This window comes from Mytilus edulis, chromosome 3 (assembly GCF_963676685.1).
Source record: "Mytilus edulis chromosome 3, xbMytEdul2.2, whole genome shotgun sequence".
NCBI classification, from domain to species: domain Eukaryota; kingdom Metazoa; phylum Mollusca; class Bivalvia; order Mytilida; family Mytilidae; genus Mytilus; species Mytilus edulis.
Genome location: NC_092346.1, coordinates 87,254,955 through 87,363,741, shown reverse-complemented (window position 1 = coordinate 87,363,741; position 108,787 = coordinate 87,254,955). Strand labels below are relative to the sequence as shown.

The following is a 108,787-nucleotide window of genomic DNA, read 5'->3' as shown; positions in this document are numbered from 1 at the left end:
TGATCAGAACAAGCATTGTTTTAGTGACTAATTATAACAAGCATTGGTTAAAATGACTGGACAGAGCAAGCATTGTTTATAGTGAGTGGTTAGAACAAGTATTATTTATAGTGACAAGACAGAACAAGCATTACTGAGTTATAGTGACTGGTCAGAACAATCATTGGTTAAAGTGACTAGACAAAGCAAGCATTGTTCATAATGAGAGGTTAGAACTAGTATTATTTATTGTGCATGGTTAGAACACGCATAGTTTATAATGACTCAACAGAAAAAGTATTGCTTATAGTGACTGGTTAGAACAAGTACTGGTTACAGTGAGTAGTCAGAACAAGATTTGTTTATAGTGACTGGTTAGAACAGGCAAAGGTAATAGTTGTTGGTCAGAACAAGCATTATTTATAGCAATTGGTCAGAGCAAGCATTATTTATAGTGAATGGTCAGAACAAGCATTGTTTATAGTGAGTGATCAGATCAGGCATTGGTTACAGTGACTAGTTAGAGCAAACATTGTTTATAGTGAGTGGTTAGAACACGTATTATTTGTAGTGACTGGTTATAACAATTATTGTTTATAGTGAGTTGTCAGAACAAGCATTTGTTAAATTGACTGGACAGAACAAGCATTGGTTATAGTGGCTGGTCAGAACATGCTTTGTTTATAGTGACTGGTTTGAACAAGTATTGGTTAAAGTGACTAGACAGAACAATATTGTTCAAAGTGACTGGTTATAACAAGCATTGTTTATAGTGAATGGTTAGAACAAGTATTGGTTTAAGTGACTGGACAGAGCAAGCATTGTTTATAGTGAGTGTTCAGAACAATCATTGTTTATAGTGACTAGATAGAACAAGCATTGTTCATAGTGACTGGTAAGAACACGTATTATTTGTTGTGCATGGTAAGAACACACATAGTTTATAATGACTAGACAGAATAATTATTGTTTATAGTGACTGGTTAGAACAAGTATTTGTTATAGTGACTTGACATTACAAGCATTGTTTATAGTGATTGGCAGAACATGCATCGTTTATAATGACTAGACAGACCAAGCATTGTTTATATTGGCTGGTCAGAACAAGCTTTGTTTATAGTGACTAGACAGAACAAGCATTATTTATCGTGAGTGGAAAGAACAAGTATTTGTTAGAGTGACTCGATAGAACAAGCATAGTTTATAGTGAGTGGTCAAAACAAGCATTGTTTATAGTGAGTGGTCAGGACAAGCAATGGTAATAGTGACTGATTAGAACATGTATTGGTTAAAGTTACTGGACAGAGCAAGCATTTTTATAGTGAATGAACAGAGCAAGCATTTTTATAGTGACTGGTTAGAACAAGTATTGGTTAAAGTTACTGGACAGAGCAAGCATTGTTTATAGTGACTGATAAAATCAAGAATTGGTTAAAGTGACTGGACAGAGCAAGCATTGTTCATAGTGAATGATCAGAACAAGCATTGTTTTAGTGACTAATTATAACAAGCATTGGTTAAAATGACTGGACAGAGCAAGCATTGTTTATAGTGAGTGGTTAGAACAAGTATTATTTATAGTGACAAGACAGAACAAGCATTACTGAGTTATAGTGACTGGTCAGAACAATCATTGGTTAAAGTGACTAGACAAAGCAAGCATTGTTCATAATGAGAGGTTAGAACTAGTATTATTTATTGTGCATGGTTAGAACACGCATAGTTTATAATGACTCAACAGAAAAAGTATTGCTTATAGTGACTGGTTAGAACAAGTACTGGTTACAGTGAGTAGTCAGAACAAGATTTGTTTATAGTGACTGGTTAGAACAGGCAAAGGTAATAGTTGTTGGTCAGAACAAGCATTATTTATAGCAATTGGTCAGAGCAAGCATTATTTATAGTGAATGGTCAGAACAAGCATTGTTTATAGTGAGTGATCAGATCAGGCATTGGTTACAGTGACTAGTTAGAGCAAACATTGTTTATAGTGAGTGGTTAGAACACGTATTATTTATAGTGACTGGTTATAACAATTATTGTTTATAGTGAGTTGTCAGAACAAGCATTGGTTAAATTGACTGGACAGAACAAGCATTGGTTATAGTGGCTGGTCAGAACATGCTTTGTTTATAGTGACTGGTTTGAACAAGTATTGGTTAAAGTGACTAGACAGAACAATATTGTTCAAAATGACTGGTTATAACAAGCATTGTTTATAGTGAATGGTTAGAACAAGTATTGGTTAAAGTGACTAGATAGAACAAGCAAAATTTATAGTGTTTGGTCAGAACTGCCATTATTTATAACGATTGGTCAGAACAAGCATTATTTATAGTGAGTGGTCAGAACAGGCATTGTTTATAGTTAGTGGTCAGAACAAGTAGTTGTAATAGTGACTGGTCAGAACAAGCATTGGTTATAGTGATTGGTCAGAACAAGCATTGGTTATAGTGATTGGTCAGAACAAGCATTATTTATAGAGATTGGTCAGAACAAGCATAGTTTATAGTGATTGGTCAGAACAAGTATTGGTTATAGTGACTTGACAGAATAGGCATTGTTCATATAATAGTGTCACTGTCAAGAACAAGCATGATTCATAATGGAAAGTATTGTTCATAATGGTTGGACGCATTGTAAACAGTGATTGGGTGTTACAATAATTCGTTTAAGTGACTGGGCCGACCGCAAATTGTCTTCCGTTTTCATTCATGAAATCATTGCCACTTTACGTTTAGAGAGCATCATTCAAATTTGTTAGACATTTTGTTATTCAGTGGTTTATGTTTGCAGTCCAGTTTGTTTTTTGTTTTAAATGTATTATAAATCTGTCCATTGGTTTTTAACCAACTATACAGTACAAGTTTTAGTCATGGTTAAAGGCAGCACGATGGTTTTTAGTTGCTGACATCTATTGATATCGATCTTATTGGCAATCATACCACATAAAAGGCACATTTTTTTCATTTTTCAAAATCGGTCCATTTAAAGTTAAAATTGGTCTTTTTAAACTAGCTTTCAGTATTTAGAGCACAAATCTGTCAAGTCTATCCTTTTTCAAATATTTTTTGTTTGTTCGTTCAAGGCTAGTGAGTATAACTCTCATATATTTAACCCTGCCACATTATGTGTACATGTACCAACTAGAAGGTTATGGTGTTGTCAGCCAAGATTTTTTTCGTGTAATTTATAACTAGTAACTTGGATGAGGCTGCTAGTGGGTTTTTGAATTTGTAATTTTCGGTCATTTATATATAAATAAGATACAATATGGATACCATTGAGACGACAACGCTTCACCAGACCAAATGGCATTGCTTTATACTTTGCGCAATGAATGTATAACAAGAGTACACATGCTGAAATGTCTCGCCTTCTTTACTAATCATTGATATTATGTTGTTAGCCCTAAATATAAAGCTTTACTTCAACTATCACATAAACTTGATCCAAGAAAATGAGGTCAAGTTCATATAAAACAAACAAGACATACATATCAACCTTACAATCATTCAATACACTAAATATAGTTGACCTATTGCATATAGTTTCTTAGACCGACTTAACTAAGAAACTTAACAGACTAATGAACCATGAAAATAAGGTTGAAGTCAGATGAACCATGCCAGGCAGACGTGTACAGCTTACAATTCTTCCATACAACAAAAATAGTTCGACTTATTACTTACAGTTTAAGAACCAGGTGCTCCGCAGGGCGCAGCTTTATACGACCCCAGTGGTTGAACCCTGAACAGTTGGGGCAAATTTGGTATCAATATTCAAACTTGATTCTGTCTGAATTTGGATTGTGATCAAATTTTTGACATAATATAGGTTTTTGTCACAAAATTAATGTGATCAAAGATCTAACAAATCTATTCCACAATACTGTGCAATTGAAGATTTCTTCTTGAAACTTTTCAAAATTCGAAATTTGAAAAAATTTGAAAAAAGGAAGCCCTTCAATAAATGGTAACAAAAAATCCCCCCCCACACTTTTTGAAACCCCCTTGGAGCAATAACCCTTAAACTCAATCCCATGCTTTCCGTTGCAGTATTGAACCTTGTAGTACAATTTCAGAGAGATCCATACACTTAAACACAAGTTATTGTCATGATTGTTTGGAAACTAGAAACATGCTTCTTTTTGGCCCTCCTTCATATTTTGGGCAATTAACCCAAAACTTAATCCCAGTCTCCCATTTGTTATATGGTACATTGTGGTACAATTTCAGAGAGATCCAAACAATAACACTAAGTTATTGTCTTGAAACTAGAAAAATGCTTGTTTTGACCCCTTTCTTGCCCTTAATTCCTAAACTTTGGCCCCATAACCTCTAAAATGAATCCAAACCTTCTACTTGTGGTTTTAAACATTGCGGTATGATTTCAGAGCAATTGAAATACTTCTACACAAGTTATTATCCTGAAACTAGAAAAATGCTTATTTTGGGCCCCTTTTTCCTAATCTGTTGGGACCATCATCCCTAAAATCGATCCCAACCTTCCTTTTGTGGTATTGAACATTCTGAAAAAATTTCATGAAGATCTATTCACTTGAACTAAAGTAATTATCCGGAAACCAATGTGTCTTCGGGCGACAATGACGCAAGCGACGACAACATACCATTATACGATCCAAATTTTTTTTTTGGGGTCGTATAAAAACAGATCAAAACACAATAACTTAACACTGAGCAATGAACCATGAAAATGAAGTCAAGGTCATATAAAACCTGAGAGACTGACATGCACATCATAAAATATTTCCATACACCAAATATATATATATATATTTTTTATGGTAATATTCTTTATAAAGCACAAAGGTGTCAGTATTCACTTCAGAAACTTACAAAACCTTTGAATAGACTTATTAAGAAGGGATATAATTACGATACTGTTGTCAAGTCATTAAAGATTGCATATTTTGGCGATTGAGTCACTGATAAGGTCTTTGCATCGGAACTAAACACATTATTTTTTTAAAAACAGTTGTTGGCATGACACGGGTTATGTTCTTCTCATATATGTTATGATGGTATGATACTAAACCCCTAACGGGAAGGATTGTGCCTGATGTTCATATGATGAAATCATAATCTTTCAGTCAGTTTAATTGAAGTCTGGAGCTGGCATGTCAGTTAACTGCTAGTAGTCTGTTGTTATTTATGTATTAGTCATTTTGTTTATTTTCTTTGGTTACATCTTTTGACAATCGGACTCAGATTTCTCTTGGACTGAATTTTAATGTGCGTATTGTTATGCGTTTACTTTACTACATTGGTTAGAGGTATAGGGGGAGGGTTGAGATCTCACAAACATGTTTAACCCCGCCGCATTTTTGCGCCTGTCCCAAGTCAGGAGCCTCTGGCCTTTGTTAGTCTTGTATTATTTTAATTTTAGTTTCTTGTGTACAATTTGGAAATTAGTATGGCGTTCATTATCACTGGACTAGTATATATTTGTTTAGGGGCCAGCTGAAGGACGCCTCCGGGTGCGGGAATTTCTCGCTACATTGAAGACCTGTTGGTGACCCTCTGCTGTTGTTTTTATTTGGTCGGGTTGTTGTCTCTTTGACACATTCCCCATTTCCATTCTCAATTTTATTGACCTATTGCAGTGTTAGAAAAAAAGACGAAATCTCCAAAACTTTACTTTGACTACTCATGAAAAGGAGGTCAAGGTCAGATGACACCTTACAGCCATTCCATACACCAAATATAGTAATCCTATTGTGTACTGCAAGAAAAACAGACCAAAAAGTTATACATGTAACTAAACCACTGAACCATAAAAATGAGGTCAAGGTCAGATGACACCTTTTCAGTTTGACATGTTCACCTTACTATCATTCCATACACTGAATATACTAGACCTGTTGCTTCTAGTATCGGAGATATGGACTTGACCATCAAAACTTAACCTTGTTCATTAATCCATGATATGAGGTTAAGATAAAACTGTCTGAAGACCATGAGGACCTTGCAAGGTACGACAAACCAAATCTAGTTATTCTATAACTAATAAGAGGGAAATTAACATTACAAAAAATATGAACTTTTTTTCAAGTAGTCACTGAACCATGAAAATGAGGTCAAGGACACATGACAGATGAAAACTTCCTAACATTAGGCATATATATTCAAAGGTCTTCCACCAAAAATATTGAGATTTTAAGAAGTTAGCGCTGCCGCCGGATCACTATCCCTATGTCGAGCTTTCTGGAACTATAGTCACAGGATTGACAAAATACAAATATATGAAACAGCAAAAGATGACAACCACTCAATTACAGGCTCTCGACTTGGGACTGTCACATATAGAGGGTGGTGACATTTAACTATTTAGAAGAAACCAACCTTTCCCCTAACCTGAAAAATGGTGTACAATACAATTCTAGAACAAACTATACAAATCAGTTGACTTAAGATGGATACAAAGTTTATATCCTCCATTGATAGTCTTCTTACTAGTTGGTTCATTGTCAATCAGGGGCCTCGGTGGCCGAGTGGTCTAAGTAGTTACTACTGTATCACTAGCCAGTCAACACTGAGGTTGTGAGTTCAAACCCTGCTCATGCGGGTGCACTCAACTCCAATCTTAATTGACTAGGATTGTCAGTTTTCCTATCGAAGGTCGGTGGTTTTCTCCGGGGAACTCCGACTTCCTCCACCAATAAAAACTGGCCGCCACGAAATAGCCAAAAAGCGGTGCTTAAAAGTGGCGTTACACCAAAAATCAAATCATTGTCAATCATTTCACATATATGTTTTTTCTTGCTAGTTTTAGGGAGAAAATAATTGCATGATCGATTGACAAATATGAAACTGTCTTATAAAACTTAATGCTCTTCAATTGGCTCGGTCTCAATTGTATGAACCAACCAAAATCTGTCATTTTAACCTAAAGAATAATATAAATGCTTATTGTTGAAGGCTGTACAGTAACCTCTACAGACTACTTAATCATCTGTGTGTCATTAGGTCTTTTGTGGAGAGTTGCCTCATTTGCAATCATACCACATCTTATTTTATATAAAATTCATCCTTACAAGGAAAATAATTCCTACAAGGGTCAATTGACAATTTTGACCATGAGGACTTATCTTCAGATTAAATCATGCTTTTTACAATTCTCTATTTAAGTTTCTGCAAGGAAACAACAGAATTGAAAATTGTCTTTCAAGGGCAATACCTTCTATACAGAGTCAATTGGTAATTCCAGTCATGTGTAGATTTTGAAGATCTCATTTTGATGATCATTTATACTACATAAAAGTTTCTTAAGTTTTTTTTAGTTTTCCCCAAAAACCGGTAATACCATTGTTCAAGGGTTAATTTATTATTGTCAGTTCTTCAAGAAAATCTCTGCCATGATGGTTGGCTGGCAGATCATTGGATACATTTTTTTAAACAAGATGAGAATACATTTATAAAAGTAAATGGAAGACAAAGGCACCAAGTGATTGGTAAAAAGAGTAAACAGAACCCCATTCACATTAGAATGTAGGATAGGAAAGATGCCACATTATATATAAATATGCAATTCACATAACAATTTTTAGTCTTTTTTCTTTTATTTTATACTCTTGATGGATACATCATCTACAAAGAAAAAAAATATCAACATTAAATATCTGAAAATTAATCTGAGGCTATATTTGTATCAAACTTATCACATTATAGATAATTTTTAAGGTCTTGGATAGCATAAGATTTTTTAAAGTCTATACTTTATCAGGTCACATGCTTAAAAGGAGTTTTAAAACCTGTTCTCTATGCCCAGTATTCCTTTTTTTATGGTTTGTACACAAATCAATCTGTTGGTGTCCTCATTTGAATTGTTTTCCATTTGTCATGAAGCAACCTTTCATAGCATGCTATGTGGCCTCAGTTTTGGTCCTTATTTGGTTGATGGTGGAGAGATGTCTCAATTGCGATTATACCACATCTTCTTACTTTAAGAACTTTTTTTTATCATTATAAACAATTAATTCAAACCACAAAAAAATATATCTCTCTTCAATCATGTTTAAGTTATGTCAAATCTCTAGACTTTGTTTCATGGCAATTTTGTCTGAAATGTTTGCTTCCATATCTGCAGAAACAGAAGATCCATTTTTTGCCTAACTAATGTTCTTGATGTTCTTGAAAATACAACAATGTAGTTATAACTTAGTTTACAGACTTAATAAAGGTACCTACCACTCTTATTCTTTTTCCCATGGCAACAGATGGCAGGTTTTTCTTGAACTTTGCCCTCACCATTCCACTGTTTCCATGTGATCTGGTTATTTTTCCCCAGATCACTCTGATACGACTAGCTTTCTCGTGTCCTGGACAGGCAGTCCTCCTGTTAAATTGAAATAGAATTCTGTTATTGAAGTCAGTCTGTATCGGGTATGTTTAAGCTTACTTCATATCTATGTTTGATTGGAATCCCACAATCACATACACCCCCCACCCCCCCACCCCCCTTAAGATTTGTTTGAAATGGTCGCATGACCTGGGTGCTTATAAGAGAATTTATTACCAGCATTAGCAAAGATAAAATTAACAAATGAAACAGCCAATATAATTTAACAGGGAATAAATTCTACAAAAAGTCTACAGACTCCAGTTATTCTAAAGGGCTTTTAAAACTTTACAGACTTCAGTCCAGTTAATGTAAGGCTTCACTGGACCAACTCATTTCACCAGCCAAGCTGAACAAAAACTTTTACTGGACCAGAACCAAGAGTAAGGCAATAGTGCAGTATAGCCTAAGGCCAAAATAAATAAATAGTGTGTTTCCTATTTCACCCCCAAAAAAATAGGTAGGGTAGGTAGGTAAAACATTTTATTTTAAGAAATTTTTTTATTTTTTATTTCTATCGATGACAGCAGAAAAAGGTTCTAAATGAAATCATTTGGTGTGCCTGTATGTTTCTTTGATATTTATAATAGTACTTAAATCTACAGCTTTTTAATTTTCTGTTTTAGTTTTGTGTAAGAAATATGAAAATAAACTTTAATGCATATTTTAAGCATTTCATGGGTCGTAAAAGGAATATGTTCCTGCTGATTAATTATCTTAATGCAAAAAAGGCAGTGAAAAATCTGGCATTGTATAATTATGTTTGGCCTTGTTGAACCTAACAATGTATATGACACACAGGGTATACATGTGGGAACAGATTTCTACCCCCTTTTTTTAGTGGTAAAAACACTGCAAATCGATGCTTAGCAGCGGCTTATTATGATTTTTCGAGGGGTAATACTCTTGCATCCTCTTTATTTAATATATAGATGTGTTTTGATTTTTGACAGAATTTTATCTTGAAGTATGGGGTTCTGACAATATTAAAATTCTAGGTTTTGAGAAGAATGAGAATGCGAAATATTTGCCTTATTTAATCTATGGAAAAAAAATTGTAGATATTAATAGGACATGATTTTTTTTCCTTCTCTCGTATAATATTAATTGTTGTACATGTGGGACCAGCCAGAGAAATATTAAAGAATAAAAGTAGACATGGTGCCGGGGCAGATTCATTTATAAATGAACATAATTCATACACCCTGTCTGCCTACTTGGGAAAGCTTTCTTTTTCTAGTTACACATTGTCTGCCCCCTTGCCGTCATTAACTCAAACTGTAATTATCCGGAATTAATGTCATATTTTGCAACCATGTTAGGCCAAAAAAAAATATATGTCTGTCGCCTGCTTCCAAGGCAAATAAATCAGGGTCGGTAGGTCGGGATTTTTTTTTTTTTTTTTTTTTTTTAATTTTTGCACTCCCTGTCAGATTTGCAGTCGGTTACATGTCATGTTTGGTTAGGGTCCTGTACCCCAAAATGATTTAATCCCTTTAAAGAAGCTTTAATTGAATAATCCTCCCAGTGCTGACATTTTTTAAACCTTAATTGTAGCACATTTGTGCTGGGAGCAGCCATTTTGATTGTTTGGGCATAGTAAAATACGGATCTGGATCGGACCGGAAATTATTTTTTCCGGACCGGAAACGATTTTTTTCCGGATTTGAATAAAAAGATCTAGGGTCGGGGGGTTTGAGTCAGGGTCGGTCGGGAAACAGGAAACAGACATATATTTTTTTTTGGCCTTATCACATTTCGCATATATTTGACAGCTAAAACGCTGAATGGTTGTCAAAAAGCCATGCTTGTTTTAATATTTAAAATCTTGATTCTTGAAACGCTTTACTTGTCCATGTTGGTCATTGCTATCAAACATTTTGAAGATATGTAGTATTCTAAACGAATAGTCGAATCTGGACAGACCAAATTTTTTTTTTTTTTTTAAATTTTGTCAATAAAATGTTTAGGGTTTGCGTCAAAAACAGAGGTAGGGTTGGGAAACCGGAAACACACTATTTATTTATTTTGGACTAATATGAAAATCTTTCTGAAATTAAAAATCAATTACTATTTTTGTTAATACTGGAATGCAGTTGTTCATAATTTTCAACATTGAGGTTCTGAACATACCTTCTTCCTTTGTAAACATAAGCACATCTTTTGCCAAGGTAGAATGGTACATCCTTTAGGCTTGTGACGCCTTCAATTCTAAGAAGAGCAGTGTTTTCATGCTGATTACGTAATCCTCTCTTGTACCCAGTGAAGACAGCTTTGCTGTAAAGTCTGAAATTAGAATGACAGTAAATGGTAGGTATTCTAATGAACAGTTCAATATACATGTATATATATATTTATCAGATATTCATGCATACATGTATGTTTATTATTGAATGTAATCCATATGTTTACATCTTAATTGAAGTTAATCACTGTTTGGAAATAAACTTGAGTTTGCTGCATATGCCATCAAAAACTTTGATTTTTGGGAACATCCTTTGTGCATTTAGAGGCATAGCCACTTCCTTTACATGTTGAGCGAGTGGTTGAATAGATATGATGCTATATTGCCCAAACTATTCAGTAAATTAAATTCTTAAAATGATCATCAGCACTACTGTAAATAAGAGAAATGTGATTAGGTATATGGCTAAGTATTCAGTATAGTGTTGTTAGTGTGTGACAACATGTATGATTTTAAAAGTAGCTGTTTCAATCTTAATAACATGATTTTCTGAAAGGAGAATGATTCTAGTTTAGGGTTTTACATGTAAAAAGATAGTTATTTAGTCAGAAAACATAAAATTAGACCTAAATAGCATGTTGGACAGAGGTTATGTTGGACGTAACAGGACATTGAAAAATTGAATATTTTCCTTTTATATGAAGGCCTAGTTAATAAATATATCAATTTTTCTCTGACAGTTCATAAGATCTTCAATTAAAGTATATCATTTTGTTAAATTTTTCAAAAACTAACTTATAAGTTGGAAAAATCTTAAAATATGTCGGACAAACGGGGACATTTTTGGATGAGAATTTGTTCCATTTGCATCATTGAAAGTCAAAAACAAAATCAAAACTATGCTGTTTATACTAATATCTACAGCTGGTGTTCCTCAGCAAGAGGTAAAATGGTTCATTATTAAATAAATGGATAAAACAAAACCATAAAAAACTGTAGGACAAACATAGGACAGATTATATTCCCTGTCGGACAAACATAGGACAGAATTCATTAATTTACTGATCCTAATGGGAATTTAAAAATGGGCACCTCTTAAGAAGAGACTAGGAAGGGTCTGAGAACTATTTTTTAGTTTATGTGGACTTGTTAGTTGTTAACAAGGTTCTTTTTACTTTTAAAAAGCTGTTACGTCCGACATTAGAAGATTTTGTCCTACGGTTCGTCCAACAGAAAATTAATGGACTCTTGTTACGTCCTAATTTTCAAAATTATGTCAAATTTAGACTGTCAACAGTTTAAAACCTCTTTATTTTTCATTTATATGGTAGTATTTAAGGTTAAGTAATTGTCAAAGTAGAAGCGAAATTGATTCTGTGACTTGTGGTTGCCATTTTAGAGAATATCTTGGATGTTGGACGTAACATTTTTTTGGACAAATGTTGGATGTAACTTCCATCTCTTGGTTGGACAGAAAGAGTGTTCACCCCTTCAATGTCGTTGACCTCAAGTAAAAAGGAACAGTTGACAGCAATACCGTATGCACATCGCGATTGTAGTAAAATTTGTTGTCATAAACATTAAAAAAAACTTAAACTGAGTTGGCAACTTGCAAATGAAAATTGAAATGTTCGCCCGTAACGGTTGGACAGATTTTTCAAGAGTAAACTTTAATGACAATTCCTGAAAAAAATAAAACTTTCTGCTGTAACTTCATGATGAATTATCACATTTTAGTTAATAAGCTCAAGCCTCAAGATATTTTGTGCATTTAATTGCCCTCTATTGTTACATAACTTATATTTCATTTTCACATAGGAAGAAGACAGAAAATGTTAGTCCAACAACATGACCATTTAAAATTGTTTTTAATCCTTATTTTTCGATGATTTTTCATGTTTTAGTGTCCTTAACCTTGCCAACCCTATTGTTTTACCTGAAAATCCTTTTTACCTAGTTGCCATTCATACAAAAAGGTTAATAAAACAATTTTGATTTTGGGTCATTCGACCATGTCACAAAATAAGCATGCAAAAAATAGGGAATTCAACACTTCATTTATAAAATACTTTATTCAACAATAAACTTTTCATATGAGACTGTTTATATTATCTCTTCATCATGCAGTGAATTGATTAGCTACCTGCATTAAAACTCAAAATAATTTAAAATATGAAAAAAATGCATTTTTCTGGGACACCCATTGAAACAGCACTTTACTGAATACTTAGCCATATACAGAACTAACATTATTTCTAGTTTATCCTAAATGATGACGATCGAAAAAATCATGAAGATGCTTGATAAACTTTGATAGTACAGAGGGGGGATAGGACCTTAATCTGGACTTCGGGATCAGGTGTTTTTAAAGGGAAAATTCACGATTTTTTACTTATGGTTTAAATATGTTCATTATGACATAATATATATATTCACAAAGTTTTATCGCTATAAGTGCAGTAATAAAGGAGAAATTCAATAATTAATGAAAAAATATCAACTACTTCCTGTAGGTCGTGACGTTTTCTCCTGATTTTTGCATGCCGGGATTTAAAATACAATCATTAAAAGTCTTGGTTTTTAATCATATTTTAGCGTAATCGTAAGCGCGCCGATGACTTATGCTTTATCTAAGAAGATAAAACGCACAGACGTTCAATTGTACTCATTCGTGAGATAAATTATCTTTGTTAAACGTATATATTCGAATTATTTTTGTAGACAACACAAAAAGTTATAAATTTATTTTTAATAAATGCATTTTCGGACTGATAAGGTGAACAAATTAAAGTACAATAATCTGTAAAGACAATATGTTGGTGTACTCTTATTGACCTTTTACTATCTCTGCTATGACTAGGTTTATACGATGTGTGTATTCACGGTTCTGTGGCAATACTCGTAGATGGCTTGTTGAAAGGTAAATTGTTATTTGCACTTCGGTATTTAACCACGCCTCTAGGGCACACCTTGCCAGGTGTGACTGTCTATTCGGATCAGTGGTAGCATTTAATACACACATTAAAAATACATATTCAAGTTGGTGACAAATAAAAATTGATCGCCGTAGAATTATTTAATTATATTTGGTGCTATTATTTATTTGAATTCAAATAAGTTAATTTACTAAGAAATTTTCGGTTAAAGACGGGAAACTTAATTCATATGTCAAAATGAAATGATATACAAGTCTTGTCCTTGATTTATGTCTCATAAAAAAGGGGGATTTAGAAATTAGAAATAGCTTTACTAAATCATTTTTATTGGTCTTTATTAGGCGAAAAAATATACGAGAACACTTACATTTAGACTTTTGAAAGCCATGTATTAATTAATATCTGAAACTATCTGAAGATAACTCTACCGAAGCGGAAAATAATATGTACGAATAAAGAAAAAAATACTTTTGTACTTAAGAGGTTTAAAAAGTTGACAGGAAATATAAGGATCTTCATGGAATGGAATCGAAAAATTACGAATAGATATTCTTTTCAAGTGTGAAAAACGTCAACCAAATTTATTCATAATCGGGAACGTCCTTATTAAAATCTGAGACATCTATAATAGTCGTCGTCTCCCAACGTATATATATACTTAAATAACTATTTGACCAACGATGTTTAAAATTAAAAGACAACGAATTTAATGTTATCTTTCCCTATTTTTGAATGTTATTATAAGTCTGTTCAACTTGCAAGAATACCCCTAAAGCGGACAAATATCCGACAAGCAGTTTATTCTTTAAATTGCTGTCATTGAATATCAAGAAAGAAAATAAATCCCGAAATTGATACTCAATAGTTTTCCTAGAAAATATTCACATCCCTTGGGGATTATTAGTGTACGTCCAGTTGCATATATATTTTACATGAATTGTGATGATGACGAATTTCGTCCTTTATTCGAGAACAATCTAATTGGATATATAAATCTGTGAGTTTACTATGTTCTTAACTTCGATGAACCAAAGCAAGTTATAAATTGACCTGTATTTAAATCAAATTGTTTCTTTTTTTCTTCTTCTTCTTTTGGTATACAATAGTCTACCGAATTCGTTGATTACATACTGTTGGCATACGTGGACTAGTCTATTTACAAAACTTTTACCACAATTTACACAAAATGTATGTTTCTTTCTTATGTTCAATGTATACATGTATACATATTTTAAATTGCGCTACTGACTATAGTTCCGTAACTTTCTACCCAGGCGTATGTATACACGAATCGTCGACAAGTGCGCACATTTTTTTAAATCAATAATTCTGGTATGTTCCAATCTGTCCTAAACTATTGACAACGAGTATTTTCCCAAATTAACCCTTGGAAAAATATGTAAATAGATTTGTATTTCTTCAAATTTTTTGTTTTGTATTATTTTTTTTTTATAAATAATATTCTTTACACCAGAAATGTTATTTATAAACAAGCGTATGAGTTCAGTAATGACTAGTATATTATATCACTTTCGGACACGCAAAACAAAAATGTATATTATACATGCACCTGATAGTTCAAAATGGAAAGTTATAAGTTACGGTCGTGTACACTGATCAATACCTACAGAAGTGAAACGATGCATGAACTTGCAAGCCCGCCGGACAGGAAATCGTTTGAATACCTGGACATGTCACCTTACACCCCTTCCAATACCTTTGGGAGTAATACCTTTAGCCATGCTGGTGATCAGATGAGGGAAGATCCGAATTTATTTAAATAAAGTTTATTACTTTAAAGAATTATGAACGAATTAGATTTTCGACAACAATTTCCACGGAACACTTATTTATGATTTGAACTTTGACTTTTTAACTAATTACAATATTATCAGTTTAAAAATAACAGACTATATGGTTATTTAAAAAAATAAGACCATTTTCCGTATCAAGTTAGTCAGTCAGATAAAACAACCGTACGATTGACAAGATATCGACTACATCGTTTACTGTAGTTTTGTTCCTTTGTGGTTTATAAACATATCGGGATTTTTCATCGGAGAAGGTGACAAAATGGCGGAGCACAGAGAACTGATACTCAAAATTTAAAATCGATGGTGATCTCTTATTTAGCGGAATAAAACTTTAATATTTATAAATTTGAGCATTTTTATACAGAATGGACATAATATCAATTTCTGATTTTTTTGCGAAGTTTCCCTTTAAGCTCGGGATTTCGGGATTGACCCTTTCGGGATCCGGGAATTCTATTTTTCGAATTTCGGGACCTCGGGATTTCGTGTTTTTTAGCCCAGGATTTCGGGATCAGGACCCCCCCTCAGTACAGGGATACAGGCGATATCCTCCATCTCAATCTGGTAAATGATGTCATAAGAAGCACATAATTGATTATTTCCAGTGAAGGACATAAATTTAAAGTAGCCCATTATTTATTTTTACTGGTTGAATCAGCTGGAATCTACTTCTGGATACAATTTCAACCAATTCATTACTTTTTACAAATAACTGAATTTTCAGATCATTAATTGAAACATTAATTTTCAAATGAAAAAAAATACAAAATTGTCAACTTATTCAAAGCAATGATTGGTAATAAAAGTTTAAAGAAAATGTGTGATGAGTAATGCTATTGATCGTCCTCCCATACGCCTTTACCACCCTGCTTAGTCTCTCTTTAATTCTTGTAATACAGCTTTTGAGGTTTCAGTGTCTGAGGAGAAGTTATCAGTGATGTCACAATGTGAGAGGCGACATTATCATTTGTCAAGCGCAAAACTGTCTCAGGAGGGGAAACGACCAATAATAGAACGATAAACAGATAATCGGCTTTTCTTCGAATAGATAGCGTAAAATATCAAACCAATGTGAAGCTTTGCTCGTTTGCTGCACTAAAAAATTAACACATTATGGCTAGCGCTTGATATTTAACAATATTGATGTGTAAAACACCTGATAATCTATACCTATTCATCAGTGCATGATCTATTATATTTCAATATATACATACCTTCCTGATTTTTTGGGTGGATTTGGTGCTGCCTCAGACATTTTGGTCAGTCACCTAAAAAACAAAAAAATTATACTGTGAAATAAAGCTACAGGTAGTGCATATCAAAATTGAAATACCAACATGTAAGTATTGCTTTCCAATTTCAACTCTACTTCGAAACCATTACTTCAATATACAACTGATAAAGGCAGTTTTACATTTTAATATCAAAATATAAATCAGAATAGATTTGGGATATATAAATGAGATATAAAACAAACTAACAAACAAAAGCATGACAGCTAAGTCTATTTGTTTCATAGTATACTTATAATTGTGATTTTTCAAGTCCATTGGCATCACACTTTCCTTTTGACCGATTGCTTTAAAATTCAGGGGTTTCATTATCTTTCATGTTGACCGGTACATTCCTATTTGTAGGTGGTACTTTTCAATGTATTCTATGAACATCTTATATAAAAATTTCTGAATTTAGGCAGTACTTATCAGTAGCATAAGAGGGTAAAAGTACCGGGTACTGCCTCTTAATGAATGGCCTGAAAATTAACATTTGAACGAAATAAATCAAGCTGTTTTCTAGATGGATAACAGATTGGCAAATATAGACATTACTTGGAAAGAAAATAATCAAAAATTGGAATAATATCCCAAATGTATTCAAGCTTGTCTAACCGATGAGCACTCTAATCAAGGAAAGCGTCTTAGTTCAGTAATGGGTGTTGGAAGGTATGGTACATACTGTTTGGGAAATGCACAACTTAAGCAGAGACTAAATTGGTTTTGAGCCGACTTAATATAGGTTTGTTACTTAAAAGGCAAGTGCATGTCGACATGAATGTGGGCAGTATGCAGGTACATGTATAAGAAGTTAATATGGTGATTGATATAGTAAAACCATGGAAGTATTATATTGACAGGAACTACAACGATTTATTAGCACTTATTTATAACCCAGGGAGCTCTGTAGAAAAGATATGGAAACTGACTAATTAGTATGTTATCGTTAATAGCCCTTTGTGACCATGTGCGATGCCGCCGTCCTAAACTGACCAGACATACTTCTTATCATCACGTGGTTTTTATTGCGAAAGGTTATCTCTAATACCTGTCGGAAAACCCCTTTGTGTATTTCAATCTCGTCTGTGGTCTTTCAGAATTATTCAATTTTTCAAAACAAATCGACTGATGTACAAACCAAGAAAATCGGACGAGAACTTTGAATACTACAACGTTTTGAAATGGTGAGTGACAATATTTCATTAGTTTGTGGGTTAAGTTTAAATCGTAATTAAGGTGTGTTCCGGTTACCGCCGGTTAAAAATAAATATATTTGATAAAAATAAATACTGTGAAGTTTCGAGTAATCTATATAGTTAAGGTACTGGATAATCCTGGAAAGTATAAATTTCCAGTTTAAAATACGAAAATTAATCGAACAAGTACCAACATCAACAAAATACAGCAGAAGAAAACAGAGATCTCACTTCGTTGTGTAGCTATCTATATAATGTTGGTTAATATCTTTTTAATTGTGAATATAAAAACTTCATGTCTACCCGCAATTGAAAGACCTTTCCGATCATATAAAGCCATGGTCAGTATTTTATCATTTGAACATGTATGACTATGCCAATATATATACTAGCCAAGATTTAAAAAAAGTCTTATGACCCGAGTATTGTTTTCTCACAAGGACAAATCTTAAAGTTATCAACTTCTACTGTAAATCTAATACTTTATATATGCACTTAAAAAAAACAAGGTTTAATGTCTATACCAAAAACGTAAACTGAAACTGAATTCAGTGATGTATATTTGGCAGTCAGGATATTTCATATATAGTTATATACGTAAAGCCTTATTTAACATGGTCCATCGATGCCAATTTGCAATCCAACACATTGTATGTGCTAAAATTTTATTTTGCACTCTTTGCTTTTACATTCGATAAGATGTGACGAATCATCCGATTTACACGAACAATATATCTCACTTTCAAAATGTGAGGACAAAAATCATCGGGTATATTATCTGTCTCAAATTCATCCATTGTCAAAGTGTTTGTTTGGAATTAATGATTGTATGTCTCGTTCTATTCATCTACACACGTGTGTATAAACTGTTTCCTTAGGATTTATGACAACATCCGCTTTCTTCTTGTATTTCCGTACCCCGGAAACGACCGACACATGACTTTATCGCAATGTGCCACACACTGGTGTATTAATATAGTGCCATGTTTCAAGTTAATTAACATGTCATTAAATGGTACGCGGCATCGCAGATGAACCGTTTGAAGTCGGGTCGTAGTAGTTCCTGTAGGTATGGCAAACCAATGGGAGATAACTCCAAATTACCCTAAATAATTGTACCCAGATGTGTGTAAAAATAAAATCTTTGGGTGACCTCCAATTACGGTCTTTTATTAACTTGTTAAGTCTCAGAAGGTTCTGATTGCTTTTGATAGATATTATATGAATATTCATGATTCTGTATATTATAATTTTCGGGAATATGATGAAATATTTGAGGTACAAACAAGGGTTTGAAAGTTACATTTGTTTCAAAAAAATACAAGGGAACTTTATACAGCCATAAAATGTACTTTTTTATTAAGTTTAATATATTAATTAAATAATAAGGTCCAAAAAATAAATCTAGATAGCTGTGTTCATATCAAAATTATTTTTTATAAATTACCCTCCTTTTTGTGTATACAGAGTTATTTCCCTTGCATGGACAATTTTTGGTTAAGTTTTGATTGGAATTCAGCGGTGATAGTTTTTTTTTTTGCATTATACAGCCAGTTTATTGCCATTTAACGATAGTTTAACCACTTGCCATTGCACACGAGGTAGTAAGGATACTGAATAATGTGGTTTAACAACAATCAATATACATGACTGTATGTATTTTCAACATGTTCAACTAAAAACATACATAGGAATCCATGCAGTAGCGGCAGTTCAATTCGAATGCTATTCACATTTAATGCATTTCGAACTTCAGTCCTGAATAAAATTGGTTTACAGATTTCACTGTATAAGTATTGTAACTGATATACAGATATGAACATGATGAATTTACTTTACTTTTATACATACAGGTATTTACAGTACATAATCTGACATAATTATTTTCTTTGAAATTTCTCAAAATAAAAATAATGTTTTTATTTTAGTCATGTAGAATAATTGTTAGAAGGTTGTTGTTTATTTTTATTTATAAGCATTCACTATACATGCCATATAAGATTAAGATATATTAATTAAATAGAATGTTAATGAAAAGGGAACATTCTAAAACTATCACATGTATCATGACTATACAAAACTTTTCTTGTCTCTCATGGTACAACTGATTTTTATAGTTCATTCTTATGTTGTACTGTCACAGGTCAGGGGGAGGATTGGGCGTCCGCTAACATGTCTTCTGACATCAGACTCGGACTTCTCTTGAATTGAATTTTAAATGTACGTATTGTTATGCGTTTACTTTTCTACATTGGCTAGAGGTATAGGGGGAGGGTTGAGATCTCATAAACATGTTTAACCCCGCCACATTTTTGCGTCTGTCCCAAGTAAGGAACCTCTGGTCTTTGTTAGTCTTGTATTATTTTAATTTTAGTTTCTTGTGTACAATTTGGATATTAGTATGGCGTTCATTATCACTGAACTGGTGTATATTTGTTTAGGGGCCAGCTGAAGGACGCCTCCGGGTGTGGGATTTTCTCGTTGCATTGAAGACCTGTTGGTGACCTTCTGCTGTTGTTTTTTCAGTGGCCGGGTTGTTGTCTCTTTGATACATTCCCCATTTCCATTCTCAATTTTATTAACACCGCCACATTCTGTATGTATGTGCCTGTTCAAAGTCAGGAGCCTGTAATTCAGTAGTTGTTGTTTGTTTATGTGTTAAATATTTGTTTTTCATTTATTTTTTTTACATAAGTTAGGCTGTTAGTTTTCTCATTTGAATTGTTTTACATTTGTCATTTCGGGGCCATTTATAGCTGATATGCGGTATGGGCTTTGCTCATTGTTGAAGGCTGTACGGTGACCTATAGTTGTTAATTTCTGTGTCATTTGGTCTCTTGTGGAGAGTCATGTCTCAGATGGCAATCATACCACATCTTTTTTTATAGTCACACACACTAACATACATTTGTATATAAAGAGTAATATTCATATTTATATTTTGTTTCTTTACATTCAAATGTTTATAAAGTTTTACTTTACATTTTCAATATACCTGATGCTCTGAAAAAAGGAATATGTAAAGGTATCGTCATGTTATGTGACTTTGGACGATACAATTTCATGAGAGTGGTCGACATTTTCATGCTTTATGCTTCTATTTTGACCAAAAACCTGAATATGGAGGATTGAAATTGACTAACAAGATGTAAAAGAAGCAATATAAACAAAACTATAACCCAAATGATTAAAAAAATATATTTTATTATTTTTTAAAGAGAGGAAACAGTTTTTCCAGAATAGTAAAAAATTTTCGTTTTGAAAAGTTGCAATTTCTTCGTTGTTATTATGTGTATAGATAAAAGTGAAACTGTTTTGAAAATGTCTTCACAATGCCTTTTAAATGAGGTAAAGTTTTCTAAGATCGGTTGATTTAAAAAAAATCACTTTCCGTACCTAGTTCCTGTCAATATAATACTTCCATGGTAAAACTAAATATTATTATACAAGTGAAGAGTGGCAAAAGATACCAGAGGGATATTCAAACTTATTGAGAACAAACTGAAAAACTCATGGCTAAAAAAGAAATAAACAAATAATACTTAACAAGAAACAACATTAAGAACATAGAAAACGACTTAGAAACAACACCACAAAAAACAGGGTGCTCTGAACATTGATTTCAATACTATTCTTAAGCGATTGTCCATACCAAATTATACTAATCAAGTGTAACAGGTGCGATATATATATATACACGTTGTTGGTACTATCATCAACATTTTTAGCACATATTTATCTTTTTTTTAAATGAATCTTGGAATATGCGACAATGCAAACTGTCGCAAAAAGAGGAATAATAGTTTGTTCTCTACGAAGATCTTCCTTTTTACATTATGGGGAATATCAGTCAAGTTGTCATTGATTTAAAGAAAAATATCGTGAAGATCTATAGTAAATAATCCTTGTTAAGACCTTAAATCTGCGTATATCAGTCGTTTGAAGCCCCATCCGTTTATTCTAGTATGAACAATGACTTATGTATAAAATAAAATTTAAGTTTGCTTTAATAAATATAAATTATTATTTAAGGAAAGCATTATTTTGTCATCATAAACATATATTTTCATCATGCAGACCTGCTGAAAATTGAAAAAGGAAACGGAAGTTGATTTTTTTCTTAACTTCCGGTTTCGGCGCATGCCACCTAGCAACATGTAAACATAATGTTATGCCAGTTTCAGTAAAAAAAAAGGTATTTTATGGCATTATTAATGAGATAAGGGAAGCAAAAATTCACAAATTGCATGGCAAATATCTCAAGATATATATGAATCACTAAAATGTCATTATTACAAGTAGTTTTACACGATATCGTGCTGTGCAGAGTGGTTAAGGCAATATGATCATATGGCAATGATAAAGTATTTTAAGCATGTTATTATTGTTAAAGTTCCAGATGCCAGAGACAAATTATTTCATCAAATATACTTCATAACAGGACAAATTCCAACAGATCTAGACAATTTATTAACAATCAATTTGCCAAATGCAGAAAATATCAATCAACTATTAGCGGAGTACATAGAGGAAACAAACCGTTTTAGTGGATAATTTGATACAAATTTCTTTAAATTTTTTATATTTTTAATTTTTCATGCCATTTCAATAACCTAATAAACCATTTTTTAGATTTATTTCACTTCATACAATAATTCTATAATATTTTTAAAGCGCCACCTACAATATATAAGTACAAAGGAGAAACTACATTTGTGATAATTATTTTACAAGAGAGGATAATTTACAAGAGAGATTACTCTGTCATCACGACAAAGATTGAAGATAAAGTTCCTGTGTTGTCTGTGAAATTAATATTGACCACACTTTTATTCATACATGTATAGAACAACAGCAGATTTGAAAAATTATAATAACTTATTTTCTTTTGTTTGTAATTTTCTGTATTCTGTTGCACAGACACTTGTCTCAGAAAAAAAAATGCTATATACCCTTATATAACACAAGGTATTTAACTCGCATTTTTTAAACATGTCAGAATGTCACGAAATTCCGTCATATACCTATTTCACAGTTGTTAACCCCACTAAAACTTGTAATTTCGTAAATCTAAATTGATTTATCTACACAATGGTGTACATTATATCACACCTACTTTTGTTGTCAGAATCATCCGTAGCAATCCTACCAAAGTATGTCAATCGTTATTATTTTGTCTACCGACTACAAGTGCCTGTGTTCTGTTGTCAATGTCGCTGTTGACACTGGATTGTTTCCCTTGTAAACGTTAAAGTCTCGCGTGTACAATTTCACTCCAGATGGTAAACAACTCACATGTACTTTAGATATATAACTTATACATGTAGGTGGCAACTGAACTTAATATATTTTGACAAAAAATTTAATTGTAATTTTTGATTTGTAACCGGAGGGCATGAATTAAACAATTTTATTACAAAATTGCTTAGTTTCATACCTGGGATATGAGCCCTCTGAGTCAGGAATATGACAGTTCTTGTCCATTCGTTTTTGATGTGTTTTGTCATTTGATTTTGCCATGTGATTATGGACTTTCCGATTAGATTTTCCTCTGAGTTCAGTATTTTTGTGATTTTACTTTTTATAAGGCAGCACACTAACTTAATGAGCTTGAACTTCCTTAGCTCAATCGCTTACAGCTGACTAAGTATCTAACCACATTTACCAAGGGAAGCAATTCACCCGTCAAAGATTTATTCTGATGCTAGAGTTTTGCTGATTTTGAGTGCTAATAGTTTTTGCTATTTTAGTGCTTGCATTAGCCTTAACTTAACTCTATATGATTTTATGCTAAACTAATTCTTTTATTTGACAATTGTGTATGTTTAAAACTATTGTGTGTTTTGTGTTGTCCTATTGTGTCTGAATGCACTGTATATGTACTTTAATTGATTATCACTTTATGTATGTCTGTAATAAGCTTGCTCTGAGCTTATGTTGTATTGTTGACTGCTAAACAATTCATTTCAAGTTGAATTCGTTCTAAACCTATTTGTCTAAGATTTAATCAATTCATTCCAACTGATTTTGTTCATTATTACCCACAGGGACTTAATAATTTGTTCCTACTTTTTTAAATCAGTGTACAGTGTGAGTTGAAGTAAATATCAATTCAAAGTTTATGTTATATATATTTCATATAAAACTTATTTGAATAATTCAATTGATTTGATTGTAATATTTATTTTTAGGAATTGTTGAGAAAGAGACACTTAGTTTTGCTGTCCACATACTTGTAGAGTGAAGAAAAAAGACAAAGCCAAAGATGTCATTAACACAAAGTAATAACTTTTAAATTGTGTATCACTATTCATTTACGTATCTCATTCTGAAGCCCCATGCTATATTTGTTGTAAACTATATATAGGTATACAGGTAAACCTCAAGACTAACTTGTCATGAATCTTGGTCCATTCTCCCAATGTCACATTTGCCTCCATTCGTTTTTGAATCCCACAACTTTGCACCCTGCGTTCATTTTCACCATTATTAAAGGTTTCCTTTTCAGTTATTTTTAAATTGTATTTTAGTAACCATAGTAACTGTAAGTAAATCTTACGTAATATTACGTAAATGTATAAGCATACCATGACATGTTGCTACTTAAAAACAAATTTTCAAATCAATTTTTGTCGAGCCTGCAACTTTTGTTGCAGAAAGCTCGACATAGTGATAGTGATGTGGCGGCGGCGTTACTTAACTTCTTAAAAGCTTTATATTTTAAAAGGTAGAAGACCTGGATGCTTCATACTTTGTATATAGATGCCTCATGTTACGAACTTTCCGTCATTCACATGTCCAATGTCCTTGACCTCATTTTCATGGTTCAGTGACTACTTGAAAAAAAAGTTAAGATTTTTTGTAATGTTAAATTCTCTCTTATTATAAGTAATTGGATAACTATATTTGGTATGTGCGTACCTTGCAAGGTCCTCATGCCCATCAGACAGTTTTCACTTGTCCTCGAACTCATTTCATGGATCAGTGAACAAGTATAAAAAAGAAGATGTGGTATGATTGCCAATGAGACAACTATTCACAAAAGACCAAAATGACACAGACATTAACAACTATAGGTCACCTTATAGGTTTTTCTTATACTATATGCAATAGGTCTACTATATTTGGTGTATGGAATGATTGTAAGGTGTACATGTCTAGCTGACAGGTGTCATCTGACCTTGACCTCATTTTCATGGTTCAGTGGTCAAAGTTAAGTTTTTTAGTTTTGGTCTATTTTTCTAATACTTTATGCATTAGGTCAACTATATTTGGTGTATAGAAATATTTTATGATCTATATGTCGGTTACACAGGTTTTATTTGACCTTGACCTCATTTTCATGGTCCATTGCTAAGTGTTAAGTGTTTGTGTATTGGTCTGTTTTTCTTAATTTATAAGCAATAAGTCAACTATATTTGTTGTATTGAAGAATTGTTAGCTGTACATGTCTGCCTGGCATGGTTCATCTGACCTTGACCTCATTTTCATGGTTCATTGATCAATGTTTTGTATTCTTGGTTAATGTTGAGTTTATGTGACAGTTGTAAGAAAGCTTTATATTTAGGTCTATCAACATAATATCAATGATTAGTAAAGAAGGCGAGACATTTCAGCGTGTGCACTCTTGTTTTAATAAAAGTTATGATGAATAAATTTAATACTTTTTCCTTTCAGATTCTATCATGTTGCAAGGCCCTGATGCCATTAGGGCAGCAACAATTCTTGAGGATTGTGTTGACCAGCTTTGTGTTCTGGGAAGAATAATGCCAACATCATTTGACAGTCGTGTTGATGCTGTAGAGGTTGGTATTGAAAATATGATTTGATGTGAAAATGTTTTAAGATGAGAGCGCAAAATGTTATTTATTTATTTATCACACTGAGATTATCAAAATATCAACATGTTCTAGTTTCTAGTATTTTGATTAATTTGTGGTTGTTCAAAAGTATGTTAATGTATAGATATAAGAAGATGTGGTATGAGTGCCAATGCCTCTGGTACAAATAGCCTGATTTGTTTGACAGTAACATGTTTTAATTTACAATTATGTACTATGTAGTCTTGCAGACTTTGCAGATATGTGTTCATAACTTCATGTAGATCATATACATGTATCACTGGGACGGAAAAGGCAATGATCCACCGAAGTTCTTCTTTGCATGCTAACTTTGGGAAAATACTTTAAGAAAAAAATTCACAAATTTTACATCTGATTACTTTTGTCACACTTTTTGTATAGGACTGAAATCTAGCTTGTTCCTTCAAACAGACAATTTTTGCTTATTTTTGAGTCTGACAGTTCATTTGGACTATCATTTTAAAGAAATCAATACAAAGTCCGAAAAGTAAAAACAAAAGATAGAACTGCTAATAGTTTCAGGTTTATTTTTAAGACAAGAACTGTAGCCTAAAATGAAAACAGTTGCATAAGATCAGGCAAACAATTTCCATGCAGTACTAACTGATCCCTGACAGTTGTTTTCAACCTCAACAGTTTTCATCAATGTAAAAGTTCCATTTCAAGTTATCCGTTAAATTATAACATTAACAAATGCATTAAATTAGCTTTCTTGGCTGTAAAATCATATGCTACGTAAATTAAGTGAAATAAATTTAAAATAATGAATGTAATGTACATTTCAGATGGTACAAAGTGAACTTAATCAACTGGTTGCTGGACAGAAAGATTTAGAACAAAGATACCAGACAATTTTAGCTAAGAGACTAGAAATGAGACAGAATACCAAAAATGAAATGAAACTGACAGAAATTGAGAAGGAAGTGGTAGAAAGTGGACATGATTTGAAGAATAGTACACATGTATTTGGTCGCAGTCTGAGACAAAATCCTTTGACAGGAGATAATATTTCAAAGATACAGGCAGACAGGTTAGTTTGTTAAAATGACATTAGATATAACAGTTTAGCACAAGTTTTCATGTTAAAATACCTACGGTTTTACTATAAAGTTGATTGTATAATGACAGAATCGATGGGATGTTCTATTCTGTCTCGCAGTGTCAGTTGTCAGTACAAGGATTAGTTACCTGAAAGTTACATTATCATGGAATATTGATTGTCCATTTTTTGGAGCTAATTGATTCCAATTAAATTATGTTATCGACCAAAATAATTGAAAATTAATGCAGTTATTTGAACAGATTTTTTTGTTGGTTTTGCAATCTTAAAAAATAGGACAATATCTTGTCTGAATGTTATTAATAATGATTTTTTTTTCAATTCAGAACTTTCTGTGAAGATGTTATGGGTGATACCTTGTCAGAACTGATACAGAACTGTAGTTTCCAATGCTTGATTGAATCAGTTGAAAGAGAGAAATTCAAAAAAGCTAAGCTACAAGAAACTATCCAAAAGTAAGTAATATACATGAAAAAATCAACTATAGTCGCCGTCAGCTGAAATTCGTAGCGGTTATCGGTAAAAATAATCTAAACTATCAATCGCATTCACTCGAGATATAGTTTTTCACATTCCATTCATAAATCGCAAAAAGAAAAACCACTACTGACCTACCTTTTAAGTGATCGCACTGTAATAATCCTGACCTTCACTTTTTCATAGACGATTTTGAATGGTGGAATCAGCCATTGTTTTTACCGGAAGTGTTTCCGTGGAGTTCAATTTCATAAAATTTGCATAAAGCGCTGGAAACCTTATCACATCAATGAAAGGAACATTTCAGGAAACTGCGTACAGTGACGAATGTCATATGTAAACAAATGATCCTCATAGAAACGAAGATGGCGGAATTACAATGGAAAAAATTCTGGAAAATGTGAAGGTCAGGATTATTACAGTGTGATCACTTAAAAGGTAGGTCAGTAGTGGTTTTTCTTTTTGCGATTTATGAATGGAATGTGAAAAACTATATCACGAGTGAACGCGATTAATAGTTTAGATTATTTTTACCGATAACCGCTACAAATTTCAGCTGACGGCGACTATAGCACTTCTGTTGATCTCAGCTAATCAAATTAATGTTCCTTGGTCAATAGTGGTCAATCCAAATACTTGCAGAAAATAATATAACTCCAAAAAGATAACAGGTTTTAAGCATTTTTTTATCATCCCTATGTACATTCTGGTAGGCATTGAATCCGCAATCAACCATTTCTGTATATGAAAAGATAACGATATGCCCATGATTGAAACATAATACAAAATCTGAAATCCTCACTGTATGAACATGAAGATAGCATTTAAAAAAATCATAATTCATTTTCATGTGTAATTTTCGTTTGCAATTTAGTTAAATCAAAGGAAACAAAATTTAAGGTTGGCAGTAGAAATTGTTAAAGTAATATTTAGTCATATATTTGTGGAATTTAAAATACTCAATATGCTCAACATAACTTCAAGTCAAGATCAGTAGATGTACATACTTGTTTGAAAGGCAAGACCCCACTCATAAGATTTATAAGGGAATTATCATAAGAACTATTTGTGCTGTTAAGTTTTCATTGAAACAGTCAAAATAAAATTAGCACTGTATCCTATCTTGAGTTTTTGGAAAATCAGCAATTAATAATACAAAACATGTTTTTGTCTGTTTAGGGAGGAAAATGGTAGAAAAAGAGTGAGAGAACTACAGAGGAAGTTACAGGATATTAAAAAAGAAAAAGAACAAGATCTTCAAGATAGAAAAGGCATGATTGCCCACATAAAAGATCAACTTCAAGAGGCCAAAGCTCGAACAAATATGGAAGGAAAATACATAAAGAAAAGTGCAGAAGTTTCTATTGCCCAGACTCAGAAACGGTGTACCATTTCAGAAAAACAAGCACAGGATGAAATTGAGGTATGATATTAAAAAAACAAAAATGTGGTATACATACATGGCACAAAATCATATTATACTACACAAAAAAAGAAATGGACAGTTCTTAATTACTGTTCTTTATCTCAAAGTCCCAGTGAATAGATTTTGAAGAGAAACAGTCTAAGCTACACAAAAATAATCCAAGCAGAATAAAGTCAGTCTAAGCTACACACAAATAATCAAAATCAGGAAACAGTCAGTCTAAGCTACACACAAATAATCAAAATCAGAAAACAGTCAGTCTAAGCTACACACAAATAATCAAAATCAGAAAACAGTCAGTCTTAGCTGTACAAAAACAATAAAATTCTGAAAACAGTCAGTCTAAGACAAAAGCAATTGAAGCAGAATATTTTGTAATGATTTTTATTTATTAAATTATTTTCTTATAGTATTCAGATATATTTATGTGGATATAAAATTGACCAACATACATTAAAATTTTTCATCAGGATGAGAGAAAAAAAACCATGTTAAGCCAATACTTCAAACGAAAAACTACTTTAAAATGTCACCTAGATTGACAAAAAAGTTTATTTATATTATTAATTTGTTATGATCTTATTGACCAATCTGCAATTGTTTTTACAGAAATTAAGACAACAGGTAGATGATGAAGAAAGATCACATAGCGAAATAGAATCATACCTCAGAACCCATCATGATGTAAGTAAATTCCTCAATGATTCAATCTTGATATTTATCAAACTTTTAACTGTTGAATTTTCTGCAATTACTAAATTATGGTTAAAATTGTAATTTAAAGAGATGAATTAGATGTAAACAGATTTCGAACACTAAAATAATTTGCTAACTTTAAAGTGCCATGCATACACTTATAAAATTACTTCTATTGAAGCTTGGTGCATAGATGAAAATACTATTTGCATGACCAATTTTATTCAACATGAATAATGTATAGTATTGTGGTATTTATAAATGAGTATTATTAAAAATTCACATTAAGAACAAAACATATTTATTTTTTTTGGAAATAGGAGAGTACTGTAAATTCAGAAATTATTGCATGCATTTATTATTGCGATTTAAAAAAAATGGACAAAAATGCAAGATTTATTATTGCGATGTCAGGAAAATGTGCATAGACAGGGTTTCCGCTGGCGGTCGCCATTTTCGCAATTTGCGAAAAAATTATAATTGTGGCGATAAAAATTCGTCATTTGCGAAAGAATTTGGCGAAAGAAATATATATAACGATTTATTTTCCTCCATCTTTTTTATTTACTTTTTTTTCGAGTTTCTCGGACTTTACCCGATCAGACAATACTCGGAATTCATCTTGACCTCATTAAGATTGACAGAAAATCAATAATCAGCTGATTGCATTTTATAGCTATCGACAACAAAGGACTAATTAATAAAGGTGTTGATTGAATTGTTTGACAAAATGATATGGTTAAATGGCTTCCGCTAAATGTCACATATATAATTTATTTCCCACTTTACGACGCACGTGTTTGAAGCAAACTTTTGACGTCTCCTCTCCTTTTAAAGATAGTTTAGAAAAGAAAGCTGTTGTTGTGCCGAAAATTGTTCAAAAGAAAGAAAAATATCCGATTTAAAACTTATATTATCCTTTGACTTTAATATAGGTAATTGATTAGGGAGAGTACTATAAAGTCGTTTGAGTGACACACGTTTCAAGCATAGTTTTACGTCTCAACTTTTTCATTTACGATGAGGAAAAGAAAACTATCTTTATGAAATCTATCCAAAAGGTTGTGAACAACCCCTCGAATGAGAATAACCCTTCAATGTAATGACTGCACATGCAATGAGGGATCAATTTCATGTGATAAAAGCTTTTGTTTTGTTGTAAAAACCACTTCTTAGTACAAAAGGGCACATCTGTATTTTTCTTTTAAAGAAACTGTCCCTTCAAACTTTACTGGTATTATATGATCAAAACATGTCCATTAATTTTGTTATATTCCAGGACTTATATCTTCTTTATTGTTAAAAGTATAGTGGCCCCCTCCTTTAGAACAGTTGTTTAAGATACATTGAATATTTTTCCCTTTCAAGTTTAAAAAAATCTGTTGTTTTTAAGTAAATGTTAAGTGTTTATTCATTAACATGTAGACTCTAAAATAAGTTTGAAGGAGTAATCATAGACACAATGGGGCAAAATCGTCTTATTTAAGGGAGGGGGATGGGTAGAAAAAAGGTAACTTTTAAACGATAAATATATTTATGTTACTTGGCGAAAAAAATAATAAAGTGGCGAAAAATATATTTTTTTGGCGAAAGAGGTGGCGAAAAAAATAATTGACCCAGGGGAAACCCTGTGAATAGAGATATAATTATGTATCAGATATAAGAATGCAAATTCTTATTGTTGCAATACTCACTCAGTTGCATTTTTTGCATTTATAAAAACCTCACAATAATTTCTGAATTTACAGTAGTTAATGATATTCATTATAGATACAGATAATTTGATACAGAATGTCAATTATGAATAAAACATCATTGCTCTTCTTATTTTTCAGGAACTTGAGAAAAAAGAGAAATTTTGGCAAGAGAAGATGGAAAAAGATGTAGACGCTAAACAGCATGAATTGACAGTCATAAAAGCTGCTAATCAGAAAGATTTTACAAGACTTCAGGAACTTACAAAACTGGTAGATATTTGTTTCATAGAGGATTTAGAATGTCTGATTTTATAAGTTCAATCTGAGTGATTTTTTTTCGTCTTATCTTGATGCCTTTCAAGACAGAAGGATGCTAATCTGGCAGTGACAGTTTAAACACATTAAATTAATTTGTATAATTCTTTAGGAAGAAACCATGAATACATCATATCTTGTATACAGACGACTTATCTTCTGATTGTTTTGGTCTGCCTCTAAACATTTTATTATAAAACATCCACGATTGCACCAGGGTACCACAGTGCATTAAAGTCCTGGGAAGAACACTGCCATTGTCCTCGACCAAAACTTCATGTTTCATTGAAAACTGTATTGTGTGTTTTTAATTTTTCTTATTGAGAAAAAACGAAATAACAATATTTTGTATATTAAATCAATGCAAGGTATACATGTCCATCAGCCAGGTATTATCTGACTTTTTCCTCATTTAATGGATCAGTAATGATCTTTTAGTTTTCATTGTAAGGTTTGTTTCACAGATACTTTAAGCAAAAGATCAATTTTATTTTCTGCATGAAAAGATTGTAAGGTGATGTATATCTGTATATTTTAAATTTTAGTTTTTTAGTAGAGTATAGTATTTTTGTGTTTTGTAAAAATTATGCTTTATGTATGACAAGATACAATATAAACACAGGAAAACTAAGTAATTTTTCAATACTGTATAGCCTTGTTTATGTTAATATTTTTAATTCCAGTACAAAGAATATGAACAAGTTGTTGTTGAAGACAGAATTGAGAAGGAGAAGGCAAGGAGGAAAGCAGATCAAGAGGGCATTGAACTCAAAGCTAGTATTAGAGTAAGTAGTCATTACAAAGAAAGGGAGATAAATTCATTGCTACTCTTGCTCTGTTTGATTTGCGTTAGTTGAGTTTACCAGGCAAGGGAGATTGGCTAGATAGTGGTTATTTAGATTATTTCTTTGAATGGTCCTATGTTGGAACTAGGGTAACTCTTGATTAATATAAAACCGATTAAAAACCTGTTTTAATTTATATACTGTAGCCTATTGTCACAAGTTGAAGATTTCAAGGATTTACACCTTTTTGGTTTAATTTTTAATTTTTCTTTAATTCTAGATTGTTCTAAAGTCTGAGTATTTATATAGTGTACTCCTAATTTATATAGTAAAATCTGTCATAAGTGAAAAATGCTGTGGATTTATAAATTTTTCTTGATATTGCACTTTCATTCCACAATTTTGTGCTTATTTTTTTGAATTCTCAAAACTGTTTTAAAAAAAGCTTATTGAAAATTAGCGCTTTATGTGTGAGCCACTCTTTTCACCAACATTTAATATCCCATAAAAAATTAATCCATAGAATCACTTGTTGAAAAATGTTATTATTTTTGGTATATTCAAAAGAAAAAGATTGTTTAGGAAAATGTCTCAAGGTATCAATCTTTCTTGAAAATCTGTGAACTAAATTAAACAAATTCTAAAATATTGTGAATGTGAAATCTGAAATATTGGGCATGTTTGTGAATTAAAGTGTTGAGTTATTTTTCAAAGTGAGATGATTTAAAAAAAAAACACTATCATTTTGTGTTAAAAAAGGGAGACAATTTAACACTTTTTATCATAAACTTAGGTATATATTAATAAAATATCATTTAGGAGAGTCAATACATTTTTTCATTGTTTTGTCAGTTATTGTGTTGAACATGAAATTTTCTTGTTTAACACGATTATTCTCAATATATGGAATACATTTTATTTAGTTTATTTTTAGGAGAGCTTAAAAGCTTCTTCAACTGTCGTTTTGCAAATTTATGTTGAACAGTGATTTTACGTTTAAACTGTAATCAAATTTTGTTGAAAATACAAATATAAGTCAGTTGTGTTGTTTCAATGCATAGGATGATATAGTCCAAATAATTATGACGTCTGGCAAGGCTATTTTATTTTTTTTTCTGGGAAGCCTTCCTATGACGTCATAACACGGAAGCCATTTTTTACGTCTGGACTTAGAGTGCAAATTTTGGGGGGAACTTTGCGACCTAATTTTGACATGAAATTTTCTTTGCCAGCTAGAAATGTTTACGTAGTTACAAAGTCCTACCTTTTTTGTGCTTATTGATGCAAAATATTTCCAGAAATATCCAAAAGAAATGATAAAATAAGATACGATTCCATTTGAGGTGGACAAATATTTCTTTTGCTTTCAACATGATATCCCAGAACTACTAAAATACATCACTTCCGAAGAGTATAAAATATTGAACTCGGTAAAATTTGACAGACCTGAATTTCCGGATAATGTAAATCGAAAGTTCTGGAAATTCAGGTCCATTAAATTTGACTGAGTTTGATTTTTTTTTATATTCACCGGATTTGATGTTTCTTGGGAGTTCTGGGATATCATGTTGAAAGCAAAATAAATATTTGTCCACCTCAAATGGAATCGTATCTTATTTTATCATATTTTTTTTATATTTCTGGAAATATTTTGTATCAATAAGCACAAAAAAGGTAGGACTTTGTAACTTTATATAAACCACAAAAAAATACTTAACTTGAACCAGATAGATATTGAGATACTGTGTTAATTTAAGCACTTTCATGAAATTTATGATTTTTTACCAATTAGATAGTGTTGTTCCTAGTTTCTGCAGTCTTTAAAAGTTCTCATCAAGTTGGACTTTTTGTTACCAGTTAGTGCCCAACATACATTTAGTGAAAAACAAACTTATATTAATACACAGTTTGATTAATCTTTGCATCATATATATAAGGTCAATAGGCTATTTGCCAATTCCTGTAATTAACCCTGTTATTAGAGATCCCTTTCTTAGTTGTCTCCCTTACGAAGGACAATAATTTGTATTTACAATGGAGAGCTAGCAGAAAGATCATAATGTGAGGAATCTTTGAGGTTTTCAAATCTTTTAATTACATTAATTTGTTGTTAAGCTGAATACTTTTGACATCAGAAATTAGTTAAACCACCGATACATCACTTTCAATCCATCATGCTTTGCATTGGCAAAAGTAAATTTTGTCCAGTATGGAACCGGTGTACAATTGACAAAGGGAAGAAATTTGTTTAAAAAGTGTGTAATAACAGAATTAAATCGGTAATTGGCAAATGGACTATTAGGAATTATATTATATTGCACAAACAGTTGAAGAAAATTCACAAAAATCAAAATTTTTCATTCTTTATTTCTCTGTTTTACAGATCCAAGCCTGGTGGAGAGGAGTCATGGTTAGAAAAGGATTTGGACCATACAGTAAAAAGAAGAAAGGAAAGAAGGGCAAAAAAGGAAAGAAAGGAAAGAAGAAGAAGTAGACTTGAAAATTTTCAAATTTACTTATGTAATTATTGTTTACCATGGACTGTGATAATGAACAAGTTATTTTTATTTTTATCTTAATTTTACTGTATATTTTAAAATGTCAGAACATAAAGTTTTTGTTGTGAATATATAAAATAAAGAAAATAAAACTCTTATACATATTTTATTAATTATATACATGTAATATAATGTGTAGTTACGATGAACAATACAAGGATGCTTTTGAAATAAGCAGTTTAAAAATCTAGTTTAAACAAAATCACTGAAGTGCGAAGTTACAGCCTTTCCTGGTAATATGATTGTAGGATTTGTCAATTTTCAGCCCTTCCAAACATGTATGAGCATTTTAATAAAGAGGTACAGAGCATAGCAACGTAAATTGAAGCTATAATTGTTAGCAGTTACAAGTTGGGACTGTTATAAATGATTACACAAAATTAGATCAGTTTTCAATTTCAGTGAAAACTCTGGATTAGAAACAGTAAATACTTAAAATCTTAACAATCTAGAGATTTATATTTTAAAACTTTGCTTTCAAGCTCACCAGGCCCACAGGCCCAAGTTAGCTAATCTCATCACTTGTGTCCAGCATTGTCTTTTAATTTTACAAAACTGTTGTCTTCTGGGCCCCAATATTTATTGGGGTATCTAGTTTAAAGAATACCTATAGGTAAAATGCAAGTTTCGTCTATAATCTTGCAAACTCCTATGCATAAAGAAAATCTTGACAGGGACAGAAATGGTCACAATGTTGAGGTCAGTTGCTGCATATTTACATCAAAACTGCCAGACGACCCTTTATAAATGACAAATTTTACCAGTTTAACAAAGTTTTGCCTGTTATTTTTAAAAAACTATGGTTGATAGAGATTTTAAATAGCAAAAGTCAACATGACTTGCGTCATCAGTGGAGTCATCAAAAGAATTATTTCCCTTTTATAATAGGATTTTTTTGTACTGCCTAATAACTTAAAGAAGCTGGCTTGTCATGTTGGGATTTTTGTCAGATTTTTGGAATCCTTTGGTTTTATCCATTTGAATGCATAAAAAAATTTTGCCCGGTGACCCCCATTTTTCTTTTGATAATTCTTATACATGTATAATGATAAGCTGTCTGTTAAAGTCTTTTAAAATTTTAATTACTTTTTAATAGTTTTTGAGGACTTTAACTTGTAAATGATAAAGCTATGGAAAGTCAAGAGAGAACATTTTCCCGCCAAAATTCCAATGGCTAATATATTGAAAACGAGCACAGTGACCTATATATTTTTTTTGCTCTTTGGATTCCTTTATTAATCCCCTATCAATATAAACTAGTGTTTTGAAAAGTTAATTACTTTGAAACCGAGAAGCGAATTCCCTTAAAAATTTCAAAAGACAGACAATTTGAATAGTAAAAATAGTCAGCAAGACCAGATCTACAAACAAGTTTAATGGCCGAAATCTTCAGTTGACTCCTTTTTGGAGTTAAAGTTCTTTAATGACTATTTTTACAAATATTTTTTGTGTTTTTGCCCTTTGCTGATCATGCACACACATTGAGGTGAGCGACACTGGTTCTTTAGAACTTGTAGTTTATTAAATGAAGAAAAAAAGTTGATGTTTTGCAAATAATTCACAGTATTTGTAATTTATGCAAAGAATCTATTCATAAACAGAGATGTTGGGCATAGAATAGTACTATTCAGGTTGGTGGACATAAAAAAATCAATGAATATGTTACATAAGATATGGAATATCCACTCATGAACATCTGCATATAAAATAATTCAATGTATATATAGTTTCATATTCATACAAAAAAAACATGCAAGAGGAGTTGCAGTAAAAAGGTGTGTACTTTACAGTTCCATCTGCATAACTTTACAACTTCAATAAATTGGAACATCCTGTCCTTCCATCATACATACCTGTATTTAGATTTAACTTTGTACAATGTAACAAGTATCACTAAAATAAAGAGGTAGGGCAAATTTTACTTGAATTCATTTCTCACCACAGCAATTAAAAAAGGCTTGCAATCTTTTTACAAATACATCTACATTATGCAGCTGGATGTACTTGAGATTCTAACAATAGTGTGGCTTATTTCAATACACATGACCGGTTGGAAAATACCTGAAGATAACTGAAAACCACAAATTTGACAGATTTTGTCAAATTTGAATAATACCAATAAAATGTGAAATAATGATGTTATTAACCTAATTTAAAATGTATGTTGGATTTAAAGCTATAGATGGTCTTTTAGATACATTTTTATTCTCTTTGGTGAGAGACATCCTTCGTTGAAAAAGGACAATTAAGATTCATAACCAGAGACAATTGTATTATGATCTATTATAGGTGTCATACCACCAATTACTCCCTCAAATTTAGAACGTATGTGAAAGTAGGCCTACTCGGACAAAAAAAAGTGCATTTGATGTCATTGTTCACCTAAACTAACTAACAAATTTGCAGAAATGAAAGTTTTGTTGAAAGAGAAATATATTAAGACTATTTTGAGCCAAAATTTACCTGTCTATGAGTTTGCATTAAAAATTGAGGATTAATGCGCTCCATAGTATACTAATTTAAGATTTCCAGAAAACCAGGGGTTATTTTTAGTGGTACCTCCTTTCGGAAGCTCTCTGCTTTCTTATATGATTTTGAATGTATGTTGAAAATTGGCATGCAGAAAGGTGACACCTGTACAATTCAGGATATACCTAGTTTCTATGAAGTTAAACTTGAGGTAAACTATTTAGAAAGCTGTGAAAATTGCAAAATTTGGTTGAACAGATAGGGACTTTTAATTGGTGGTATGACACCTTTAAGCAAAATGCGGTGAAACATCAAAATCAGAAAACAATTGTTTTTTTTTGTCTTAACTGATCATTTGAGATAAAAGTAGCCACATTTCAATCTTTTTGGGGGCAAAATGTCACATATTGCAAATTTAGAGCCTAAAACTTGAGTTTGTCCTATTTTTAGCTTTTCCCATCCTGACAATATGCTTTTATATAAAAAATGTCCTAAATAATGTTATAAATGCACAGAAAGGTATTCTGTGGTGTTAAACATTGAAACATAAGTTGTTTACTACCCCCCAAAAAATTTTGTCATGCAGATTTAATGAAATTATTTGATTTTTACCCCTTATAGCATTGCGTCATACTATGTACTTGGCAGATAGCATAGCCTAATGTAAGCACTGCAGAAACTCACAAAAGCACCATTTATTATTCCAAATGAAATTTTTATATCTTAAATTTTATTAACTGATGTAAATAAACACGGTTAAATGACCATGACTGCACTTTTGATCAATTTGTAGTACTTTACTGACACCAGATGAAAAAAAGGGGGGTCAATATTCCTCGACACTTCAATACCTTGGATTTTTTACTAAATTCATTGCAAAAATTGTTGGAAGTCTTTAAAGAAGTAGAACAAACAAGAAAAAATTAGCAAACAATGATCTTGATATTGAAAGTTTATGTTCCTGTAGCCCAAAATGAAATTTTCAAGTATTTTCTATCAAAGTCATACATTACAGTCAGTTTAAATTGAGCTGTGAAATTTTTACTATAAGTCGCATAATGCTCAAATAGGCTGTTTTTAACTACAAATTGACTAAGGATTAAGAATAAAGCAAAATAAAAGATTTCTAATCAACTTTTTTGTCTCTTTAGGTGTCATACCACCAATTACTCCCTCAAATTTAGAACGTATGTGAAAGTAGGCCTACTCGGACAAAAAAAAGTGCATTTGATGTCATTGTTCACCTAAACTAACTAACAAATTTGCAGAAATGAAAGTTTTGTTGAAAGAGAAATATATTAAGACTATTTTGAGCCAAAATTTACCTGTCTATGAGTTTGCATTAAAAATTGAGGATTAATGCGCTCCATAGTATACTAATTTAAGATTTCCAGAAAACCAGGGGTTATTTTTAGTGGTACCTCCTTTCGGAAGCTCTCTGCTTTCTTATATGATTTTGAATGTATGTTGAAAATTGGCATGCAGAAAGGTGACACCTGTACAATTCAGGATATACCTAGTTTCTATGAAGTTAAACTTGAGGTAAACTATTTAGAAAGCTGTGAAAATTGCAAAATTTGGTTGAACAGATAGGGACTTTTAATTGGTGGTATGACACCTATATGTCTCTGTTCATAACATATCAAAAAGCCACACATTTTGTTCATAAAGAGATTTTTTCAAAAACCTGAGACCCAAGAAAAACAAATATCTATATTATAGGCTCTAAAAACCTTGCATTTAGGAGATCTTGTCAAAATATGATGATTAAGTGTATTTTTCAGACCTTGAAGCTTTACAAAAACCTTGTCCACAACTTATGATACATAATGTTATGTAGCTAAAAGGTGCAAAGATTAATGATTCCCTATATAACCAATTGTTTCGGGAAAGGGGGGCTCTAAATCCGCCTCTGTATAATGGCTTAAGTAAAACTAAGTTTAAATCATCTATAGTTTGTATTTCCCGCTATTTTAACTTAAATTTCATTCTGGAACTCTTATGACTTTACCTTGCAGTTGTACAAAAATATGTTGTCCGAATGTAAATTAGTGATGTAAACAGGAATGGCGGATGAGGAAAATCCTCATTTAAAACATAGGTATTTTGTGTATTTATAGCAAGATTTTCTCATTTCAAAGTTCAAAGACAAAACTTAAACTCATGGGTTTACTTTGCTCAATGATCTGAAAAGTTGTCATTATGTAGGAATATATGGAAACGTGTTTTCATTTCGATACGCCCTCTGACTGCATGACTATGAGACCTAGATCCCTCTGCCTCTGGTTTTAATATTCACTCTCAATTTTACCAGGACCCAGAGTATGAATGTGATTTTTTTCTTCTATATCAGATCGCTTACTGATGTCCAGTTCAAGATTAAACACATACATTCAACAGGTTGGGAACAAACCCCCTGTATGGTGATTATACCTGTATAGAGGGATAATCCTTCTTTAGAGGGTAAAAATTATCCCTCTATAGAGGGGTATTTTTGTTTGCACTGGATTTAAAGCAAATTGGGGCAGAATGGCATTTTCTAGTTATATTGGCTATAATCTCTAGCATTATAAGATAACTTAGATAAGATAACTTTATTAGCACTAACACATTGACAATAAATGGTTATGGCAACAAATTAAAGACTAACTACAATAACATATATATACAATGAAGGAGTGACAGTGGATAATTATGAGAGAAATATATAAAAAATAAATGAGAAGCATATACATTATTACAAAAATCAAGTACCTTTTAATAATGAGTTTCTCACCAACAAGCATTCATTCAAATAGTTGACAACAATTTTTAATATTGTTTGGGAATTACTATTTAGAATTGATATAAGTAAGTTATATGATAAGGAAGAAAATTTGTTGTTCAATAGAACATTATTTAATTTTTTAATAAGGTTATCTCTCACATATTTATAGGAGGAACATTTTAAAAGAAAGTGAAGTTCATCTTCAATGTCTCCATTGTTACAGCAAAGGCATACCCTATTCTGCTTTGGTATTTTTAGATATCGCCCTCTTTCAATAGATAAAGTATGAGCACTTAACCTCAATTTACATAATGTTGATCTATCACTTTTGGATTTGCATTGATCAACATACGAGGGTCTTTTATTTGGTTTATAAAGTATATTAAAAAAGTTCATTTTTTTATTTTGATTGATGTCAGTCTCTTGCTTTTGGAAGGCTATATCATTGATTCTCTCTTGAATGTGTTTTAAATACATCTTAATATCAATAGGATTTAGATTAATAAAATGAAAACCAAGTCTTGAAAGGAGATTTTTCATATTTATTATCCAAGAGTTATTTTTTTCAGTTGCTTTATATATTTTTAGGGCAAGTGAATTATTTGATTCAAGTATATGAAGCCAATATTTTATTGCTGAAAATTCTATTCTGGTATATAAAGGCAATCTATTTAGCTCGGCTAAACATGCAGCATTTGATGCTTTACAATGTATTCCTAGAATTTCTTTAATAAATTTATACTGCAAGTGTTCAAAGGGATCTGAATCCCTGTGTTGTTTGCCTATTCCCCATACTTCACTACCGTATAGAGCAATAGGCACAACTAGGGAGTCAAATAATTTTTCTTATATGCATCAACATATGCACTTTACTAAAAATTGGGATAACCAGTTTTCTGCTAAAGTGACAAAACTTGCAATCTATTGTATACCTATCTGAACACCTGATTAACAACAAAAGGAATAGTTGACCTTTAAATTTCATGTTAAATCTAACAATAGAAATTCTGTTCAGTGAGGCATAAGTGAGTAGAATTTACCTGATCATCACAGCTTACAATCATGGTTGACAATAGATTTTATATTTAGTCAGATAAGCATCAAACTGGGCATGTGCATATTAAATTAAGTACATCAATTGGTGCATCAACTGTTCCAGGTTACTGCCATAATAAGAAGAGAATGCCATTCTGCCCTAATTTGCTTTAAATCCAGTGCAAACAAAAATACCCCTCTATAGAGGGATAATTTTTACCCTCTAAAGAAGGATTATCCCTCTATACAGGTATAATCACCATATAGGGGGTTTGTTCCCAACCTGTTACAAGCCAATGAAAACATGAAAAAAACAAAAAAAACTTGCAATGCTCAGATGCTAATCTTAGATGTTCTCAATTTGGAGGGTTGCCTCAATTCTGTTCACACCTACTGTACATGTGGTCCATGTATGTCTTATATCTTCAGCATTTATGCTACATTATCAAAATAGTCAAGTGATTTGTTGATCTTATTTCCTGTTGTGACGTTTTGGATAAGTAAAGATTTCGTATAGTGGGTGATACATTGTACATGCAAATGGAGCAGGTCTCTACAACACTTACCCTAAGATCATGGGATTCTATTAGGGTTTTTTTTGTTGCAAGGTTTTTATTAATGAGGGGGGGTAGGAGGGGTCCTGATCCTGAAATCCCGGGCTTACTTACTTACTGCCCTTGTACGCCATTGGCTTAAAAACATGAAATCCTGAGGTCTCAAATTTAAAGAAATTTAAATCCCAACATCCCAAAATTCAAAAAAAGAATTCCCAGATCCCAAAAAGGATCAATCCCGAAATCCAGAGCTTAAAAACACCTGATTCCGACGTCCCAAAAAGGTCCAGCCCTCCTCATTAATGGGAATAATGCGACTGAATCAGTGTTGCCATAATATATCATGCATTCTTAAGTCTGTATATCTGATACAAATAATTGTATGCAGATTTTCATGAAATCGTAATAATTAATCTCGCATTTTAGTCCATAGTCCATGCATTCTACAAAATACGCTAAAAAAAAATGCATTCAATAATTTCTGAATTTACAATACCCTAAAACGTTGTAAAAGGATTTACCTTATGACATCATAAGTGATTAATAAAGTCATGTAAGTATACATCATCTAATGCATTAATGTACTGTGAAGGATGTTAAACCACTCATTTATTGATACTTAAAATAAATGGTTTAAAGAATTGCAATAGATATAAGTTCTTAATATGAATACTTTATACATATACACAACAGCCCGGGTGGATTTTGCTTTTTCCACCGGCCCACCTGTGCCCACCCTAGCTATAATCTCTTTTTTTGTAAAAATAGTGATAACAAATGCTTATCTGCTTTTTTCAATTGACTGTACTTGCAAGTCTTTTGATTAAACAAAAGAAATTGCATGCCCACTCCTATGGGTGGGCAGAGTGGACAAGCTAGAAATTTTGCCCACCCCATACCTGTCAATTCCAACTGACCCGTATTCTGCGGGTGTGACCTGAGATTTTCACAATTCTGAGGGATCACCTGGAACACCTGCCGGGTCATTGAAATAACCCGGGAATTCCGAAAAATGACCCGATTTCACCCATATTTCTTAGCCTTGAGATTGATTTCATAAGTAATATTCCTTTGAAATACCGGCAAATTCGTAATTCTTCCATGAACAGGAAGTTCATCTAGCTATGTAAACTGTCAAATTAAGTGACCCATTAAGTGCATGGCTTCACTTGACAGCTTTAGTGTCAAACACACTGTTAATTAACACCAATTACCTTAGCTTTAGGTCGTAAATAAATTGCACCATTGGTTTACAAACTGAACTAGAGTTACTTCCCCTTATTTGTCACCATTCAAAATGATTCCTTATATTTACGTTTTATGGGTGAAAAAGATTAAATCATAAAAATATAAAATTCAAATACATATTGAAAAATAACTTTTCATTATTTTTATACCTTTATACAATTTTTTTTAAAAAAGTTGAAAATTATTTTTTACATTTATACTTCCTTTAACTGTATTACTATATTTTATCATATTCTAATTTCCTTATTAAATGAAAAATATTATGGCTAAAGGCTACATAGTCAATAGTCTCAAACATTTAAGAATTACATTAAGTTCTATTGTTTGATGAATGTAGTAATTTTTCTCAAAAAGTAAAGCACATAAGACTGAGTTACACAAAGGAGAAGGACCGATTTTGGCCTCAAATTTTAGGTTCATCTTACGAAAGATTTTGACCACTTTTTAAACACTTAAGTGTCTATTTCATTTGAATCAATTGATTTATGTGAAAGATTTTAACTGATTTAGTCATTAAAAACAACCTGATTCAAGCTCAAATATGAAAAATCTACCAAATATGCCAAAAAATGTCACTTTTCAGATGATTTTTGTCAAAAATGAAAGTGGCCGCATCCGTGTTCATCCTCAACCTTTATATATGTTATGTATTATCATAAAATACAACTTACATTTCAATATTAAGGATGAACACGAATGCGGCCACTTTCGTTTCACACGAAAACTGTCTAAAATTTAACTAAAATGCTAGAATTGTGAAGATTTCAGTAATTTAGCATGACTTAATGGTGCTAGTACCCAATATATGTGCATTGTATTGTCAAAAACAGTCCATATTTATGTAGCAGAAGCATTCTACTGTCCAATAAATAACTAAAAGTTTACATTTTAACAATTTTGTAAAACTGCTATATTTTGGGGCCAAAAAGGGGTCTTACTGGACCTACTCCTTTATAAAAATCTTTAAAAGTGCAATGAAATAATATTTAATAAGATTTAAAATGACTTAACAAAGTGAACATGCATTGATGTTTTGGTATCTTTGATATACATTATAAGAAAATGTACCATAAATACTGAAATTCAGCCTGAAAAAGTTCGTACGCGTTATGACCTGAGATTTGATTCTTCAATGCAGGTCATGACCTGCATTTTCATCGACACAGGTTGACAGGTATGCCACCCGGTGCCCACTCCCACTGTGGACGGGTGGACAAAGCAAAATCCACCTGAGCTGTAGTGTATGCTAAGTCCAACCATTTTCAACTGATCTTACAGAATATGCTTGCAACAGATATCACTTCTTTAGCAGTGTGACAGATACATGTATGCTTCATGCCATGGTCTTATATAGCCAACAGAAAAAAAATAACATGAAAGATTAACCCTGACTGTTTTTTCAAGATACAAGTGCACTAGTATACTCTCAGTAGAAGTATTAACCCTAGAATAAACCTAGTCAGAGTATGACAAAGAAGAACTAGAGGGCAACGTTTTTTGTGCTTTTAAATCCACTCGGCCAGAGGCGACAAAATTATTTAAAAGTACAGTTGACATGACTAGAGAACATCTTACTAATCAATAAATATGATTGATTGTTTCAGATTAGATCATCATTACTTGATAAACAGTTTGAAATCTGTAGTGGAAGGTTTATTGGCCACTCACAGTACAGATGTTTGGAGTACTTATGGTGGATTAAATCGTGTTACAAAAGAAGTAGAAAAAATTCTCTACCATGGATTGAGAAGTACACAGGTATTTTGTCTACTTGTCCTAATGTGGCTATTGCTAGGTCTATGTGGTGTCTAATTGTCTCATACTTTATCTACAGGCCCAACCTCTGCATATAAAAATAAGAAGATTTGGTAGGATTGCCAATGAGACACCTCTCTACACGAGACCAAATGACAGAATTTAACAACTATTTCATGTATATATATGTGTATGTATCTATTTTATTTGAAAAAATCTCAAAAATATTAGTGGGTCTGTAGTCCAAAAAAGTTTTTTTTTATGAATACTGATTTCAATGATATCACTCTCAGACCTAGTAGTCTACTGTACTTATTTTGGTTTCGGTCTTAAATTTTAGATGAACATTTCCATATATATAGTGCAGACTGTGCTTCTGTTAATCTATCATATTGTGGCATGTTGGGCCCCTAGGATAGATGAGGGGGATAGGACCTTTATCGGGACTCCGGGATCGGGTGTTTTTAAGCTAGGGATTTCGGGATTGACACTTTCATGATCTGAGAATTCTTTTTTTCGGATTACTGGATGTCGGGATTAAACTTATTTAAATTCGGGACCTCAGGATTTCCTGTTTTTGAGCCCGGGATTTCAGGATCAGGACCCCTACTATCCCTCCTCATAGATAGGTTATGTTAGTTTTTTTTCCTGCAACTATTTTAATTCCATGTACTTGAATATTTCTGTCACTGTTCCTAACTTCCTATTAGTTTTTATTTGAGGGTTTAGTACACAATCCACTAACATCAACTAATATTGTGTTAGGCTATTACTATAAAAAAAAAAAATGAAAACAGTATGAATGACTGTGTTGGTTCAGAAATTTGTTTCTGTTTTGTTTGTGATTCTATGATTAAAGCAAAATTTAACAATCCTTTTTACTTTCATGAAAAACATTTTATGAATTGTTTTATCAATTATAAAGTTAATTTATAACCAGTTTAGCCACATTGTATAAGTAACTTGTAAAACAATTTTTTCAGGGAAAGTTTGGAAGTCAGGTGGATTTCTGGCCCTTTGTACATGGACTTAAGAGACTGAATCCTATCCAGTCTCCATCTATTGATAAAATCATTAGATTAGCCCACACCACACAGGGAATTGATAAAGGTCATGTATGGGTCGAGGAAGGTTTGAGAGAGCACAATCTTACAGCTCAACTACAGACTCTAGTACACAACAGAGAACATTTAAACCAGTTTTATTTTGGTTTGTACACAATATAAAAATGCATATTATGAGTACAATAATTGATAATTTTTTTTCTGGAATTTCTAATATTATGACAGGTGACCTTCTTTGCAATAAATTATTATGATACTCTATTAAGTGAGATTTCTTGTATTTTTGTTCACAAATTTAGAAAGTATTAAAAAAAGTAAAGTTCCAAATCCATCAAGCAAAGTTGACCTTTGTTTGATTTGTCTATTTTTAAGGTCTCTTTTGATTATTCATCTCCTCAGGTACCATATTCAAGTTTTTATACATCACTCACTTTCAAATTTCCTGGCCCTTTATTATTGAAGAGGTGATAATGACAAAAATATAAAGATGTGAAGAAATATGTCCTGTTTTTTACCTATTATTTTATGAATTTTCACCTAATTTTACTATTTTAATTTCAGATTACAGTTTCCTAAATACTAAAGAGTACTTCCATTCTATGTGCCTATGTCTACAAGCAGTAGAACAGAACAAAGTTACCCTTTTGGCAGAACTAGATGTCAATCTGGTATGTTTTCTTCAGTATATATTTTTGTTCATCAGGTTTACAGTTTCATATTTTGATTTTATTAAATATGTGTAGTTGTTTTAATCAATCTTCAAACAAAAATGGAGAAAACATGATATAAATCAGGTTATGTTGCTAATAGTCTAGTCTGTCTACGGCAAATAATGCATAAATCTAAACAAATTGCAACAGAAATGGTTTCAACAGTTTTGTAATACCAAAGCATGACGCAATCATATATTAAAAGTCTAGAAAAATCGTACGATCGGAAATCCCCATTTTTGGGCTAAAAACATTAATTTTAACAAAAAATCGATGAAAATTGTGAAAAAATTAAAAAATCGGAATTTTAGCACTACGTTAGCCAGACAAATGTCAAAAACGAATTAAGATGACTAAAACAACTACAAAGAACATTTCCGAAGTAAAATTTACAATCCAGAGTAAGAACTTATTGGTAGAATTATCCCTTTTAATGATAAAATCACGAAAAAATGCAAAAAAATCGATATATTTGAGATTCATATATGGCTGTTTTCAAACGTTTTACTTTGAAGGCAGCTTTATAGTAAAGACATTAAATTTAATATTATAAATTGCCTAAACTGTTCAATAATTGTTTACTTTGTTTTAACTTGGTTACTTTCGTTATCATCAAAAAGTATAAGAATGGTAAATACAGTTTCTGAAAAATCTATCATTGAAAATATTTGATTTTGTTTCAAATTAACAAAAAAAACAGACAATTTTGATATAAGTCTCCCTAACGTATGGTTAAATGTCTCTGCAATGTACATGCATATTGATGCATTCACCTATCGTCAAGTTCATCGGCTTCTGTAATGTTACTTGTATTGGAACAATTCATTCCACGACATTCCCCACATGCTGGGGAACAGTCTATTCCGTGTTTACGACATAAGCATCGTTTTGTGTCACAATTCAATTTGCAATTACATCTAATTATCCTAAGAAGCTTTTCGGGAGCCGGTGGTAGTAATGCTCTAATTGGAAGCAATTTATTGTCCTCAACATGCCAACCCCAGTCCTTTGGATCTAATTTATCACCTTTCCCAATCCAAACTTGCGTTTGATGATAAACCCTTATGCAATGTAGCTTAGCAGCATCAGATGTTGGTGGGAGAGTGTGCACTTGTACATATATATTTCCAACGCAAACTTTTGAGGCAAATATTCTGTAACGCAGCATATCTAATGTTTCAACATCTAGTAACCCTCAATATAATGCAACAAATATTTGTTCACCTGCTTTATGAATTCTCTCAACATTGGACTCCTGGCAAAAGACAGCTGCATGATCTTGTAATTTAATGTTAGTACTTATTTTCTTAAAAACAGTGCCCTTGCCTTGACCAAAAATACGAGATGTTGTGTCGCATCCGCTAAAGGCGTGTATGAATGGCAAAATATTGCAAACAAGTGGTCCAATTTTTCTCCTTGTCTCTGTTATGTCCCAAATCTTTATTTTGTGAGTGTTTTGCTTGGCTTCTGATTTGAAGTAAATCTTGTTTATGGCATCTTTTGAATGATAACAGAGCAGTATGAGTAGGTCAGTGTCCTCTCCTATGACGGTAGTTGTATGTTGTTTCGACTTTTCTATTGCTGTAAGCACAATCTTGAGATCAGCAATCATCTTCTGCATGGATAACTTGAACATGTCCGTCTTTAAGTTTTTCTCCAAGGGTATTGATAAAGTGCTGTTTATTTTCTGAATTTGAAAGAAATTCGTCTTTTTTTGTTTTGATTGGTGTGGCATTGTTAAAATTGACTTTTGGAGATATGATTCCTTTAGTACGTCTGAAATGAGTTACGTCTTTTGTAGTTGGAACTGATGGATATCCGTCAAACACAACAGTTGCATCTGTATAGTGATTGTTAACATAATTGAAGTAAGTCATACATATGGTGTCAACTGTAGCTCCTTTTGCCCATGGCAAACGGTGTATAAGAGAACCACCATCAAGTACAAAGTGGGTTTCAGTTGGTGCTTTTGGTTTAAGTCCAATCAAATTCCACATATATTCGGCAAGGGTTGATTTTTGAGGCTCTCTTGGAAGGCCAGTGGTTTCAAATATTGACGAAGGAACTCCACATAATTCAAATTGAAATATCTCTGAAATATCTTCGAAAATACCATGTGCCGCAGTGGTGCATCTCTGAAAAAGGAGCTGTGAATCGATTCTAAGAGGTTCGCCGTCAAGTTTTGCCTGAACTTTGTTGCCTAGCGTAATGGCTTGTTTCTTTCTCCTAAACGTGTGGTCAGCTATGTTCTTTCCTACTAGTTCTTGTAGAATGGAAGTCCCAACCTTTTTGGCATCATCCACATTCACGGTTTTATCAGCTACTACTCCTGTCTCAATGTTTCGTAGTGAACGGTCTACCTCTGAATCAATGAATGGATTACGACTTTTCAAGAACGTGAGAAGAGTTTGAATGTCATTAGTGTCCTTCTTTTGTCTTGCATGTGTTTCGTCTTTGTGTTGTTCACTAGAAAAGTATCCTACTCCGGACAAATCCTGCATAGCTTGATTGATCTCAGCACATGCTGGCATGGACATAAGCCAAAGTGAACGCTGGCTTTCAGTCATTCCTCGTCCTCTCGTTAATCCACCCGCTGTTTTCACACTTCTCATTAGAACTTGCTCTATAAATAAATCTGAAGATATTCCAGCCCAGTACCTATTGCTGCGTCTGATGACATGATTCCCATTGATGAAACTAGCATAAACATCAGGATGGTCTTCGTCTAAAGATTGCATTGTCATTAAGTAGACGTATGCTGTTTTCGTGTACAGATTATGTCCAGATGCTGCCAAAAAAGGCAACATTTCTTGGATGCTTTGCAAATGAAGAGGCCAGTTACCGGTTCTCTCTGCTTTGATAAATTGTCTTAAAACCTGGACCATTTCTGAATACTGCAGCCACAACTTTGCTGTACGACTTTGCTTTAAAATTTCCTGTTTTCTATGGACCGTTGCTTCTAGGTTTTTCAAGACATCTGATTCACCCGCTTCTGAAGCTGACAGCTCTCCAGAGGATAATTGAGAATATAATTCATCAATTTCCTTCATGTCAGTTGTTTCAAAGGTTGAATTGGGTTCTTCCAAAAGTTTAGATACGTCAATATTAAATATATCTGCAATCAACAAACAATAAAGTGCTGTATCCACCAACATGTGACCTCTAAACGCTCTAGCTACAGCTTTTCCGCTAAGGATATGCGTGACGGCATTCGGAGCGTATATGAGTTCTAACATCTCTTTCAAACCAGTATTACTCATAAGATTCCCTATTGAGCCAAGGAAGCTCATCTCTGTGTGGAATGGTCCTAATCGTAAAACCATAGACTTCAAGGTGCTTCCTGGATTTTCGTTTTCAACAATTGATAAGGCTTTCCAATACAGAGGTTGATCAAAAGTCAAGATCGCTGTTATGTCATAACGCTTTGCTTGGTTGGCGACGAAGTTCAATGTAGAATAAATACATGTCATGTCCGAAGCATTCAAATCTATCATAGGTAGGAATGAAACTGATGATTTTCCTGGGTAGTCTCCCGTCTGAACCATCTGCATGAAGCCAGACCACATTGGTATTGGATACTTTAAAGGCCAAATAATAACCGACAGCAGGTCAAGACGGAAAGTCTTATCCAGTGTGTTTAGGTTTTTCAACTCAGCATAACTTAATTCAGCCATACGATCTGATTGAGGTTTGTAATATTTGATCTCTATCTTTGCTAATGCCTTTATTTCATCAGTAGAAAAAGCTATTCTAGGAATGGGTTGTGTTCTCTTCGTACCAGGCGTAATTCCAGCTATTATGCCCATGCCATGAAAAGTGTTGAGGCCATCTATCGTTCTTGTGTTGTGGTCAACGTTATCTGCTACAAATTGTACAAAGCTGCTGCTTATATCGCCTGGAAGATCAACTCCTTGTACAGCTGCAGCACTTGATTCAAACTTCTGGACTTCATAGTATGAGGAACAAAATCCTAAGCTGTTCAATGTGGACACAAGAAATCGTGAAGCGAAGTTGTGATGCACCTGTACTCCTAGACCGAGTTGAAGCGGTGTTATAAGTGCTCGAGGTCGTGAGGCTTGCATTACTGCTTGTCCTATGGAAGCTATTTTCACCGATGGGTCTATCTCAGAAAATATGTTAGAAAGAAATAACAGCAGGCTTTCGGGTAAGTATGATAGATTATTATCAACTGATGCGATGTTGGCTGGAGTTGGATAGATAGACTTTGTGGTATCTACAGATCGGATGTCGCTTTTTATCAGTTTGGCAGCTGCTCTGATCAAAGCTCTCTTTTCGTCATCTGGATTTAAATTGCTTGGTCTCTGGTAATAGTCCTGAAGAATACAAGTTACGGTTTCACGTAAAGTTACAACACTTTTTCTACCTGGTATGTCTGTAATAATGATTTCGTCTCCAAAATGTTGCTTCAATCTTTTCTTTAAATACATCTGACTATAAGCATTCCCATCACACATCTCGTCCATTTTTTCAACAAGATCTGATATGGAAATCTGTTCGTCGTCATGATGTTTAAGGAAGTCGACTGTTTTGTAGAAGCCGTCTTCTTGCAAAGCTGGCCTTCCTCTTTTGTTTTCAGGCTTTGCGTCTGGTGATATGGGAGAACGGAATACAGGAGTGTTTTTGCACGTGCGGAAGTTTACACTACATGCCTGGTGATAAACAGCATCCGCTGCATGGAGGTCGCTTACGCTCTCCAGTCTCCCGCGAACCTCGGCTGCCCAATCATCATTCCGAAGATCACAAGCATCTTGTATGCGACTCTCAAAATCATCAGTTCGAACCTGAATTACATTTTTGTCTTTTTTCTTGGAGTCTGTTGCTTCATTTCCACAGAATAAACAATGATGTTTAAAATCAAAATGGGACTTTGATCGTAATTTTGGAGTATTTGTATGAATTTCTCTCAGAACAAGTTTTTCTTTTTTGTATTTCTTTATGTCATTTGGATTGGTATATGTTTTCCTGCAGAGTTGATGGACAAAATTACCCTCTAATGCGGACAAACAGTCTCCTCTTTCCTGGCTAGCTTTGATGATTCCAAGACAACCTTTTTGTCGCAATTTGATCAGTGTTGTTGGGTGGTCATCTTTTAGGCACACAATACATTTCTCCATAGTATAGATGTAGCTGAAAAAAAATAGTACACAAATCATTTGTTGTTACATATTTAATCATTATAGTATATGTCATATAACATATCAAAACACATTAAAATATTATTCAGAACAACAAGAATAAACAACATCGACTCTTAATGAATAATGTTTTCTTGTCCGTGTGATGTTTCTTTTTTAGTGTGTCTATACACTGTAATTCATTTGTCCATTTCTCAACATCTTATGGATTCTAGCACTACTGAAGATAATGAATCATTTGAAAAGTGCCAAAAAGGGTGACAAGAAAAGTTGAATCAATAGGCTTAAATTGCGTCCGAGAAAACGAAAAGGACATTAAGACAAACAAGACAAACTATACGAAGTACACACAGAAACGAGCATCTTGAACTTAAGTACAATTTTATTGTAAAGCATTAAAAAAAGTATACTATGTTAAAATTCCCATTCTTGGAAATTTTCGATTGTGGTTTATTGTAACCTATTCCGTACATTTGTTTAGTTGACCATTCATTTTGAATTTGGTTTCAATTGACTTTTGATAGAACAAGATACACAATCAAATATTTTTGACTCGACTGTGATAAAATAATTTCAATAAAATAGGCAATGCAGAAAAATATAATATAGTACCTGATTTAGAAATTATCCGTGTGCTTAACAATTAGCACAGTGACTGTGGTTAGCTCCAATAAAATCATGATGCTAGGTTTCGTCAAGTGAAAGCTGAAATAAAATTACAAAATAGTTATTTTCGACAATAATTCATTTAAAAAGGAAGGAAACAATTATTTAAAATTATTTACTTGAAGAAAATGCAATAGAAGATAAGAATAAATGCTTTGGCTATAGTAATTAGATCAAAATCGACAAAATTGCAATTTTTACTGTCCATTTTTGTTAATTTGGCGTTCCATACTTTTTTGTTTTCGTTAGGGACGAGTCTTACTACGTCCCTTTAAATTATTTTTATTGCTATATTTAGGACTTTATTAGTTTAAATTTAATTGATTTTATGTAAAGGTAGTTGATTTTATTTATTTTCTTTGAAATAACAAAAATATAGTGATCTTTGTCGTTTGACCTGCGTCAAGAACTTTCGTATGTCTAATTCATTTCTTGACGCATTTTTGAATATGTAAATACACGTAAAACATAAGTGTATGTTAAAAAAACACTTACCAGCATACTTTTATAATAATATAAATTTATGTAAGCGATTCTTTCAGTGATATCTGCTTCTCAGTTGGTTTCTATAAATTCACATATGTAAGAGTCTTCTCCCTTTGTCAATATGGCGGACCATTTCTGACATGAATCGGCAGGCACATCACCGATATTTTTATTTTCAATTTTCACCGATTTCCGACCGTACGATTTTGTTAGACTTTTTTAACTGTAATGTGCTATGATAATCTCATATGATATATAAAAAATCTTTTCTGTTGCAATTTGTTTAGATTGATTCTGTAGACAGACTAGACTATAAATAAGTTGATTTTCATCCCTGAACAGATATACTGTGAATTCTGAAATTATTGCAAGGTTTTTATTAATGTGAATAATGGGACTGGGTGGGTATAGCAATAATATGGGGACGAAGTCCCCAATTACGGTAGAAAAATCAATAAAAAAAAAAAAAAAAAAATAAATCGGGAAAATTTCCCGAATTTTTCATTCTACTAATGAACTCAAAATCATTAACTTTTTTTCAAATCTACTTCCTGTTCCGGTTTTCTCCGCTTTTGCGCAGATATCTGTCTTGTTTGCATGAGACTTTGAAAAAATTTATATTTATCAGTCTAGTAAAATAAGAGATTGGATCTCAATACAAATTCAATTTTAATAATTGTTTGATATGAAAAAACGTTACCTGATGAAAGCGTTTCTTTTGTTTACATCGAATATGACGTCATAACTTAAAGAACGTCACAGCTAATATTCCCTAACAACAGAATCAAAATCGGGAACGTTACGTACGGTATTTCGGTTTCTTTTATCAACGTGATTGAATTAAAAAAATAATACATACAGACTTCGTCCCCATTCACAGGTTATGCCTGCCTCATATTAAGAACTCACATTCTGATATCTGATACATATATATCTTAACGCAGATTTTCAAGAAATCGCAATAAGTAATCTCACCATTTTGTCCATTTAAAAAAAAAATCACAATAATAAATTCATCCAATACTTATGATAATTTTCAAATTTACAATATGCTATAAATCATTTTTCATTCAATCATATGCTTTCTTTTTTTTAAGTTAAGTGGAAGACGAAAACCAGATGTGAAGAGAAGTGAATCAATGCCAGTTATGAGAAGGGGTTCTAGTCACCATGAGGCTTTGGCACTTGCACCACGTTTTGCATCTCCAAGACAGGAGAGTGTTCTTTCCTTGTCAGATGAGCATGCTATACCTGTCAGTGTTGGTATGCATTTCAATTTTATAATTCAAACATTCTACCGATAAATTAAATTAGAGGTTGTAAATCAAGCATCTGAAAACATATTTTCCTGCCATGACTTTTTAACAAACAATTAATTAAAAGTAGATTCCTTATTGTAGACAGGTTTTGAAATTTTTAAGTTTTGATGCTGTAATGTATTATGGTTAAAAAGCTGAGTAATAATAATTGGAAACAAAATTTGAGAAATGATTACAAAATAGCCTAGTAAAAACATTACAAATGTATTAGTAAGCTGAAATTTATATTTATTTTATACATATTCATGTCTTAAGACACGTTTTTATGCCCCACCTACGATAGTAGAGGGGCATTATGTTTTCTGGTCTGTGCGTCCGTTCGTCCGTCTGTCCGTCCGTCCGTCTGTCCGTCTGTTCTTTCGTCCGTCTGTCCCGCTTCAGGTTAAAGTTTTTGGTCAAGGTAGTTTTTGATGAAGTTGAAGTCCAATAGTCTTCAAACTTAGTATACATGTTCCTTATGATATGATCTTTTTAATTTTAATGCCAAATTAGAGGGTTTACCCCAATTTCACGGTCCACTGAACATAGAAAATGATAGTGCGAGTGGGACATTCATGTACTGGGGACATATTCTTGTTTTTTCTTATTTTCAAGTGAATGACCTATTAAAAATCCATAAACCAACAAATTAATTAAACATGGCATAAATGGTCACACGGTACATTGTATTTCTATCAGTTAAAATTGATTAATTTTTATTATATGAATATTCTTCAATTTACACTTATAGGTAGTGCCTCTCCAGTAGAAGCAAAGATGTTGGCAAGAGATGCCTTAAGAACTGTTTTACGAAAATCTGGCTCTGATTCTCCAACTGATTCTCCCGAAACAGGATTTAGTTTCTATGACAACCAAACAGAAGATCCACTATCTCATGTTTCCATGACAGAACATAAAGCAGAATCTAAAGAAAGTTCATCTGAAGATCAAACTAAAGGAAAGTTGCCAAGCAAATCAACACTGTCTTCTGTTAAAAAGTCTTTGACCCCTGACCCTATTGGGACTTCTGAAAAAACTTACAGTGGTAGACCAGATGAAATTTTCTCTGATTCAGAAACATTGACTGAAGAAAAAAGGAATGTTGTAATGAGAACTTCAAAAGGAACAAAGAAAGGTCATAAAAGGTCAAGGTCAGATATGACATGGCTCAATGCAATAACAAAACCACAGAGAACAATGAGAAAACACAGTGAAGATATTGTAGGAGCACCAGAAATAGATTCAGGTATTTTTGGAAGATTTAAATTTTAATCATTTATTCCTTCTCAGCGAGGAATTTAATGGTCCAGAGATAGGGGCGCTCTGTATGAATAATGAGCGTAGAGGCAAAAATGTCCAGAAAATTTTTCTTATCAAAGAAGTCATATGCCCAGTTAGATTTTTACTTATTTCTCCATGGGCATAAACCAGTATATATTAAGAAAAATATTCTCAAACGTAATCTAAATGATCATACATTATTTTGAAATAAACAACAATTTTTTTTTATTCAATTCAGATTTTAAATATAACAGATACAAATAAAATGAGATTTGTGTATACTCTAAATTCAGAAATTATTGCGAGGTTTTTATTATTGCGAAAAATGCGACAGAGTAGTAAACGCAATAATTTTAACTCGCATTTTGAAATATTTTATATGAATTGAACTTGATTTTTCTCAAAATCGTAAAAATTAAAATCGCGTTAAAGTTTAATATGACAAAATCACAATAATAAATGCAAGCAATAATTTCTGAATTTACAGTATGCTAAAGAAGAGGAATCCGATGAAACAATCAAAACACAATTTTAATCACCAAGTATCTATACCAATGATCCAACTGTAGATTAGCCTGAATTGTATTGCACAGATATCTTACCAGTGATTGAAGTCAAAAAGATTTCATTGTTTTAAATATTTCTCAAACCTTCAAATTTAAATGGTATATATGAATTCTAATTATAGAAATGTATTTAGGAACAGATGTAAACTCCCCAACCTCACCAGAAGGATACATGGGTAAACCAGCTCAAGGGCAGTCACTCATCCATTATCTCTCAACGCAGGACTTCCATACTTGTGCCAATCTAGATAAAGTAAGTTGGAATACACAAGATAATATTTTAAAACATGAATTAGATAAAACTTTTGATCTAGTGTGAGGAATTTGTCTTTACTATTTATTATAATTACTAAGTTTAAACATTGTGTGTACATGTATCTTTGGAAATTGTTCTTTGGAAATATAAATCTTCAGAAAGATTTATAAAAAATACTAGTTTTACCAATTGCTAATAATTTTAAGAACTATGAATTCATGAAATTTCTAAAATCTTTTTTAAACTTTTTATGGTTCTTTTAACAAGAAAGTAAATATGTTAGAATTTTCTTTTCAACAACATTGCAAACACATTGAATGCCAGTATGGACAGGTGAATTTATATATTGGAAGATTTTTCAGTTCATTACTGCTTCAGTGTCTGTCTAGTTTTATGGCGAAATTAATTTTAATATTGTTTATGTACAAATGTATCAGATTTTGTGTATATGTGGATACAATTCTTCATAGACTCAGATCCCACCTGTCACAAGTATTACAAAGAGCAGCAAAAAGGCATCATTTCCGACTAAAATGCAGTTTACTTCTTGCGATATTGAGAAAAATCATGTTTTATTCATATAAAAAATTCCAAAATGCGAGTTTAAATTATTGCGATTAATCAATATAACCCTGTCACATTTTTCTCAATTATAAAATCATTGCATTAATTTGTGATTTAATAGTATTATACATGTAACTCCTATCTAGAAGTGGGATATATTTGCAATCACTTTGACTGTTGATCCAACAAATAATTTCATCACACTTTTCTCTAGTACTATTGAACCCTGACAACTTCTACAACATCTTATAGCAGTTAATAATTAGTAATGATGGAACGTTTTTATGTATCAACAAATGTATATTTTAGGAAAATGCACACTTCAGTATATCAGAAGCATTGATTGCAGCCATAGAACAAATGAAATGGAACCATATTATTTCACCACATCAGAATCGGGAAAACGAGGAAGAGGATTCTGACGAGGAAATACAAGAGCTAAAACAAAGAATAAGGATAAGGAAAAGAGAAAGATTAAAAGAGGTAAACACTTCATAAATATTTTTATACTGGCTTAAAATTGATTAAAAAAATTCTAGTTTCATTGTGGATTATCTTTATTCCAAGATGCTTTGAATTTGTAAATAATAGAAAATCAATTTGTACTATTTCTGTAATTTTAAGTTAAAGTTGTGTGTTAATTTAAATAAAACATGATATTAATATGATTGTGTAGAGTCAACAATCAATGAGAGACATACCATATTCAAATGTCCAGACATAATAAATGATGTATGTTAAAGTGTGTGAATTCAATTAAATTTTCTATGGTATGAATATCTAGTTTCCAGCTCTTTATTTTTTTCCAGAAAGCCCGTGGATTACCAGCTTTCAGTGATGGTGTTACTGACAGTAAGTTTAGATTTAAAACGTGTCAAATTGTACCTAATCTTACTGCTGTTATGTAGGTTTTTTTTTCATTTGCTTAAATAAAAATCCTTTAATTGCTTTATATGTTTTGTAGTAGTATGTAAATATAAAAAAAACTTATATGAACATCCAGGAGGAATATATTTATTTTTTTCTATTAATTGCATCAGGTTAAATGGTCTTCTTTTGCCATGCTTTCACAATTGTAAAATCAAAATTGACATAGGAAAAAGCTGCCATAATTAATTTTCAGCTCCAGAGGTAAAATAAATATTTTGCTCATAATAAAGTTGTTCTTTTAAAAAGATGTTTCGTCAAAATCTATGAAAATTAAGAGAATGGTAATCAAAACGGTGTTCTTAAAGGGCTGACTTTTTATAGGAAAAAGCACTCAAACTGTAACTTTTTTTATTTAGCTGAGGAATCGAAAATAAACCTTTATCTTAAATACTTTCAACATATAAATTCAATCTTGATCAGTTAAGCATGCAAGACATGTGCATGTGGACACTTGTTTTGATATTATTTTGATATTATTATTGAGAGCTAATTTGTGTTTTTTCATAATTGTGCAAGCTGCAGAAGATCAAATGTGTTTAGAATGCAACCCTGACTATTTAGCTCTTTATGTAGATAGGAATGAAGGATAATTAATGTTGTTTTCATATTTTATTGCTGTTGTTGAAAATTGTGCTTTATAGCTTTGTATTATCATTTTTATTGTGTGCTTAATTGTTGTGATTATATTAGCAGCTACTAGTCACAGTACATCACCAACATTCAGCTCCCCTATAGATTCTGAAAACTCAGGTGAGTTAATTGGACTGTCTAGCTCAAAATACTAACCCCCTTCCCCCAATAGATGCTGAAAAATCAGGTGAGTCTGTTGGTATGTTTATTTGAAAAATACAACCAATCAACAGAGGTGGATTTAGGGGAGCAGGGCCCCCCCTTCTGAGAAAACAATTTGGTTGATTATATAGGGAATCACTGAAGCATGACGGGAGTGGGCCCCCTCTTAGGCAGCCAGTGTGCCCCCACTTAAGACTCTTAGGCAGCCAGTGTGCCCCCACTTAAGAAAATTTCTAGATCCGCCAATGATTAACACCAACCCTAAGATACTGTGTTAGTATGTTGGTAGTTTTTGCTCAGATTACGACAATTCAACTCCACAATTGATTCAGAATTCTCAAGATTTTAACAGTCACTAAAGAATTATTCTTAGGAAAGCCAAGCCCTTAAAATACTGAAATATAAGCAGAGCAGAAGCCTGCCTCTGATGGGGGGGGGGGGTTCTTGCTGTGTTGAAAACCCTTTGATGGCCTTGGACTGTTTGACACATTATACGTTTTCATTCTCAATTTTATTAGAAAAATGGATAGGTACACTTTTTCTCCAAATTGTATCTGAGAACATTTTTATGAAAATTTCTCTTCATATGTATTGTTACTACATCAGCATTCAAATGAGAATTATATCAATAATAAGCCCACCCACTATCCACTATTGACCAAATGATGTAGATAAAAGCTTATTTCACAAACATTCGAAGATTTGTTTAATACTAGATTTTTTTTTAAATAGCATTGTCTTACAACTTTTAAATTATTTAACAATGATGTCTCCAACAGGTTAAAATATTTGTAGGGTCAATTTAACTTGAAATTCTAGTTCAAGAAAACATGTTCTCATACAAAAACATAATTGATGCCTTTTACCAAATGAAGTAAATGTGAATGCTGCTGTATAAGTTATGTGGTAAGTTGGAGCTAAACATATTGTTAGTCCAGATATAACAACCTTTCATAATGTGTAATTATTGTAAATAGATATTCGGTTACAAATGAAAAAAAATGTATTCAATTCAAAGGACTGATAGAAATTTGATGACAAACTCATTTTTTTTTTTAAATTTCAGATAGTAGTGATTCAAGTGCAATTGATGATGAACAAATAGAACTTACAAGTAAGTTATAAATATGTATACATTGTGTAGTTCAATACATATAGTATATTCTGTGGTCCATCCTTTTATAGTCGAGATTCACCATTCAGTATGACAGCATTATCTTATTTTATGGTTATATCACTTACATAAATCGATCAATGAGTGATGAATTTCACTTAGAAGAAATTTGAAGGTTTCAGTAAATAAACTACAATGAGAACAATAGCTATTTTATTTATTCAATGGGACAATAGAACAGACAAAAGTTTAGATACCTTGACCAAGAGCAGATAACTCCATGGAAAACACCAACTTGGTTTGCAGTAATACTTAAAACAGTTTTGCTAATTTAAATGTTATTCATGACCCATTATAATTTTCCCAGACTCTATGAAAAGGGGATACAAGTGGAGTAAGTAATAAGAATTAAGCAGTCAATTATAGGGTTAAAAAATCAAACCTGTTAAATTATGATAAAATTGCATTGAAGTAATGGTGGAGATAATAGACAACTTTCGAGTTCGATGCATTTCCGTCAAAAACTCTGGTTTTAGTGAACGTCATTTGTGCGTTTAGGGGCGTCGTCACTTCCATTCCAATGTTGAGCTATATTGTACGAATTATACGACAAATTGAATTATCAAAATTGACAATCAGCATTGATGTCATTAGGGAATTGTCATTAAGTACCTACAGAACAACCATTATTTTTAGTTTATCCTGCACAATGACAATCACCAAGACGCTTGATGAACGTAAATAGTGCAGGGATACAGGCGACCCCCTCTATCTGGTAAATGACGTCATAAAGGCGCGTATAATTGACGAGTTTTTTCCGGTGACGGATGAACTCGAAAGTGGTCTATTGGGTCCCCATTCCACATAGACGTCATTTTCATAGTTTATCTATCAGTTTTTAAAAGCATCAAAATAAGGTCATTTTCTCGTAAGCAGTAGGTCAACTTTAGTTGGTGCATCTTTGGAATGATTGCTAAATGTACATATCAGTTTTGTACAGATCATCTCATCTTTATCTTATTCTCATGAATCTTGATAATGTTTATTTATGTGATGTATTTAAATGTTAATTTAAAGTTTAATTTTTCATTTCAGTGTCAGAAAATATAAGTGAGACTAATTTGTTTTTGATGAAGAAAGATGGAATGTCCTTATCACTTGCTTCATTATACTCAGGTAAACATGCTTGTTATAAAATCTTCTAAAGAAGAAAATGGACTGATAAAGTTTTTAACTATCAGAGCTTTACTTATCTTTGGTTGGTAATATGCTTGTGGTGAAAGACTTGTATTTCCCCATTTCCATTTTCCTCAATTTATTTTGAGGTTAGTTAGTCAAATGTCAAGGTCACAGCAGCAATTTATAGGCTTAAATTTTTGTAACATTTTATTTTGAATCATTTAAAAAAAAAAAAAAAAAAAATCAATTTGTAATAGATAATTTATAAAAAAAAAATTCAAACACTAAAAATATTTTCTTTTATATGTACTACAAATCCATGAGATTGTTATTAGCCGTGTGCAGAAATGGTGTTTCTGTAATTTTTATAAACTTGAATGATTTGCAGATGGTGATATCCAAGACAGAAATAATAAGATGCTAGACAGACAAGGGTAAGCAATGCATGTTGACATCAAGTGAAATAAAAAGGAATGTCTTAAAACTCTTTATATACCGTGGTATTGAACTTGAGGCTAAAACATTGCCCTTCATTAGTTCCTAAGTCTCCTACAAAAAAGTTTATATTTTTCTGACACTAAACCTATAATGTTATAATGTTACCCAATAACAACTACGAAAACAAGAAATTGTTTCATGATTTCACTAGATGCTACTAATTATAGCTACTTGCATCTAGTTATAAAGTGCTAATATGTAAAATTGTATGTAATAATATATTTGATTATAATTTTGTGGATATCAGTGGAGCATAATTTATGACCATAATAATATGAAAAGATATGTAGGAAAAAGACAAAGAGAATCAAAAAATTAGTTTCTTAGCTCAACTGGCCTAAAGGTCCAAGTGAGCTTTTCTCATCACTTGGCGTCCGTCCGTCGTCGTTAACTTTTACAAAAATATTCTCCTCTGAAACTACTGTACCAAATTTAACCAAACTTGGCCACAACCATCATTAGGGTATCTAGTTAAAAAAATGTGTCCGGTGTGTGGCAATGTGTGGCATACCAACCAAGATGGCCACCATGGCTAATAAGTAGAACATAGGGGTAAAATGTAGATTTTGGCTTATATTTCTGAAAGCAAAGCATTTAAAACAAATCTGACAAGGTGTAAAAATTTTTATCAGGTCAAGATCTATCTACCCTGAAATTTTCAGATGAATCGGCCAACCCCTGATTGTTAATTTTAAGGAAATTTTAATGTTTTTGGTAATTATCTTGAATATTATTATATATAGAGATGAACTGTAAACAGCAATATTGTTCAGCAAAGTAAGATCTACAAAAAAGTCAACATGACCAAAATGGTCAGTTGACCACTTAAGGAGTTATTGCCCTTTATAGTCAATTTTTAACCGGATTTTTGTGACAAAAATGTCGGTTCTTGATTTGGGGATGTATGGCGGTCAGTGGGGCGGGCAGTTGGTCGGGCGGACGGCAACCAAATGTTGTCTGTGCATTTACTCATGAACTGTTCATTCAAAGCTTTTAAAGTTTAATATGTTTTTACTGACAACAAAATGAAGGTCAAGTTCAAGAATGACGATTTTGACTTTTACCGTTCAGGAGTTATGGTTCTTGAAAGATTGAAAAATGGTGTTTCCAGTCGTGTCCGTGCATTTATGCATGAACTGTTCAACCAAAGCTTCCCAAATTTTATTATGTTGTTACTGTTCCTTTCGTAAATTTTACGGACGCCATCACGAGTTGGTTGACCGTTATGGAATAACCGTTTCACAAATGATATCGGATATGTTCCTTACGTCGTAACTACAATCCCCTTTCCTTTCATGAATGTGACCTACCGAATTAGACTATTTACCGGATTTGTAATCACATAAGCAACACGACGGGTGCCACATGTGGAGCAGGATCTGCTTACCCTTCCGGAGCACCTGAGATCACCCCTAGTTTTTGGTGGGGTTCGTGTTGTTTATTCTTTAGTTTTCTATGTTGTGTCGTGTGTGCTATTGTTTTTCTGTTTGTCTTTTTCATTTTTAGCCATGGCGTTGTCAGTTTGTTTTAGATTTATGAGTTTGACTGTCCCTTTGGAATCTTTCGTCCCTCTTTTACTGATGACAAAATGGAGGTCAAGTTCAAGAATGATGATTTTGACTTTTACCATTCAGGAGTTATGGTTCTTGAAAGATAAAAAAATGGTGTTTCCATTCATGTAGTTGCATTTACTCATGAACCATTTAACCTAAGCTCTTTCAAATTTTAATATGTTGATACTGATGACAAAATGTAGGTCAAATCTAATATTGATGATATTCACTTTCACCGTTCATCAGTTATGGTTCTTGTGATATTGCCAGGACACAAATAAATGTTAATAAATCCAGTTTGCTGTCGTTGTGACAGCCTCTTGTTTAACAATTTTTCGTAAATTTTTGTTATCTCTAACAAAAATCTTCTCCTCTGAAACTTTGAGAGAAATTTAATCAAACTTGACCACAATCATCATTAGGGTATCTAGTTTTAAAAATGTGTCTGATGACCACACCTGTGAACCAAGATGGCTGACATGGCTAAAAATAGAACATAGGGTAAAATGCAGTTTTTGGCTCATATCTCAGATACCAAAACATTAAGTGCAAATTTGACCGGAATAAGATTGTTTGTTAGGTCAAGGTCTATCTGCCCTGAAATTTTCAGAGCAATCAGGCAACCCGTTGTTGGGTTGCTGCCCCTGAATTGGTAATTTTAAGAAAATTTTGCAGCTTTTGGTCATTACTAGTATCTTAAATACTATTATAGATAGAGATAAACTGTAAGCAGCAATGATGTACAGCAAAGTAAGACCTACAAATAAGTCAACATGATCAAAATGGTCAATTGACCCCTTAAGGAGTTATTGCCCTTTATAGTCAATTTTTAACAATTTTCATAAATTTTGTAAATTATAAATTTTTACAAAATATTTTAAGTTCATTATAGATAGAGATAATTGTAAGCAGCAATAATGTTCAGTAAAGTAACATCTACAAACACATCACAATCACCAAAACACAATTTTGTCATGAATCCATCTGTGTCCTTTGTTTATGACATGCACATAAACCAAGGTGAGTGCCACCGGCTCTTTAGAGCCTCTAGTTTATTGAAACCTTGATATTGTAAAATATATTTTTTATAGCTCAGTTACTACAGAAAATGGTGTGAGTGCTTCCAACAGTTTATCAGCGGAGTCTGTTGCTATTTCATTACTGAAGAAATTCTCAGAGAAACAACTTCCAAAGGCTTCAGATCTTATCTGGCTTGTACCTGAAAGTGATGCTCCTCAGAAGGTGATTTTTTTATGTGGTTTTATTTATAGTTCAAATTTGTAAGTTACCTTTGAAAAAAAAGCATTTAAAACCAACAATTGATCAAATTTTTGATTTAATGAAAATATTAATAAAAAGAATTCAGTAGACAATGACCAATATCTTGTAATGTTACCATATTTACATGGTGCAAATTTTGTGTGTGCATGGAACCATGCTTTTGAATGTGTTTTTTGTTGTTGTGAAAAAGACTGTAGCAATTAATGAGATCCATGCACATATTTTTATGGGAATTAATCTTCAAGCTTTCATGCAGTGTTGTTGGTTTAATTTGAAACATTAGTGATAGAGACTTGCCCAGTACATCCAAACATTTAACAAACAAAATGTAAATTTAAAGGCAAGATCAAAACTAAAAACTTGATATTTTTACTAAAGCTAAAATGTGAGATTTAAAGTTTATAGATATGTTCTGCAGTGTACAGTATGTTTATTGTAGTTACTCCCAATGCCAGACTCTTATCCTATTGATCCTGTGTACAGTATGTTTATTGTAGTTACTCCCAATGCCAGACTCTTATCCTATTGACAGTGTACAGTATGTTTATTGTAGTTACTCCCAATGCCAGACTCTTATCCTATTGATCCTGATGACGCTGAAGATATGAAAACTAACAGATATCAAACATTCCAGGTAATATAAAACTAACAGATATCAAACATTCCAGGTAATATAAAACTAACAGATATCAAACATTCCAGGTAATATAAAACTAACAGATATCAAACATTCCAGGTAATGTAAAACTAACAGATATCAAACATTCCAGGTAATATAAAACTAACAGATATCAAACATTCCAGGTAATATAAAACTAACAGATATCAAACATTCCAGGTAATATAAAACTTACAGATATCACACATTCCAGGTAATGTAAAACTAACAGATATCACACATTCCAGGTAATATAAAGCTAACAGATATCAAACATTCCAGGTAATATAAAACTAACAGATATCAAACATTCCAGGTAATATAAAACTAACAGATATCAAACATTCCAGGTAAGATATGAAAACTAACAGATATCAAACATTCCAGGTAATATAAAACTTACAGATATCACACATTCCAGGTAATGTAAAACTAACAGATATCAAACATTCCAGGTAATATAAAACTAACAGATATCAAACATTCCAGGTAATATAAAACTAACAGATATCAAACATTCCAGGTAATATAAAACTTACAGATATCACACATTCCAGGTAATGTAAAACTAACAGATATCACACATTCCAGGTAATATAAAGCTAACAGATATCACACATTCCAGGTAATATAAAACTAACAGATATCAAACATTCCAGGTAATATAAAACTTACAGATATCACACATTCCAGGTAAGATATGAAAACTAACAGATATCAAACATTCCAGGTAAGATATGAAAACTAACAGATATCAAACATTCCAGGTAATATATGAAAGCTAACAGATATCACACATTCCAGGTAAGATATAAAAACTAACAGATATCACACATTCCAGGTAATATATGAAAACTAACAGATATCACACATTCCAGGTAATATATGGGTATAAAGAAAAATTGTTTTAGTTGAAGGATTTGAATTTGATTCACAGAAAATTCCTGTTACATAGGAATAAGGATAAAAAGGTTTATTGTTATGCGTTTACTTTTCTACATTGGGTAGAGGTATAAGGGGAGGGTTGAGATCTCACAAACATGTATAACCCTGACGCATTTTTGCGCCTGTCCCAAGTCAGGAGCCTCTGGCCTTTGTTAGTCTTGTATTATTTTAATTTTAGTTTCTTGTGTACAATTTGGAAATTAGTATGGCGTTCATTATCACTGAACTAGTATATATTTGTTTAGGGGCCACTTGAAGGACGCCTCCGGGTGCGGGAATTTCTCGCTACATCGAAGACCTGTTGGTGACCTTCTGCTGCTGTTTTTTTCTATGGTCGGGTTGTTGTCTCTTTGGCACATTCCCCATTTCCATTTTCAATTTTATTATAATTTACAGTTAATTATGAATCTTATCTTTTAATCATATTTAAACATTGGGTTGTTCTTGAAATCCATTGTTGATATATTATAGAGGACTTCCATCAAACAAGAATCTCTTAACTTTCAATTTTTAAATGGAGAAATAAAATCTACATCTTTAAATCAATTGAACCTTTTCAGAGGCTATTTTCATTGCTATTATTTATCACATTAAACAATGTTTTTTGGTTATTTTTAATTTGCAATAATATAAGTAGACTGTGTTAATGTTTCAAAATTTGTGTTTGAATTAAATGCCAAGCTAACTGGTTATATATTATATTTCAGACGAGATTACGGGGTAACATGGAATGGGCTCCACCAAGACCTCAGATTATTTTTAATATCCATCAGCGTCCAAAGTAAGTCAAATTATCATTGTCTGACACATTTTGTTTGTAAACTTTAAAAAATGTTAGTATTGTAATTACTCAAGTCTATATATTTTTTCTAAAATGTATTTACATATTTTATGTAGATTGAGATTTAGCTTATGCCCATAAGTTACTTTGAGGAATGTTGATAGAAAGACATACTTTATGCAATACTATCAGGGTTCTCTGATTGAAATTGTGGAACTATAAAAATTGATGAATAGTGCAACATACCTGTAAATTTGGCTTGTCCAATAATCTGTTTATTAAAGCATTCAATACTGTTTACAAGGTATACACAGAAAACACATCAAATATATAGCATAAATATAACTGTGTTATTTGGAGAGAAATTTTTGAAAAAATCCTTTTAAATATTGTGCTTATTTAGGAACAGTGTTATATTCTTTATATACAGTTACAGTAAGTTTTCACAGTTTGGGATATTGAAATCATGATCTATATAGTATAGTAGATTTTATATATTATTACAGTAGGAAGAAAACAATGGAGAAGCAGAATTACCTCTGTGCGGGTTGTGGTACAAGGGTTGAACCAGGTCAGTTAATAATCTATAAAAAGGTAAGAAGATGTGGTATGATTGCCAGTGAGGTAACTTTTTGTAAAAGGCAATTCTCTATGCCAGACCAAATAACAAGAAGTTTTTATGACTGAATGTGTTTATGTCAAGTTGAACCTTAGTTTTGCTACAATTACACCAATTTTCATGTTTATGGAATGAGTTTTGACACTACATAGATTTTGGTCTTTCAATCATTATATTTAGATGAGAGGCAGGTACATTAGCAGAGCATGATAAAACAATCTCTGTTCACCAGCTGAACACTATTTAACAGAAGTAAACAGATATGCAACATTACTTTAATAGAAATATCTCTGTGATAGATAAATTTCATCATAACTTATTATTTTTCTATTTTCAGGATACATCAGCAGATTTCGATACTGTGAATACCTTGGAAAGTTTTTCTGTCAATGTTGCCATAGTAAATCTTTATCATATATTCCTGGAAGAATTCTGAAGAAATGGGACTTCCAAAAGTATCAAGTGTCAAACTTTGCCCATGATTTATTAACTAAGATCTATACGGAGCCTTTGTTCAATATCTGTGATATAAATCCTTCATTATATAAGAAAGTGAAAAGTTTAGATAGTATTTTAGAATTACGACAACAGTTACAATATGTGAAGAAGTTCCTACTTATCTGTAAAGATGGTACCAAGTAAGTTCTTATATAATTTGTTTTCCATACATGAACTGTGATAAAGAAGTGTGGATACACACCTCTGTTTCAACTTACAAAATGCCCCAAATCAACATTTTTCAATTTTCCGCCCAACTTCTGTGCATTCTTGTTTTCCTAACATACCACATATTGTTTGAGAGTTTTGATAACTGGATACAATGATACACTTTTAATGACTTCTATAAATGACTTGTTATAAATATATTTGAATGATATTGAAAGATAATTACATCATTTTGATTGGCTAATAGTAATATGTGTCATTCTGAAATTAACATTCATTTCATCAAAATGATGACATAAGTTTCCACAATTAAGTGCACAGGTATGATAAAAGAAAACCTTGATAGTAATCATGTTTGATGAAAGTGAAAAAATGTAATTATAAATATTGAATGCTTCTTTTAGTATTAATTTCATAGGTTTGTAAAAGCGTTGACACTGCACAGATTTAAGAATGAAGCACTCCCATGCTTCACACAAAATGTACTTCGGTCAATGCTTTTACACCCCAATGAATTTACAAAAAGAAGCATTCATTCTTAACTAAATAACAAGAGTAAAAATAACTGTAAGATTAATTTGAATTTCATAGACTTTCAAACAAATTTTTTGTCAAATTTAATACTTGGTGGTACAAATATAGAAGTTTTTACACTACATTTGTACATATATATAAGAAGATGTGGCATGAATGTCAATGAGACAACTCTCCTCCAAGTCTCAATTTGTAAAAGTAAACCATTATAGGTCACAGTCTGGCCTTCAACACGGAGCCTTGGCTCACACAAAACAGCAAGTTATAAAGGGCCTAAAAAATGACAAGTGTGAAACCATTCAAACAGTAAAACCAACAGTTTAATCTATATAAAAATGATAATTGAGAAACACTTATAAACCACATCATGTTTGTTTAATTTTCAGTTTTTTGAGTGATATAAAGAACTTACCACCATACTGGTCAGATGATTTTCACTTATACTCTTTATGTGATCTTGTTAATGTAAGTATGGAGTGATTCAGATATTATAACTTGAAAGATGTTTAATGTACTGCATTTATTCATTAGAATGCATTCAATTGGATAATTCTTAATTTTCTTGCATAATTCAATTTTTTGCATTTATTTTTACTGTATGAAACCATTTTCTAAATAGTTAAAAAATGACATCTAGATATGATTGATCACACACAATAGATATTGATTATTGTTTGGAATTCAAACAACAATATTTCCTTGTTTCAGATTCCAATAAGGAACATTTATTATGTTATTGTAGACTATTGTTTATTTGTGGATTTCCTATTCTTTCCATCTGGTATGAACCCAATTCCCAATTTAGGATGAGAGCACACATCTTTTAATTAATTTTTTTTCTTCTGGAAAATATGCTAACGTAAATAGTTTAAATCCATTGCATCATTATTTAAATAACTAGTTGAGTTTGTTTTAAGTTGTTTTTTAAATGTTTTAGGCTAAGAATCAACAAATGTTTAATCAGTTAAAGAATATAGTCACCTCATCAATAACACATGTAGAAAATTGCCAGGTAAGTCTACCATATTACCACACCAATATAACCTTTAGAAGAAAGTTGTCAGGTGAGTCTACCATATCACTACACCAATATTACCTTAAGAAAGTTGTCAGGTGAGTCTACCATATTACTACACCAATACTACCCGTAGAAAATTGTCGGGCGAGTCTTCCATATTACCACACTGTTATTACCTGTAGAAAATTGTCAGGTGAGTCTACCAAATTACCACACCAATATTACCTGTAGAAAATTGTCAGGTGATTCTACCATATTACCACACCAATATTACCTGTAGAAAATTGTCAGGTGATTCTACCAAATTACCACACCAATATTACCTGTAGAAAATTGTCAGGTGATTCTACCATATTACCACACCAATATTACCTGTAGAAAATTGTCAGGTGATTCTACCATATTACCACACCAATATTACCTGTAGAAAATTGTCAGGTGATTCTACCAAATTACCACACCAATATTACCTGTAGAAAATTGTCAGGTGAGTCTACCATATTACCACACCAATATTACCTGTAGAAAATTGGCAGGTGATTCTACCAAATTACCACACCAATATTACCTGTAGAAAATTGTCAGGTGAATCTACCATATTACCACACCAATATTACCTGTAAAAAATTGTCAGGTGATTCTACCATATTACACCACCAATATTACCTGTAGAAAATTGTCAGGTGAGTCTACCATATTACCACATCAATATTACCTGTAGAAAATTGTCAGGTGAGTCTACCAAATTACCACACCAATATTACCTGTAGAAAAAGGTGAGTCTACCATATTACCACACCAATATTACCTGTAGAAAATTGTCAGGTAAGTCTACCATATTACTACACCAATATTACCTGTAGAAAATTATCATGTAAGTCTACCGTATTACTACACCAATATTACCTGTAGAAAAGTGTCAGGTAAATCTACCATATTACCACACCAATATTACCTGTAGAAAATTGTCAGGTAAATCTAATATATTACCACACCATTATCACCAGTAGAAAATTACCTTAGCTGGAGGTCTACACAGTGCCTTAAATCAGTTATTTGTAAAGTGTTACCAGAGCTTTGCTTTCTTGGATCATAGTGTGCATATGCAAATATCAACAGTTACAGCAATTTTAATTGAGTTGAATAGATCTATTATTGTTATATAAATATAACAATTTTTATAACAAGGAAAAAATAATTAAGTAGCCTGGAGTTTGAGTGGTCTAAATAGTAAATCTACTGCATGTCTAGGGTGTCAACTCCGAGGTTGTGAGTTTGAGCCCTACACTTGGCAGGTGTGAGTTTGAGCCCTACACTTGGCAGGTGTGTTTGATTCCAATCTTTTATGACTTGGATTGACAGTTTCTCTGCTGAGGGTCAGTGGCTCTCTGTGGGAACTCTAGACTGTCTCCACCCTTAAAAACTGACTGCCACTATATAGTTAATAGTGCTGAAAGTTGAGATAAAAAACAACATCCAATCAATCATTATTATAATAAAACACAACCACATACATAACACCATTACATTAAAATAAGGAGAATGTATTGTTGTTTAGACTTAGAAGATGGTGACTCATCTTAGTAAAAGCAAGTTTGAATAAAATAAAAGCCTATAACAGAAAAAATGCATCTAAAATTACCACTTATAGGTAATCAGTTCTTATATATTTTCTTTCTTTACAGTTTTGCCAGGGACTTGGTTTTATATGTGAACTGTGCAGAAATAACGCAGATGTTATATTTCCATTTCAACTAAATAAGGTTGAAATTTGTCAAGGTGAGTACATTTTAGCCACAAAAATGTAGAAAAATTTAGTATGTACTCTTTGTAGTTCTTCTTTGAATTACTATTTCTGCTTGCTTAAAAGTCATGTTGTTCTGCTGCTTTTAGAATTTAAATTATTTACAATTGAATTCTTTCTCAGTCGGTATGTTAGACAACCACAGAACATCTGGTTTTGAACATGCACATTCATGGTAGCTAATAAGATCTAAAGAAATCTTGTTAATCATGACGACTTATGGCAGTTCATGAACATTTACTAGATATATAAATGGACTTCAAAGGTAATTCTAAACCATGAATTTAAGTTTTAAATGAAGTATCCATTTTCTATACACTGGTAAGCAGAATTTAGAAAACGAAATTAAATATCCAGGAAAATACAACTTATTATCAATCCATGAAAATTGGTATCCATGAAAATAATTGAATCAACAGTAACATGTGTATAATATAAAGCTTGAATCTAAGTTTATATTGAGGGCAATGTCAGTGAGAACACATGGAGATTCTAGTGAACAGGGACACATCAAAGAGTGCTATGGATTAATATGAATAAAAATTCTGTTTAAGCTCACATAATTAACCAAACCATGCTTTGCTATATGACAATTATCACAGTAAAACCCAAAAAAATAAAGACTCCATTTTTCACCAGATGTTAAACCATAATGCTGATTATTTTGAAAGTTCTTGGTGAATTTCTCTAATATTATAAATATAATTGTTTAATTGTTATGTAATTTCACATAATTTTAGATTACAAATTTTGTTTGGAGAATGTAGAATGAATATTTGTTCAGATTCATTGAAACTTGAATATTTGTAGGTTGTAAATCGTGTTTCCATAGAGACTGTTTTGTACCAGATAAATGTCCTAGATGTGCTAGATTAGAAGCTAGGTAGGTAAAACACACATTAACTTAGTGATTTTGTATGTACTCCTGCTGTGCCTTTTATTGTTTTTTTTTTCATCAGTTTTTGTTGGCAGGTTGGACCTAAGATGCAGATAAACTTTCCTACATTAAATAACCTTATTCAATACATTTAGATAGCAGTGATAGCAATTATCACCCAGTGTAAGTTGGTGGTCAAATGTCTACTACAAAAGTAGGTATAGGTATTAATTCATGAGTATTATCTGTTATTTGTGTGTAGTGATTTTGTGTCAGTTATTAATACACCATATTCTTTCTTTTCCATTGCATACTAGTATATTTAATTATGGCAATGTTAAATGACAAGACTTTTGGTATTTAAAGATGTAACTTATAGTGTGAAATTGATTTTAAATAGATATAAGAAGATGTGGTATGAGTGCCAATGACACAACTCTCTATCCAAGTCACAATTTGTAAAAGTAAACCATTATTGATCAAAGTATGATCTTTAGCTTAAAGACTTCATCTGACTGCTGATTATATTTTTGTTATTTTTACATCTGATATTCAGAAGTTGTTAGTTGTAAATGTATGTGTATAAAAATGTCTGGTTATACATGACTGAAATTTAATGGAATATTTTACAGAAGACAGAGAATGGAACAAAAGTTTTCAGAAGAAATGGATGAGGAAGATAGTTGATAATGAACAAAGCCTGATTTAACAATATTCCTGTATGGTGCTTATTTATTTTCACATGGACAAATGTGCCAAGCCATATAAATCTTCCATTGTCTGTATTGGTTAAAATCTATATTTTAGTTCATTTAAAAGTTACTTATATCTTTTTGATCATCTTGTGTAGTATAATACTCAAGGGGGTTATCAGATCCTCTCAGCAATTTTTAAGTCAGAAATTACATTTCATTTTTCAATGAATTTGTCATGTTTTTGTCGAGCCTGTGACTTTTGTGGCAGAAAGCTTGACATAGGGATAGTGATCCGGTAGCGGCGGCGGCGTTAGCTAACTTCTTTTAAAAAAGCTTTATATTTTAGTAGGTGGAAGACCTGGATGCTTCATACTTTTTATATAGATGCCTCATGTTACGAAGTTTCCATCAGTCACATGTCCAATGTCCTTGACCTCATTTTCATGGTTCAGTGACTACTTGAAAAAAAGTTAAGATTTTTTTGTAATGTTAAATTCTCTCTTATTATAAGTAATATGATAACTATATTTGGTATGTGCGTACCTTGCAAGGTCCTCATTCCAGTCAGACAGTTTTTACTTAAACTCAACCTCATTTCATGGATCAGTGAACAAGGTTAAGTTTTTGTGGTCAAGTCCATATCTCAGAAACTATAAGCAATAGGTTAGTATATTCGGTGTATGGAAGAACTGTAAGGTGTACATGTCCAACTGGCAGGTGTCATCTGACCTTGACCTCATTTTCATGGTTCAGTGGTTATAGTAAAGTTTTTGTATTTTGGTCTGTTTTTCTTATACTGTTTGCAATAGGTCTACTATATTTGGTGTATGGAATGATTGTAAGGTGTACATGTCTGTCTGGCATGGTTCATCTTACCTTGACCTCATTTTTATGGTTCAGTGGTCAATGTTTAGTTTTCTTGGTTAATGTTAAGTTTATGTGACAGTTGTAATACAGCTTTATATTTATGACTATCAACATAATATCAATAATTAGTAAAGAAAGCGAGACATGTGTGCACTCTTGTATGTTATAATTCACTTTAGGAACTCAGATTTGTATGTAGTTGGTATTTCAATGTTGCATACAATAATGATATTTTACTAAAATTTTCTTTTCGTTTAGTAAAACTCAGTTATAGAACATTAATATCATTATGACCTGCATTTCATGCTCAATGCCTTGTAACAGACTTACACACAGGTATTTTGAACTCTGGTGGATAATTGTTTCTCTGGCAATCATACCACATCTCCTTATTTTTATATCAACATATCATTTTGTTTTTCGTAAGGTTCATACTTAATTTTGTAAAATAGAATAATAAAAAATGGTGCCTTATTTCTTACTATTAATTTAATTTCAATAAGTAGATACTGATAAACTTGCGCTTAGCTTAGTTAAGTAGACAAAAAGAGGTTAGTTATTTTCAATGGTAACAGACCTTTAAAAGAGTTTTCAATTTAAAGCAGAATTTCTTTTTTACCCCAAAATATGTTTTTTTTTTTTTTATAGTTTTGATTAAGTCTGAAATGATGATAATAACTATACTTGGTATCAAAATTAATTCACATGGTTGACCTTTTACAGTTTTAGTTAGTATGACCAATGATGATAGATTTTTTAACCATGCATGACTTGTTATTTGGATCATGAAACTATTTGTTTCAGTGCTTCTTTGTGAAATAAATTTATTATCATTTACTTATTTTACTTAAAAAATATACTTGTTATATTAATTTATATTTTTAAAATTATTACATATTATAAGGTTAGATTACCGGTGACAAATATTCTGTGATATGCACAGTATGATAATTTTATTCCCAAGATTATCATTACAAATTTATTGATCAGTTGACTTGCAGTTTGAAAGTCAAAGGGATGGATTTTTCAACGTACAATACACAAATGAAATTTATAAGTTTATCTAGTCCTTATTTATTTGTCAGGAAATTAAAGCAGGATACCCTTTTTTGCTCTTAAATGCACATTCAAATGTATAGCGCCTATATTTTTAATAATATTTCTTAGAATAAGTTTAATTGTCCTGACTTTGCTTTTTCCTTTTGGGTAATAGACTACAAAGAGACTTCAAACTTACCCTCACAACTAACAGACTTTTGAGTAATTATATGTACTTCAAATGAACTTACTTACTTACTTACTGCCCTTGTACGCCAAATGAACACATAACTATAAATATCATATGACTCATGTCTAAAAATAGAATTTTCTTTCCTGCCATCCCACATTTATTTTATGGTCCTTATATTTTTGTTTGTTTGTTTGTTTTGTTAACATTAGGTTCTTTTTGATAAAAAATAGAATTAAATAAATTTATGTATTTCCTACTTCAGATATTTGAAAAATTTAGATATACTTCTAAACTATATAGATTCATTTGTATTACATTTGATAGAAGGATAAAATAATTTATTACATCACATAACTTTGATACTGAAGTAAAAACATATGGTTTTTGAGAAGAAGGTATTCAGTTCATTTTTAGCAATTAAAATTAAAATCAAAACATAATGTAAATCCATCAATTAACATGCTTATTTTAAACGATGTACAGATTATTTTGTCAATAATTATATATGGGCGTTTTTCAATAAAAACGTACTTTCTTGTCCCAGCCACTTTAAAAAAAATGTGTTTAATCTTTGCAAGTAATTTTTTGTGCAGTCAGTACATTGAATTAGATATAACATTTTTAAGTAAAGAAACAGTTTATTTTTTAGAGGGATTGATAAGATATTGATTCCTGAATGGTCCAAAACAACCAAAATGGCATGTCCCTAGACCGCCTGTTCAACATTCATACTCTAAAATATCGTAAAAAAATGTAGAAATAAATATTAATTTTACTTAATATAAGTTCTTTAATAATTCAAAAGTATGTTTAGAGCCAACATATTTTAATAAACAGCTTTTAACATAGGATTTTTTATTTTAGAAGGTGTGTCCCTAACACAATGTCCACTACGAAACGAAGTCATTAAAACTTGCTTATAAACAGTTTTATAAAATCAATGTAATTTTTTGTTTGCAAGAGATATAAACATTAGGGTCTTACAAAAGAAGTGATGCTTTTATAACGGCAGTTAAACTGTTGGTAAGAAAAATTGAGCACATCAAATGGACCAGAGTGATACCGTATTTTTGTAAATGTCCACTACGAAACGGTTCAAATCTCCTTCAGTAACTGGTTTTAAAATTATGAAAAAAATATCAGTGTACAGCTTGATAACGCTTTGATGAATACAGTCAGTCTTGTTACTATTGCAATATAGGGGTTGTGAGAAAAAAATAAAACTATGTGAATACGTCCCCTACGAAACGGTCCCCTACGAAACAAGTTTGGGAGAAAAACGTTTCGTAGTGGACACTACCACTACCAAGCAGTCTTTTTTTACTCTTTTTCCAATTATATTCGTGCAAAGCATATAACAAAGGTTAGTTTCATGTAATTTTTATTACGTTTTTATTAACATAGAATAGGGTTGATGTCAACTACGAAACCTTTTGTCCACTACGAAACGGTTTTGTCAACTACGAAACGCATCAAAATGTCCACTACGTAACATGAGTTGTACCTTCATATGTGAAGTACTGTCTAATCTTTATCGATAAAAAATGGTTCTCCAATTCAGAAAAAAAATGAGATGTTTCTAGTATATAAAGTAAACAAACTGGAATGTCTATAGGAAACATTTAAAATTGCAAAAATATGTGTTTTTAGAAGCAGTTTCGTAGGGGACTTTTGTCCCCTACGAAACAGTACACAAATTATGGAAATAATATCATTTTAAAGAGTATTTAAGATTGCACTTTTTGTTTACAAACAGGTCTATAATAGAGGTTTTCAAAATAACTCTTGAAAATAAATTTTAGACTAGTTGATTTTCCATTTTTTTTAGGTCTGAAAGGAACGCTTTTATTGAAAAACGCCCATATACACATGAATTTTACAAAATGTTTTGGGGGTAATCTGCCATGGTAATACTGAAGATATTTTTTTTTATTGTTATTGAATATAAACAATGTGTTATTTTTCTTAACAATACAAAACTTATTGGTATAATTAATTTTCTAATCTAGCAACTAAGAATTATATTTCATTTTGTTTACTTTAAACCATTTTAAATTCATTAAAATTATTGTCCAAAATAAATCATGCAGTAAGTAACTTGTTAAAATGGCAGTTATATCTTTTTCTTTTCACTTATGAAAGTATAATACAGTAACTTTTGTATGGTGATTCTCATACAATTTTCCCTTTAGTTATTGATACTTTTTCTATTTGATATTGCATACAATGAAAGCTAAAAACCAAAGAGTTGTGAAAATAATTATTTTTATGATCATGCATAAATGTATGCCTCATTTTACACCAGGAAACAAGGAGATTTAAATCAATATTAAAAGATTTCGATTCTGTTATTTTTTCTAGAGCCATTGAAAACCAAATGTTGTTTACTTGCATCTTGGATTTTTATAAGATCAGTTCATGTTTACTGTAAGATAAAGTTACATGAAATAAGTTATTACATCTGAGCTATATTTAAGTCACCATACGAAATACTGGTTATATATTTATATATATAAAGTATCAGCTGAAAGGAGTAGGTCCAGTAAGACCCCTTTTTGGCCCCAAAATATAGCAGTTTTACAAAATTGTTAAAATTTAAACTTTTAGTTATTTATTGGAAAGTAGAATGCTTCTGCTACATAAATATTGGTGTTTTTGACAATACAATGCACATATATCGGGTACTACCATGATTAAGTCATGCTAAATTACTGAAATCTTCTCAATTTTAGCATTTTAGTTAAATTTTAGACGGTTTCCGTCTTAAATGAAAGTGACCGCATTTGTGTTCATTCTTAATATTGAAATGTAAATTGTATTTGATGATAAAACATAGCATATATAAAGGTTGAAGATGAACACAGATGCTGCCACTTCATTTTTTACAAAAACCATCTGTAAAGTGACATTTTTTGGCATATTGATAGATTTTTCATATTTAAGCTTGAATTGGAGCGTTTTTAAGGACTAGATCAGTTATAATCTTTCTCATAAACTAATTGAATCAACTGAAATCGACAACACTTAAGTGTTTAAAAAGTGTAAAAAATCTTTCGTCAGATGAACCTAAAATTTGTGGCCAAAACTGGCCCTTATTGGACCTACTCCTTTGTACTAAAGAATTTTCTTTTACAAGAACTATGGAATGTGAAATATAAAAATTGGAGATAGATCAAGAGAAAAGAAATTTTTCTAGCAGTGGAGTGATTTCAGCATAGTTTTCATTTTTGTTTGAAATGTAAACTAATTTAACATGGTTGATTAAATGTAAAACTTTCAAACGACAAATTTCCATATAAAAGAGAAATTGCTGTTATAATAAAAGTTGTCTTCATATTTATCTATTTTAGTGTTGATCTTTGTTGTTTTGTTTCAGGTGCTTACTGAACAATTTCTATAATTCTTCCCTTTATTATTATGTAATTATATTAGGAAAATTATAATTAATATTCAGGTGGGATGGCGAGAAGGATATTTTCCTCTTATATTCCACAAGATATCAAATTATATATCCTCAAAAACTAAATGTTAAAGACACAACACATCTGGGGTCTCAGTCACAAAACTTTACTCAGTACTCCGAGTACAAAATAAGTGCTTGAAACACATAATCCAGTATTCTGATAATGATTGGTTGATTCTTGAGTCTGAGTTCAAAAAATGTGCTCGAAAGTTTTATGACCGCAAGGCCTGAAATCTCACTTTATTTTCAGATTTATACCTCGAATTTAGCATAAGCAGTCACCTTAGTACCAGGATCTATGACAAACGAGATGATTTCAAATTTGAAATTATAAATTGCCTCCACCTTAGCAGGAATACATCAACTTTACCTGCGTATGGGATATACATTTCCCAATTCATTTGGTATACAAGAGCTTACAGTTGCTACTCAGACTCTTTAAAACGTCACCAGTGTCTGAACAGAAAGTTAAAGAACCAGTTTTAATACATAAAATAATGTATGGCCCTTTTTCCAAAGAAGTTCATCAGAAGATATCAAGACCTTAGATGATAAATATTCTGTATTAACTTCACAAATAATTCATGATTTTATTTGTGTTTGTATATTTTCAACCTTTTCAATTTAATCCGTTTTTGTTAATATCCTTTTAGGGTGGCTCAGTATTTATTCATCCTACCATTGTGCTATTTTGCTATGGTAATTTTTTACTCACCTGCTCCAAAGGGCCAAGTGATCTTCTCATCCCTTGGTGTTTGTCGTCTGTCATCTTTCGTTTACTTTTACAAAAATCTTATCCTCTGAAACTACAGAACCATATTTAACCAAACGTGGCTTCAACCATTTATAGCGTATATGGTTTTAATAATGTGTCGGATGACCCAGCCTTGCAGCCAAAATGGCCGACATGACTAAGAATAGAACATTGGGGTAAGATTCAAGTTTTGTTTATTATTTTGAAAACAGAGAGAAAATAAAGAAATTAAAATAAATTAGAGAAATTTTGACGAAATATTTTCAACGAATTTATTTATTTTTTTACTCGATCCTGTTCAGGGGGTTAAGATTTGCAAATTGCTCACACGTTGTCAATATAACGGAATTCTATGCGACTGTCATACAAGTTAGAGGTTTAGCGAGCTATGAAAGGTCACCATTTTCTACAAAAGGAAAGCCTGTACTAAGTCAAAGATATGACAGTTGTTTTCAACTTGTTTGGTGTGATTGAGCTGAGATGCTTTTCCGTTTTGAATTTTCCTTCGAGCTCGTTTTATTTGTTATCACAATCATAGTGTTACCTAGTGATTACAAGAGGACATATTGCAAAAATGAGTTTATCTACTTTATTCTTAAAAAAGGTAAAAAAAATATTTAAAAAACAACGAAAAAATTAACACAAAGCAATTTAAGCTAAATTACAGAAAATGGTAACGACGAGTGGAACATATCCTTTGTCGTCTGTAACTTCAAAACAAATCATTATGGTGTCTGTAAAACTTTACCTTATATTTCGACTTGCTATGAAGTATTCATGTAGTACCATTGAAAAAAAGCTGAATCTTTAGAGATATAAGAAAGAAGGTTGACCATAAAATAGTCAAATCATAAACCAAAATGAGCACTAGTATTTTAACGTATATACAATTATCTTGTATTAGGGAAGGGGGGGGGGGGGGGGGGTAAATATACTTTGTAATAAATCAATCTGATTCAAACAAACAATTCTTTGAAACTGACATTATTAAGATGCTTGATTTCTTGATTGACAACATATAAGTTACGATTGGGACATGTTTTCGACAAACTATCTTCATTCTCATGGGAACTAATTGTGCCGCTCTTCCTGTCGAACTGTTCCTTTATTCTTATGAGTCTTACTTTATACAGGAACATCTTAGGAAGAAAGAAAAGAAGTTAGCAATGTTCTTTAACTTTACATTCCGCTAAATAGATGATGTTCTTACAAAATAATTCAAAATTTGGGGACTATGTGGAACGCATCTACCCCATCGAACTAAAATTAAGGGATACAACAGATACAGTTAAGCCTGACTCATATCTTGACTTACATCTAGAAATTGACAACGAAGGTCGGTTGAATACAAAACTTTACGACAAAAGAGATGATTTCTGGTTCCCAATTGTGAACTTTCCATCTCTATATGGAACATTCAAGCCGCACCTGCATGCTCTCCCAATTACGAAACGATATTCCCGGGCTTGTATTTCCTATATGATTTCCTTGATAGAGGGTTGCTGCTCACAAGGAAGCTATTAAACAAGAGTACCAAATGGTGAAGCTGAAATCAACCCTTCGTAAATTTTACGAATGCCATCGTTGGTTGACGGTTATGAAATATCCGTTTCACTTATGATATCGGATATGTTGCTTAGGCCGTAACTACAGTCCCGTTTGCTTTTCACAAATGTAACCTACCGACTAAGACTATTGACCGGGTTTGTAATAAAATGAGCAACACGACGGATTTCACATGAGGAGCAGGTTCTGCTTACCCTTCCGGAACACCTGGTATCAACCCAAGTTTTTTGGTGAGGTTCGTCTTGCATAGTCTTTAGTTTTCTATGTTGTGTCTTGTGAACTATAATTTGTCTGTTTGTCATTTCGTTTTTTGCCATGGCGTTGTCAGTTAATTTCGATCTATGAGTTTGAAATTCCCGCTTGTATCTTTCACCCTTCGACTTAAAAGTATTATCAATTTTTACCAGATCCACTACTGGACGAGATAGAAGATATAAAATGTCTACATAGGATGGATCTGAAATAACACTTGAAGCAAGCCAATCGGTGAAGTATGTAGGAATGATTATATTCCAAACTGAAACTCCACATGAATGGAAATTATCAAATAAATTGTATTTTGTCGCTATTCTTACTGAACTTTTATTTTTTAAAGAATCATGTTTAAACCCAACAATATTAAAATATTTCCTTTAACCTTTTTGCAAAAAATAAGTGCACTTTAAAGAACCACATAAGGAAAGCCCTTTAGTATTTTCGCAGAATAGATATGTACCGATCGTCAAGTTTGACATATTACATAAGGATTTTAATCTTAAATCTTAAATCAATAACAATTTTTCACTTGAAATTGACATTTTTGTTTTATTTACAACTTAAGTACTCAAATGCTTAATAGTTTAATATCGACTGACAGCATTATGAAATTAGGTTCAATTGTATTGCTTTGGTTAACTCTGTCAATAGATTAGATCCTAAAGGTTAATTTTGAATAAAAAATACTGTGATTTTTAGATAAAAAAGATTCTCGACCAGGTGAAATGTTTCAAAACTATGTTATAAACATTCAAGTTTTTCTAATTAAACTTAGAAGCACACACTCTGTTCGAATCAATGAAGTCTCTTAGTGCAATTCAACAGATTCATCAGTGACGCTCGAACCAGAATTAAAAAGACCAAATAAAGTTCGAAGCTGAAGAGCATTGGATACCTTAAAGTTTGAAAGGAACAAATGCTTAACTTATGTATATACAGAAAAGGAAAGTTGAGAATGGGGGAATTGAAATAATCTTTTTGTCTTAAAGTTTAGATCTCAACTGACTTTCGTTGTCAATTTCTAAATTTAAGTCAAGATATGAGACACAATAAACTGTAGCGTTGGTACCATTGAGATAAATGCGGTCAACATGGTCGCCAAACGTTGACGTATTTAGTTAGAGGACATCATCTTCATAGCGGTAATAGTAGTTTGAAAATAATGCCGACTAATTTGTATTTTCTAAAATAAAACCTCCTGTTTGAAATCTGCCACATACGAATAAAGCAAACAGTAGGAACACAGAGGGGCACAATTGGTTCCCATAAGAATGTCAATTGTATATTGAAAAACGTTAAATACATAAATCAGTTTGGCCTTTTGGTGATGACGTTTTCAGTGAATAAGTATGATATGTCTCTTCTTAAAATGAGATATTTGTATCTGCGTTGGTCATTCTGTTTAATGTAATGGAAGAGCGGTACACTATTATTGTTGCCGTTATGTATGGAACAAAGTTAAACTCATACTGGCAACTCCGAGGAAAATTAAATCGGAAAGTCCCTAATCACATGGCAAAATCAAATGACAAAACACATCAAACGAATGGACACCAACTGTCATATTCCTGACTTGGTACAGGCAAAATTAAATGTAGAAAATGGTGGATTGAACCTGGTTTTATAACGCTAAACCTCTAACTTTTACGACAGTCGCATCAAATTTTATAAAATTGATAATGATGCGTGAACAAAACAAACAGACACATTAGTGTAAATGTCACAAATAAAGGGGTAAAAAGTCTAATTAGGTAGGTCAGATTTTGAAAAAGGGAACGGGATTGTAGTTACGACATATCCGATGTCATACTAAGTCATTTATTACATATTCCGTTTCTATGTATGTTGGCGTCTGTTTTTGTAGCAGTTCAGTGTTTCTGTTCCGTTATTTTTTAATACTCTTGTAATTGATGTGTTTCCATCAGTTTTGGTTTGTGACCCGGATTTGTTTCAGTTAAATCGATTTATGGCTTGAACAACGGTATACTACTATTGCCTTTAGATTAGAGAAGTAAAATATATTTTTTTATTCCATGAAGATAGAGACTTCTTAACATAAAATCTAACAGATATTTAATGTATACGAATATAGTTGCACTGTTACTCTGATTACTGGTTGTTACTTCTGACAACATAAACCGTTTCGAAAAGCACTTTTGATACCTAGCAATATCAAATTTTTGGTAGAGACAATTATGTAATTAGGGTACTCGACAGAGTGAAGGAATATCTTGGTTTTTTTTTGGTTTTTTATTTTTTGGTTAAAATTTAAAGGAACTCTTCAAAAAGAAAGCAATTCTTCCTTAATTGAGTAGTTTACTTTTTATGTTATTTACAACCGTTAAATTTGTTCATAGGGTTTTATCTGCATGGACAACATCAAACTTTTTATGAAGGTAGGACAAGAGCTCAGCAACAATTGTGTTTTGAAGATATATGTAGCAAGAGTGCTCAAAGAACCATTTGTTTTTTATACTGATTTGTAGCGCATACTAGATAGGTTTCTACTTTTTTTATATAATTTTTCACGTTTAGCTAATTGTCTGGCATAAAGCTCGACTAAATTTAGAAGATTAAGGCTTCACAAGTTGATATAAGCAAGACGTTAATTACTATTAAAGTATTATATTTTATCGATCCGTCGATCTTGCCACTGGTGGACTATAAGTTTCCAAACGTATCACTAGTGCAGTAGTCAGTGCTCTAGGAATGATGTATAGATACCTTTCTAAAAGTGTCCGTTTATAAATTAAGAAATTATTAAGCAATCAATGTTCGAAATCCTTATTGCAAAGTAACCATTAGATTAATTAGGTTACTTATTGTTTTGACCTTTACTGTCATATAACTCTTCATGTGGCTCAGTTCTTATGCATACTTTGCTTTCAAATATTTTGCTTTACGCGTTTCTGATGATGGAAAATTCATAAAAGCGCTTTGGACAAAATTTATTATACGTACAAAAGATAACATAATAATTATATTACATGTCTCTGGTATTTCTTGGTAATACTGTCATAATATTTAAATAATTAGTTAACGAAAAATTAACAGCCGATCATAGGCGGGCCAATGTTTGGAAAAGCTGTGTATCAATTTTATTTTGTATAGCAGTAATTTAGACAGCACAAACACAAACCAGTACCAAGTACACGACTGAAATAAAAATTTCGTTGTGGAAACAATTCTGATCGTAGTAAGTTCCGTGCTTAGGATAATAGTTTTTCGTATTTTGAAATGGTATTGTCAGGTTTTTTCAGCTTGTGAGTTTCAATATCCCTCTGGCGCAGTTCGCCTCTTTAGTACAAAACAATGATTTCGTAACTCCTTTTCAACTATTTGACGTCGTATTTCTGTTGAGAGACTGTATTTGTACCGTTTTGGTTAAGTTTAATATCAATCTATTAATGACTTAAAAAGAAACGGAGTTTTATAATAGGATTATACTGTTTACGATTTTTGACATCTTTGTGAACAATGATCTCAACTGAACTATTATACTGTCCGAGTAGGTTTGTTTTTTCCCTATTTTTAGTTTAGGAAAAGCCTATTCGTCTAATGAAATATCAAAATGACTGCATCTATTGATTTGATATGAAAGACAATGAGATCATAGGTATGTCAAACTGTAACTAAAATAACAAGATTCTCCATAATCATAAAATCTTTCTCATTTTTCACTTCCTCACATTAAAATATTTGAAAAGCGAATAATCACCAATTAAAAATATGTGCTGATTCATTACTAGCAGATGCCATTTTGTGAAACGAAGACTGATCAATACAGGAATTGAAATCAGTTTGTATTTTCTAGATTAATTAGAAGATCGACAATAATAAAAGTAATATGTGATAATGATATCCGACATCATCCTAGGCGAAACTGTTTATTGTAATTGAAGTATTTCCCCTAATGTAAAAAAAAAAACAGCAGTGTGCAATATATTGTGTTAGAAATTACCAGACGCATTGTAGAAGAATTTCTATAGAATCCGTATACATTATTATTTATGAATCACAAATCATTTAGTGTAAATATAGGTAAGGAACGTGAAGAATATTAGAAATACAAGAAAAAGTGTACTGACTTTATGAATTTTTGAGTATCAAAATCACTTTTGAAAATAAAATTAAAGTTACCTACCAATTTTACTGCGCCAAATTAGCATTTCGATAATATGCCAATGTCACTTCTGTGATGCTCGAGGCAAACATATTTGAATGCCAAAAACCTTATATAGACGTTGAAGAGCTGATAAAACCAATAAGGACCAAACGCAAAACTTAAGAGGATGCTTGGTCCTGAATGCTCTTCAACTTCGTACTCTATTTGACCTTTTTAATTTTTTTCGATTCAAGCGTATACTGTAGACGAAACGCATGTCTAGCGCATATACAAAATTTCAATCTTGGTATCTATGATGAGTTTATTCCAAATCCGGATAAGAAATCAGAAGTTGCGTTAGGAAAAAAAATAACGAAAAAAAGCACAAAGAATTACATGGTAATATCTGTAAGTGCTTTCGAACATATTTATATTATGTTCTTTATATTAACATAACAAATGGGAATCTATTGCTTAAAAATAACAATCATTGCATGCACATAGATTACTGTATTTTTTTAAACGTTCGAAATAATAATGTTCTTTGCTGTACGACCTTTTTTTATAAGTTGCCCAAACAGTTTATTACTAAAACGCCATATAATGCACGATTAGGTTGAGTTTGTATACCACAGTTTTCTTATTTCATGATATGAATAACAATGGCGATTAAACACATATATTATAAAAGAACAGATAACATATCGATCTCGCTTGTTTTGCTTCTTGTAGTTTCTTCGTTGATGCTCGTTGCAAGTTTCGTATAATATGGTGGGTTTAGTAATCTCACCAACTGATTTGTGGGTACTTATTTCTGAGATTTAAAAATTTCGATTTCACCAAATGTTTTGTTTACTTTCTATCATTTTTAGTTAAATTGTGAGATAAGGAGGTTCGGCGTAGGGACATGTAGTGCTCACTTCAACCTCACAGCACAAGAAAATAAATGCAACAAAACTGTGTTTATGGATATTATCTCATCAACCTTATGTCAATATTTTGCAATTGAGTCGACCTGACGGAAACAAATTAGAATCACCATAAAAAAAAACACCACACAGATTTATTTTTATTGGAAAATTTATCAAGAAACAGTAAAAACGAATCAGACGACAGAACCTTGATGAAAACAACTATTTTCATTATGGCTAATTTTCAAGGCTAGATGATCTCTTTATAGTCAACTTGCAAGAAAAAATAACAACTTAATGAACATTAAGGTTATAAAAATAAATTATGCCTTATCATAGACAAACAATATATTGATACATGATTGTGAAAATTCCAGAAATTTACAAATGAAAGGAGCTATGATTCTGATTAAAATCTATTTTACTTTTATTCGATTGTAAGCTTTAATTTATTAAGAATTATGACAAGAAAAAAAATATACGCTTCAAATTACAAATCATCTATTTTAGTTGCCTGATAAATTGAAAGACATATATCATAATACTGTTAATACATAATAGACATTTTCATAGTCTTGAATGCGCTAAATCATGACTTCGTTCTAAAATGAATGGATGGACCTTTCTCTTTGCTTGAGGCCAACACAATATACATACTGCAAGAATAAAAACACCTGAAGCTATCACAGTTAAACTTATCATACCAACACATGAGGCATCCAACATTTGTTCGATCTGGAAATAAAAATAAAAGTTTGTAAATTCATTTTAATGGTGTATGTAAAGTTCTCCTAATCTTTTATAAACTTCCTACTAGTTCATATTAAAAAAATAGAAATATTTCATATGCATATAGTAAAATTAAGAATGAAAACGGGATGGTCAAGGATAGGAAAATAGTGCAGGGCAACCAATGGGTCGTAAATGCAGCGAAACGTGTGTGTAACTTTAACAATCTGTTATTTATTGAACTATCAGATTAACCGCAACTATATGATAATTTCCTAAATTTATGATCATGTTTACCAAACATGTAACCCTTATTGTAGTAGATTAGTATAAATTAGGTATTGCCTAAAATATAAGCTTTGTGATTTTCGTAAATAAACCTGTTTTATAGTAAACAGACATCGAATGACGTTACATGACAGATTTTCAAATGACATTGGAGTCAAAATTGAGATTGAAAAAAATGGCAAGAATATCATACAGAGTTTTCAATATTTTGACATTTTCAACATGTGTTCTGTCTGTAAAGTTGTTGGTAGCAAAACTAAGCAGCCCTTCTTTGCACATTTCTAATGATGTTAATATTACTTCATTACAGTGACTGCATACTAGTTAACCAATGATAGGTCTTACTTATTTTCTTTCAGATCTATTAGACGGTCTTGGTGCTTCTTTGGGATTTCTTCTGATAAAGCCAAGTGTTCTGTTTCCTATGGCAGTCAGATCCGTCTAATGATATGTAGTTGGTTATTGTTTCTTTTGTTACTTCAAAGTAGATTTTTAAGTCTATATTCAGTGTTCGACAATGAAGCTAATACATATAGAAATTATGTATAACGGTCATGGTCTTGATATTAAAGGTGCTTTCCTTAATACTATGCATGTACTGAAGTTAAAGTTCATCTGCAATCTTCCTTCCGATTCCTCAAGAACGCGAATATCTAGGAACTGGTTGTCTCATGTGCCATTAGGACATGGGGAAGACGATGTATGCGTCTTTGAGTTTTTAGTTCTCTCGGGCTAGAATTAATGTAGATTTTGAACATGAGGGGACCAAACATCATTCCCTGAGCTGACATTGATTTTGTTCCTTGCTGGAGTATATGTTAAATTTTGGTACCCAGTTACAATAACAATGAGCATCTGTTTTAATAAGACCGGATCATTAGATGTTTGAATAAAGGTAACAAAGGTAAATGTGATAAGAATTTACAAAATCGCACCTTTCAAACAATACTGTACACTTAAATCATAAATGACCGTTAATACATAGCTGATTGTGTTCGATGTCGTTTTTCCATCGTACGCAAGTTTATATAACACAGACAGTGGAATATTTTCATGGTTATTAGAATCTTTTATTACAATAAAGAAATGCATGAGTCTAAACTTCAAAATATTATTGTCCATAATACTAGTTTTATTGAATTGAACAAAATAAAATAATTTTATTTCACTTATATATCACAACCTTTCGAGTGTCGATCTCAGCCTAATGATTTAGAATCTAGACAGCAAAATCAATGTTTTCTCATTTTATGGAGTTAAGATAAGACTCTTAAAATAAAATAATTAACTTACCCGTGTTTTAAATCTTGCAACATCAGAACTGGAAATTTCTATTCTTGATTCCCTTAAAAACGTTGAAAATGAATAATTTGAAATATTCAGTCGATATACATTATCAGTAACAGTTCCATACTTGAAAAAAGAGATTTTCTTTTGCCTGCACAGAGTCTTTCTCCAAATTTTCCCCGAAAGAGGTTCTATGTCAATCTGAAATACAACATAGATTCGAAACTTCATAATTACACAGAGATAAAATTCAGAATCAAAAAGGGGATTGTGTCAAAGAGATATTAAATACACACACACTTTGTGCAAATGAAAATATGATTGTAAGAATGCTGGATAAGTTGATAATAGCTAATACCACGCGGAGTGAGAACCAATGCTTGAAATGTTATTTATGACAATTAGGATTTTATTCTAATTCAGGTATTTCAAAAAAGATAAGAAGATACAAAGGAAACAACTAAACGAACTTCCAAAAAACTGGAATGGTTGGATGACTCTAGTGCCCAGGCGGGGTATTGAGTTACATCTCAACATATGGTACCCGTCAAAGAGACACTTTCATGTTAGCTTACAGACGATCTATAATCATTAATTGATAGTACATTGTTTCGTAAACATGAATTGCCATTGATAGTGCATATATCACAAATATATAAAATATACTTACAAATGATTCAATAAAATTACAACATGGAACATCAGAGTTTAATGGACATCTTACATCTGAAAAACAGTATTAATTCTGAATTTTGTTTGTTGTTGAATTACCGCATGTAACCCTTTTAAACGAAACGTTTAAATATTTAACACTGTGGGGGAAACGTATCTGCATGTTCTTCATAGTAAAGATGCTGTAAAACGTAAAACTGGTAAAATATTTGCTTCATTTCATCTTAAAACAACCCGCTAGAACTATCATGATTATGAGGTTAAACTACTTATTAAACAACCCATATCTCCAGTAATCAAAGATACAAGGGTTATGATAAGTACGCCAGAGGCGTATTTTGTATCACAAAGCTCGTCAACGGCCCTCATAACAGTTTGAAGCGAAAAAATAACAAAAAGGAAGAGCTTTAATAAAAGAACATATGGAAATGTCCACTTTAATACATTCACCAAAAACACAGGCCTATTTTTTGTACTTTATATTAGAAGAGTTCTAATCAAGTTCGAATCAAAACAGATGAAAACAAATCAAATACGAAGTTGAACAGCATTAAAACCAAAATCTAAACAAAACCTGTGCCAATTCAGGCTAAGACAATCTGTTTAAAAGAGAGGCGAAAATATATACCAAAGGGACACCCAAACTCATAAGTCGAAAACAAATGGACAGCACCATGACAAACAAAGAAAAAGACCAAAATACAAACAATAGTATGGAAAACACAACAAAGAAAATTAAAGACTAAGCAACACAAAACAGGGATGATCTCAGGTGCTCCGGAAGGGTAGGCAGATTCTCAACATGTGCCACCAGTAGTGTTGCTCGTGTAAGTACAAAACCGATGATAATTCTAATCGATACAGCATTTCTGGGGAAAATGAGGACGAGATAGAGTTAACATCGATTGAAACATATCTGTCAGCATCTCTGAAATAGATATTTTTCAGTCAACTAACTCATGATGGCGTCTGTAAAATATTTGAAGGGATGATTTTAACTTCACCTCATGGAACTCTTGGTTTAATAACTTCCTTATAAGCAGCATTCCTCTATCAAGCAAATCATGGTAAGAAACGCAAGCCTTGTAATATCTCATGAATTTGGAGATATATAATACATATGTAGGCGCTGCTGGAATGTTGTTACATAGAAATGGTAAGTTTACAATTGTGAAGCTAAAACACTCTGTTGTCGTAACGTTTTGATCTCAACCGACTCTCATGGTCAATTTTTCCATGTAAATCAAGCTGTTATACAGACTTACTTGCATTTGTTGTAATTATTTTCGATCTATGAATTTAAATGTCCTACTGGTATATTTTGCTCCTATTTTGTATCCTTTATTTCATGTTTAATAAGATAGATTTGATCAAATTTTGATTCTGAGGTTTAAGGATAATGGCAGCTTATTTTCATTCTCCATAAGATGCCTCATATGAATAAAGGAACAGATCTGCAAGTTGAGGAGCACAGTTGCTTCTCCTGGGAATGCCGATAATAGGTTAAAAAATACTTACTCATAACGTAATAAATATGTCATCAAATAAACATCAAGCACTAGATAATGTCAGTTTCAGAGAATTCTTTGTTTGAAAAGGAGTGAAGTTTACAAAGTACTTTTTATTCCTCCCTAAGACAATAACGTTGACCATTCTTTTATATTAAACAAAACACGACCAACTCTCAATTTGTCTTTTAGTTTGGAATAGGAAATACGTAAAATAATGTAAAGTGTAGAAAAGTCCTTTTTTTTACTATTGCAAGATGAAAAGGTCTTAGATTGTATTACTTCTTTGTTGTTCTTTTTTAGCTATGGCGCAGTCATATTACTTTTGACATGTTAGTTTGAATGTCCTTTTTAGTATACTTTGCATCACTTTAACAGATCTTTGTTATCTGATTCCCACCACCTGAAGCATAAGTAGTTTCAGGATAACTTTAAATCCCGGCTTTGATAACTGATATAATTGATGTGGTTGATTTAAAGCATTTGCAGAAACAAAGTTCAGTATAAACTAATATTCATTCCATCTTATAGTTAATATTTTTTTTTAATTTTTCTGTCCCCTTTGCAACATTGTCTGAGAAAACAATTTGAAACAAATATCCTTATCTTACATGTACAATGGAAGCGGATTTAATTCCATAATCCGTATTAGACACTAAGGTAACGAAAAGTGTTTGATTATTCATATATTGATCCACTTTCAAAATTAACACAAGTTTTAAGCATATTTGTACTATTTGTCAATTACGAAGTATCAATCATATTAAGACTTTAGGGTAAGAGGATCTTTTAAATTTGTTTGATTTTTAGCAGCTTGATGCTTACTTCACCAACAACGACAATCTTTTTTTTTTATATTTTTCTGCAAAAGAGAACTGTATTGACCTTTTAGACTGTTATATGACTGAAATCGTTATTACACTCTGGTTTATATAGATATAGGAAGATGTGGTATGAGTGCCAATGAGACAACTCTCCATCCAAACAACAATTTATAAAAGTAAACCATTATAGGTCATTTGTTTATCTAATTAACGTACATCGTCAGTGTCATCCTGTCTTTGCAATTCAATAATCAAGTATTAAGAAATGGCAATTAAGTTAAATTATACTATGACGTCTGTCTGTCTATAAATGTAAGGAGTGGCGGAATTAAAAATACACTATCAGTTTTCACCTACCATATTTCGTATTGGTGAATTAGGATATTATTCAGAAACTAAGGTTAAAGCTCCTAAAACGTGCTTACATTTTTAAAGATTGAATTACCTCAACTATAAACTTTCATGAAGTATGTATTTCTACTAGTTTTTACCATTTTAAAAATTGATATTTGCAAGTGTATATTTTCCTTACCTGAAATATATTTGAATAAATTAATTCCAGAATATTCTATTATCTTATTTTGTTTAAAATATACTGCGCACGCAAACTCTTCACTAAAATGAAGGAACGAGTTAACAGCAGGCGTTTGACTTGTACATGTTTTCAAATCTTCCAACGGTTGAATGAAATACGTGTTATATATGCTGTGTTGGTTCGCTGTGGAAATATCAGAATTCTGATAATCTGGAATATAAAATCAAATTTGTTACATTGTAGCACATAATTCTTACATTATATTTTGTTTCTGTTGCAGACAAAGCATATCAATTTTTGCCGGGAGGATATTGCCATGAACTAATTGAAAACCATATAAGGTTTAAATAAAGCCCCTTCCATCCCCTCGGAAGTTGCCCTTTGTATCAGCCTTGATCTTATCCAAACTTTAAAAACACAATTAAGAAGCACATAATTGATTACCGATAAAATCATTCCTTTTCAGAAACTATTTAAAAAAGAAAACAATTGAATTATTGAATAAAGAATAAATTTTGACATGATGGAAAGAAGTAATTCTAGTTTATTAAACTGTACTGTTGTGTCCCATTATAAACTTACTGTATAGCATCATATTATTGCCCGAGTGTCTGTCTAGAATGCATGTCGACAACCTGACAGACAAACCAAACCTCTGGCTAACTTCTCGAGTCATATTTTTGGTCAGTTCACCATAAACATAACCGGAAGAAGAGTCGTATCCAATGACCAACTCTTTTATACTTGAAATTTTAAACAGGTTGTTGCGGTGCTCTATGGCACTCCAGTTGATAACTTTATCATATAAAGAATAAAAAACAAAATCTTTTAAAGTCAGTAGAAAGTTTGATATATAAACATTATCCAACATAAGCGATCTACAATCTGTATCATTCGTAAAACAAAACAACTCGCTTAACCATTCTGTGACACTTAGAAAACAGTTAATATTAGATTCATTAATGCTTTGTATGAAGAGTAGTAGTCCACAAATGTTTCTAAAATTATAATATTTTAAATTGTTATCTTCAAAAGATGGATATAAAAGCCCCGGTGTAGAACTGTTTAAAATTATAAGATGCTGTGAACAAGTATTTGTGTGGACAAAAGTTCTGCAGGTTTCCGTAGTTTCTTGTGTTAAAGGTAAACCCATCACTTGTGCTGAGGAGAGAGTGTTATACAAGCGTGTCATTTCAGTCTCAGAAAAATCAGTATTATTTCTGATGTTATTTATCATAATTTTCTGTTCAGTATCATTTTTTCCAATCCAGCGACCAAAGGAAATGTTTTTAACTAGATGATCCATACTATTCTCTGTATTTGCAGTGTTGTTTAATAATCCTAGCAAAGAAAACACATTCTCAGAAATATTTGTTTGACGTACACTTAGTTCTTCTATTTTTGAATTGATCCATTCCGGAATGTTTCCTAAGAGATAATCCTCAGAGCTTTTAAACGTTCCAATTTCTTCTATTTTTTCTGTATCGAGCATTATTATCTAAAAAATACATAATTTGTGTAAAAATTTTAAAAGAGTGATTGTTCAATCGAAGTCTTTTTATTTTTAATCATAAGCATTTGACTATGATCGAATAATATACATAATAAGTTCATAAGAGTATTTATTTTCCATAGTCACATGTAAAGGACTGTCAAATAGCAAGGATATATTATTGCCAAAAAGTTGTAACAAAGGTTACACATGTTAAATAAAGTGCGTTGAAATCAGGTCCAATAAACAAATATATAACGATGTTAAAGCTTGAACATAATATAGGAATAAGATAATGTGATATGATTGCCAATAAACCACTCTCCACCATAGACTAAATGACATAGAACTGTATTTATATATCAATTAGTATACTGTTCATACAAAATAGTTTGACATGTGAAACGTTGCTAACAAACCATAAAGTATTTGTATATTTCCAGTTAAGTTCAACGTTGCTCCATGAAATAAGACTGGTGTATCTAGATATTTTTTGTAATATAAAAAAGGGGCGAAAGATACCAGAGGTACAGACAACATCATGGCTAAAAATGAAACCAATCAATGGACAAACAATAGTACTCAAAGCATAGAAAGCTGTAGACTGAACAACACTGGCTATGTATTTCGAATTTCAATTCAGAGTTGACCTTCTCGTATTAACAATCCAATTTTGTATTTTGAGACTTGCTTGACATATTGCAATGAATCATATCTAATGTTGAAGACTGTATGTTGACATCTTTGGACTTTAGGTTAGGAGTATTGGTGTCGTTGAATTACTATCTTATTGGCAAATACCTCATACCCCTTTAGGCAATATATGTATATAAAGATAATTGTTATAAACAATTGTGAATATTAATTATAAGAAATCGCTTACACAAGGCAACTGTTTACTGGTACGGTGGTCACAAGAGCCTTGCAATTTATAAATAATGACCACGCGGGACTCAGCTACAATTCATATTAAATGACCAAATGGGACCAATAAACGTACAACTGTCTTTTATGCGTCATAAATTATTCATTTAACAAAGTGGCCTACATGAACAGATTTTTATCTAGTTCCAACCGATGATAAATATACAGATACCAATCTCAAGTACGGAGATTCAGTTCTTGTTACTAACATCATAACATAATTTTATTTTCTTGAAATTGATTTTCTGGCACATTATGATCGCAAATTAACGTCATTCAGCTAATTAGGCACTGCGTCTTAAATAGTAGATAAGTTCACGAAGAGTTTATCTGTAAGATTGTATAATATGTGTATCTCATACATTTTATTAATACAGTGTGCCACATGTGTCTATCTTTTTCTTTTTTAGTTCATGAACTCAAACGAAAAGAAAAAAATTTAAGAAAAATATCAGAATACAATCCCTCCCTCTTTGTTAATACATGAGATGAATTTTGCAAAACAATGTTTTTAGAATTCCCTGAATAATTGACATTAATTTCTCTATATAATTAGGACTGTTCAATTTTAATAATAAGTGTGATGATTAACATTTCTCTTACGCTTTATAACCGAATTGGTCATATTTATGAAAACTGCTGAACTTTATTTTACAGATATATTGTAAACGACCACTAAAGAATTTTAACTCACCTCATCGCTACTTTTACAGTTTATACCACATTCCTGTTGCGTTTTATCTTCATCAAAAATGAATGAAATTAAGTATTTGAAGGAAACATATCCGTCCCTGAAAACAACGTTCACTTTTCTTGCCGTCTTTTTATAGATGTAAGGACCACATTTTTCAAGCTAAAACATTAGAGTAGACTTATTACTGTGGTCCATTAGCATTTCTATTCCTTTGCTTATTTAGACTAATTATGTTGACGACAACAATCAAAAGCTAAAGCATGAATGCTTTAAGTATAAACAAAAATATTTTCTCTTCTTTCTTATAATTGACGTTGTGATATATTCAATGTTGATATATATGTGTTGTAATCAAAGAATTAAAGATTAAAGAAGTAATTTGATTAACCATAGTCATATCCATATCTAGAATTTCATATTTATAGCTGTCTTGTTAAAGCTAGAAGAGTAATTAGAATTAAAATTGAGAATAATAATGGGGAATGTGTCAAAGAGCCAACAACCCGACCAAAGAGCAGAAACATCACAATATCAGTAGCTGGCCTCAAAACAAATATGTGTATTAGTTCAGTGAAAGTCGACTTTACAAGTGTTAAAATTAATTTGAATGCTTTTATATTTACTTCACTAATTAAAAAAATATTTTTTTCCATTCGTTAAATAGAAGAAACTTGTCATTAAGTGTTTTCTTTCATTCTTTTCACAATGTTACTCATGATATACTTTATCATAATTTTTTTCCAGCAGGTTATAACCATTTAATCTTCTAATGGTAAAAAGGTACTCTAGAAAAGTTGACGAATTGATAGAATAGAGCAGCCCAATCATGTTTGAATTTCACATTTAGATTTAATAGTTAATAACACCATAAGAGATATTATGGAAACAAACATGCAGACAAAATATTGTAAATGTTGCGATTAAGATTAAGTACTGTGAGGCCGTTTCACCTGTGTCAGAACAGGCGAGTCGTGAACAAAAGAATAGTTACTCTTTAAGAGATTAAGGTTACAAAAACAATAATTTGTTGAATTTGGTTATTTTGAAAGTAAAATAATATATATGTTTTAATAACAAACTATGTCTTTAAGATAATTTAACGATACTTTTTTAAAATCTTTGTGGCATATAGATTTAAAAAAAAAAGAAGGGAAAAATCATGTATATTCAGAAACCAAAACGTTTTGAATAGTAAAATTAAGAAAGGAAATGGGGAATGTGTCAAAGCGACAAAAACGCGATCATAGAGCAGACAGCAGCCGAAGGCCACCAATGAGTCTTCAATGTAGCGAGAAAAACCCGGAGGCGTCCTTCAGCTGGCCCTGTAAAAAAATATTTATACTAGTTCAGTGAAAATGGACGTCATAATAAACTCCGAATTATACAAAAGAAACTAAAATTAAAAATCATACAACACTTACAAAGGCCAGAGGCTCCTGACTTGGGACAGGCGAAAAATTGCGGCGGGGTTAAACATGTTTATGAGATCTTAACCCTCCCCTATACCTCTAGCCAATGTAGAAAAGTAAACGCATAACAATACGCACATTAAAATTCAGTTCAAGAGAAGTCCGAGTTCGATGTCATACCAATATACAGGATGTTGCTCCTAGTCTTTGTATGACATTTCTCGAACATTTTCAACAACAAAAGTCGGTGTGAACATAACAAATTTATTTGGCGGCGACTAAATTTAAATTTAATGCGTTAGGTGTTAATTTAAGATAAAGTATAGATGTATAAAAAAAAACATACAATAAATGAGCAGCGACTCTTCAAACTGACAAAGAAAACATATAAAACCTAATAACCATCATGAAGCATTAAATTCGTTGTACTATAACTATTGAGTTAATCCCGTCTTCTAATTTTCCTTTTATCTTTAAAGATATTGTTCTTGTTTAATTGAAAAGGGCTTTTAATGTAAGATTTATTTATCTACGCCAATTACTGTTCAAAAGAAATTAAAAAACATGTCATAAAACCAGACATAAAACCAAGGATTACAATGAAATTAATAGCAACGCTAAATGAGGCTACATGTCCTTGATCATAATTCGTAAGAACAGGGTTAATTGTTTTATTAGACTGCTGAGGTTGTTAGTATGTTGCGGATTTCTGATATTCTGCACATAAAAAGGATGGGAAACAAAACACGAAGAATAGTTATTTACATTCACAACGTGACTTCGACAAAAAAATTATGAAAAGAACTAAAACGTCATTAAAAGATTCAAATAAGGACGTGTGAAAGTTTGTATATTTCAGTAGAATTCTCCATGAATAGTATAGAATTCTCCATGAATGGTATAGAATTTTCCATGAATGGTATATAATTCTCCATGAATGGTATAGAATTCTGCATGAATGGTAGTAACTCCCGTCTTCACGATACGTTATTGTCTCTAACAATGTTGTAAAAACAACAACTTCATTCGGCGTATCGTAAATGATTGTGATATATTATCAAATGAAGATAGAAACAGTTTAATAGTTGTAATTTTGCATCCAATTATTGGATATTTATATAACCCTTGTGTTTCTACACCATGAGTATATCTCTTTTTATAAGTATGCTATATTATTCATATACTACTTAAACACATCTAAATGTGATTACAATAAGAAAACCAAATCCTAGAAACCCTTTCAATTACGAAATATATACTCCATCTTCCGTACTAAATATTCAAAATCATAAGTCGAATATAAACAGACAATGCAAGGACAAAAAACGACATAAGTACACAACAACTAAGTAACACAAACCCAGACAAATCTTAGGGTGATCTCCGATGCTCTGTTAGGGAAAGCAGATTCTACCCTACATGTGGCACCCGTTATGTGAAGGACAATACCGAAAACTATCTCCAAATGTACTGAAATATTTTCTTCTACGTCTCGAAAATAGTTGATCACCTTATGATATAATGGTAAATGCAGAATTGTAGCATTAATTATTCAGAATATGAGTCTTTAAGAAATTTACATTATTCAAGGATAAATCATAGTATTACATCTTATAACATAAACACGCATTACACTATGTCCATTATCAAACATGTATGTATATATCTACTTACACTAGGAACCGCACCACTCAATAAAATATTGTGTCGATTTGTAATATTCCAAAAATATAGTTTTTCATACCGTATCCATTGTTCATCAAATTCCTGCAAGAAATGAATATTTGTTATTTAAGAAGATCCTATTTATATCTGAAGATACAAGTGAAAGGTTTAAACCACAATTTTCTTCAAAAGGAAATACCTGTACCAAGTCAGGAATGTGACAGCCGTTTTTCATTCGTTCGATATGTTTGAGCTTTCGTTTTAAATTTTTCTCTCGGGATTTTTTATTTTACTTTTGAAATCATATTCGCTTTAGCATCTACGTAGTTGTCGATTCATTATTGTTTATTTGTGTTTTTCTTTATTCCCTTTCTATTTATTCTGGGAGTGAATATTGAACGACAACATTTACCTGTTAGCTGTCAATCAACCAATTTTCTATTAGGAAATTAAAATGGAAAACAGAACATGTGCTATCAATAACATGTTTGTAATATTAAGTTTCCTTACCCATTGATTATAATGTGAATATTCTTCACTAACAACACACTGGTCTTCTTTTATTCTGTCTTCTACGAATCCCGGAAATTTAAGTCCTACAATGAGTCCAATAGAAAGTACTATAAAGGCCACAAATATAACACCAATTCCTAATATTCTAGACGACATAGGCATTGTTTTAGCATTTTGCTCCAACGACTCTTTTGCCTCTATCCAAAAACTACGATTTGGCATTTTAAAGGTCCAATTCGAATTTCAAGAAACAAAATGTCAAGAAAACAAAATATGGTATAGAATAATTTGTTCTGTATAACTCAAACATCTGCTAAACGTATATATATATATTTATATTATGTACGTGTTATATATACACGGTTCTTGTCATATTATATGCCTTCGGTTGTAATTTGATGATCAGCAGACGTAAATCCGATTGCTTCAGAACAAACTGTTAATGATTTGTGTAGTCGATTTCACAATAATAAATTCCAAAGGACAGACTCTAATCGACATCTTTATGCTCGTTTTCCATCTTCAGTGCGTGTTTTAATCTAGAACCGTTTCTTTGAAGAGTCATTAAGATTCTTGCTTCTCTTTGAGTAAATTTAATTATTTCACAGAACTCCAATACGAAAAATTCAATCATAATATTATGACAATGTACTTGAAATCTATAGGTCGATTCTATTGGCTCGTAATTTTGTTTGCTTTCTAAATACAATTTACCTTAAATTGTTATGTTTCATATGAATGTATAAACCGAGATTAGCATTTCTACTTCATTTTCCGAATTAGGGATGATCATAACTAAAACATCCATCTGGATATGGGTGGATAATAGAACAAACAAACTTCTTCCTATGTGTCACGACAAAACAGCATCAAATCCACTAATTTAAAGTTGCACATTGATATGACAACTAACTACGAATTTCTTAGTTCTGCTGGTTTGTAACGGTATCATTTTCAAGAAGTTTTATTTTGTAATTTGTTTTGTTTATAGTAATGATGATATTATTTTCTAAAATTGATATTCGTAAATTAATAAATTTGACAATAGAAACGGTGAGTGTGTCAAAGAGACAAGAATTCTACGAATGAGCAGAAAACAACCAAATACCACCAATGGTATTTTTGTTTGATGTAGGGATATCACCTTCTAAAGAAGTTGCACAATGTTATGATGTTCTATGTTAAGGATTTTGTAGTTATATCACCTTCTGGAAATACAGAATTGATGTTCTATGTTTTGGGAATGATCACACGAAATGCAGCACAGTAGTTGGATGAACAAACACTCTAATATTTAATCCAATAACATGTAGTCACATACAATACACACATTAACAGTATTGAAACTGTGTAGTGAAAAAGTTAATGTTTAAAACTTCTTTCCCCTCTGTTCCCAAAAATAACTTGGACTCATTTCTCTTTCTTCAATTTCCACCATTTTATTTTCTTCTTTTTTTTTAGATGTTTGGCGGGGGTTGACGCGATATGTTTTGCTGTAACTTGGAGGTAAAAATAACCACCATATCTTTGAGACCAATTAACCGAGGAAGAAGTCGTTCATGGTAATAAAAATTAAGGAGTTTTGGAACTTTTAAAGCTTTCTTATAATATATTACTATATCTTGTCTCGTCATAATAACGTGACACACATTTTCTTACTGGTAACAAACAAAAAGTTATACTGAGGTCAACTGTTGCCTGTGAAGTTAGAATAATAGCTTTCTTATGTTTTCTTTGTTTATCACGCGAAATTTATTTGATGAAAACTGATAGTATAATATAAATTCAGTCATGTCTTACATTTGCAGACAGAAAACATGTTTGTACAAATAAACTTTACACACACATTGCTACCAACGTTACTGCTGCCTTGTTAGATCCTTGGTCCAGAATCTTGATAATTAGTTTTAATTATTGCTCACACTTATTTGATGTTACAAATTCCTATTTCATAAGATATGTTTATCGGATTTCAAAGACAAGATGGCAATAATGATGTACGTAAATTGGCAAACATGTAAACCAGTGTAATAAGATATTTCGAGATATCCATCAAATTAAAGTTTAGAAAGTCATAACAATTCTCTTTTTCGTAAATATAAAACAAACATGTTGACGTTGATTGGGAGGTACGTATCCGGATACAATAATAAAACATGAAACAAAAAAAATGGTAGCTGTAAGATACACCTCCCCCAATGGTTTAAAATGATTTGTAGAAATAAAACAAGTACAATAACATGTGTTTATATTTATTCAAAAGTGGAACGATATGAAAATAACTCACAATGTAACAACTTTCGTTACCTTAGCGTCTAGTGTGTCCCTTGTACATGTCAGATGGGGAGATTTTTCAAATTGTTGTTTTCTCAGACAATAATGAAAAATGGACAGGAAAATTGAAAGGATTGTTAATTTCAAGATTTAAAGAAAATTAGTTTATACTTATAAACATGTATAAACTGTTGTTTGTTTCAGAAAATACTTTAGATAAAAGCGCTTTTGAATCAATAGCACCGCGTTTATCAGCTTTCAAAGGATGGCTCAACAGTCATTGTGAACCTATGTGTTCTATAGGCGTTTTTGATACTAAAATCTTTCCAAAGATATGTTAGTGTAAATACACTCTAAGACTATTTCATCTTTCAGTACTATTACACACCTATATAATTTATGTTCTCGAAGCACAAATGTAGGTTTTTCTATGTTTTTGCAATTGTAACACTATAACTGACAATATATTTTGAAATGAAATACTGTAACAAGGAAAGAGAAAAGCCTACTGAATTAATAGTAAAATAACGACGAACGCGTGCTGATGACGAATGTATTAATGCGATTATCAATATGTTTCATCTAAGAGTATTATATGTCTTGCTTGACTATAAATGGAGTTGCGGATCCACACATCTTTATTATGTGGAGTGATTGGTTTAACCTTGGAAGTTTTATATCAAAAATATATTACATCCTTGATATCAATATGTGTTTGTTTACTAATTATGATAAAAGTAGAGTATAACATTACACCAGAATTAATGTAAATCAAAATGATGAAAATTGAGCTGCTTTAGTCGAAACATAGCGTCATATTAATCTTAGACATGAAATCATCCATTTATCTTAAAAGACATCCGAGCACTGGCGAGATAAAGAACAGCAATACAAGCAATATTAAATATTCAATACTTGGATATGCCAATAGTATTTGATAGGGTTCTTGTCTCATGTATGACATATTTGTTTCTTCCATTGTATTTCGATATTATTTTTTCTGTTGCTTTTTTGTATACAGTAAACATTAAAATCAAAAAAATGAGCGTACATTTTTTTTGTTAACATTTTTTCAAATTCTACAACATTTCAGGTAAATATGAAAATACGAAGTTATAAATCACTTATTTTCATGAAACTTGATTGAAAGCTTGCATGTAACACACCATTAAAAACCTTATGGTACGTTAGCATGGTACATATATGTAATTATTATGACAGAACATAAAACAAATCAATTGCCTTATATTTTTCCATACCATTACCAAGGTAAAGGAAGGTATAAATCGTAAAACTCTTTAAATTGCATAGTAGCTTTATATCTGTACAATCCGTGTATAATTATATCCTATTCATGAACATCTGAATCTTGAAACTATCGTAATGAGACTAATATAAGAATTTTATGTATGTATTTGTCAATAAATATACAACGTTTTAACGCAAAAGGAAAATGTCTTGCAATAATTGTTACAAATAAAACCAAATGACAATAACTTTCCGTCTTAATTGGAAAAGATAAGAAATATGACGAATATAGAATCCACTTAAATCAACTCTTGCGACATTTTTATTCTACCTTATAAAACTCTTGTTTAATCAAGATAATACATGTATAGGTTGAATTCATAATAGCACTGAATTCACTTTGATTTAAAGGAATGCCGATAACATTATGTTTTGTTTTTTGTTTTTCACTTTGCATTCAGATAATTATAAAAGTAACAACATGTTATTTTATACGAGCAACACTCAAATCGTATAGTAAGCTATACCAATCTCGAGACTGGCAAAGTTTAAGAAATTCAAAGGAGTCTGACTTAAACTGCTTTAATAAACGACAACCCCTCGATTCCAGGCCTTTGCTATGTAGGCAAACGCAGAATATGTTTGTAAGCGCACCACTCTCAACTTGATGTTGTGTAGCGATATCCAAAACTATGATTACAGACTTTGTTTGGTTTATAAAGTATTCTAAATAAAGGCAACAGTAGTATACCGCTGTTCGTAATTCATAAATCGATTGAGAAAAAAAACAAAGCCGGGTTACAAATTAAAATTTAGGGAAACACATCAAATATAAGAGAACTACGACACAACAGAATCACAACAATAAATTGTAACACAAACAGAAACGAACTATAATATAACAATGGCCATTTTCCTGACTTGGTACAGGACATTTCAATAAAAATAAAATGGTGGGTTGAACCTTGTTTTGTGGCATGCCAAACGTCCCTCTTTTATGGCAATGTTAAATATAACATTAAAATGACAACATTACATGATAGGACTACAATACAAATAAATGGGAGAACGTATAGGACAGAGAAACACGCAAATAATAGATAGCAAAAGGGGCCAGGTTAACAATGGAATATCAGAGGGAAAAGAAATATAGAAAAGATGTATACTTATATTAAAGGAAAAGATCAACAAGATCATGATAACAAATGTCCAAAACATATCTGCCTTAAAATTATTCGTTTAAGTATAACTACATATTTTTCAAGAAAACGCTGAAAAGGAAAGATAACAATGATTAAAAAAATCGAATAGATGACAGACAAGTAATAGAAGTATACCGCTGTACAATGTGTGAAAACGTAGTTTCATTTCATTTACTCAGTATGTGCTCGTGTGCGATAGAAGGTTAAATATTATCACATTAAAAAAACATATACCACCACTACAAAGGACATAAATTGTTAACTGATTAAAATTATCTTCGTATCAAAACATATAAAGTAAATCTTGTTAATTAAGGCGAATGTAGCTATATATATATAGTTTACCGATGTTCAAATCTCGTCAATTGATTAGGAATAGACATTTCAAGACAACAATTATAAACTGATAAAATGGCATGAACTCCAAACGGAACAATTCCTTGTGTTAAGCACAATTCTCCCACCATGCGAATTAATGCCCAGTCAAACTGTCACAATCGGTAAAATTACAGATCAGTATATAAGATCAAAGCCCGCGAAAACATGTCGTCGGTGAGTTGAGACACCGACACATTTCATCGGTCAACCAATTCGTGATGATTATAGTGTCGATTGCCAGTAGTTTTCTTCGTTACTCTATTGGCAGTTGTTTGGTATGGTTAACCTTTGTTAATGAAGTCCATATAATGTGAAAATGCACCAGCAAAACGTTTTAACTGAGATAGTTAGCGCCATGCGAAGTCGTTGAAGCAGAAACAATGAAACAGTCATGTCATACTACATGCATTAAAATTTCTGGAAAATAATTGAAAAAAGGTGGATTTTTTTTTACTCAATCACGCAAGATTGTAAAGGCTGGAATTTAGTATACTTCAATTCAAATTTATACGGTATCTTTCTTATTATACCCTTTTAAATGCCATAAACAAATTAATTGGCTTGTAAAAGAGGGGTGAAAGATACCAGAGGGACATTGATTGAGTTAAATGCTAGTATTCATTTTGTTATTTGTATGTAAATGTTATCTTTGATATTGACTTTGAAGTTTTTGCATTTCACGAAAACAATAAAATCTGACAATATACTTTAATTTACATTAATTGTCACCAACCTTGAGATGTCTAAATCACTTATTCTTAACCATCATAATGTTGATGACATATTTCATATCAATTTTAGCCCTAAACTATATGTACAACAGCCATACAATGTCAATTTAATTTTCATTATCTTAACAACTCCCGTAAATGCATTCAGGTATCCTGATTGTAGCCATACTAATCAATTATTAATGGAATTAACAAAATTTTAAAAGATTTGATGGCAAATGCTGGCCATAACATTCATTCATATTTACCAAATAACATTAAATTTGATTCTATAAGAAGTAAACTTGAAAAAGAAAAAAATTAAACTAATCCAATTATTTCAGAATCATGTAAACTGTATTTATAAATGAAGACAATGAACAGGTCACAAATGCAGGAAGCCTTCAAAGTCACTTGTGATATCACTACAGAGCGTACAAAAATGTTGAAATGTACATATTATACGTATTAAATGTTAATTTCGCGCACGATATTGGTCAGAATATATATAAACTATAACTTTACCCCATCCATATGTTTTCACCTACTAATATCTTACTAACAAGAAAAATCACCAAAAAAAGTCCGAGGAAAATTCCGAACGGAAATTCCCTAATCAAATGGCAAAATTGAAAACTCAATCACAGCACAGATAACAAATGTCATATTCCTGACTTGGTACAGGCATTTACTTATGTAGAAAATGGTGGATTAAACCTGGTTTCATAACAAGCTAAACCGCTCACTTGAATGACATTTGCATCAAATTCTATTTTTTTTTGGTATTGACAACGATGTGTGAACAAAACAAACAGACATAATAGGAAAAAACATTACAAATAAGGGTACAGCAGTCAACCTTGTGTTATAATCTTGATCCCTATAAAAACAAACAAATATGTAACAAAAAGCACAAAAAGTCATATAGGCAACTAAGTCCATTACAAAAAATGAAAGACAGATTACAAAATTTGCAATAGCACAATAACACAATGACGGTATGTAAAATTAAAATGCAATTTAAAGCAAAATGTAGTTTTGAGTAAAGTTGTTGCACATATAGATCTATGTATCAATGATAATATCTCAAAATTATGCTACTTTTCGGTAGGTTTTGTTGTTTTGAGGCCTTTAAAAATGCCTCTATGCAGGACAATATTCAAGATTTAAATTCTTATGTCGGACATATTTATTAACATATAGATATTAATATTTTGGTAGATTGATGATAGTTTTTGATTTACGATTTCAAGGTGCCAAAATATTAGTCTTTCGTACCTTCTTTGAATCTGAATTATAGATATTAGTTTTGAAACTCATACACCTGAATTCTGACATTTAGAATAAATGAAATATGATTGTCCTGTATTTGGATAATCATAAAAATGAAATTAATTCTCGTAATGTAAATATTATGCCGCCTGTGATGCACTTGAACTAGATTATTCAGTCATGACATTATTGACTAAATGCATATGCCAATTTATGTCTTAAGGCATCAAAGACGTTTTATTTTCGTTATCACGAAAACACAAGACTGGTAATATTGATTATCAGGTTATTGTTCAAGTCTTTGTTACTATAATTCATCATCATCGTCGACGTCACCGTCGCCGTATACTTTTGCGAACGGTCATCATTGTTCTTGAGTATACACTAACATTATTTAACTTTCTGTATTTTTTAAAACCTTACAGACGGATGAAATAGGAAAAAAATATATGGAACATAAGGACTAAAATGGACAACCCTTTGAATAAAAAATAAAATACTTCCTTTACATGACATAATGTAAGCCTTATCAAATCAACTAGTAGATGGTGTTATGTTGATGCCTATCATTTACACTTTACTTTAGATATACTTTATCTCCTAGAGAAATTGATATTTTTGTAACAGTTGGACGGAAAGCATGATAATTGGTTATGTGCATCGATCAAGTAACATTTTGTATAAATAAATCACGGTAAATTATGGACACTGAAAAAGATATGGGACAGGTACCAATGCGACAATCAAACTCATAATTCGAAAATAAACTGACAAAGCCATTGCTTAAAAAACAAACAATAGTACACACAACACAACATAGAAAACTAAAGACTGAGGAACACAAACCCCACAAAAAACTGGGGATCTCATGTGCTCCGTAAGAGTATGCAGGTCTTACTCTATTAGTGACACCCGTCGTGTTGCTCATCAGGGAAACCCGGTAATAAGTTTAATCTGGTAGGTCACATTCTGGAAAAGGGGACGAGCTTGTATTTAAGACATTAGGAACGTATCCGCTATCATCTGTAAACGGATATTCCATAACGGTCAACCAACTCATTATGGCGTCTGTAAATAAAGGCAACAGTAGTATACCGCTGTTCAAAACTCATAAATCCATAGACAAAAAACAAAATCGGGGTAACAAACTAAAACCGAGGGAAACGCATTAAATATAAGAGGAGAACCGACACAACACTAAAATGTAACACACCCAGAAACGGACCAAGCATTAGACAAAATCCCACGAGAATAACAAATATAACATCAAAACCAAATACATGAATTTGGGATAGACAAGTACCGTGACACGTCTTATCGCAATGTGAGATTACACTCAAAAATAAGAGAAAACAAACGACGCAACGTTAAAATGTAACACACAAAGAAACGAACAATAATATAACAATGACCATATTCCTGACTTGGTACAGGACATTTTCAAAGGAAAAAATGGTGGGTTGAACCTGGTTTTGTGGCATGCCAAACCTCGCACTTTAATGGCAATGTTAAATATAACATTGAAATGACAACATAATATTACAGGACTACAATACAAATAAATAGGAGAACGTATTAGACAAAGAAACACATGATTAATGAATATCAAAAAGCATCAGGTTTAAAATCCAATACGTCAAAAACGCGCCTCGTCCACACAAGACTCACCAGTGACGCCCAGATATAAAAGATCGAAAGCGAAAAAAAGTACAAAGTAGTACAGCACTGAAGATCAAAAGTTGAAAAAGGCTGTGTCAAATACGGCTATGTTTTTATGCTTGGCATAAGAACATCCTTATTATTTAGAACAATTAGTGCTATTGCAAACAGTTAACGAAGGGATAATTTCAACTGTACCACTTGGAAATTTTGGTTGTATAGCTTCTTTGTTAGTAGCGACCCTCTATCAAGGAAATCATGATAGGAAATACAAGCCCTGGAATATTGTATCAATTGGGAGATATATACTTCGTATACAGGCGCTGATTTCACTGTTGCTACATAGAACGGAGAGTTCACAATCGAAAAGCTGATATCACCTTTTTTGTCGTAAAACTTTGCTTTCAATCAACCCGTAAAATAACCAAAAAAAAATCGAACTCCGCGGAAAATTCGAAACGGAAATAACTTAATCAAATGGCAAAATTAAAAGCTAAAACAAAACAAAAACAAACAACGAATGGATAACTGCTAACTTGTTTTCTATCTTCCTAAGAAATAGAAGTTCCTATATGATATTAGCCTCCTGTGAATAAAGAAACAAGGCAACAGGAAGCGGGGCACAGTTGAATGCAGATTGTTTATTGAAACACACGTCCTCCAAATGTAGCACATATGTTGTCAATCAAGAAATCAATCACCTTCCTAATGTCAGTTTCCAAGAATACTTTGATTGAATTTAGAGTGATGTTTTACAAAGTAGGATGTATCTACGTTGGCTATTATTTTGTAATAAAATAAAGCAGGATCAACTCTTTCAATTCGTCTTTTAGTTTGGATTGGGGAATACTTGTGTAAAGTATAGAACAGTTATTTTTTTTTAATAATATTGGAAGATGAAAGAGTCATAGATAGTATGTTCTCTAAAATATCATCGGATTTTTTTGGTATCCACATCTGATTCAAACCATTTCAAGAAATGTGGTTTCACAATAACTTTGAATCCTGGCTTTGATTGGTGATAAAATTGATGTCAATAATTAAGAAAGAGGATTCATGGAGCACTTGGAAGATCCAACAATATACCGACACTTATGTAGATTAGGTATCCAGAGAGATAGAAAATCCAGTTCTTCATCTTTAGTTGAAATTCCAAAGTAACATCGTGGGGTATATTTTGAAATTCAAATGAATTATCAATACCTATTAAATTCATCAAGCATTTATGTGATGTGATTTACAAACACAAACAATGTAGTTTGTTGTTGTTGAAAATGAAATATAAACAAATTTTACACAATATATTTTAAGTTATTATGAGTTGATTTGTATACTCGCCAGTTATGAAATATTGTTCGGTTTTTTTCTAACTCTACGAAAAAACCGACTTGGTATATAAACAAGGACAATATTTCTGGAAAATGTACATGATTTTCTGTCTCCAGGTTAAAATTAAACTTTAAATAATATCCTCGTAATTATTTTAATTTTTCATAAATGTGTATTAAACATTTTTTTTTTTATCTTAAAATGTTTACTCGTCAGACATATAGTACCTCTGGATTGTTACATTTGTTGATCTGCAAATTGAGTAGCTGTTAGTCTTGCTAAATTGATTTAATATAATACAAAAAAAATCTTTGAAATTTTAAATAAAAAGCGCAAATTTTGTTCATCAAATATGAAATACAGATACAAATCCGAAACAAAAATGTCTCGAAAAATTTAAAGCAGTTCGACAATGAATTGCACCATCAAAGCTGTTTTTCAATTGATAGTATTGTAAAAAGAATTGAAAACTTGTTATGGGAATTAAACTACTGATGATTTATAAGAAATCTTTGAAAGATATAATAAAACATTGCTTGCCAAACAGAGTGTGGTTGTCTCTCTTTGAATATTAAATCATACG

General features: G+C 31.8%; 5 protein-coding genes across 8 annotated transcripts; 2 read left to right on the top strand and 3 right to left on the bottom strand.

The window, feature by feature from the left end:
* Positions 1-7,542: 7,542 nt before the first annotated feature.
* Positions 7,543-21,843, bottom strand: LOC139517688 (large ribosomal subunit protein eL33-like). The gene is made up of 5 exons (XM_071308984.1): positions 21,825-21,843; positions 16,490-16,543; positions 10,474-10,626; positions 8,190-8,337; positions 7,543-7,589 (listed from the first exon to the last, which is right to left on the bottom strand). The coding sequence occupies exons 2-5, from the start codon at positions 16,528-16,530 to the stop codon at positions 7,566-7,568; spliced, it is 366 nt and encodes a 121-aa protein (XP_071165085.1). The 5' UTR covers positions 16,531-16,543; positions 21,825-21,843; the 3' UTR covers positions 7,543-7,565.
* A 41-nt stretch (positions 21,844-21,884) lies between these two features.
* Positions 21,885-34,719, top strand: LOC139517687 (dynein regulatory complex protein 9-like). The gene is made up of 10 exons (XM_071308983.1): positions 21,885-21,938; positions 23,936-24,026; positions 25,423-25,550; positions 26,393-26,637; positions 26,994-27,122; positions 28,324-28,567; positions 29,180-29,254; positions 31,102-31,233; positions 31,962-32,063; positions 34,447-34,719. Exons 2-10 carry the CDS (start codon positions 24,011-24,013, stop codon positions 34,555-34,557), a joined length of 1,182 nt encoding a protein of 393 aa, XP_071165084.1. The 5' UTR covers positions 21,885-21,938; positions 23,936-24,010; the 3' UTR covers positions 34,558-34,719.
* Positions 34,720-39,114: 4,395 nt separating this feature from the next.
* Positions 39,115-72,665, top strand: LOC139517700 (run domain Beclin-1-interacting and cysteine-rich domain-containing protein-like). 4 transcript variants are annotated; one of them, XM_071309008.1, is made up of 23 exons: positions 39,115-39,191; positions 44,299-44,452; positions 45,433-45,658; positions 46,075-46,181; positions 53,629-53,794; positions 54,581-55,075; positions 55,811-55,929; positions 56,806-56,979; positions 57,306-57,348; positions 58,120-58,176; positions 59,285-59,332; positions 60,428-60,508; positions 60,900-60,945; positions 63,654-63,804; positions 64,397-64,477; positions 66,154-66,227; positions 66,734-66,798; positions 67,184-67,484; positions 68,433-68,511; positions 68,984-69,058; positions 70,750-70,843; positions 71,679-71,751; positions 72,378-72,665. In XM_071309008.1, the coding sequence occupies exons 1-23, from the start codon at positions 39,157-39,159 to the stop codon at positions 72,430-72,432; spliced, it is 2,799 nt and encodes a 932-aa protein (XP_071165109.1). In that variant the 5' UTR covers positions 39,115-39,156; the 3' UTR covers positions 72,433-72,665. The 4 variants fall into 4 exon arrangements, with proteins under 4 accessions (XP_071165109.1, XP_071165107.1, XP_071165106.1 ...); XM_071309006.1 differs by having other exon boundaries at positions 58,117-58,176; XM_071309005.1 differs by having other exon boundaries at positions 55,799-55,929.
* LOC139518180 (uncharacterized) lies at positions 47,825-52,065 on the bottom strand. The gene is made up of 2 exons (XM_071309868.1): positions 51,992-52,065; positions 47,825-51,371 (listed from the first exon to the last, which is right to left on the bottom strand). Exon 2 carries the CDS (start codon positions 51,356-51,358, stop codon positions 47,825-47,827), a length of 3,534 nt encoding a protein of 1,177 aa, XP_071165969.1. The 5' UTR covers positions 51,359-51,371; positions 51,992-52,065.
* Positions 72,666-85,738: 13,073 nt separating the features above from the next.
* Positions 85,739-98,457, bottom strand: LOC139517699 (uncharacterized). The gene is made up of 8 exons (XM_071309003.1): positions 98,130-98,457; positions 97,629-97,721; positions 94,546-94,704; positions 92,018-92,933; positions 91,433-91,645; positions 88,567-88,622; positions 87,903-88,097; positions 85,739-86,327 (listed from the first exon to the last, which is right to left on the bottom strand). The coding sequence occupies exons 1-8, from the start codon at positions 98,352-98,354 to the stop codon at positions 86,160-86,162; spliced, it is 2,025 nt and encodes a 674-aa protein (XP_071165104.1). The 5' UTR covers positions 98,355-98,457; the 3' UTR covers positions 85,739-86,159.
* Between the last annotated feature and the right edge of the window lie 10,330 nt (positions 98,458-108,787).

What these genes read in the sequence shown, in the direction of transcription:
- LOC139517688 (XM_071308984.1), bottom strand. Translation starts at nt 16,530, where the DNA reads ATGTCTGAGGCAGCACCAAATCCACCCAAAAAATCAGGAAG. An exon ending in CCACCCAAAAAATCAGGAAG is followed by an intron (nt 10,627 to 16,489) that starts GTATGTATATAT and finishes TTCTAATTTCAG; the next exon opens with ACTTTACAGCAAAGCTGTCT. An exon ending in TGGGAAAAAGAATAAGAGTG is followed by an intron (nt 7,590 to 8,189) that starts GTAGGTACCTTT and finishes TTTTCTTTGTAG; the next exon opens with ATGATGTATCCATCAAGAGT.
- LOC139517687 (XM_071308983.1), top strand. An exon ending in AAGCACAGGATGAAATTGAG is followed by an intron (nt 28,568 to 29,179) that starts GTATGATATTAA and finishes TTGTTTTTACAG; the next exon opens with AAATTAAGACAACAGGTAGA. An exon ending in TTCAGGAACTTACAAAACTG is followed by an intron (nt 31,234 to 31,961) that starts GTAGATATTTGT and finishes TTTTAATTCCAG; the next exon opens with TACAAAGAATATGAACAAGT.
- LOC139517700 (XM_071309004.1), top strand. Translation starts at nt 39,157, where the DNA reads ATGGCGGATGAGGAAAATCCTCATTTAAAACATAG. An exon ending in ATCTGTAAAGATGGTACCAA is followed by an intron (nt 67,485 to 68,432) that starts GTAAGTTCTTAT and finishes TTTAATTTTCAG; the next exon opens with TTTTTTGAGTGATATAAAGA. An exon ending in CTTTATGTGATCTTGTTAAT is followed by an intron (nt 68,512 to 68,983) that starts GTAAGTATGGAG and finishes TAAATGTTTTAG; the next exon opens with GCTAAGAATCAACAAATGTT.
- LOC139518180 (XM_071309868.1), bottom strand. Translation starts at nt 51,358, where the DNA reads ATGGAGAAATGTATTGTGTGCCTAAAAGATGACCACCCAACAACACTG.
- LOC139517699 (XM_071309003.1), bottom strand. Translation starts at nt 98,354, where the DNA reads ATGCCAAATCGTAGTTTTTGGATAGAGGCAAAAGAGTCGTTGGAGCAA. An exon ending in TGAGTGGTGCGGTTCCTAGT is followed by an intron (nt 94,705 to 97,628) that starts GTAAGTAGATAT and finishes CTAATGTTTTAG; the next exon opens with CTTGAAAAATGTGGTCCTTA. An exon ending in TTGCAAGATTTAAAACACGG is followed by an intron (nt 86,328 to 87,902) that starts GTAAGTTAATTA and finishes TTTTATTTCCAG; the next exon opens with ATCGAACAAATGTTGGATGC.